The sequence below is a fragment of the Falco punctatus genome (assembly GCF_963210335.1).
Source record: "Falco punctatus genome assembly, chromosome: 1".
Classification (NCBI taxonomy): domain Eukaryota; kingdom Metazoa; phylum Chordata; class Aves; order Falconiformes; family Falconidae; genus Falco; species Falco punctatus.
In genome coordinates this window covers 10,979,407-11,123,585 of record NC_137580.1, presented here as the reverse complement: position 1 = coordinate 11,123,585, position 144,179 = coordinate 10,979,407, and the positions used below count along the sequence as shown (strand labels likewise).

The 144,179-nt window shown below is 40.2% G+C and overlaps 1 protein-coding gene and 1 long non-coding RNA gene across 7 annotated transcripts; one reads left to right on the top strand and one right to left on the bottom strand.

Annotated features, from left to right (window-relative positions):
- Window positions 1–30,028: 30,028 nt before the first annotated feature.
- Window positions 30,029–58,177, bottom strand: LOC308070079. The gene is made up of 2 exons (XR_013930612.1): window positions 39,259–58,177; window positions 30,029–39,218 (listed from the first exon to the last, which is right to left on the bottom strand). It is a non-coding gene; the product is annotated as an uncharacterized lncRNA (long non-coding RNA).
- An 11,933-nt stretch (window positions 58,178–70,110) lies between these two features.
- Window positions 70,111–119,287, top strand: PCDH18 (protocadherin 18). 6 transcript variants are annotated; one of them, XM_080402660.1, is made up of 8 exons: window positions 70,111–70,239; window positions 71,796–71,846; window positions 76,779–76,825; window positions 85,888–85,995; window positions 94,494–112,578; window positions 113,460–113,548; window positions 113,684–113,847; window positions 118,117–119,287. In XM_080402660.1, exons 5-8 carry the CDS (start codon window positions 110,074–110,076, stop codon window positions 118,794–118,796), a joined length of 3,438 nt encoding a protein of 1,145 aa, XP_080258786.1. In that variant the 5' UTR covers window positions 70,111–70,239; window positions 71,796–71,846; window positions 76,779–76,825; window positions 85,888–85,995; window positions 94,494–110,073; the 3' UTR covers window positions 118,797–119,287. The 6 variants fall into 6 exon arrangements, with proteins under 6 accessions (XP_080258786.1, XP_080258784.1, XP_080258787.1 ...); XM_080402658.1 differs by lacking the exon at window positions 76,779–76,825; XM_080402661.1 differs by lacking the exons at window positions 76,779–76,825; window positions 85,888–85,995.
- Window positions 119,288–144,179: the final 24,892 nt, after the last annotated feature.

Below are 144,179 nucleotides of genomic sequence, written 5' to 3'. Positions count from 1 at the left end.
TGTTTCAGGAGGATGAATACTTAGTGCAAGGTAATCTTTCATAGAAGCACTTACATATCTCAATATATGACTCAGAATGGGGTTCAAATAAACTCTCATAAACAAGATTTATTTTACCATTTAACTGTAATAAAGTTGTGCTTTGAATTGTACTGTCTGTAAGTGATACACAAAGAAAAGGGATACACATTAATCCTCAATATTAAACCCCTGTTTTTATTTCGTTAGCGTAAGAGACTTCTCACTTATTTTTAAAATGCTGCATTTATCCAATTTCAGAATAGATTGTTTTTCACTGGTAAAGAGGAATGCAAATCTTGTTGAATCCATTTTTTCCAATTTTTCTGAAACCTTAATCTATTAACAAAAAAGAAAAACCTCCACTATCTGTGTTCCCTTCACCTGAGTAATTTACACAGTTGAACAGAGCATCCAAGGATATGTAAGGTGACTTTTGTTTGGCCTTGTGTATGCACAATGGTAAAAATGACATTTTTACTGTGGTGAAATGTTTGAACTTATACTGTACTGTGTGAGCATAGTCATGAGAAGGAATACTTCCGACGCAGCAAAATATGAACTCACATTGTTTTTCTCTTCAACTATTTCATCTTTTGAGTTTTAATTTTAAGCAATTTTTTTCTTTTATGTACACTTTATTTTGATCTTATCGTGCCTTTGTGGCTTCATGGGTATTATGTCCTTCCCAAGCTTTAATTAAGAGATTTTCTTCAATGTATGCCATAATATTAGATCTCTGCTTCAAAATGGAAAGAAGTTGAGGCTTCTTAGAAGTTGGGGTAGATATCAGATGGAGACTGGAGCATGGTCTATATGTTGCAGCTGCTGGATAGACACTCTGGAACTGAGCTTCTCTAGAATCAAGGGCGAGACCAATTAAGTCAGCCAAATTCTTCTGAGAAATTACCTGCTTGGGAAGATGGGAATGGGGAAAATGAGTTTAAGAAAATCCTCTTTAAAAGCTATGCCAACCAAATGCAAAGAAATCTGGGAAATTTTCCTGCTTTGGAGGATGTGTTTACTTACCTCTTCTGCAGGAGATGGTTTGCAAGAGTTGGTTATACATAGCAAAACACTTTTGAAATTTATATGAGTGAAACCCAAAGAGTAATAAATCTTTGCCTTGATGCTTAAGTGATACCACTGCTGGATTATAGCTAGTTCTGAAAGTGAATTACCTTGAGGGTAAATGATGGTTACATTGCACCACTTTGTGTTAATGCTAAGCACGTGGTGTTCCTTGGAATCCTTTTGTCTGTCCTACTCTGCACATAAAAGATAGGTATAAAGGATATATAAAGTCCTTCCTACTCTTCTTCCTCCAGTTCTCTAAGCTGAACAATATTTTAGGGATCTTCAATATATTCAACGAGCTTTTTTTAGATATAAAATAGAGATGTTTGGTCCTGCACAGCAGTACAACTCTAAGTTTTTTTTACTTGCTCGTTGATAATACCTGTGGAGAAGTCATAGTAAAGTCCTCCATACATCCTTCATGCATAATCAGCTTATAAACACACCTAAAGGTCAGGATTGTTTTCCTCCTGGGCAAAGCAGCTTCCTAGGTGAAGAAGAAATTTTTTGTGTTGCAAGTCAAAACCTTTGAAAGCTTCACCACAGGCCGTGTTTCCTCCTCATACCTTGTAGTACTACTCTTTACTTTAAAATGCAATCAAAGCCTGCGTAAGGACTCTGAGATTGTTCCCTTTATGTCACTGCTTTTGGTGCAGTTGTACAGCCAGAAAGTCCAGGCTGTAAAAGAGAAATGGGAAAAAAAGGCAGCCAAGCTGCTTTTTAGTTTAGAACTAATATTTCACAAGCATAAAATTTTGTGTCTTGCTGTTTTTCTCCAAAAAGTTAATAATTTGTAAAGATAGACTGCAACAAATGTTGCATTGGATGATGCAATGGGGATTATGGAGGACTGCAAAACCCTTCTTTTCAGTGTAGTGAGTCACAAATGCTCCCTTCCAGCTACAAGAGGAGCATCTGTCTTCCCTTCAAGGTTTGTTTGTGAACTATTACAGCCACAACAGATGTCTGGGTTTTTTTTTCTTGTGTTTTGTAGGACTCCTGGTGTTCATATGGCTGTGACTCGTTCCTTCAACTTTTGTTGGGCAATTCATATCTCAATTTGCAGGTGTAAGTCAACGAGAGACAAATGAGAGTAAGATAGTTCCCTGCTGAGAGTTGGCTGAAATTGGCATCTTTCTCATTCAGCTCTTGCTCGGTGATATGAATGTATGCAAAGGATTATAGTTACAGTGACCCTGCAGTGTGCAAGAGAACAAAAGTAACTGAAATCTGAGATTACTATTAAAAGTTTGTCCTTTTGGAGTCTTCTCTCGTGCCATACTGTTGCTGTACAAATACTTCTACCTCTTTAGGCCTGTTCTCAATTTTTCTGTTGTTGAAGCAAGTGCTGAAAACAACTGAGCTCCCGTCCTAAACTCTAGCATCTTACGTAATAGACAGCGTTACCTACTATTTGCTCATAAAGTCTGTATCCAGCTCCCCTCCCCTCTGCTGTCTAACACCTTTTGTTACACCGGGAGTCTCTGGGTCACGGTTACTTCGGAGGATAAGCAGGGAGGTGCGGAGATGCCTCTGGCATAAGGCCAAAGCTTCCACCTCCCAACAGACGAGAGAAGCCTGGCGGAGCCCAGCCCTCCAGCAGAAAAAGGCAAATGACAAACTCAGCTCTAGGCCTACGAGTTTGACTGTAAAAATGCTGTTTCCTGTTCAGTGTATCCATGTGAGATGAGAGCTCAGTAAATCAAGGTGGTCCTTTGCAATGTCTACTACACCTTCCATGACAAAGGTGCCTAAATACCACAGTTACACTATCAGAGAGCAAAAAGATCTGGATTGTCAGTTGATGAGTGTTATGTGTCCTTTTATTTAATTAAGCAATGCAGGTATTTGTGGATTGGCTTAGATAGGAATTCGTGTGAGTAAAAATGCGAGAGTCTTTAATTTCCTTTGCAATGGTACTTGGAAACAGAGTATCCTTTGTTCGTAGGTGTTCCTTTTAGGGAGGTAGTCTGTGCTTCTTGAACTTGAAGTCATTTTGTGCTTTGACCACTGTGAGATTTTAAATCTGTGTGTGCCCCAAAGCAAGAATATGTTTTGGTTCTATTCAAGAAAGCCTGTCAACAATGAAGCATCAACAGAGTTGTTTATTCTTTCAGTGATAGATTTCTTCTTTACTTCAATATCTATGCTCATCCAGTTTAAAATGTAAAGCTGCTTATTGTGCAAGTCATGGAATTCTTAAGGATTTTAAAAAAGAGAAACATGTCAAATAACAGAGCAACACTTCCCAAGTGCTTATCTGGCAGACTAGAGAGCCCTGATATTTCACTTGAATCAACTGTTTAAATGAGCAGTTTAATGACAGTCATTATTTGTGCAAGATTTGCTTATGCAGCAACTTGAGTATTTATACAAAGAATAGAAGCTTGATGAAACAGAGTTAAGAAATGCATGCAAGCAAAATTAGATCTGCACCAAACCATCTTGTTTCACATTTTTTACATTAGAAGATGAACTCTTCTTCTATAAATGGAGAAGTTTGTATCGCTTGATAGAAAAGAAGTTAGAGTCCCTCTGAATTCTAATTGGGTTGATTACATTCTAGGAAAAATCTGAAGTCGCCTTCCTGTGTAGTCCATCTGAATATGCTACAAGAACCTACTTTTCTCTGGCATGCAGGTCTCTATTTGCAGGCAAAAATAATCCCTTAAAATTTTCCAGGAAATGTGTTTCTACTTGCTGAAGACTACTTAGTAGTGGGGCTTTCACAGTCACAACTTTCCTTGCTAACACGGAATAGGATTCATCTTATCTACAATGTCTGCAATCTATAGGCTTATATCTAATGGGCATATCTGACTTGCCTTCGATGATCTCACTTTAGGGTGGGATGTGTAGTCCTTGTAGTGCCTACTTATTTCCATGGTGTATGATGAAATCCTAGGGAAAGCATCTCGGATCCAGACTTTTGCAATGTAGATGTCTATTTCTGAACTGGCAAATCCTCCCATGTGGGCCCATTAATGGGAAAAATATTTTATGATTTCTATGCACTTTTAGACTAAAAATTACCCATGGCCATAACTTTCAGTTACACTTTTACACAGTTTGTGGTTTTTTAGGAGTTTGGTCCTAGTTAGATGCATCCTTTATTCTAGCTTATATGTTTTTTGAAATCGCTGCCACTTCAAGGGTAGAAGGAAAGATTAGGCCCTGAGTGAACACTTCCCCCTCTGTATTATCCTAGAGAGTGACTGAACTGTTCCATTCGGGGAGGCGCTTTATGTTCTTTTGTTGAAAGACATTGGTAGGGTCTTTCTGCCCTCATTAAGGGTGACAGTACGCATAAATGAGTTTTTCCACTCAGCATAACTTGATCTCTGAAAAATCTCTTGAGCAACATATTCCTGCGCCTTGATTGTTGCTCTGTCCTTTATGTTGTGAAAGTGTGCAGAATATGCAAAAACCCCTCTTGAATGTGCGGTAGGAAATGGTGCAGTGTTTTTTCAGGAGAATTGGTCAAGATATATGCCTATAGGAGAATATTTTCTAAATGGCTTGTGTTTGCGTATTATTGAGTTAACTTTACATATGTGTTCTGGTAAGTACATTTATCCAGAAAAATGTTTGCATAACTGCTGGACTGGCTATGTAAAATAGCCATAGAAAGATATCCTGAAGTAATGCCATGTGATCTGTACATAATTCTAGGGTGTAGAACATGAGTTGTCTGCAATGAAGTGCTTAGAAATGTATTTATAGACCGAGAATTATATGCTAACATTTTTTTAGCAATGATTTTAATACAAAATAAACTCAATGACAAGTGTAGTGTATTCATGGGTAACAAGAATTAAACTGAACAAATTGCTTTCCATAAACTGTTTCCCTACTCTAGTCATAAACAACACAAATATTAAAATATCTTTTGCAGTCTACAAATAGACATTTACATTAAAGTTAACAGTCTAATCAGGAAGAGAATGCAGGCCATACAGTAAGTGATCATTAACACTAATTACTGCTATGTTTGTAGAAGTCTTGGCTGTTACATGCAAAGCCATTTTAGTAAAGAACAGCAAAGAATATTTAATTCCCAGGGAACATAATATAGCTAGATGTACATATTTGCATATGAGAGTATTTTATTGCAACAAAATAGCCACTGTAGATATGTCTGCATCATACGATGTAGCTGCTCTGCTAGGACTTGTGCTATAGCGCACATATCTCCTTGTAAGTACAGCTCTGTTAACTGAAGACATTTCTGCCTTAGCTACTTCTCTTTTTCTCCTGTCTTGTCCCTCACCTTTGAGGGTTTTGCTGGATGTGGTGCTTCACAATCTTTTCTATTGAAAGAACAGGCTCAAATAACGTAATATATTAACCAGTGTGCTCTGTAGGTCCAACTTTGATTGAAAGGACACTGTTGGCAAGGCAGTGTGACATGGAACTGGGAGTGCTTCAGGGGTTGTGGTTTTATCAGTCACATCCAGAAGGAGATGTGCGCTCTAGCCCTGGCACAGCTCCAGCACCTGGGGTAATACATCTGGGTCTGCATAGTGCTGCTTGAGATCATGACTCCTTGGGTGATTGACCCTGTGCTAACATAGTGGTTTTCTGCGGGCCAATTTAATACTCAGCAGTGTGCTGCACTTGCTGTGCAGCACAAGGTTGCTGAGGAATGGTGTGGGAGTTGTCACATGGTGCTGTGTTGAACTGTATAGACATAGGGGTTGATTTGCAAAAGAGAATTAGACAGAAGCAGTCCAAGCACAAAAATCTGCAGTGCGTGTTTAGCCCATGCACCTTTTCCTGTGTAGTTCTCAGCAGGATGTAGAAACTTATTCCAAGCAGACAGAGCTAGTATGTACGGAGTAGGAAACATGAGCTGAATTATTGATGGAGAGTCACAGCAGCTTTCTGAGAGCTGCTCCGCTGTTGGAAATTATGGTATAAAGCAGTGAACAAGTGCAAGTGTACATACTCAGGGGTTTTATGACGAGTATTCGCTATTTGTTTTTAAAGTATTAACGTGACCTACCACTACTTGATTTATGTTTGTTTTACTGAACAAACAACATATGAATTTGCAACAGTATGAATCTCTGCCACAAGTATGCCTGTGATGTTCTTCAGAACCTTTTGTTACAAATTGCGATTTGGTTGAAAATCAAATTAGCAATGAGCTTGTGTGGAATCCTGTCTCTCTGGTTTGTAAGCCTACAAAGAAAATAGATCAGTGGCATTCCGATTTAGTTTCACAGCCAGATCAATTATGAAAATGTTGCCATGTCAGTGAAACTGCTTTGACTCAAGGCCACATTCTCATCCTCCCACACTAGTAAGTCTGATACAGATGATGAACACAAATAAAGGATCTCTAGTTTCAGGGGGCTGTTGTGCTCAAAGGTTGTTCCTCTTCAAATTCTGTCTTAGCCATCAAAGCGTTTGAACATCAGGATATTTTGAGAGATTATTTTTTGAGAGATACTAGTGAGAACTAGTATCTAAGTTTTTCTTTGCAACATGTTCATATTTTCAGAAAAGAACTTTCCCATGATGTAATTCTAAAGAAGCCCACATGCAAGGATTTAATTTAGTCACATTTTCACAGATTTCCATAACCATGAAGTGCAATTTGCCATAGCTCTGGTACTATGGCAATGTTTCCATCTAAGCAAAATCTTAAGGTATAAAACCAGAATAAAAAGTGTTGGGTGAAAGGAAGAAGAATTTATCTAGCCTGGTTTGAGACATCAGCTGTAATAGGTAACTGCTACCTTTTTTGTTATTCCTCTTCCTTCAGCATAACAAACAACATACGGATTTGCAGCTTGTCTCTTTCTTAGAAAAAAGTGAAATATGGCTTCTTCAGAGCTGGATTACTCTGATATTATTGGATAGAATTGGGCAATTGGGATATAGGGAACACACCAAGTGACTTGTATTGTGATATTTTATAGCATCCTCTGCTCAGGTTTGAACAACCACCTAATAAATCAGAGTGGTATCTGGACAGAACAAAGTAGCCTCAAAAGACAATTCACTAGATAAAAGTAAAACTTAATAAATACATGCTGGCTTAGGCTAAAGCTGATTTAAGTCTTCTCACTGAAATGATCACCCAGTTCAAGACATTTCTGCTAGTAAAAAAACAAAAATTTTTTTTTATGACAAATGAAGTACAGTGAACAAAACAATGTATTCTAAAAGTAATCTCTGTGTTTTGTGTCTGCCAAAAATCTGTTTAAATCCTTTGAAAATATATAAAAGATCATCTACGAATATTCCCTGATGGCTTTCGCAATGGCCAACCTCTTCAAACTCATGGTGAGCTGGAGGAACTGAGAAGCTGAATCCACAGGATTAGTGTGTCTGGGAAAGGAGCAAAAAAGGTAGAACAATGGAAGTTCATTAAAGTTAAAAGATAGTTTTGTTTTCTGGAATCGGTTTGAGCTTAAAAAGAGCTTGTGAGCTTCAAAATCCTGTAGAGATTTGACAGCTCAGGATGCAGTAAGCTAAATTTGTTGTAAAAATTATTTCTTTTGGCAGTAACACTGATCTATGAATATTAATGATTCCACTTAGCATACATTAGAATTCTGTGGATGGCATCCACGGGAGCTCTGTAGAGGCTCTCCTCTATCTCACCATCCATGAAATGTAATTCTGTTTCAAGGGAGGAAAAACATAACAAAGCCTCTTTTACTTGTCTATGAATCACTTGACTCGTGGTTGGTTTTCAGCTTTATATCGTTCCTCCTAACCTGTTGGGAGCTGAGACACATTTCCACGTAAGCCCATAGCTGGCATTTGCAATCAATAGGCTTGATATGTGCTGCCATTATGTCTTCTTGAGTGGACACAAGAGAAAATCTGCTCGCTGCCAAACACCTGCTTTCTCTGTATTCACACTGAAGGAACTTCTGCTGCCAACATATGCAAGGGTCATAGCATCAACATCTTCCTTAAACTTTTAATATTATGAGGAGCCAGGAATAAAATCAAGGTTCTGGTTATGCTCCAAAATGTGTAATAATCTCTGATCTTCCCAAGGACAAGCAATTAGTGGAGCGAGCACAGAGCAAGCAAGAGGTAGAGAGGTTCTCAAATAGATGTGCTCATTTGGCAGCTAGTTGTGGGGTTGTCTAGCATGTCAGTGCTACTGGGAGTAGTAATGCAGAGCGCTGCATGGTCAGGATTCTGTATGGATCCTAGGAGCAGCTGCTATTTAAAAGAAACAAATTTGATGGCAGAATAGTGTGAGGGAGCAATGACAGCCGGTAGCTCTGTAAGGGTAGGTGAGCTGGGTGCCGAGGGTGACAGCCAGGCAGGCGAGGGGCAGTTACCACACTGACAAGGAGGCTGAAGCTGAATCAGCACTGTCAGGGTCATGATGAAGCCCAGTGATGGGGATCAGCCTCAGTTCAGTGACTGCCCAGCGAGCCTGGGGTGATGTGGTAGGTGCCAGGTCAGGCCCCAAAGTCAAGTCAGTGGGTACGGGTCAGGATTAAGGAGGTGTGAGGCCAGACACTGGCGGGGTGACGGGCAGGACCTTGAGCCTGGCACCTGCAGCCAAGGGGAGGAGAAGTGAGCCTGCGCTGGGGCTTCCAGCTCCTCCTTCACACCAGCTCCTAGTGAATATGTGTGTACTGAGTGTAGGGAGCTGAACGACCACAGCCAGTAGGGTCTGGGATCAAGATCATGGAATCACAGAACAGTTTGGGTTGGCAGGAACCTTTAAAGGTCATCTAGTTCATCCTGCCTAATAAACAGGGATATCTTCAACTGAATTGGGTTGCTCAAAGCCCAGTCCAGCCTGACCTTGAATGTTTTCAGGGATGGGGCTTCTACCTCCCTGGGCAACCTGTTCCAGTGTTTCACCCTCATCATGAAATATTCCTTCCTTATCCAGTCTGAACTACCCTCTTTTAGTTTGAAACCATTATGCTGTGTCCTATCGCGACAAGCCCTGCTAAAAAGTTTGTCCCCATTTTACAAGCTCCCTTTAAGTACTGGAAGGCTGCAGTAAAGTCTCCCTGGAGCCTTCTCTTTTCCAGGCTGAACAACCCAACTATCAGCCTTTCCTCATAGGAGAGGTGCTCCATCCCTCTGATCATTTTGTGTCCCTCCCCTGGACCTGCTCCAGCAGAACAGAGTAGCAGAATGTTACACCCATTAGGTTGGATGCCTAAGAAAAAATATTCTGGGTTGTGCCAGCTTGTTGATATAGAAAGAGACGATCTTTACTTCGTCTTGCAGTACAACAGCCTTTGATTCTGCATGTGTGCGTATGTGTATATATAAGCATCCACATATGGAATACACTAAAAAGTGTACTTGTTTGGATATGTATTTATATTGTTTGTGTCCATATGTTACAGTGTGTTACTCATCTTCAGGCTAAATATTAAATGATATGTTTTCTGTGTTTTTAATTTTTTTTATTTTATTTTGATAGGTCCAGCAAGTGTGAGGAGGGCTCCACAAGAAGTAACAAAGTGAGAGTAAAGGTGCGAGATTGGTAATGTAGGAAAGAATAATGCAAAAAAAAAAAAAAAGAAAATCTAATAGCACTGTGCACATAGCCACAGTAATATCTGTAGTAAATCAGTGCAGGCTAATGATCTGATCCTGTTTCTTTATTTAGAGAGGTATCATTCCAAACTTTTTAGCAACTTGTAATGTCTGCTTGTCTCTCTGTCCCATCTTAGTCAATATTCAGTAGTGAGTCATATGCATTAGTCATGTAGGTATGCATTAAGTGTGGTTACCAACAAACGTGTTGTGTGGAATACAAGGACTTATGTATGGAAAGGCAGAACTTTGATGTTGGAGAGATTCCTTGCTTTGGAAAAGGGACATTGTTCCCCGTAATGAGTTACCGACCTGTTAAAGGCTTACGCAGTCCTGGGAGCAGTCATTAACAATCTGTCTGGGCAGAGACACAGTTTGGAGGAGGCCCAGGAAATATTAGCATATCCAAAGCAAGCAAGAGTGCTGTGTTGCTTGAGGAAAAGAAGGCTCCAACCCTTCCTAACTGGGTTACTTTGTGCTGGAGAGAAGGTGGGAACACATCTGGTGTTTGCACCTGAGGAGTCTCAAAGGGGGATATGGTCGATAAAAGACAAAAGGTCTGCCTAGCCCTGAACCTCTGTGATGGTTTTATGACAAAGCTGAGGATTGTATGCCAGCCTATTGGAGCTAATTGGTGTGCAAATAGACACAGACAACTGTTCTACCTTCTCTGAAAACTCAGAGGACGGGAGGGCTTTTCTGGTGGGAGACAGGGACCGGGACCAGGGACAGATGGACAGAGACCCAGAAGATAGCTTATTTAAAATTGCAAGGTTTAAGAACTGGTAATGCAGGAATCTGGAAGGTAAAAGTGGCTTCCCCTGGTGCACGAAGTGAGATATGTAGGAGTGTGCCTGAACCTCAGGAATCCAGAGAGTCTGGGGCAGCAATGCTAGAGGGGAAAAAGCAATTTAAAGTAAGTAAAACTTTTCTATTTATCTCGTCTTAGTGGTTTTGCTCTGCCAGTCTCAGTTATAAAATCAAGGACTAAGGAGGATATTTGCGCTGAGAACATCCTGTTATGAAATTTAATAAGTAGCGCTAGTACTATTTCATCCAGAAATGCTTCCACTTACTGTGAAGGAATTACATTCTTTGCCCTATCTTTATCTCTTTCTCTTTCCAACAGACATCAGAGTAGTCTGCCCACATTTTTGTTGAGGCATCTTAATGTGTGAGTAAGTTGGGAATTGCACCTTAATATGATTTTAATTTGTGTTAACATAACTGAAAGAGTTTGGCAACTCTCAGCAACCAAGCATCATGAGAACGGAAGGGGTACATTATGGGTTTATTCCAGCACCTCTATTTTATTTACATTTCTCCCATTTCCTGTTTTCTTAAGCAATATCCAAAGCTTTCATAAAAGTCTGAAGATAGTAACTATTTGGACGCCAAGAAAAAAAAAATTATCCCTTTTTATCACAAGGATATAAAGCATAATGTTTTAATTGCAGGCAAGAGAGCGTAGCTGGAAGCACCAGCCAGCATAGCGCTGTCAGAACTATTTCTGTCTCTAAACGGTTGGCTTTGAGCAGAACACCAAAGATGACAAAACTCAGGAATCATTTTAGGGAGCTGTTGATTTTGAAGGTAAGATACCAAACATCTGTTTCTGGCTCGTTAACTTACAAGTTACCTTGATGTGGGGAGAAAGATGTTTGCCTGTGATATTCTTCCCTACAGCTTTAGCACAAGATTTTATTGACTCTCCTTTTTTTATGCCTGGTACCTATTCATACACAAAGTTGTCTTGCAGATCTGATGTTTTCTATCTAGACCTGCTGCCTCACTGAGGGTATGGTCCAATATCTAAGTGATGCTTTCATGCATCCATCACCCTGCAGTCAAAGAGGGCACTCCTCCAATACTCCCTTTGCCTTTCCCAAAATTTACTGTCAAAGAGTCCTAGGTCAGTTTATTGCAGGACAAAGATCTGTGATCTGTGTACCCCAAAGTCCAAGTAATACATGCTAGTTGAGGCAGAGTGTCCTTGCAGGGATGTCTCGGTGAAGACACCCAGGCTCTATGTGGCCTGTAAGCCCCGAGGGTGACCCCAGACCCCTTGAGATATGTCAGCGCTGCACACCAGATCACAGCTTTATGCCAGACCGGTTTCATAGACGTGCAGAGTTGTCTTGGGAGGTTTTGCTGACACTTCTGTGTCACACCTGGCTGTTCAGCAGGGAACATGATCACCTTCCAAACCACCTGACACAGAGCACCCGACCTGTTGAGAGCCGTCACCATGGCATTTCCATTGCTGCTTGCTCTGACAGAGTAAGAGAGAAAACTGGAGATTCCAGTAAGCACAGATAGGAAGAAATATTAAATCAGTTCTTTGAGGCCAGCTGCCTAAATTGTCGCTACCCAATGTCCACTGGACATATATGAATTGTGAGGGATATCACTTATGCTTCAGGGCTTTATTGATCATGAGCTGCTGGAGCCGATTTATCTGGTAATTTTTTGAACGTCTGTGTCCTTTTGGCACAGCAAAGCACCTTCTCCTTTCAGCGTACCCAAGGTGCGACTGGGGGGTGCTATCCTCACACTTCTAGGTTGTGTTTTTTTTCCCCATCCCATTCAACTAAGTCCCGTTGCTCTTCTGTTTCTCTACCTTCTCTCAGCATGTTTAAGGGACGACCCTTCTGTCTTTAGAGAGGGTTGTCCCCTGAACGTGGGATGCGGTAAGAAGGTTTTCTTACTCAAATAACTAGAAAGGGAAAAAAAAATAAGTGTCTTCTGCCAGAGCTCAGACTTGGGTGCTTTCTATTAGACTAAATCTCCTAGACATCCTTACAAATACACAAGCTACTGAATATCTAACACATACATGTGTCCTTCATCTCTAAATGTGGTTCACAGTTTTAGGAAAGTCTCGGTTTGGTTATTGTCGAAGGAGTAAACCTTCTTTTGCTCCTGAACAGAATGTGATCAGAATGAAGAAAATGGTGTTCCCAAAAAGCAAAACTTGCTTTTTCTTTTCTTCATGGGGCAGCTTTCCCTAGCCTCTGCCTGTTTGAATGCCTGCAATTCATTTAAAGGAACAAGAAACACCAGCCCTCTGCTAACAAAATGAAGTCTTACGTAAGGGTAAGTTTTTCAGCTTACTTCAAAGGATATCCACTGAATTTGTGGAGGTTGCTTATTTTCTGTGGGGGATGGTATTGTCCCTTAATTAGGCTTTTCAAATGTAAATTCCCAGCAATGAAACATTTTAAGGATAAAAGCGTTTGTTTGTGGCATAATGCCTCAAAGTGTCAACAAATCTGAGTCTGTAATCTCCATATGTTTTGATTACTTGCTATCAGAAGAAGCTTCTTGCAAAGCAAAACTTTTTTTTTCCCTTTTTTTTTTTAAACACTCTAGCTGCATCTACTCTAGACTTACACCTGGTGCCAGTACTCACTTGCAACGGATATATGACTGTTTGAGTGGGAACAAAACCACTTTGACAGATGGGCATAAATTCAGGGATGCCAAACAACCAGTGCCTGCCCTAACTTTGAATGCTAACAGGCCATTCATACTCAGTAGTGTCAGAACAACAGCCTATTCACAGCTCCAAGTCATTAGGAGAGGAGGGGGAGAGCAGAACATGTCATCAAATTAATAAACATGTAGTCAAATTAATAAACCTGAAGATTATGTTGTTGGGTTTAATGCTATAAAAATAGATAATAGATTAGAATAAATTGTCTAATGGATTAATCTAGAGAACCAAGTTATATAATGCATAGAAGGAAGTCATACATCTTCAGTGTAAGCAGCGCTGTATATGGCTCTAAGAAACTTTGAAAGAAAACCAAAAGAAATTCTGTGTCCAGCATTTTACAAATAGCTTGTTTGGCTGAAGCCATAAGTTTTTATAGCTTACTCATGTCATCTTCAAAAGCCACTCCTTATACTGGACCATTCCTAGTAATCGGCTATTTGTGCGGACAGATTCTGGTAATTTTTATAGGAGAGGAGACAGACTGTCCAGTCCTCCTCAGCTGCTCCTGGAGTGTCCTGTGCACTGAACCAGGTATTGCAGCAGCAGTGTTCTGCAGCTGCTGCGTTAGTTCCATGTCACTCTTCAAAGAAAGATTTTGAAATGAAAGAAATTGCATAGAAGATAAGTTGCTAAGTAGAAAGAAAATGTTCAGCTGGCTCACATTCATGTACTCCTCCTCACACAATTTTAGGGATGTGGGCTTGCAATTTATGAATAAACAGTACCCTCCGCTCCAGTGAACTATATGCTACTGGCTTTTGTACACTGTACTCTGCAAGGATTTGTTTCCTTTTTTTTTGCAAGAAAAGCCTGAGACCTTGAGGGATGATAGTGTCCACCCTCCAAGTTTTTAATATTCCTTTCCATGCGGAGATATGAAACCTCTTGATATAGGGGCTTTGGGTAAGGTAGCTTAACTTGCGGGGAAAAAAATTTGGAAGGGAAAAGACCTTTAGCATCTAAGGCTTATTAATGTGGCCAGAATTGCGCATGAGTTTTTGTGCTTGGCGTTTTCTTTTGGCTAGCTTCAGGCATTCAAAAACATTCAGTGAAAAGGAAATGCTAGGCTCAGGGGCTTAGATGGAATTTAGGACATCTGGATAGCTCTCAGAGTGTATAAAATAAGCTGGCTTTTATCTGGACTAAGGTTGTTGACTCTTTTGGGGCATGATTGTTTAGGATTTAACTTACAGTTCTGGCTACATGGCACAGATTTCATTTAACTTTCCCTTCAGGCGCATACTGAAATTTGTTTATGACTGAGATTTTTCCAGCCCAACTCGAGGTTTGTTACCAGGGCGTAAGGGGTAAATGACACTTCCTGGCCTTCTGCAGCTCTAAACTTAGAATTTTTTAATGATGACCTCCTGTTGTGGCTCCTTCCTCCAAGTTTCCTGTTACTTTTTTTCCATGCACATGTTTTCTCAATTTGGAAGAGCATATACTTCAGATCAAGGAAAGGAACAGAAAAAGAAACTCCTCTTCTGAAAGATTTTTTGAGATACTGCTCCCTCTTTAACATCCACCTTGATTCATATGTGGTAGGTTTGGCCATGCTGACTTGACATGTGAATGCAACACTTGATTTAAAAGTTGTGATGGAAAAAGAATGGAACTAAAATGTAGCTACACTATTTTAAAAGCTATATATAATTAATTTCCAAGATAGCAGCACAGATCATTAGAACCTCGTGTTTGGGAGCTCAGTGCCAGTTCTGGTCATAGTCACAACTGATTTAACTGGCTTGAGTGGATGGAGAGTTTTGCTCACTTGGAAACTGGAGAGATCATTCAGGATTATATCCTGTTAAAAGAGTGAAACTTTCTCTGAAGTATTTATCTATATTATAAAATCAGTGTCAGCGACATCTGAGAAATGTGTGCACACAGAAACATGTAAATTCCTGTAAGAACAGATAAATGTACCGTGTTTTTGTCAGGGCCTTGATCTGATAAATACTTATTTTGATATATGTAAATATACTATACTTTCAGGAGAGCAAGCAACACAGGCTACACAGCTTTTGTAAGCACAGGTGAGCTATGGCCCGCGCTACATACGCTTTTTTCCTGCCAAAGCTTTTTGCTGTTCTGTTGCGTGCCTGTCTCACGGGGGAAAGGCAGGATGCACAGGCACACCAGCTGCAGAGCAGCAGCAGCGTGTGCCCCATTCCTGCCCTGTGGCTTGTGACGGGCAGGAGGCATGACGTGTTTGTGGCTGGTGTGCTGCTTAGCTGCACACAGATGTAGCATGTCCTGCTCATTTCAGCTGTGTTAAAATCCAAGGCAGACACTGTAAGAGGCTGCTTTCTGCTCGTGGCCCTGACGGGCGAGCCCCATACTGGATTTTCCTATGCACATAACACATATTTTGGCCACGGCCCATGGGAATTGCAGATGGACTTGAAGGTTGTATGGAATCATGGAAATCATATGACCTGATCAACTGGGGACAACTGTTCCTCAATTTCTAGTCTTTAAAGTTTAAACCTACCCTCGGGGGAGGTAGTAGCCACATTTGAGACAGCTGTGTGATGTGCTAAGACCCAGCACCATAACTAGCTTGCTTCTGAGGGTTTTTCATGTGTATGTATGTGCTCTTTAAAGGCTGTTTATTTTCAAAAATCAATATTTTGAAAGAAGAAATCCTATTAAATATTGACTTTCTTTTTAAATGCCAGATGTTGTGTACCTTCCATCTGCTGATCACTTTCTAGACAGATGCCTGAAATAAGATATTAGCCCTTCCTACCTGTAAAATACTCCCCCTGCTTCTCTGTTCCTACAGCCTTTCTTCCCACTCTTCACACCAATCTCTGAATTTCTGTCCTACTACACACATACAGAAATAGATGCTTAATTTCTACTCTTTCTACTATTTTACCAAAAGTCTTGCATTTTATTTACCACTTCCCAGTCCTCTCAAGACACAGAGCTGGTGTGTTTGGGACATTTATCAAAGAGCTAATAAAGAACTAATGGATATGGAAGAACCTATGAAACTGTGGATCGGGCACCACTTTTTTTCTCTGACCTGTTATTTTATAGCAGTTTCATTATGATCTCTGAACTGCAGAAGATCTACAGGACTGATGGCAGCTTTTCAGGAACGCAAACAGCCTCAGAAATGTAATGGTATGGATATCCAGTCCACAATTTTTGCTGCTCCGGGTGCTGATCTATCCCAGAGAGCGAAGGCTAGGGATTTTTTCCTTTATATGGTTAGGAACCAGAAGGGAAGCCTTGGGATCAGGAGAGAGGACCATGGTGTGATCTGTGAAGTCACATCAGGGCTGGTGTAGGGCGAGACGTTTGCAAAGAGGTTTCAGTCTCAGCTTTGTCCATCCAGTGTATCGCCTACCCCTATAATGGAAGGTAAAAGCACCCACAGGATGAAGTGAAGGGTTATCGTTATGATGCTCTAAAGCACTTAAGTTGCAGTTTAGCCTGACCTGGGCAGAAGGCTGTGGTTTTGCTTAGGTAATTTTGTTCTACCTCCAGAACTGTGCCAAGGCAGACCTGGTTCGGAAGCCATTTAGACATATTAATAATGTCTGAGCAGGGAAGTCACCCAGAGAGACTCTACATAAACCCGGCTGTTTTATGCGGAGGGGTTAGAGGACTCACCTGGGGGGGATTTGAGCTCCTATCTTGTCTGGAGTGACTTGGGTACTAGGCCATTCGTGGCCATTAGCTTAGAGCTTGCTAAACTGCTCCTGTTGAAATGGTTACTCGTTTACATGAATAATTAAATATTTGGTGGATTAAGGACAGGACACTGTACATAGATCTGTTGTTTTAATGCGTCTGAATGAGAAGAGTCCTCTGAAGAATCTGATCTTTCTACCAGGAGAATGTAAACTTTCTCTGCAGTGCAGAACAAGGTCTTTTGTACTATAGAACAACAAAGCTTAATTCATCCCTTTCCTCAGCCTATTTTGTTTTTAACCATATTTCCATCCTAATTTCCCAGGTATTGTTTAAATGGGTATTTTCCAGCTCAGTGTGCTGGCCTCTCTGAAAAGCAATTTTAACTAAGATTTCTTAGCGCTACACGGATAATCAAAGTTCTAATGTTGGCTAGGTGGCTGTATTGTTACAATTAGCAACAAGCTTAGCATATAACTCCTGATTGTAGATCTAGTTCTGCATCATTCAGTCAGACCTGTCTTTAAAAGGCCATTAGGGGTTTTAAAGGATCGCAGGCATTTAAATACCTCTTCACACTGTGGCTTCAGATTGTTTGAAGATGTTACTGTGCAGATACACTGGGAGATAAAATGATATTTGCAAAATGTTAAGATAGCATTAGGAAAGAGCAAATAGCCTGGCAAGAAGATACAAAGAAGCTATTAGGGTGAGTACCAAGTTCACATTTTTATTGGCCAAAATGTTCAAAGTATGTTTAATGGTTGTGGTGTGCTTTTGGCCTGTGTGAGAATGTTCAGCTTTCAGCAGGGCCTGAAGGGAACGTGCTGTGACTGGGCCCAGAGATGAAAATCTTCTGTGCTTTTAAAACAAGCGAGCCGCAGGGGCGGGTTACAGCACAGCCTGCGCTGACCCACTCTGAGCGAGGCTGGAGCTTCCTGGGTCAGACCAGGCTGCAGTGGCTAGCCAGAGCCATAGCTCAGCTGCTCGATGTAGCTAGGTACTGTCAACACTAAACTTTGAATGAAGTCAGACAACATCTGTGCTGTATCCCCGCCTGACAACTCCCTTATAGTCGTCCAAGCTCAAAAAAATGATAAAGATCCATGCATAGTATGGAAAACAGTGGGGATATTTGGACTTGAAGCAGTGGGTAGAAAAAAATTATTCTGTTTCACAGATGATAATGTTAGATCTAGTATCGCTGTGCTACAAAACAAAGACCCAGTCTTGGAAAATTTCCTATGAGAAGGTCTGGGTTTGAACTTTGCAGCACACTGCCTGCCAGGGATGCCCTCCAGCCTCCGACTCAGGTGCCAGACAGGGAGCTGCAGGGAATTTTGTCCCAACGAAGCTTTGTTGAAATGAGATGGAACCAGCAAAACCTGCCAAAACATTGGTCAAGGATGTAAAATTTTCTTGTGACCATGTGCTTTTGGAATTGTGGTGCATTTCAGCCACAGATGTGCTCCTGGAACCAAGTTTTAGCATGTTCTGGTTAAAGTTCACTGATAGTGGTAGGATATTTTTGAGTCAGTTGGCGCTGCATGCTCTGTGGCTTCAAATAATTATACCTTCTGCTGTTGTTTTGCTCCTACTGAAGCAAGCAACAGCCATTTGCAAAAAGCCATTTCGCTCTGAAAATACTACTATGAAAGAAAAGAAAAAAACACCAAAACCAAACATTGGTTGATTATATTGAGAGTAGCTTTTAAAAAATGAATAAAATCATTAAGTGCTAATGTTCACAGCAGTCTGTATGTATGCACGTTACACATACAGAACATATTCATATATGGACGTAGTTCATATGTGCCCCAGCAACCAGTGATATACTTAATGTTTATTTAAATGCCCATTAATTATTTTGATTGATTTTTTGTTTGCTACTGAGAATGCCCTATAGTGGGCATAATTTTGAAAGCTGTTCAGTGCTATGGAGATACTGAAGGGTACTTTAAGGAGGGGTGCAGTGTCCCTCCGGAATTCTACAGGAGTCATCTTTTGCTGCTGGGACTGATGGAGAGTGAATTAGCATGAGTTAACAGTTTCATCCCACCTGGGCTAGGTTTCTCCTAGTGCCCGGTAATCCTGACTGCTGTGAAGAAATACCCAGGTCCAACCCTGGTGATCTGTCTGCCCTAAAGAAACTTAACAACAAAGCTCTAGTGGTTTATATTCTGAGAAGCTTTAGTATAGAAAAGGCTTCTGAGGCAGGACTGAGCTGTATGACTTTGGCTCAATTTTGGCAGAATTAACTTAAGTAAGGGCGAAAGCAAGTCTAGCTGTTTTATCTAAAAACCCACTCCCATAGGATCCTGCATTGGTTCAGATGAGGATGTGGATTATTTTTCTAAATATCTCCAGGACTGAAACAGCCTGAGAGGTTAACCAGAAAGCTGTTGGTAGATGTAGAACAGAATCCAGGTCTCCTATCTGTCTTGTGTCTTAGCTCCAAAATCATCCTTTTAAGGAGAATTCCCAGGACCAGTCATGTTTTGTCATTTCTAAGCATTAAATTCACTCGTATTTTAATTTTTAAAGTTTCATAAAGCTGAAGAACCCTTTTCTTAAGCTCTCTAGATGCTCAGAGGCAAATTTCCTTTCTTTCTTTTTTTTCTTCCAAGCAAGCCTCCCTTTGACTGGTGGTGGTGGGGGGAATCACAAGAGAGGCTTTATGCTACTTTCCTGTTTTCCGACATGACAGATGCATTAGAAAGTGTAATGCACTCTAACAAACAAGGAAACTTTGCATATTGAATATAGCACATGAACTAATAAAAGAAGAACAGCTGCTGAGAAACAGAAAGGAAAAAAAAAAGAGATAAAAGTTAACTTGAGTTGTGTTTTATATGAAGAGCTTTGAATTCAGTGAGATTTAAAATTCAATGCCAAGTACATTTACAGACATCTGGGAAATCAGGTCACATACTCTTTGTTAAGTCTGCTACTACTGGTATAAAACAGGGCACACGGAAATGTAAGTCTGTCACAAGGGCACCCTTTTTCTTTCATAAAATGACAATTTTACAATTGCATTCATACAATGGTTAATGTGACCTGTGATAACTGGAAGCAGGATAAAACCAGAAAGAGGTTATAATGGGATGCAAACTTTTCCAAAGTTTAAGGCTCTCTGGATCTTCAAGTTCATGGAGTATCATTTGTGCCAAATCTGTTAGTGAGTGGTAATGAAATTTTGTGCATCAGGACAGTAACTTATCACTGAAGGCATTAAGAAAGTACGTCTATATCAATTTAGACTAAGTAACTGTTAATAATGATATGACTTAATGGGATATTGTTGTGCAATTGCAACTGATCTCAACTGTCAACGTATAGCTAAAGGAGAGAATGTATACAGCAAGTTTCCTTACATTCCCAGGTGTTTGTTTTATCTACTTTGTACTCGATGTTAATTAGACTGACCTTGACCAGCAAAGTATCTGTTATTTGTCCATCCCCAAAAGCTTTGGGGGTAAGTTAATAGTGGTTTTGATCTCTTGCGTTGGGTGAAGCTTGGAGAATAAGGCAGTCAGTGCTCAGGAAAAGCGAGTGAAGCTGTATGCAGTGACCCTGATGCTGAATGAGCTTTAATAGTTACATCTGCTTACAAGGAAATGTCTGTTCCTAGTAGGTTAATAGGTAGCAGTTTGATCAAGATGATGTCTGCTGTGTCCTAAGCACAAATATACTAGGAGTAGTCTTATGGTTACAGCAGTAGTACTTGCGCTAGCTTGACACATGAGAAATAGGAAGAAAATAAAAATAGCACAATATACTTTATGCCTTTTTATTGCTTTTTAGCTTTCCATCAACCACTCCTTTAAATATCTTCCTAGCTGCAAGTCCTCACATAGGCTTTAAGTTCCAGAATTGGAGATAAGTCACCCCACCCTTCCATGGAGGAAGGCTGAGAGAAGTTGTTTTGGTTTTGATTTTAAATAACATTGATTTCAGCTCGTGTGAGATAGCAAAGTAATGCAAAATGAGACATGTTCTGTCAAAGTCTATGCTGAATTTTCAGAAATGTATGTAGTGCTCAGCAGGGCATGCTCCTCAGTAATATTTTCAATGCAACTGAGAAATGAAGCACACTGGTCATGCATGTCGCATTGCTTTCTTTGCTTGAAGTACACAGCAAAATTAATAAACCCCAAAGAAGATATCCGTTAAAAACCTAACATTCCTTGTAGGCTCTGGATGCTCCTTGAATGCTAATAAGCAGTTCCTCCACTACATATTCCATTAATCCTTTCAGCCTCTCAGTAATTCTGCTGAAGGGGCCCAGCAGGTCTGGCCGCTTGCCTTTTTGTTTCAGACCCAGTACTGCAAATATCAGAGTACAGATTGCACAAATTTCAGCATATGTGCCTGGAGCCTGACAGCAGCAATTGGACTGAGGCAACAGCGGGCACTACACATCATGCAACATGTGTTGTTGAGGAAATCACATGTTGTGATTTCTTCCAAACCTAAAATGTTTAGCCCTGTTGGCTGCGAGGAAAAGCAAAAATACCTGTGTGTTGCCTGCCTGAGTCAACATGAACCCTGAAGCAGTAGTTCCAAGAAGACATAAAGGCTGACCAAAGGTTGAAGGGCAGCAGTAGGGTAATTGCAATAATCTCTTTATTTTCTTTCTTTTAGTTGACTGACAGGGTGCGAGCAAGTGGGACTTGTCCTGAGGGTGACCTATTGGACATACTTGTAAGAATTCTGTGCAAAGTTAAGCTAAGCAGCCTTCGTTGCCTGGTGACATCAATAACTGGCATTTGCACTGATGTGGATAAGGATTGAAATGATATTTTCTTAACAGCAGTGGTATGAGACACTAGCCATCTGTAGGAAGGTAGCAGTAACCAACTGGGGGGCTGATATAGTGGGAAATCGTCACAGAGTAATGTTGGGACACAAAATTACTTGTCTCACAGAGTAATGATGGGATCGAGGCGTATTATTGAATTTCCCTGCTAATTTTTTCTCATCGAGTTGGTCTTTAATGGATTTCCCTGTTGCCCAACTTTTGGATATTAGACTGCTGCTGGTTCTAGTATTTGCCCTTTTAGCATGGGGATTTGTGCTCCCCAGCCGCTCTGATGAGCGAGGCAGAAGAGTAGGGCGGTTTCACTGCACCCGCAGACTCCTGCAGAGAGAAAATGCTCACCTGGCTGCGTGAAGTCTCCTCTCTCGACACCTCTGCCTTGCTGAAGTGGTGTAAAGAGGGTTGTACAGAAATGAGAATCTGCCTTTCCCTGTTTTCTGATTGAGGATGACTGATCTCTCTCTGCTGACTGCTCAAAGCATTTAATGTGGTGATGATGGGAAGGTGCACTCAATGCTATCAGAGAAATGTAGCTTGATAGCCTTCTAGCTGCGACAGGGCCTGATATCCTTTATTCATTTGTAGCGTGTGGTGTTTCAGTCTCCCTGCTTTTTTCTTCCTATACTCATCTAGGCTAAGATTTTACATTCCCTCAAACAAAAGCTTAGGAGATGTTATTTGGGGTTGGTCTCTAGGCTGTACTGGATGCATACCAGTTTGTAGCACCTGATGAGACAGACCCCTATTTTAAAATAAACATCATACTACTTTCAGAGAGAGAGAGAGGAAAAGAAAAAGGAAAGAAACAGAAATCCTATCTAAGCTTCCAGTAATTTTAAGTGTTGAATTTCCCATCACATTTTCCTGGTGAAGATGAAAAGCCTTAAAAGAAAATCAGACTTTGTAATCAGATGATGATGCATGAAAGGATGTGTCTGGATAATGTGACAGATGATCCTAACCTTCATTAATGTGCTTTAATTGGATTAAGCTCTATGAAAGGCCTTTTCTTATTTTTCAACACCTTCAGGGCTCTTGGCTACACAATGTGAATGTACAGAACATCCTGAAAAAGGGCACTCATCCAGCTTCATAGACATATGCTGTACATCCTGACACTAAGTTAACATAAACAGAGCTTATCTTCAATGACATGGCCCCTAGGGTGCCGGAGAGTGGTGGCCATCAAGTGATAATTGGGCAGTTACGAGATTTGTTGCAGCATTTGGAGCGCTAAATCCCTTTACAACCGAACGGGTTGCTGCACCAGGGCTGGAAACTGTCAGTGCAGATATCAGCTCTTCAAACTATTTTTAATAAAAGCACAGATTATAGATGATTGACAAAGGGACAGCCTTGCTGCTGCTGTTAATACTGAGAATGCTGTTCCCCGTGTTGTCTCACAGTTTTCAATAGGACTACCTGGGGAGTAAGGTATTATTGAGCATAAGCCAAAGTGGCAGCCACGCTCGTGAAATGATGGACAGCAGCAGAAGGAACATATGTTTTGCCTTGCTGGACTGGGAACATATTCTGCATCATTTTAGACTATTTTTGTGAATGCAGTTTACTTGCGCAACTATTTCTCTGACCTCTGGCTCCAGGCTTACTCATTTTCCCTGCTTTAAAAGATTCAACACTGGCAAACTCATCATGTGGATTTGGATGCTGCATATGGGCAGTTAGTGGGGGGTGGGGTGTGTGTGTGTGTGAAGATTAGAGAGAAATAACTAAAAGCAGCCATAAAAATAGGGGTGGAGTGGGAGATATGAGCACTGTGCTGAAAGAAAAGTCGGGGAGAGAAGCTTTCTAAACCAAGAAGTGTATTTCATGTCATATAAAATACAGCATCTCATGTTAGCCCGGTTTGCTGGTCATAGAATCTTTCTCTTAAATGGCACTTATCCTCCAAAAGCACTAAATTACATGGTTAGTTATAAGTCAGTGTGTATGGTGCTGGCTGTGGCGGTTGTACATTCAAGTTAGAGGTGCCATTGTATATATGTATTTCTGAACGTCTGGTCTTTTAAACCTCAAAAAAGCAGGGGCAGCTGGTTTTGGGTATTCTTACAGTATATTGTCTGTATTTTCTAGAAAGATTTTTTTTTCCCTAAATTTGTTTAACATACTGTATTTACAGTAATATTGAAACTACTACTTCATGGGAAGCTACCAACTGTATCACGGCTAGAATACTTTGTGCAAAGAATGTTCCCACAATATGTCTTTAGGGATGCATCTGGGGGAAAGCCAACAAATCTGAAATATTTCATATTGATTCATGACTCTCCAAATGTTATTTTAGTCTTCTAGATCACAGAATGTGGCACACTCAAGATTTATTTATTTTCCATATTTTAACAGTTGCTTGTCAAAGGTCTTTGTCCTATTTTTAAGACTACGTTTGCTGCTTCCTTTTTTGCCTTTTATTTATTCACGTGATTCCAGAATACTTGATTTTTTTACTTTGGGCATATTTTGGCTCTTGATCTTTCCCTTAGTATTAACACATTATTTCTGTAACTTAAGTGGGATTACAATCTTTGTGCTACTTTTGAAGGCTAGGTTTGGGTTTTATTTGTTGCTTGAAGTCCTTAGTGTGGATGGTAGTGGCCAAGCTAGGAACAGGTTTGTTCATCTTCATTCTTTAATGTGATTAAGTCTTCTGCGTTGTTCCCGGGTGTTCTGCAGCCTGTACAAGTTCGGGTTTTTACTGAAGGGGAGGGATATAGTGCTTAAAAGTAACAGTCTGTTGGCGCCTAAACAACTCCCAATGCATAGCGTTTTGTCAAAGCACAGCATCATACCTCAGCCCCACTGAACGCTATGCCAGGCAGAAAGCCTAGTACCGATTCAGGAGACAGTGCACAGAGTGAAATTACAGACACACAAGTAAACCTAAATTGAATATTTTATGTTTACTGTCAAATCCCTTTCAAACAGTCACAGCTGCTTGACTGAGAAGAGGCTGTGTTCTGTTGCCACATTGTCTAAACTGGTATCTTTGTGTAGCCTTAATTCTGTGTAGTCTGCATGGTAGTATAGCTTTAGAACTGGAACTTTACACATAGTTGTTAAAAAACAAAAACAAAACCGTAAGCTGTCAACTCTGAGGTCCAGATGCCTGTTAGTCTAACTGTATAAATGGCTTAAAATTATTTAGGTGAGCATATTTATGTAGAGAATGTTCTGGCCACCCACATCCTATACCTAGATATGTAGTATGAGTAATTGCACAGAAAAAACACCCCTTCAAAACCAGAAGCTTTCGTAAAGTGCTTGTATGCCATAACAAAGCTTTAAAGAGCACAAATCCCATGTTTTTTTCTCTTCTTTTCTAGGTCACCTTTAACTAACTTCATGTTGCTTTACTCGCTGACCTCTGAAATGGAGCAGTCATCCAGTGACAGCCTGCTTCAGGCTAAAACCCTTTTCCTCTGCAAACTGCAATGTTTTCCATTAATAAACTCACTAAGGTCACACGTTAGTAACAAAAATACATGCATGTTTGTAGCAACCAGCAGTAGTGAAGAAGAGCTTTAGAACAGCACATGCTATCAGCACATCAGAGCAGTGGCAGCACTGGTACATGCAACTACACCCTGCCAGAAATAGCAGGAGATGACAACTTGTTGGTGAATATTGGCTTATGTGCATCTAGTTTAGGTGAGCACTCTTCTCTGGGAGCACGGCCTGACCTTGCTCTGAGCACCCACATTCAGTATATCAGTGGCTCGACTGAGTGCACTGACGTTGTTCCAAGGAAGCCCAAGCTCAGCTTGCCTACAAATCCCACCTGCCTTTGCAGCAGATGCTGGAAGGTCACAGGTCACCTGCAACCCGATTTTCTCTCTTCTCCTCCTTCCTCAGTTTGTCTTTGCACATGCAGAATTTTTTGCCTTGCCATTTAGGTCTGTGTCCACCCAGTCTGCAAGATGAGGGTGGGTGTGCAAAGTGGTGTAGGAACCAAAGAAAAAATCTGAACAAGCATTTGTAATGGTGGCTGACCAGTTTGTAGGTTTATATAATGTGATGTCTGTTGTGGCACAGGCGTAAAATTGGTAACCTAGCAGATCTTTAATTTGCATAGCTTAAGCTGCTTTATTGTTGGAGACTCCCCCGACTGTCTCCAACACCCAACACGGGAGGACAGTGGAGGCATGAAGACATCCCCATTATCCCTGTTTGCAAACCAGTTCAAGCCTGATACTGTGTGAATGTTTAACCTGGTGCTGAATACAGTTTTTTGGTGCTTTCTGATCCTGCGTTTTTTCATACTGATCACTTTGTTGCACTGTAGAGATTTGCTGAGTCTAAATTAGATGGAGGATCTCTGTAGTGTACTCCATTACAAAAACTGTAAAAAAGTTGTATGTATACAGTTAGGAAATGCCTTGCCTCTATTTTTCTTTAACTGAGCAGGTTAAAAGTCTTCATCTCCTTAAAACAAACAGGAGCAAATTCAAAGAGTGGCAATATATCTGAAGACGCCCTAGAATAAAGGCCCTTTTGGAAACCGTTGCATTTGTCCAGCAAAAACCTTTAAGAGCATTTAAGAGGAAGATTCCTGGTGCTGGTCCTCTGACGTGCTGCTTTGGAAAGGAAAGGCAGGGAATGCAGGTGATACTTGCAAGCTTCAAAGCTCCCCGTTTCCCTTGAGAGACAGATAACAAATCATCCGAATTCTCTGCATCATTCTGGCCTCTCTGCTCCCTAGTTTGGAGCCAAACATATGGTGACTGGCTGCGGGCAACATCCTTCAAGCTGGCAGGACAGGAATGCTGGCTGTCAGCTCATCTGCCCCTTTCTTTCTGCCGCTTCTAAGGCGTGCCTATGTATCGCTCTTGTCCTGATATTTGAGTGGGCCCGGGTTTTTTTTTATAGCTCCAACCAGGAAAGCCATCGGGCACTCCAAAAAAGCTATGAACCTGAGCCAAATGCGGACAAATTAAGGAGTGAGAGCAGAAGAGTTACATCTGCCAGGTCAAGCTGGGTGCAAAACGGCTTTGGAGCTGCTGAAATGGAAGAGGAATTTCACCATGTTGAACTTCTCATGAGAAAAAAGCCCGCTCTTCCATGTCCTCCTCCCGCGACCTGTGTGAGTCAGCCCAAGTGGTATGCAGTTTACAGTATGCCTCTGGAGGGGAAAAAAAAAAAAACAACCGGCCTGAGAATCCCAAGGAGATAAAGTTGCTTATTATAGGCCCCTCGTACCACTAAGCTGTATTTTCTCCCCAGGGCAAAATGTTAACCAGTAGCAGTGGTCAGCATGAATAGCGATTTAAAAGCATTATTCTCTTTTCTGGAGAAAGACTTTGAAAAACTGACTTCATCAAAAATCCATTTCCTTTCAAGTATTTTACTACTACATTATTGATACCATTTCCTTTTTAGAGTATCGTTTACACATAAATATAATCCTTCCCTTTCTTCTTAATTAGTCTGTGCCAGCTCAGAGTCTCTTCTGAACACTGGATACAATCTGTGGGAAGAGCAGGGCATGTAGAGTATTTTTTTTTTTTTATTATTTTATTGGGGAAAATCAGAATGTGTACTTTAACTTGATGTGTGCTTCAACTCAATGCATGCTTAGGTTTGCAGACATGCCTGGTGCACGGCACATGTCCTTGCAGGATTTGGTCCGCTCACTTTATTAGCGTGTCACTGACTCTGAGCTTATTATCTTACCTTGAAGTTGCACTGGTGCAGGCTCATTTAAATAGGTTTATTGCTCACAGGAAGGTCAAGAGAGATCATTTGATAGTTACTGCTAATGGAATAGTCAACAACCAGCCAAATGTCATGCGTTTGATGCACTGTTAAGCCAGCGACAAGGTACCGAGTAGCCACGTAACGACTCTGTTAACCACTCAAACTGGGTAACATGGGCTTAGCTTGCAGCACTTTTTCCCTAAGGGCTGCTGTTCCTCAAGGCTGAAGAGAACTGAGAATCAGTGAATCGAAGCCATAAAATGAGATTGACTTTGTCTTCTCTTTTGTGTGACCTGTTTTGCTTCCCATGTGTCATGCATTTCTGCTAACATAAAGCTGGAAGCCAGATGCAAAATGGGATGCTATTTTTGCTGTTCCCTTGGGACAGTAATAATAGTTCTATGGAGCAAACGACAAGGGTTTTTGCTTTGCTGTTGTGGGAGTAGGCGTGGGCTGTACGTTCAATAGCGCGCATCCATGCAGGATCTTCCACAGGCTGTTACTTTCTCAGCTCCTGAGTACTTCTCTTCCCCCTTCTAACGCCATGCCAGCTACTGGAAGGATTATATAAAGCACATAGTGTTTTTTAAATCTTCTAAGAACTTTTTGAAAGTGTATCTCTGTTTCCCTGAAGAATCACAGAGAACCAAAATGAAGCAATGTGATGGATGTAAGGGTTGGTAGAGTCAGGAGAGCAAAGCCAATGTAGAGTTTGAATTTATCTCTAGATAGAAAGGACCAGAATGTCGAGAGCCTCATTGAAAGATGCAGATGAAGATGACTGCAGAGGTGAATGTGCCCAAGTTTTTCTGGCAGAAGAAGAAGAAAAAATTCCATTCCATGTATTTCTTCTAAGCATATCTAATGCAATACACATTCTTCAGGTCAAAACTATAACCTTCACATAATTAATATAAGTATAGTCATATAAGGCTATTTCTGTTAAGCAAAAAGACCTCAGTTAAAAGCATTCTTTTAAAACATGCTATTTCTGGAGCAGACCATAGCTTTATACGCAGTAGTTCAGAAGTTTATGCTTGGTAGAATTATGGATTCATCTCACATGAAGCGGGATACAAGATGGCTGAAGGTACCTGAACCTCAGAATGAACTGAATCTTTGATCCTTTGTCCAAAAATGAACATGCCTAATTAGACTCTTCACAGAGATCATGTTTTTTCCTGGAAATTGCCATAATTCCATTAGTAGAGCTGAAACAATCTTCCAAGCAACTGCTGTCAGGTCAGTCTCTAAGGTATTTTATCTAAAGGTGTATAAAATAATCATTTAATGGATTTAAGATTACTAATAAAGACTATTTAGCAGGTTCCCCTTTACTTGAACCAGCTTGAATTGCCCAGAATCTCTTTAAGAAAAACAGATCTGTGTTTTCAAACTACTCTGAAATTACATCCATATGCCTTGGGTAGGAAATTTCTGCAGACTGTTCTGATTTTTGTCCTAGGGTATACTGCAGCCTAAAAAATTTGAAGGCCAAATTACTTACTATCATTAGCGCTGGTAGACCTGTGCAGCTACCTTCAGGCTAGTTCACTGCCTCTACTAGTGGCTCTTTCAAGCCATGACGGCAGAATAAAGATCATAGTAGTAGTAGGAATATTTCCGTTTGTGACTGGAGCGGGATGGCATCAAAGGAGGTCAATGAAGCAAATATCCCTAAAGGTAGATATAAACAAAGATTTGTTTTGGTATGTATATTTTTTAATAGAGGGAAGGATCCTTTAATATCACACATTTTGTGGTTGACTGTAAAACTTCTGCAGATCTTCTAAAGTAAGTCACTGTGGGCTACCTTAACTGATATCAGTCTTTGGACACTGTCTGTGACCCAAGAAGTCAGGAACAGGCTGCAGCAGAGATACAGTCTACACCCCGTTTCCTGCTTTCTCCTCTACCAATAACACGATTTTGCTGTAAGTTGGCAGTGCTGTCCTGCCTGATAGCCACGGCTCACCTGCTTCTCCTCTTCACTTTAACCACCCTTGCAAGGGAAAACTGACCCCTTTACGTTATCATCTCCCCTTTTTGCCACAGCTTTCTGTAAGGATGAGATAGGGATAGAAGAGGCAGTCTGAATTCTTTTACTTACCTTTACGCAGTCGCAACAGACAGTGGATGCAGTCTGTCTCCAAGTGAGTGTTTCTCCCATGGCACAGCAACTTGTGTAAGCAAAACTCCTTGTCAAGTTACTCTTGAGATGAGTTTTGAAGGGAAGAATGTGCAAAACCAGTCAGTTCTAGAAAAAAAATGGTTTCCAGACAGGATTTTCCTCTGCAGACAATGAAGTAAACTGTGTCTCTGCCCCTTATGTATGTAATTGATTCAAGGTGGCCTGTCTTGGGTAAACACTGAGGGGGTGTATGAGGAATTAAAAATGGTTGTTAAGTGTGTGGAATTTACACGGTGAAAAGGAAAATCTGAACGTAAGCTTGAAAATACAGCATTCACAGCCAAAATGAGATATTTTTTTTTTTTAAGAACAACATTGGAAATTATTGAGGCTTCAAGTAAATGCTTCAGCATCTTCCTTGTGTCTGTCGTCTTGCTGCGCTAGCTTTGTGCAATGTTACATTCTTCCAGAAAAAGAAGAGCATAACAGCTGGTCCCAATTATCTTAACTACAGTGTGACTACACACATAATTGTCCCCCATTTCCATTTAATTCTATTGCTTAATGAATGAGTTATTAAAAAAAAAAAAGGAAAAGAGAAAAGAAAGAAAAAACCAAAACTGTGGCGTTTGTACTGTGCTCAACCATTTGTTTCTGTTTACTCGCATCAGTGGAGTTCAGTTCACATGATCTCCTTGGTCAGAGGCCAGTGTATTTGATCAGAGGAGAGAGCTTTGCAGAATTAAACAGGCACAGCAGAAAAGACTTTATTTGATGCAGCATAACATAAGAAGTTCCTCCTGGAACTAAATGGCATTTTTTTTTGTACTAGGGCTACAAATGAAGACAACCGTACTAATAAGAATGCCTTTTTTATTTCAGAGAAGGGTAACTGAAAATGACCCAACATTTTGGACCCAACTGACCTTTATCAAAGTCAAAGACTCCTGGCTACAGCGAGTTATTACAGCAAAACCTGTATGCTTTGTACTGTCCTTGATAAAGGTCACGTGAGACTAAATGCCAGACCTTTTCCATCTCTTCACCTTAAGTAAAAACACTACTTTATGTACTAAAGCTGTCTGGATTCATTTAGTGTTTTAAGGAATTATTTGAGTCTGGCATGCCCAGAGGAGTTTTGTACTAGTTTATAACAAATGAGATGCGGAATTTGGAACAGGCAGCACCCTGGAGCACCTGCTTCGTGCATTAGAGAGTAACGTCAGGCTGTTTGTCTGCTGCTGTTTGGGACTCACCCTGCCCTTTTAGAAGTCAGGTGAGAACAAAGATGAAAGCTTGAGGAGAAAGTCAGACACTCAGAAGCTACAGGGAGTAGTGTGTCATTAACATATAGCCAGAGCTTTTTCAGGCTGTCCTTTGTTTTTACCAGAGGCCAGTTTCCTTTCACGCGTGATGCTCACAGCGGCCCTGTGCAGGAGCCATTCCTCTCACCAGATGTGGTCTTCTCTGCCCAGTTGTCCTCACTGGTTTTTTTCTGAACTAAACTACAGGTTTCTTTGCAACGGAGCAGGAATAGACCGTGCTTGGTTCTCTAGCCACTGTTTGTCAATAGCTGGGTTGGAGATTTTTGGGAAAAGCATGCATTGGAGTCAGTGAACACATTCCTGTGGCCTGTTCTTTAACCCAATGCTCAAAATATTTTTTTTTGTTAATTTCTTATTGTTTACCTAAGTACAGATAGTGCACGTTATTTAGCATTATTGGTGGCTTTGGCCAGGCCACCTCAGCTCGTAAAGATGGATTGGTCACAGCCTCAGAAACTGCTAGGATCAGGGTAGTCTCTGTGAAGAATTGTGGAGATGGAACCTTGTCAGTGCGGGTACTGTAGCAGTCAAAGACTTCAAGCTTCACAATTTGGAAAAGCCTAGAAAATCTTTTGGGATAGCTCTTTGATGCATGAGTGCTTGGACCATAGCAGGGCCTTGAGGACCACATAAGGTTTGAGAAGGTAACAGAAGTATATGGTAAGGCTGGCCACCCCCAGGCAGGTAGATGAGAGGTGATGGTTTCCTGCGTGAGGTAAGACTTTCAGCTTCAGCTGAATGGCAGGGCAGGAAAACTGCACTTATGGAAAGAACAGAGGAAAGACGAGAAAGGGTAAGTTCTTGTCTGGTTCTACGTTACAAATTTCTTGCAGCATTTTGCAGCCAGCATGAGGAAGGGAGAGAAGGCTTCGTTTTGCTCTGGCCAGGCAAATTCGTGGTAACAGCTATATTCATGCCAAAGGAAACTGATTTTTCTTGATGGCATCCCCAGTCAGCCCATCATTTCCTCCCTTTCCCTCTTTTCCCACTTGTTCCCTGACTAAGTCTGTCCTCAGGAGAGTTTCTGTTCAGGCTCGATTTGGCATGTAAGGTTAATGTGGTAATTATTTTGACCAAATGAGCATACTTAATCTAGATTTGCAAGATGTCAGGGTGTCTGTCTTATGCACTTCATTTCATCCGAGCCTGAACTTGGGATCATTTGCTACATGAGTTTAGGAATGCATCTGGCAGTTCTCTTATTCTGATGTGTGAAGTGAGTTCTCTGTTAAAATCTGTAACATAATTGTGAAATCTCCATGAATAAAATCTCTATGAACATAGTAATCTAGGAATATTAGTATTGATTTTGAATGTTGGTAGTAACTTGCTTTGAGAAATCATTTATTTTTGCCATCATGTTTCATAGTTTCTCTTTTTTTTTTAATGTGTTTATTTCTATCGTTCTCGATTACTGCCTAATTTTAAAAACCAGAATTAGTTCCTACATGATAATTCAGTTATAAAATACTTAATATTGAAGGCAGAATTATCAAAGTTGGTTGTTACTAGTCTAATTCTGTTCCCATTTAATCAATGCTACTGACTGTTTTTGGCTCCAGTCAGATTAGCATTAGATTGGTGCAAGCTGCATTTGAAAATGCTATCCTGAAAGAATAATATATAGATTTATTATAGGGAATAAACAGCACTCCTGTTTGCTTCAAAGAAAAAAGGGAGGATCACAGCACAGCGCAAGCCATTTGCTCAGATCCATCCCTTCTGTTGCTAAATAAGGCAAGCATTTAGCATAGGCTAATAGTACTCTCATGGCTTTACACTTTATTTGCATTCACCTACCTTTAAGATACTGGTATATAGAATTGTTTAAAGTCACAATATCTGATAAATCTCATGACTGTACAATACAATGGAAGAAACAAAGGTTACAGGAGCCTGGAATACCCATATTCTAGTATTTTGAGACAAGATAATCTGCAAGTAAATGGACTATTATTTAAACAGTATTTATGCTTGAAGAATATTCTGCTGTTTCTTGTAGAGGAACAACTGACCTATGTCTAGTTTGGCTATGTCAGCTAAGACAAGACGCTGATGTACTATCTCAGCAGATTATGTTAGCCAGATTGTGGGAAGTTTTTTTTGGTTTGTTTTTTTTTTTTTGTTAGAAAACCCCACCATACTATACAGGCTTTCTTTTTCCTCTTGGAACAGGATGTGCCTTCCTTCTTTTGCTCTCCATTTAATTCAGCCAGTCTGAGGAAAGCAGTGAGCTTTGTCACTCATCAGGGTGGAAATGTTTGGGAATTGGGTGGAGATCCTCTAACCCGAGGCAGAGGCTGGCTGAACCGCTGTGAAAACACGTGTTAGGCTTTGTGAATATAGGAGGGTATCTTGTTGCATAAAACAGGTTCATGGCAGCATTTTTTATGATATCAAAGGAAGCTACTATTTGACAAGTAACTTGCTCAAAAAAACCCCAACAACCAAAGCCCATTAAAAAAACGCCAAGAAAACCCAGAAAAGGTTATACAAAAGACCTTTGTGTGTCTCCCAGGGCAGCTCTGCATCAGGATGCTTCTGCTACAGAAAGTTCTTCTGTAATAACACAAGACAGTGGACATTGATTCTCCTTTAACTATGTGGTTACAAATGTTTTTAAGGCAATTAAAAAATGCCCAGCATTTTACTGTTTGCTTGCACTACTTCTGGCTGGCTGCCTAAAGTTCACAGGAATGTCTCAAATCCATGTTTAATAATCTCCTGGGTTGTCTGTTCCATATTTCAAAACACTAAAGCAGCAAGACTTCCAGAATTGTAAAGAACACAATCAGGTATCACTGTTTGCTTCCTACTTTAGAAACAGATCACTAATATAAACAATAGATTTTCAATTTACTGGTTTCAGATATGATATCAAAGATAGCTTTTCACTGTCATCAAGAAGCATATTCACAGAGCAGTTATATTTAATAATGATAAGAAAGCTAGTTTTTTCTGGGCATATGGTCTGCATTTTAAGGCAAAATAACAAACTTAGTTACACTTCTGGCTTTTTCAGAAGATCTTATTGGTGACCAGCTTTATTTCTACCAAACGTGCTATGTTTTTGTTATTGATTTAAGTCAGTGCCATCAAGTAGTGCTGAATGCTTTTGGAAATTCCACCTATCCTCCAGTGTAATCAAGTGTGACTTAAATTATATATTCATTTACTGTCTCATACTTTTGCTATAAGCTAATTTAGTAACTATTGTTGCACACCTATGCAGCTTGGTGTATTTTGATTCCCATAAGTATGGGCAACAACTTCAGAAGTCTGTCTTTGTCCCATTCAAAAAATGAGACTTCTCCTAATTCACTTGGGTATGTAATGAATCACCATTTCCCACGCCTCACTGCTTCCTATTTCAAGAATGCGATCCATTTGCTGAATCCATTTTGGATCCAACTATTCCTATTTTTCGGAAGCATTTTCATCTTGAACCTCAGTTCTTCACATAAATAAAACTAAATGACAAAATACTTCAAATGTTAAATGCAGGGAGGACAAGCCCTATTTGTGCTGTCTTAAAGTATAAAAGAATGGTTCATTAGCATCTGAAATCTTCAGTCATTTCTGAAGGTGATACCTTATTCAGTAAGTCTTTAAGACTGTCTGACTGGTGTTTTTATGCTGTGATCCAAAGTGCACTCAGCTACCCGGAGAGGCTCCTGTGTCCATCAGTGGGGTTTGGATGAGGACCAAAGAAGAACGTGTGGTCAGGTAGGAGGCTCTGCCAGAGTGGAACAAGGCTATAGTCTCCAGAACAGGATGAATTGGCCAGTCAGGTCTATAAAGATTTCTTTAATAATATTACTTTTGGCTGAGTTTCAGTCACTTCTTTCTTCCTTTTTTTCATAATACTCATTTTGGCAGAGCTCAGAAAATTCTTGGCTCTCACAAAGATTTTTAAAGTGTCGCATTTAAAAAAGTTTTGGAACAATGAGCTGCCCCAGAAAAGATTAAGATCCTCCATTTTTCTTCAGACACATTTTCAAATTCTGAAATAATTAAACAGGGTGGAGGTCAGGAAATAAATAGCACTGCCAATAACAAGGAAAAGTATCTTCAGATAATAACATGATCCTGTTCTAAAGAATGCTTGATATGACTTCTGCATTAAAGGACATTTATTTCACTGCATTTTATTTCATTTCATCTATTACAAATATTTAGAAAAGAGTATGATTGAGAAGGTTAAAGCAGAGGGAATTTTTGTAATTGAAACAAATTTCTGAAATATGTACAGGTGTAACATCATACCAAAAAGAAGAAAACCAAATTTTTTTTAGATGCGCTTTAATATGTAGGGAACAGTGACAGTTTACGGCAAAGGAGGTCAGTGTAAGCGTAGATCCTATTAGGTTTTTACTGCGCTATTTTGTGTAGAAAACTTGCAGTCAGGTAAGCCAGTGGAATATGGGGGAGAAAGAAATTCAGACTTCTCCAAAAATAGTGGATTTTTCGTTTTCTGCTGAAAACAACTGAAAAAAAGAATCTTCTTGAGATATTGACAGTACGGTTTGTCAAAGTAATAGCACATAAATGGACTCCACATCTAGGCTGGGATTCAGTGTTTTTAAGCATGTGCTTAACTACATGCACATCAACAGCTTCTGCTAGACTTGTTAGTGCCATTCATATAATAATACTTAACAGCACACTAAGTTTTTGACTATTGGAAGACAAAAACATTCATTCACATTTAATTTTTGGAAGTCCTTCTGCGCTTTTAAACCTCACAGAATCCTTAGACTTCAAAGATTGAGATTGTTATGAGCTGGTTCTCATTAATGAAGACTCAAATGCCTGTTCCTGAAAGTGTTATCTGCCGCTGTTATTAGGCACAGCGGTAATAGTTCTGTTGGTACTTTCAGCCAGTATCTAAGCTGGAGAAATATACTAAAAAAAACATCTGACATTAAAAAGGAAAGTTCATTATTAACTACCTATTTTTAATACCGGGCTGCGAGACAGACAGTGATTTTTATAAAAATGTACCTGTTACTTAAATGTATGGTCTGTGTATGAATAGACCTTGACATACTAATAGGCTTTTAAAATGTATTATTCTACCATTCTTTACAAATGGAGTGACCAATTTTAAATGGTCCCTAAAGTGCTGTTCATTTGAACAGGTGCAAGAAATTAATTAAAAGTGCAAGGTAATAGATGGCTCAGATTTAATATGTTTCATTGGGTTTAAATTATCTAGAATGCCAAGAACCACAGAACTATCCTAGGAGTGTCAGTGCAACTTATTAATTTTTCTGAGCTACAGATAGGTGGGAAAACATATCTGTAAGATTACAGGCACTGTAGAAGATTTTGTTTGGTTTCTTAAAAACTGTGATTCTTATCACCCTGTGGAGAAATAATAAGTTCCATAAAAATTATTTTCCTTCAGCACTCTAGTAAAACGTGAGTAAGACCTCATTCTTTTTTACAGTGCGTCTAGTGCTATCCAGTTATTGCTCCACAGCTTAGCAATAACTGCATTCAGGGATGTCAAAACATAAAACTCTGTTGCTCTTCAGAATCAAAGTTGCTCTATAAACATTGTCTTTGTGGTTTATTCAGATGATTCTCCTAATGAAAGGAAGAAATAAGAATGTTTTATTTCCCTTTGTAACCTTAAATTAGAATGAATAAATACCAAATCAGGGGGAAAATTAGGAAGTAGTATGTGTTTCTGAGTAAAAAGAACTGTGTGTCATGTAACAGTATGGAATACAGAAGTACATTGGACATTTATTTGCAGGTGTAATTCCCAGTTTCTGTAATTGCAAGCTAATTTGTCCTAAGACTTTTTTTCCCTACATTCATCAAACTCCATCTTCAAGCAGGAGGATTATCTTCTGCAGCTGATAAAGTAATGCTGCTTCAGTACCATGCTGTTCTGTTCTAAGAAAACTTGCCTTATTCCTAACCTTACGTGTATCCATGGTCAGCAAATACCAGTTTTGGTGATCTGCTAACAGTGTGCCATACAGTAACTGTTTCTTTGTGACGTTTACCTGCATAGGGAATTTCCTGATGCCAAATGGCTATTGCTGAGCCTAGTACCTATGAATAAGCAAGATAAGAGCTTTTATTTAGTACTTACAGGTAGGTTCACCACCCAAACTGTCCTGCGGCCCTTACCTTTGTTAGATGGTAAGACATCTTACTGAAAAAGGTCTCTGTTTCAGTAAGTTCATCTTCAACATTTGTGACAAGAAATAGAGAGCATTGCAGGCAGGGTTGCGCCAATGTTTTATACATGATGTAAACACTTCCCTGTTTTTGTAGAAATACCTTTCTTGAGGCAGCAAAACTACGTTTGGCTTTTTCTTAGCTTCTCTGAATTGGTGACTTGTTGATAGACATCTGTGTCTTTCTGTTATTTCTAACTAAAATATTCGCAACATAAGCCAGGAACTATTACTAGTCCCTAACTGCACAACCTTATGGGTTTTACTATAGCATTTCATCCCTGTCCTATAACTTCACATCTCCTTTTGTCTTGTGTAATACTCCTCCTTGAACTTGCAGTTCAGCATCTGTTTGCATCATCAGGAAATTTGTTAACACACTTCTACTTTTTCTGTCAAGATGATTAGTGAAAATAATGCATAAGATTGTTCACAAGAGTGATGCTTGAAGAACCATATCAGAAACGTGCCTCTAGCCCAGCTTTCAACACAACCTTTGTTATATCCACTTCACCCAGTTCCCTACTTATCTTACAATTCTTCTAACTATTCTGTATATTCTAAATCTGTACTTTCTCAGGTGCCATAGCGCTTAATTCTGCACTGAGATTCAATATTATCTCCTTTTTCTAGAAAATAAGTTCTATAAAAACTTCATCTGGCCAGTCAGTCTGTAATTTTGTAAAAAAATTTTTATACGATGCCCACATTTGATCATTGTCAGAACACATATTTTTGTAGCTGCATAATAAAATCATATTGGAATAAATCCACAAGATGAGTCAGCTGAAGGTCTGGCCAGAGTGGTAGGACAACTGTTTCTTAAAACTATGCAGGAGTATTTAATGCTTTCCAGAATTACATATTCTCAGTTGCATATAGATTAGTTTAAGAATAACAAGAAACTCATGGCATAGGTCAGAATACCTACAGTGTGTTAAGTCAGTGAATTACAGGTGTCTTGTCTCTTTGATGGCAGTTTCTTTTCAACAGCGAATAGTGACTTACACTGAGGTCCTCAAATTGACCAGCCAGTGGTCCAAAACATATAATTTCTGAATGGGTTTCAGGCAGGAAAGTACGTATTTGCAACATTTCTGCTACTGAATGAAGAAGAAAGACAGACCTGTGTCACTTGCTTGGAAATTACTTGGTCCTGCTTCCAATGACAAAACTCCAACTGACTTCAGCTGGGAGCAAGATTGAATTGTGTGATATTTTCAGTAGCAAATTTCTTTATGGTTTTCACAATTTCCTTCAGTTATAAATCTAAATCTTCCTCTGTTAGAAATACAGCTGTTCCTTTGCAAAGTCCAAACCAAAAAGAAAGTCTCCCATTTCTTGAATGAATTCTTCCATTTTATGAGCTGGTTCTCCTTCTTCAAAATCTGGTTATCTTTTGTTGGTCTTGGTATTCTGTAGAGATGGGAAAGAAAGCTCCAAGAACAGTTAGTTACTACCCCCATGAAAAGCAAATCCCAGAGTGTGCCCTTTCTTTCTCAGTTTCCTGTTATTTCTCTGACAAGTTGCTGGAATGCAAGGAATTTGGCATTGTAGGAGGTCATACTGGAAGTTATCATCATATTCTTCAGGACAGCTCAAATCATTCCAGCTCTTCACAGTCTCTTTCTGGTCTACTAATGCTTCCTCAAAATCTGTGTGAAAAACAGTATCTGATCTGAAAGTGTCCTCCTGGGGACTGGAAAAACACTGCATGGAAGGTGAAGGCAAAGAAGGATCAAGCCACATTTTTTATAAGTTCTACGTTTTATTCTCAGAGTCACATCATAAATAATAGCTTAACATCACATTGGGTGTAGATGTGAGATACAGTACACATTTGAGTTTTGTGCTTCAGGAAAGGTCTGGAATCAGGAACCAAATGTACAACAATTTTCAGGGATCATCATATACATTGGTAACGAAAACTATTGAGATGCCACTGGTTTGCTACATGTTGCTTACTGTACATCTTTCTAAAGTAATTTGGTGGAAAAAAGATGGAGCATGACAGCCAGAGAAGTTGTGGAGTCTTTGTAAAGGTATTCAAAACCTGGACCAGGCCCAGGTCCAGCAGGTCCTGGTGACCTGCTCTAGCTGACCCTGCTTGAGCGGAAGTGTTGGACTAGAGGACCCGAGGAGCTCCCGTCCAGCTTCTATGACACGTTATTGGTATTGAGTAAGCATGACCCGTTCTTGCAAGAAGGCTGAATTTAAAAAAGCTATAGAACTGCTAAGCTTGTAACTTCTGACCATATCTGACCAATGCTAAGCTTGTGACTTCTAACCAATATCTGACCAATATCTAAGCTGTCACACCAGTGCATGTTGATTTCCAAAATCCAAATCTAAATCTGAGCTTGGTACTTTTTCCCAGTCTCTGTTGCATTGTTGGTATTTGAAAAATACTGTCATTTCTGATATTCCACAAGGTCAGAAAGCATACGCTATTTAATGAGCCACCCAGGTTGGTGTGGACTTGAAAAAGCCCAGATTTGGATGTATGGGCTAACAGGTCCCGGTGCTGTTCTCTGCTCACCGTGTGGTTAGGGGTGTGCTGCTATTAAATTGAGAGTTTTGGCAGGTCATTTGTCTCTCCTGAGAATGAAAGGTAGAAAAGAAGACATGGTGATTTGAGGCCTAACTGAAGCTGTGTCTAGTAAACATCACAGTTTTGGGGCTCAGGAACTGGACCAGAGGATAGGAAAGAATTGCAGGGTTAGTGAGCTGTAGATGAGGAAAAAAATGAGATGGCATTTAAATTTACCAATCATTTCTGGAAAAAAAAAACAACCCTACAAACCAACGTGCAAAAGAAACCCAGAACAAAACCTTCATGTCTTGGTTTTGTTTGTTGGCATTTTTTTGCTTTCACTGTTTTTGTTTCAATACTTTACTAAGAGCGCTTTATTCAGAATCACACCATTACAACGCAGTTCAGTATTTCTTTTTCTACTTAATCCCATGTCTCCTTTTGCTCCAGCTATTTATTTCCTCGGTGGTATTTAGCTATCTTGGGGTGTAGTCAGGTACTGTGTGTTGAATATTATCTGTCTCAACCTTACTAAGAAAGAGAGGAATTTTGATCTGGAGGGAGAAGGGGGTTTTAGAACCAAGTCCTGTGGAATCAATCTCATAAGTGATTTTGAATCCCAGCATGTCTTTCTTAAATAAAACTTCTACTGACTTCGACAGTTTTCCTTTCATATGCGCTGAGAAATGCCTTATACAATTCAGATCTGGTAAGTTAACTGCAGCCAAATACTATAATCTGATGTTAGAGGAAGCACTTGTATGCAGCATATTCTTTTATACATGTTTATTGAATGTTTAATTTCATAAAAGAAGCAGAGACGACTACTGGGCTTTTTGATATACAATTTAAGTTCCAGGAGAGACTTCCACTTCTCCGAATCGGCTTCCGAAGAGAGACAGAAATATATTGAAGTGAGCAGGAGTGCAATAGGTAAAGCTTAATCAGATATTCAATTTCAGTTCCAGTTGCCCTGAGGATTCTAAGGGTTAAGATAGCTTCGAGAGATCATGTGAATGCGTATGTTACGTATCTATTTTACATTTGTGACATAGAGCCTACTGTATGGCTCAAGGAAATCAATTCACAGTTTTTAGTAAAGTGTCAATGGGACTGACAGGACTATGTGCAAATTAAGAGCGTGTAAGGTGTCTTCCCCCTGTCCAGCAGTTGTTTACCTGGGACTCTGCCAGTGCTGACATGAAGCCTTGTTACTAAACGTGGTTTAAGCCTTGCATATTTACAGCAGAGAAAAATAGTGTGTTAGGACATTTCAATTTTCTGACAAGACACATTTTAATTAAGGGGATGAGATACATGAGAAAGTGGCGATCGTATAGATTGCATGTTGAAAACTCAGCTATTTTTCCCTTAGCAGAGCTGTAGCACAACTGTAAACAGTCCCAGTGGAAACACAAGTGGAAACCAGGGCGCTTCTCAAGTAAGGTATCTCAGTTCAGCTTTTTTTCCCCCTTCCCTGTGCCCAGCCTGTACTTTGACAGGTAACTAACTCTGACAAGCACGCTCCTGTGCTGTGGAAGTGCAGGTCTGAGATTTTGTGAGGGATTATACTTCACCATCTAAGTATTCAAGTCATTAAGGGAGGGAAATTGACTTTTGTTATCATTACCATTTTCCTTGCATTAATTCCTGTGAGTTTGCAGTAACACTGGCAATTCTTACATCATGCTGTGCTGAGAACAGGCAGCCTCCATGAACTAATCTCTCACCACCCACATGCGGCTCAGGAACTGCTCAACACTTCCCAGTTCAAAGCACCTTCAGGCTTCATTTCCACACTTCTTGAGTTCGGCTTGCTCTATAAGTGCCTAAGTGTGCTTTGACAGTAAGGCAGAATTTGCACTAATTGTCCTCTGGAGTGGTTTGAGGCTACGACATGAGAGGGTGAAAGCTGCAAGACAGACAGAAAACCTAGAAATAGCATTGGCTCTTGAGAAAAAGCAAGACGTGAAAGAAAAAAACATGAGTAGTGGCTCAAAGTGCATAGCAGGGCCCCACTGGCTGTATCTCTAAGTGAAACGGTGCGGAGTTCTACCTCAGCTTCTAGAAAAAGTGCACACCTGACCATAAGCTGCAAAGGTTTACAGAGGGGTGCAAATTAATTCTGAGCAAGTGAGCACCAGAATCAGGGAGGAGAATGAAATTAGCAACCTGAGAAAAGCAGGTATGTCAGCATGGTAAGATGTCTGTCTTGCTCCCAGCATTCTGGCTCCTACTTTTCCATTTTTGATACGCACCTTGCTCCTTAGGTTTTAATTGAATTGCCAGTTACTGATGTATAGGAAAGCTTGCCTGGCCGTGATAGACTCACAGGGAGAAATATTTTTTTTCCCTTTGTTCTAGGGTCAATACATTTCCATAAGGAGGATTGGGCAGGCATCTGGTATTCACAGAAGTATTCCTCTTTAAATCTGGACTACTGTCATCTGAGAAACCTGCATGTTAGGAGAGGTTGGTTTAATAGTAAATTCTTTGTTTAATTAATAACAAGAACAAATAACACAATCTTCTTAGTCACTTGATAGATTTTACAGACCAGGCCTGTCCTTATCCCTGGAGTAAAATAATCTACTCCATTTGCAGTTCTGAGCTTTCTCCACAGGAAATTCATACATCAGGTTTCTTTGTAGAAGCCTTGTTAATAGACCTAACCAAGAATGCATTTCCCTTTACAATGTTTCAAGTCTGTCAAAAGGCCTTTCAGACTGTCAAGAACTGTTTCTATTGTAAGTCTGTGTATGCTTTTCTTCAGTGAGGAATTCACATTTCAAACATATTTCTGAGAGGAACTAGGGGCTGTCTTATCCCAAGAGGTCAATGGGCAGATGTATCTATCTAGACCAAATTGCTTCTAAAGCTTACTTGATGACAGGAAAGGAATGCCTTACTATTGAAAAGCTTTGAATGTCTTCACAACTGCCTCTTCAATAACCAGTCAGAATTGATGACTCTTTCAGACATTTGACTTTCCAGGAAAACGTCAGTATCTAAAATAAAATTATGGTACTTAGCCCTCAGCCCTATTCTTTCAGGAGAACACTGTATTTCCATTTCTTTAGTGTGGAAGAATTTGACATTTGCTGTATGGGTCTGATGACCCTTGCTTACTTGTATATGAATGTCTAAGGAGTGCAGAAACTCAAGAATAGCCCAGCACAGAGAGGAATTCAGGACTGAAATTGTCAAAATAGATTTAGGTCTATCTCAGTGCAATACTTCCCAGATATACACATCTTAGTTGCTGCTGATAATCAAGAAAAAAAAATAAAGAAACAAAGGAAAGGAAAGAAGCTTCCAAGAGGAACTGCTCTTACAAAGATAGGACTAATTAGTTTCATGGATTAAGTCTGTAAGCACAAACACTTTTCCATGGCTGGACACCTGATGGAATGGCCTCTCCCTGCTTGCCTGTTTCTCGTTCCATATTTTTTCTCAGTTATGTTTGGGGTAGAAGGGTTGGTTTTTGTTATTTTCTTGTTAGAGATTTTTACACGCTTTGTTTGTGCTTTCAGAGGCTTTGAATGTCTTAAATTTGAAAGACTTTCAATTTAATTGTATACTTTCTCAATATTTAATGCCTTATGCCTCTCTCTACACACACACCCCCCTTTCCTGTTCTTGCCTTCCTTCATCTGCTATCTGCTCTTCTGATTTCCTCCTTTCTTTTGCTTTTCTATTCTTAATTGCTGCTTTTGGAAAGCTGAAGTGAAAAAGGGGCTTAGTCATTCCACAGCAATAACAGGCATCAACTGCAATGTCTCTGAACACCAACCAAGAGCTTATGGAAAGAATGCTTGCTTTTCTCTTTTCTTAAAACTGTGCTTTAAACAGTCTGAGAGTGCATCGTTGTGTTCTTAGGCAAAATGTCTTGAGGTGGTCAGGAAGTGCTGTTACAAGGCATTTTTAGGTCTCTGTAATGCAGTACCACAACACCAATTAGTGAATCTCAATGGAGACAATTGGACAAAATGCCACTTATGTGATCATTATAGGTTAATTTATGAAATTGTAATTTCATGATTCTAAAGTGTTTATTTAAATATATCTTTTAATTTTAAGTACCTAAAGTAATGTGGCAATGCTAGCAGAGAGCTAAAAGAGACCAATATTAATATTTGTGAGGTTGTCTTTGAGTCCTTTTTTTTTTTTTTTTTTTTTTTTTTTTTTCCCTAGGAGCTGGAAATAGGTGAACTTCAGATTGGAGTTACACTGATCCTGTAGGATGATTAGTGCCTTCTGCCACAGAGTTCTTAGATTCCTCAGGCAAGCATTCATGGTTTTGCAGGAGTGACCACTAAATGAACATTTCCTTAGGCTAAGTTCAGCTTATGCTGGACTCTCATGATAAGTAACATGCTTAGCTTGAGGGGAAAGTGAGAGGAATGAGCTTGTTTGGATAAATTTTGCCATTTCACACCAACTTTACCTCTTTCATGCTCTCCCTCCTGCTACTCCTTTACATGCTATCCGTATGTGCATTGACACATTCATGCTGGGAAGAAATGTTCATGCATGTTGGGAAGGCTCTGTGTGTTCATATGCATACTTTCTGCCTTTTCCAGTGCACATTTTCCTCTAGATGATAATCACATTTCATTTGAAGCAGTGGTGCAAAACTCCCAACATTTTTGACATTGGTTGGAGCAGTTTCATGAGAAGCATTTGGGAATGTTAAAATTCTCTGGGAGAATAATGAAAACCTTATAGAATGCTAAAAGCCTCGGTCATCTGTACCCTGACTACATAGTATTGTTACACTGTCTATCCAGAAAGGATAAACACACCTATTTGGAGAGAAGGAAAAAAATAGAGCTGCACATTTTTACCTAAAATCTTCATGTCATCATCTTGATTCAGCAATATGTTGGAAATTCTAACGCGTTTTCAACTGGGAAAGATTAAAACTGAAAATACTAACGGATACTTCCATGTTAAAATTTCTCCACTGCGTTTTAGTGAATGTGTACATTTCAAACTGCAATAGAAGTACAGGACATGGACATTATATCTTTGAATACACTGGGTATGGCATCTGTTGTAGACACAAAGCATAACAGGAGTTAGTGGAGAGAAAATAGCATCTTTATCTGCTGATGAAATTTTAACCTCCAAATTAAACACAAAGTAGGATGACTAAATCATGGATCTTCACTATGGAGTGTGGAACAGTAGAATCAGGAAGCCTGTTGTTTTTGGGTTTTTTTTAATGGGAATTTGGTCAGTGGTGAATGACCTGAGCCTCTCTAAAAATGGATGGATAAAGTTAATTATTAGTAGAGAGGAGCTTGGCATAGAGGAAGGCAGGACATCAGGAATCTCAGACAAATTAAGATTATCTTTTAAAAAGCATCAGAATTTTGGAGTCTTATCCACATCAGACTGTTAGTTCATCTACCTTTACTCTTATTGCTTTACCACTTGACTTGGCAGTTATCCCAACATATAGCTTCTATGCTGGCACACATCAGTATTCAATCTTTTACTTCAAACAATGCAGGAATTATTTTACATCCTTTCCATGTGTTCCTTATTAGCATCTTGAAAGCAGAGGGACCGACCTCCCAGCATTTCCTGCTCAGAAAGCCTTCAGTTCTAAATGTCTAGAGAATATTGGAAAATATTTGTTTATAAACACATTTTTAGAACATAGCTGCATATTCTGAGCCAGGCTGGATGTGAAGGACATTTACAGTTGCCTATATAGCCAGAACTGGAATGTGAGTTGTTTATTAGAGGAAGAAGGGTCTTGAAGAGCCAAATAAAAAGAGAACTGTAAGTTTGATAAAGTTTTGTTTAGTCAAAGTTCTAAATAAATTCCTGAAGGTTTTCTCTTGCTCTCAGCTACTTGACGCCTTTTGATCATTTACAGATGGCTTATGTGGGACTGTTATGAGATCCAAGAGCAAACCTTCTGCAGACTTCCAAGCCACTTCATGCTAATGCCTTACTACAACCCAGTCAATCCAAACAGTAAGTTATAAATCAGATACTTCGAGACATTCTGCTACCATTTTGCAGAATGTAATTCTACTCTTTGGGACCAGCAGATGAGGCTCAACTGGGAATATAGTGTTAGATGTGATTTGTGTGATGTCATTGCTCTGTAGATTAATAACTTAAAGAGTTAAGTTTGCGTGATACTTTGGCTTTATTTTGAACTGCAGATCTGCCGTGCTTTAAAACTCACCATCTAACCTGAAATGCAGATCTCCGCGCAGTTTTCAGTACAGCCAAGAAGTAAAGGGAAGATAATGCCTTTTTATTTAAAGATACTTCAACTGAGACAGGCAAAAAAAAAAAGCTATAGAAAAATAGTTGAAATTTTAAAACTGGTGCATATACATTAAAGACAATTTGTCTGAATGTCAGTTGTGGGATCCTGTATGTGTCATCTTCTAGTCATACCCAAGTGGACTAAAAAGGTTTGTTTAGATAACAGTCTTGGGAGTTTGTGTCATTTCTTTGTTAGTATAAATGCTCAGTCACTCGTTGATGGCCTTGCTGTGGGAACTAGACCTGCTTTTTCAGGGAAGTAAAGATTGTTTTCCAAATCATGTAAAACACATCAGTAGGGCTGTGTTTGCTGAGATTTTGCCTCTATAAAGATATTTGAAACTGGTTAGGACAGGGGCGGGGGGAAGGACTTTCAATTATTCTACTGTGCATAATTTTTATTACTACATCATCATCATCATCAGAACTACAAGAAAAACCTGGCTATGTTATGAGGAAAGATGTCATTATACATTGCTTTTGTATTCAAATATTAAAAGGATTGTTCTGTCTTTTCCCAGGGAATGGCTCTTCCTCATTCAAGAAAACACAACCTGGACAATAAGCATGTCCATAATTTTATGAGGAAGTGCCTAGATTTACCATTCCCACTTTAATTTTTGATTATAAAATGCATTGCCACTTTCCAGCTCAGTTTATGCTGCATTTTAATGATTGCATCCTAAAGATTTTTTCTTCCCATCTTTTTAAAGAACTGCTGTGCTTTTTTATCAGATAATTTTCAAAGTGGCACAATATTTAATTTTATATTTTTTCCCATTTAGAAATTATGACGATCTGAAATTTCTTCAGCTGCAGCTTTTTTCCTGTGTTATGTGGACATCCCAGTACTCAGCAGACAGTTGTAATCGGGGCTTCCAGCATAAATTATTTCATCCAGCCTGGCAAAAACACAGTTGAATATCAAAGGGATATTAACATTTCAGTTTGCCAAGAGTGGCAGATCCGATTCAAAGCTGGCCCAGAAGACTGCAAATAATGGCCTGTTAAAGAAAGGTGACAGATTATTTCATGCTGTGTTTCATGTGCAGTCTAAAAGCATGCTGTGAGACCTGGCTAAAGCTCTAAAGAGGAAAATACATCTTATGGCAATATTCAGCTAACAAAAAGAGAGATAGAGGGATGCATACAAATCTCAGTGCATTCCTTTAGTCCAAATTCATAGACTAGGGTAATAATTAGTAAGGATTTTTGCCTCTTTTTTGGCTCACAAGTGGCTTGCAATCACATTGCAGGGCTGGGCAATATCTTTATTCACGCTTGCTGAATAAGTTCTGTGAATAATTTGTCTCTTCTTGCTTGTTCACAAGCATTTCACCAGTCACAAGGATTTGATACACAAGTCATTTCCTTTGGAAACGCAGGTCACAGACTGTGTCTGCTCCCTTGCTGGATCAGAATGAAGGTTTGGATACAAATTTTTCTGATGATGAATTTAATACTTTCTTTCCATTTGAAGACACTTGCATTTCCCAACAGAACATGGTTCCGTCAATGTTTTTCTGGTCAGCTCTAGTGCTGAATCTCTGAAAAAATAATTAGCTAAAGGCAAACGCAAACCATATGTCTGTACCTGTCTCTATAAAATGACATGCATATACAAATATCCAGGAAGTACTGTAGATCATAGGGGCCCTATTTAGACTAAATAAAAAATGTTTTGGATCTCACCGTTCTTGGAAGGCAGTGCACTGGTCTAGTATGCTAGCCCAGACTATTAATGGAAAATATTTTTTTCCAGTGTGCTTGCCAAAACCCACACTTAGTGGAACTGTAGAGAGGAAACTCGAGAGTGGGTGATGCATGCTATTTCCTATCTTGAGTCTGCCTGTCTGCTCTTGCATCTCCAATAAATCTGAGCAGCAAAACTCTTTGTGCTGTAATAAACTCCTTACATCAGTCCTACAGGGGGATGGGGTAACTTGAGCAGGATCTTTGCAGTTCAAAAAGAAGTAAATGTGTCTTCTTGGTAATGGGAATCAGATTCCTCACTCTGAGTGGGAGGACTCTTTCCTTCAGTGCTTCCTGTGACTGATGCAATTTGTAACCTCCCCCTTGGAGCCCACTGCCAACTTCTTGTCCTGGTTTAGCTTTTCAAACTAAAAATGGGTGCATTCACTTGAGAAATGTGAACAGGGTTGTACATCATTAGCCAGGGTTCAAGGTGTCTTGGCTGCCATGGTTGGTGTAATTTTCAGTGTCATTCAATGCATGTTCACTGATGAGTGAATTTGCATAATAGTTTCTAATGATTTGCTTTGATCAAACCCCAGCAGCCCGTGGCCAAGACACTGGAAGATATGACTAGAGCAGATGAGATGCAGGTGAGAATGTGGTGGGTATTTACAGCCATGTGTGGAAAAGGTGTTAGCTACGTGATCACTGTAAGGGAAATTCAAGGTGTCTGGAAAGGCAGATTGGCACTGAGTAAGGGTGGTGCTAAACCTTCCTCATGCTTCCTCCTTCCTGTTATTTCTGTTGCTATTGATTGGCATTTCCTAGTGTGGTTCTCGCAGGAAGCAACGTCCATGAGTGAGAGCTGGTCCCCTTGCAGGCTGCTCACTGTAGTGGCCTCGGGCTACCAAGACAAGAAGTTACAAACCCTCGCTCTGCACCACAGTGGAGTTCCAGTCAGTTGCACTGTGGTTACCAGCGAGAGGCTTGCCCAAGGCATAGGTATCAGCAGAGATAACAGGTACTCTGTGTACCTCAAGCAAGGAGAGAGAAGATGAAGGCAGCATGGTTCAGGGAACATAGCTGGCAGTGATCTCCTGGGTGCTGAACTGCAGCCACTGAAATTTTCAAGCATTAAGAAAGAACGAGTCAGATTTTCAAACGTGCTTGTATTTAGCAAGGTGTGAAGGGACACATTTGTCATTTATTGAAATAGTAGTCCTGGGGCGCTTTTTTTTTAAAGCAATTTTTTATTGAAGTGGTTATTGCAATAGCTAATCCTTTCAAAAGCATGTTTGTGAGCAGTTTTTTAGGTCACAGAATAGCTAATAATGAAAACATTTGAAAGAAAAAACACATTTTTCTTGCAATATTTTTTCATTATTGAAGCTGGACTATTTTCAAATGACTATGAGCAAAACAACAAACTGAAAAATGAAATAAACTATACTTTACTTGGGAAGAGGATCGTCTATTCACAGGGCAAGTAAGACCCCTGGATGCAATAGTTTTTCATGTGCATGAGAATCTGGTCCGGGAAAAAGTATTTAATGTTATTAATCTCTGAGAACCATTTTGATGATGTCTTTTTTAAGCAGATTGTTTCATATAAATTGAGGGATTTTTTACTAACTCAGCAGTATCTGGGAATGAACTCATGAATACATTCTCACATCTGCCTACACTCATTGATGACAGTTTTCCAATGTCATAGACAAACAACACCTTTTTTCAGTGCTTTTTAGCTTCTGCTTTCTTTTTCTGAGCTTAAACTGAGTTCAAACAGCTACTGAAACATTTTCAGCTGGGAGAGAGGAAGCTATAATAGCATATATCATATGATGGGCTGAATATGCCATTCCCCTTTGAGTTGCAGGAGGAAGAACTTACAATAATAATTGTGGCAGTTTATGGTTATTAAAAGACACAGTCTTAGGGAACTCCTGAGTGTGGGGAAGCAAATTCAGACGTGGTACTGAGAACGCAAGCTTTGTAATTCATTGCATATATGAGGTCCCTAAGAAAAAGGTTGCAGTCAGTGGATAAATCAATATTCCTTTCCTCCACAGAGAGTAACAATTTTTGTGTCTTCACTTCAGAGAGATGATTATAGATATGGTAGGGGAATAGTTTTATCCTTCTGTGACCAGCAAATAACATTTCTTGTTTCTCCTTTGCAAGAGCGATCGGATTCTTTCTTTTGTCAAGTTTTGTTTTTTCCTCATTAATCCAGCAATTGCTTAAGAGAACAGTCTTCACAAGTGCTTTTCCATGAATCTGAAACGATGAAGAAAGATGTTCTTTAGGAAAATAAATATCTGAGCTGTAGACAGGAGTTTTATCATTGTCTGTTACGTAGCACTTGATGCAATGGCACAGGATCAACCGAGAGGCACCTTTTGGTTTGCAGAGACACTCGGACTTATGCTTTACCATCAAAAGCAGCCATCAAAAGCTCAGCTTGCAGCAGATCCCAGGTGAGGTATAGACCTGGCAGTTGCAAAAACCATCTGCTAACTTACAAAGAGCTATTTTGCAGTTTGTTGTATTTAGACACTGGCTAATTCTGGGGACCCTGAAGTACCTTACTTCCACACAGGGATTCGCACCTAGCAAATACTCTAATATTTCAGGGGTATATTGTTCTGCTGTCCATCAATGTGGCAAGACAAGGGCCATGGTGGCACACTCTCTCCCAGTCTCTCTTGCTAGTCCTCCTCATGTGACTGGTGAAAGTAGTACATGTGGGATGTTTCTCCTCTCCCTTCTTCTCCCTGCCCCTTGCCCCAAGGTTGTGATGCAGGAGGAAATGATTTTCAATGATTCTGAGTGAAATCAGATGTGGGAGCCCCTCAATCACCTACGTAAAGCAACACAGTGCGGTGCTTACCAGAGTTATTTCTCAGTCTGTAACTGCACTTAACCCAAGTGATTTGACTACGTGTGTCTGTAAGATTTGGACTTGCACAATAGGCCAGGTAATGAGCTAAATAAATTTTGCAGAGTGTCTTGGTATGTGCTCATGAGTCAAATTAAATGTAATGGGAGTTAGGCATGCATTTCATTAGGGGGACAGAGCCCCAGTTCTCAGGAGTGGTGTGCAGCTTGCCTGAAAAGTGAATGCATTTCTATGTACTGTTGTAAGAGGCTGCTTCAGAACGGAGGGTTGCCATAGCAATACAGAAAAAGTTTAAACAGCTAATACTTCCTACATAGTTGAATAGAGTGGGCCGAGTAGCAGAATCTGAGATCATCAACTTTAGCACAACCAAGTTGATTTAAATTGCATTTATTAGATGTTTTCTTATGTCACACTGGATACTCTACAAGACCTCAAAGTGCGACGCCAGTGTAACACATAATCTGCAGCAGCAGCACTCAAAGGCAGGCACATTTAAGTGGGCTGATGACAGCCGAGTACCACAACTTAAGATGATTCAAACCTTGATGAAGGACCCAGTATGACAGTAAGATGGTAGCCAAGTGATGTTGTGTCCATTTGGAAGAGATAAGAACTTTGATTATGACAGTCCCTTCTGCAGACACCGCTGTAAACTGCATATTATAGAAGGCTGGGAAAAAAGTATAAGGAAACTTGCCACTTTCTCTAAAGCACACACTGTATGACTCTCACTTCTTATTTTTTTTCTTGATTCATTCTGTACCAGTCTTCTGCCACTGAAAACAGCCAGTATTGGATGCTTCCAGAAGCTATACAGAGCAAGGAGATGGTTCTCCCTTCTCTGGTACACCTGTCCAGGAGCTCACTTGTCAGGCAAACTGCATAGTTGACATGTTTATGAGCTGTTTGGGAGGGGGGGCGTTTGTTTTTTTTTGATATTTTTTTTTTGTATTATTATCTAGCTGCTTAAAATCATGAGACTTTTACAGCTTGCTTTTTGATTGACTACCTTGACTAGTTTTGTATTATCAACAAGCTTTGTCTTGCTATTATTAACTGAATTTTTTGATAATTTATGACTGTGTTGAACACTATAGGTCTCAGAACAGATCTTTGTAGGATTTGTGACAGAAAAGATGTTTTATCAGTCATGAAAATGGAATATTTAACCTGTTTCCTGTCTTTAAATAATGATTAATTCACAAGCAGATGCTCTCCTTTTTCCTTTCACATGGAGAAGCATGAATGTGGGATCTTCTCTAAAGGGTTTTTAACTCTAAACTTTGACAAATTCCACTCAGTACTAAATCTGACATCGATTACTAGGGAACCTGGACATTTTCTATACCATTTTTTTCCCAGCTTGGGGAAATAAAATTGCTTGGTTCCTGAGGATAATAGTTTCTCCTTATGATTAAGAACTGTCACAGGTAGTCTATACCCAGATATCTCCCATCAGCGTGTCCAAAATAATCTGAATACTTAGGTCTGGCTTTTCTGAACCTTTGGCTTTGGTGACGTGTTCAGCTGCAGAGACATTACTCCAAGCACAGCAGAGTTAGTAGGCTCAAAAGTTTCACAACAAACACATTGTTCTGAAATAAGTTTGTTATGAAATCACACTGTCTTCAGTGCTGACAGAGGCTATTTCGTTTTTGCTGAATACTGTGCAAAGTAATGAATCCAGCTATGGACTTGCAAAGTTACATTATACAGTCACCCAAGGGGGTTCTCCTTGTCCTTGCTGTGCATACAGAAATGTGCAGTCTAGCAAGTAACTTGTATGTGGCTGCATATTTTATTTTTCCTCTAAACACTGCGCTGTCAAAACGTATCTGTCCTGTCACGTGGAGGACCTGTGTATCAAGTTATAACTAAATCCCTTTGAATATGAATATGATGCCTTAATTACGTTCTTTTTTAAGTTTGTATCTTTTTTCTTTTTTTTGTTGTTGTTTGTTTTAATTATCTTGATTGCTTTTGTTAGTGCATAATGTCTTACAGGCGCTGCCCACAACTTTAAGCGCAAAGAGGCTCATGGATACATGGATGCTTTCATAATCAGCAGCAGCTGTGTTCATTTGTAAGCTGACATGCTTGCATAGCTGGGCCTGATGGTTGGTGACTTTCAAGAGAAATTCAGTTGTTTTTATAAACCATGTATTTCTGCATCATCGTCTGTAAGCTATGGTATGTTTTTCCTTGTCAATACTCACAATGGATCTGCACCTTATTCTTTTGGGTGTTATCCCTGTTTAATGTCACTGTCTTTAAAGCATTTCTAGTTTTTTAATTGTGGTTTCTCTTTGAGATAGTTTCATAAGAGACACATTACAGAAGTTGCATTTTAATGTATGAGCATCTTTGTCTTGATGATCCCCTGAATAGTGATAATACAGAGACTGAGGAGGAAACAAGCTGTCAGCAGATGTGAAATTTTACAATGTGAATAGATTCAGTTCCCTGTCCTTGTTATATCTCTGGGATTGTCAGGAGCGAGATACTACAAAATTACTACAGTGAGATATACATAGATTAAAGGGTGTGTAAGAAGGAAATACACATCTGTCCCCACTTCTGATTTGAACCAAAAATCTAGAGGCAATTAGCTCTTGCTCCTCATCTTTATCATTCTGATGTCCTGTCAGCTGTATTTCCTCAAATGAATAAATAGTTCTTATACCCCCTCTGAATTTTAGAGACATTAGTGAAATCGGTGACATTGTCTCAGAGGATTAGGCAGCCAAAGTGCTTTGGCTTTCAATAAGGGAAAAAACCTTAGGGATACATATTCACTACGGGATTAGCAGAGTCCTCTTTTTTTTTTTTTTTTTTTTTTTTTTTTTTGTCTTGTTTTCCAGATTCCCACTCTCACACCAAGGTACATGTCAGCAAGAAATAATAATATTGCCAGGTCTAGCTAGCTTGCCTTGATTCTGCTCCTGTTTGTGCTTTCTCCTGTTGTAATACTGAGGCATGTTGATATGGCAAGTATTAATAGTCCTCTAGTCACTTCCTGCAAGTCCTCCCTTCCCTGCTACATCCCCAGAAGGACAGCTTGGGGACTAATCAGAGAGCAGCTGAGCTTTACAACATGCAGGAGCCGTCCTCAGAAATTTAGTGACATACCCTCAGGAGCGGCACAGCAGAACACAGAAGCACGGGGATGGCTTTAGAAAGTGTCTGTGAACATCTGCTGCTAAGCCAACCCAGATGCTTGGGCCCCAGTGTCAATTCTCCCAGTTTACGCTATAGTCCAGGCATGTCACAGATCTGCTTTGAGAAGGGGGCTCCAGTTCCTAAGTGATGTCAGGGTATTAGTAAATTTATGATCTCAGCCCACCAGCTTTTGCCCATATCTGGAAGAATCGCTGTAGATGGATGAGCGAGGAAATACTATTTTAGGCAGAGAAAGCTACAAAATCACTGTATTGCTTCTGCTGTGTAAGTTCTATTTTCAAATTGTTATAAAACAGGGAAGCTAGGAACGCTGATTTCTTATGTAATATCTTATAAATTTCCTATTTCTGAAAGGTTGCATAGAAAATACTGCCGCTTGCAGACATATCCCATTAGAAAGTTTAACTGGAAATTACATGCAGTTCTATAAATCTCTGGTTGGTGTATCCCCCAGAATTTGGGCAGGTAATAGTGGTTTTGCTTCTTATTTATGAATCTTCCCATGAGAACTCGGATAGGAGAGATCCCTTCTAATAACACATTTGGCACAGTTCTGAAGAAGCAGATACCAGCAAAGCCTCGCTAAAAAATGAAAATAATATTTCGTCTTTCCCCAGAGCCCTACCACCATGGACAAAAACAGAGAGAAAAGAGTGCAGAATGGTATGGATGTGAAATGTGAGGGTCCTTCAGAAGGCACTCGAAAGAAATAAAAGAACACATTTATATTTTATAACATGTTCCCCAATCACCAAAGAAAAAGAATAAAATTAAGCAATTCCCTATAGACATTCTGTATGATAGCACTGCTTAAATAATTAAAACAGAAGACTTTTTTTGAAAAAACTCAGTGTTCAACTCCCTCCTTCCTTCTGAATGCATTACCCTGACTCACTGGGAGAACTCCGCATGAAGCGGTTTGATGGTATAGTAGCAGCTATTTTTTTTTTTTTTTTGACGTCAGTTTCCTTGTCTCCTCTTTCTCTTATCACCCAGGATTTCACAAGATGATCTGACCGACCGCCTTTGAAAGTCACAGTCCCAGTAACATGGCATTTTCCAGAAGCACACAGACAGGCAGAAGGGGAGGCGAGTGAAAGATAGCAGGATTTCTTTACACAACTGCTCTTTTCTTACAGTTACGTTAGGTGATGTGGGAAACGGGGCACCTTAAGTATACAGCTACTGCACGTGAGACTTTGGGCACTCAGACCCAATTACAAATAACAGCAACTGCGCATCTGATATGCCATTTTAGAAATGTGTGCTCTCTACATGGGTCGGAGTTGAAAGGCCAGCAAAGCATACCAAAACTGCATCACCATAAGGAGAGGAAGGTGCTAGCATTTGCAGCTGTTGTGGTCACTTTGGGTTTACAGTTCGGGATCTCTGGCAAGTCAGAAACTTCATTTCTTAGAAGACCTATGAGAAAAATAGTCACTCCAAGTGTCAGAGAGAGATTGGTTAAGGGTAGAGGGTTTTTTTTTTCTTTTCTTTTTGGTGTTGTTTGATCCAGTGAGCATGGATAGGTAAATTTGGCAGTGAAAGTATTTTCTGTGGTTGCTTTGTGAGATAGCTTGGGTGACTATTTTTCCTTCACAAACAGAAGAGCTGTATCCAGTCAGAGCTTCACAAAGCACAGGTTGGTAGGAATATGCAGAGATTATGAGTAAATAACCAGTGTTTTTTTGATCATCTCTAATCAAGTAATTATGACTTCACCAGAAGACAATAATCAGAAGAAAATAGTAAACGTTCTAATACATACAAAGGAACTAATTTTCTCAGTGAAAACAAACAAGTCCTGTTATGAATATAAACAGCTTTTGGTCTTTGAACTTCCATGTTGGGAATGTTATTTCTCAGATTATATTTTAACCCTGGGTTCGCTGTAGAGCAAATGAGTAACTTTGGGATACGTAGTCCCTTTTGTTATTTTGTGGGTGGGAAAGTAAACTTCCTTAATTTGAAGAGGTGAAGGAGTTACCTCCATAGCTCATTTTCTTTCTTAAAACAGTGCCTGATTAACTGGGAAGGCACCAAGTATCCTCATATGTTTTCTGTTAGGTTTTCTAAGTTACCGAAGAAGGAGCCTTGGGAGCTGATGTGGAATGTGAAGTGTAGACATTCATGCAGTTTCCCCATTATTTATACAATGCAAAATCCAGCATCACTGAAACAGACTAAACAGATTGCCACTCAGACCCCTTGCTACTTGCTCACTCAGCCCCAAATGGAAAACTATAATGAAGAGAAGCAGAATCATGTCTCCTTTCCCATGCTACCTGGAAAAAGCAGATGCTATCCTTTTTTCCTTTTCTTTCTTTGTGCTAGTTCAATTTTCCACCTAAAGAATGTGACAATACATCTGAATTCCTTGTCACACCCAGCTAGAGTTCTTGGGATTTATTTTTCATGTATTGGAAAACCCATATCTGGCCATAGGTTTCTAAAATAGCTTTTTGCCTTCCCACCAATATGCAAGTTATTATACTACCTTTAGCATATTGGAGAAGCCATGGTAATGAAAATATGATTTAGTAGGGATTTTTCTAAAGTTTTTTTCGATGTGACCTTTGCTTAAACTTAGCCTCTCCTCTTTTCATCCCTTGAGAAAATTAAACATGATGCAGTGAGATAGAATTTGGTACAAAGTCATTTGGTAACATTACCATCCAAAGTACTAGCTATTTTTAAGATCTATTATTGCATATTTCACTGCCTCTATCACTTTCCTCTACCTTGAGCTCCACAAGTCAGTCCTGATTATATCTGAAAATCACACACTGGAAATGCGATTCATCTGCTAAATGAACAAACAAGGGAAGGGGAAGCCATAGGAAAAGTCACAGAACAAATACACTTTGCTGGGTTTTTTATTAAGGCTTTTCTTTGGTCACGTGGAAAACTAGGCACCTACATTCATATTATGGAGTAATGGGATTTGAGTGTGAATCTCCAGCGTCTTCTTGATGATGCTTGATGATGATGAATACTTGCACCCCCTGTTGCCTGAAGAAAACAGGATGCATCATGGTACAGTTGGCCCCAGCCCTGCCACGTGATCACTGCAACTTTCCAAGACGGCTGGCAAGCCTCACAGGCCTGTCCACGTTGCCTCCCTTTTAAATAATAGCCTTGCTCTTCGGAAAAGCTGCTCTTGCACAGGGATTTTTAGAAAAAGAAAACAGCTGCTGAAGACTTTGTATTTTCTCATAGTATTGATTACTTTGACCTTAGGAGTATCAGCATTTACATCATATAGGATAGTGTATTTCCCTTTGCTTATATGTTAGTAGTTGATTTTGTAGTTTGCTTTTCTTTATTAAGAGTCAGTGTTTCTCAACACTTATTTTTAGCATGTAGCTCTTTCTAAAAGACTCAAGACAGACAAGATGCCGTCCGTGAAGCTCCCAATGCAAGTTACAATGTAAGCCAATGCAGTAGCTTTCAGGTTTTGGTTTTGCACATAAAATGGTCTCAGAGAGTTTAAGATTAGTAAGGAAAGTAGTAGTAAGAGGGGAATAAGGGAAGACAAGGGTGACAACACGTCTCTCTGGAGAATGTGTGAAGAGGCAAGCCAGTTATGTGGGTTTGGCATATTGAAGGTTTATATCATGGGACAGCAGCTCCCCTTCATAAATCACTGTGATGATACAGAAAACACACATCCTGTTCCTGAATCCAAGGAAGAAAAGCCTACATTTGTTTTTCTTCCCTAAGCATCTTTCCAGATACGTGTTCTCTGGCTACATAATAACTTGAAATGGACCCCAACTAATCTCAGTTTTCAAACATTTGTATTTGAATTTAGAAAACAGTAACCAAAACATAAATAATTCTTAGATAAAGGTCAAAAAGGGATGAAAAGCAAAAGCCTCATAGAAGAAATATATTCAAACTCCTATATGCAGAAGCCAGAGCAGTGATAGTCCACCACTGCTAAGGTGGGTGGATGCCACTTTCAGGACCAGGCTCCTTGAAAACCACCTTTACGGAGACAGTAGAAGAAGAGAGGAGGAAATGCTTTTCTGCAGGCTCATTATCACAAAGCAAGCCCATATATGAGGCTACTTTACTTCATTTCATCTTTTCTGCTTCTATCATGTCTGTATTTTTTATTTGGACTATATTTCTAGGAAGGAGAATAGAAATGATGAGCCCACATACCTAGAACATCAGAAAGATTCTGCAAGCCAACAAAGAGGAAACAGTACTACATATTCAGCACTTCGTGAGGCTCTTCATGCTCCCCTTCTCCAAGATGCCAACTTTTCCCACTCTTGAGTATGACTTCATCCACTATCTAACCTCTACTAGTCCTTTAGCCCTCTGGTCTGAAGCAAACCCACAGGATCATACTCAGTGCTTTTAAATCATGACACCTTGACTTAGGATGCAGGAATCCAGCACAGCCCTAAGAGGTTGATCCGATGCCATCCTGCCAGGCTACACCACCTAGTTCCTGCTTCAGCTTTAGCTTCCCGAATCATCCTCGGTATAGTATTTTGTGACAATATAAGCCTGAAGCCACAAAGGCTGGCTAAGGCCAGATCCTCCTCAGTGAGAAAAGTTTCCAAGTGATTTGATGACTTCTGCACTGAAGTGTCACTGAGGTAAATGGGTTGCCGTTCTCTTGGATTCACAGAGGTATTGGATTCACAGAGGTATGACGAGGGGGGTCTTTTCCCTCTCTTCCTCTCTTGTTGGTTTTTTTTTTTGTTTTTTTTTCTTTTTTTTTTGAAGAGATCAGGCATTCAGAGGTAAATGCTCTCCTTCTGGTTCTGTGAAGAGCTTTTACATTTCAGCGGTCATACCATTGTAATGAGTGAAACCAGCAGACCATCTGGTCCTCTATTTGATCTCTGGTAATGGCCAGTACCAGATGCTTCAGAGGACAGAGCAGCAGCAGAATCCACAGCCGAATAACCAGCCAACAAGAGAAGGGTTTTTTCAGCTTCTGTCAATTAGTGGCTTATTTATGCCTTATAAAGTGGGCATTTTTTATTTCTTGTACTTTTGTTATTCAGTAATCTTATAATTATTCAATAGTAATTTGGTCTTGGATTCTGGGAATACTGATAGTGGAAATATTTCTTATCTTCTTCCACCTTTTTTAGGAGTTCATTTCACTTTTAGAGCTGACAATAGAGAAGATCACAGGATTTTATATTTTATGATGTGAAGGCAGTTTTCAACACAGCATGGCTATCCCAGATAAGTAAGCAGAAATGCAGTCAATTCATTATTTGTTCCAGTGACCATCCTGTTCTTCAGTTCAGACTTGTTGTTTCATCCTAGTTCACAGAAATTTGTTTTTGTACCGATTACAGTAGAAAGCGGAACAAATCTTAATAAATACTACAGCTGGATGTACAAGAGAACCCTGGTTTAGCGGGCCTTGCTTTCTTGAAGGCCAGACATAATAATATTGAACCCTCCTTTGTAATTCAGGATTATTGAGTCCAGTTAGTACCTCAGAGCCCAAAAGCATTGTTGATCTCATCTGTGTCTAACTGCATGCTCCTGCAGCCTGTGTCACAGCAAAGCGCTACCTTCATTACTACCTCCTGGAGGTATTGCTATATAAACTGTTATAATAATTTCTACTTTGCAGATTTTTGCATAAATAAATAGCATCAAGCACAAAGTGGGTTTATTTCAGCCTGTTACTTCCAATGAATGTGTTACGATGCACTGTTTTTGGCCAGGCAGTGGGATGTTCTCAGTCAGTAATGTTTTGTATATTTTACCTTGCTATTTTTAGTTTTTAATCATATCTCTTATCCTTTGTTTTCCCTTTCTTGCCAGAATGGTGAATCTTTGTGTCTCGTAAAAGGAAATTTGATGCACTGTTTGTCTCAGACCTGAATGATTGAGTCAGAACTTTAGGCCAGAGTCTGTATTACACGCACGTGATGGAGAGTCAGAGTTGTGCAACTCCATCTTTCAAAGCAGGCTGTGTGTGAACAAGGTTCAGTGATCAGAAATGGGAACAATGGTGCACTGATCCTGGCTGAGATAGAGCTGATTTCATTCATAGCAGTTCTTACGGTGCTATATGTTAGATCTGCAATCAAAACTGTTTTGGTAACACACTGATGTTTTTAGCTATTGCTGAGCAGTGCTTCCAGAGCATTAAAGCCTTTTCTGCTTCTCACACCACCCCACCACTGAGTAGGCTGGGGGTGCACAAGGAGCTGAGAGGGGACCCAGCCAGGACAGCTGACTCCCGCTGTCCCAAGGGATATGCCATACCATATGATGTTGTGCTCAGTAATAAAAGCTGGGGAAAAAACAGCAAGGGGGGAACGTTTGGAGTTATGGGGTCTGTCTTCCCAAGAAACCATTATGTGTAATGAAAGTGGCTGAACACCTGCCTGCTGATGGAAAGCAATGAATTAATTCCTTATTTTGCTTTGCTTGCACTGTAGCTTTTGCTTTCTCTGCTGAACTGTCTTCATCTTGACCCACAAGTTTCTTCCCTTTTGCCCTTGCCGTTCTGCTCCACCATCCCACCTCAGAGAAGTGGCTGTGTGGAGCTTAGCTGCCTACCCGGCTTAAGCCCCAACAAATGCTCAAAAGTTCAGGTATCCTTCCAAAACAACTATTGACTTCCTTGGCTCGCTTTTATAAATGACTCAAGACTCCCAACTTCCAGAGGTCTTTCAGAGTCTGCTAATTTCTCAGATGTTTTGATCTGCTTTTCCTATCTTTGTGTGCTTTACAATTTTCTCTTCTCATTTTGCTATTCAAAAATAGACCTAACAGTGAAAAGGAATTTTAATTTTTTTTTTTTGGAAGAAGGTTATCTGAGAAAGGGAAGTTCACAAATCAGATCTGCCATCTAGCCAGAAGAGGACTGAAAAGAATTAATATATGGAAAAAGCATGCAGCAGAACATGATTTCACCTAAAGTGCAGAGAACCAGCACATTTATGACGGAATTGCTTTGCAGCTACTTCAGGGAACACAGTATAAAAAATAATCTTATGCACGGAAAGAGAAATAGTTGAAAAGACTGCACATTATTGAAAGTTAACTGCAGAGTCCTAAAGAGTAATTTTGTCAAGTGTATAAGAAAGCTAACAAAGTCAAATAGCTGTGAAGTTTCACTGCTGCTTCATGGCAGAAGCACGATTGATTTGGCTTCATATAGAATTGCACGTTTCAGTAGACCAAAAATTCATGTGTGCTATAGAAAATCACCAGCCTTTTGGACAGGCTTAATGCACAATATGCTATATGGGTATGAATGCAAATTTAGCAGGTTTGAGAGGCTTGTGGCATGCAAGTGTAGGTACAGATCAGTTCTTAGATAATTAAGCATGCAAAGGCTACCTCTGATAGCTGAATTACAAGGTGGTAGCTAGGTACAGCTCTTTCAAACACTGCATAACATGGGCATTTCAGTGTATCAGTCATCTGGCAAAACTTTTCCAGATAACACAGAAATGCTAATGGAATTAGTTATTTTCGTCTTTGCTAAAGACAAACTAACCCTTGTTTTCAGCTAACTTTTGTGAAAATGTATCACTAACTTTTACGAATCACTGCAAGTAGTAGAGGGGGGAAGAAATGAGTAAAAAATAATCTCTTTCCAGTCTGAATATTTACTGTGGCTTGAAAAGACAATTGATTCTCACCATGATTAACTGCAAGAAATCCTAACACAGCAGAAAAGCCAATGACAAATTGGCACAGGGAGGGGAACTGAATGAAAGGAATAGGTTTTCAATATAAGCATAATCTAAAGCACGGCCTCGAGTCACCAGATGGCTCAAGGGATTAGCAATGCTATATAGTCTTTTCACCTTCCTCCTCTGTCCCCTCCCCTTCAAGCAACAGGTTTAAACGTTCAAGTAAGTAACATAAGCATCCAGACAGACACAGCCTAAAAGGTCTTTATCTACAAACAGGCAGCATGGTGAAAGTCATCACTATCTAGTAGCGTTATCTCTGTGAGAAGAATTATATGCTGGGGCTGTGTGAATATTTCTTTGTCGATGAAAAGAAAAAAAAATGATTGGGTTAAATTGAAATCATCTCTTTGAAAAGTTTTTGGTTTATTTTCAGGCCCTTTCAAAGGACAGCATAATGTTTACGCTTGTTTTGTAATTTTTGTTAAAAAAAGAAACAACCCACCATTCTGAAGTGAAAGCAGTGCAGTCTACAAACTGTCACAAATCTCACATTTGTTTACTCCAATTAGGAGGTGAGGGTTACACATAAGCCATAAATCTGTGAACATGCAGAGGGGACCTGATGTTTAATTTTCAGTACACAGAGTGCTCTGTTAGAGATGTTTTGCTGAAGTTTGCTTCTGGTCATATTATTTTCCTAGTGGAACACATGCACATACCATGAAAGTATGATCATGACTGTTAGAAAGTGAAAATCCTTTAGGAAATCTTACACTACTTAAGACAACTTTTTAAGTCACCGTGAGGAAACATGGGGTAAAAAGTGTTGAGGAGTTCTTTTCCCCTATATTTGTAGTGCTTGCTTAGTAGATAAATAAAGGTCTTTAATCCTTGTCATGAGGGCTATAGGCTATGTTTCAACAACGTGGAAATCAATAACCAAAACCATCGATAGTATTCTACATTTAAATTAACAATGCTTATTATAGTAAAAAAAGATCCTAAAGGCTTGGAGGGGTAGTGCCCAGAGGTAAGGCAAAAAGCCACTGAAGCCTATGTACAAATGTAACCCGGAATACTGTGCCATTTATTCTCGTGTGGTGGTACTTTAATTAAAAAAATATATGCCTAGCTTGGATTTTCAGATGGTCATACTCTGCTAACTTTTAGCTATAGTCTTAAATTGCTCTCTCTTTTCTTCAGTACAAGTAATATTTTAGCTTCTATGCAAGATAAATGCAGAAGAAGAAAAAAAAGCTAGTTGAGTTTAATGACCTGATTTTATGCTACAGCTTTGATAAGACTCTACTTTCCTCCTCTTACTTTACTTGCCTTCTGATGCCTATTTTTTCAGGCAGTTGCAGCACAGTGCATGATTTATACTTCAGATGCTAAAGTATTTATTTTCATATATGTTCAGGCAAGCTTGTAATGTTCTTTGTAAATATATCATTATATATATACACCTTTCAAGGTAATATATTGGCCCCACTGACGTCACTGGCAAAACTTTTTTGGACTTGAACAGAGGGAAGGTTGCCTTCAGGGATATCATTGTGGTAAGGCTGTGATGCTCCTAGGGAACTCCTGTATTCAGATTAGATTCATCTTGCCTGTGATTTCACTCTATGTTTTGTCTGACTTAGTACATGCTGTTATTCTCCTGAATGATGTGTCTCAAATAACAGTACTTATTCACCAGCTGTGCTGTGAGGTTTTGGGTACAACGGTAGATGTGAAGGACAAAATCTGAGATGTATATCCATATTGACTGTATAAGCTCACAAACTAATATGGTTCAGTTTACGGCTTGGTGCTGTTCATTGCCCTCCTTCCTTACTTCCAATGATGTAGGCAGTGTGGTTGCAGATTACAGAGCAGACAAATGTTAGTTTGAAATGGGTGCAGACTGGCAAATCTCTACAGCCCTCGGGCCCATTGACAGTCCCTCCTTACTTAAACACTGCATGCATTCCCTAGAGTCAAGGGGCTTCTCTTTTCTTGTACTGTATAGGAACATGAAGAACAAGAAAGGGGATTTCTCTGTCCTTTGCCCGTTTATATTTAGGCCACCCCATTTATATTTCTGTTAAAAACAGAAGAGAATGTTCAGCTTTAACAACACTCCCTGGTTCTGTCAGGACCTTCCATTAAATTATTGCTTTGTGCATAAAGAAATCATTAGATTAAATACCTTCATGGAAGAGAAGTTCAAAGCAATATGACAGCCATCACTGACCGAGTTCAATACTCAACAGGCAAATTTTTGCTTAGATCTTCTTGCTTAAAGGGTCTTACCGTAATCATGATAACTAATGAACCTAGAATAATAAAATCAGGAAAATAAATAATGTAGCATAAACTAATCTTGAATACAGTTTGGCACCTGGAAACAGGGAGGTACAGACTGAACTGCATGTTCAACAAGATCTGCACAGCAAATCACCGAGCACTATACAAGTTCACGGTAATTCACCTGAGTGGGCCAGAGTTCATATCTCAGTAATCTTCTCTTGAGTGTCTTTTTTCAGATTTTTCACATTCTGTCTCTAGCTAATTTTCTGTCATTTAATACCTTGTAAGTAGCAGACTATCTTGTTTTTTCTTTAACAACTTCGCTTTGTAGTCTCCTTTGGAACTTGCAGGATTTTTTCCGTGTTATATGTGCAATGTATTGTGATAACATCATGTCACCTACAGCATGAATTTCAGCACACTTGCAGACTTAGCAGTTTTACGGTACAATTACTGTGATGGCTTTGGCAGACATGTGAGCCTGCATTTCTTATTCAGGCAAAACTTCTATAAGTTCATTGAATGCAGTTAATCAATGGAGACAAATCACGCTGACATTGAATTCACAAAGTTTGCTTCGTGTTTATATATTGCTACGTGAGACTGGATCACACACTGGTACGCTGAGAGCTGTCAGCCATAGGCCTGGGGGGCTTTCAGCATCTTCTGCTTTCCCTGGTTATCAGGGGCTTCCTCTAACTCTCTGAAGGACATGCACAATTTTACTATCAGAGGAAGTTTCGATTCAAATAAAAATGTGGGGTTGGTCTGTTAGTCTCCAGCCATTTTTAAAATTCCTTAAATATGTTGGTTGCTATGAAGTATCTGCTGTGCAAAGTCTGAAACTTGCAGAGCTGGTATCTAAACAGATAGAAATTTATTGTAGTCACAATATTTCCACATGAATATTTATTGAAGTTCAGAATGTGAAACTATGGACGCTAAACATGGTTGTATATAAGGAAAAAGTGCTTTTTGGTAAAATGTACTTTCTGGTGCTTCCCTGAGTGCTGCAAAGTTGTTTCAAAAATATTTGAGCCATAAAATTATTTTACAGGAAAAACTCCTTAAAAACATATGTAAATGAAAGACTAAATGCAAAATCCAGCCCTACGAGTTCAGTGTCAGTATCCTATGTGCTAGACTTATTTTGAGACCGGGTAGTGTGGGATGATTTTACAGTTGTTCTCAGGTTACAGTAAATTCCAAACCAGACTATAGAAACATGCAAACGTTATTGTTAGCCTGTCTTTTAGCTCCGGTCTCATCAAGTAAATTTGAAACTGCAGATTTCCAGCAGAAAAGCCTTTCAGACCGCTCGCCATTCAGGACCATGTGAGATAAAATGGAGGTGGGAGGACCACCCTTTTCAGAGGTGGGCGCAGGCCATGTAAACAGATGTGGCTGGGCTGAATGGGGCAGTCTGAATGGCGGCATTGTTCCTTGCCTTCCCGGCCTCCCTCCCTCCCTCCCAGCAGGGACCCGCCACAAGTCGCACTCGCAGAGGAGAGCTTAAACTCTGCCTGTTACAATTTAAGAAACCCCAACTGCACTGAGGCTTTATTGAGTCTATCAAATATCATGAACGCCAGGTTACCTGCCCAGAGACATTTCAGAGGCATTCCTGAGGAGCGTTTACAACGGGGTTTTTTCCCAGTGTATGACAGGATTCATTTTAAAAAGATGCCATCGAACTGATTTCCAGTGAAACTTTTACATTTCTCAATTAATTGCAGTTTGTTTTTGAAACTAAGTCACTTTCAGCTGTTTGCGACTCATGATGAACCTATAAGTACTATCTTTAATATATACAGAGATATGTAACACTGTTCAATAGCTTTACATTAAGCACATTCCAAGAAGGGAGACTTGGGAGATACTATAAACATGTTATAAACAATTATATAAGCCATGCATTCAGTAAAATCTTCTAAACTAATTGTAGGGACATGATCCAACAGCATTGATAGAAGTTCATCTTGAAACTTCTATGCCACTGCCGAGTTACTATACACATGTCCATGGATTTATTTCATAGGGGACTGTTATTGTTGAATACTTTCAAAGGTCGCCTATACCAGCGTTTGGAAGGTTGCCCAGCTTCCTTTAAATAACCCCAGGGACACAGAGTTTTGTGATTTCTGAGGCCTTTCTGGGGAAGAAACAGCAATAGTAATGTGTTTCTAGTTTAACGGTTTAACTAGCGCTTCATTTTATGGAAATAAAGCAGCACCGTGTTCCCTATTTAAGTGCAGTAACAAAGTTATTCATAACATACGCGTGGTTACATTCTGCTGCACAACAGCGGTGGTTTTCTCTCTCTTATTAATGATAAAACTTTGCTATAAATGTAGTTCAGATGTGTATATCCTATCATTTTGTTAACTTTGTGTGTAAAGGTTGTGAATGTATTTTGTAGACGTTTCTGTGGACTGAAGCATGGCAAACATTGCCAAGACAAAAAAAGAGGAAGCGAAACAGAAGGGAGAGGAGGACGAAGGAATGCATGCTTTGTAAGTGCCAGTCTGCATTTCTCTCATATTCAAAAATGAAGCGTAATTCTTCTGTAACAGCTCAATGCGGACACATGGTAATGTGTCTAGTGAATTTTCCAACCTCAGAGTCCTTTGTATCAACAGCAGCTTGAGAAACTTGAGAAAGCAAAATAAACCCAACAGTGCACTTTAAACAGTTTTTCAGGGTTGCCCTGTAAGTGTTCAGTTTGCACTTCTGCTGCAAATCTGCCACCACAGGCAATGTAAGGGGTGTGCACCAACCCCTTCTGTGGGGGATAGGACCTGCTTTTTTATTCTTAGGCACACTATTCAAGCCTGTTGTTTGGCTGTGGGTTGTTTTTTCTTTTTCTTTTAGTAGTATGATTCTATCTCAAAAGCAGTGATAGGGAGTAAATAAGGTGGCCTGATTTAATTTCTTGTTCTGCCACACACTCTGACTTTGTGTCTCATGACATTAATAGATCTAATAGGATTTTGGCGTGAAACCAAAGAGGGGGAGGGAGGAGGGGATGAGCTGCAGAGAGAGCTGCTGGTTTTCTCAACTCGAAAGTGATGTCAGGCCTATCAGCCTTCTCTTTAGTCCTCCCTGTCAGAGCTGGAGGCATTTCTCTATACATGAATGTGTCTCATACATTCATGAGGCTTTTTGACACCACAGCCCCTTTTGTTACAAGCTAGATCATGGCTCTGCCCTTCTCTCAGCTGCCATATGGTGCAGTGGAAAGAGGCTTTCATCAAAGAGAGAGCGGGAGTGAGGAACTGAGGCAGAGAGAAGAAAGAAATCGAACTGCGGCAGATGAAATTGATTTATTTTCAGAGCAAAAGGGGCAAGTGACTACAACTGGTGGAGAGAGGGAGGATGCCTTGGAATATAAAACCGTCTCCAGAGCAGGCGAGCAGGCTGTTCAGATGACAGCCGTGCTGTGCTCGTTCTCCAGGCACAGCGCTTGAAAATAAGCATACGCATTTTTGTTATCTTAGTAATGCTATCTGAGAAAGACTTATAGCCCCAAAGCCTCAGCACCGGTCTGCAGCAGCTTCATTTCGGCTTGTGATTTTTTTTTTTTTTTTTTTTGAGAACAACATCTCTCTGCCCTACCATGTGTGCATAACTGTCAAGTGTTAGTCTGACAATGTTAGAAGTGTCCAAAAAATATCTGTCTCCACCATAACATTTGGAGAAGGACTGTTTAAAGGAAAACATCAGATGATAAATTCTCTCTGTTCGAGTGCAAATCCACTAAAATCAATTGAGTTTAAACTTACAGGTCATTACTTTGTTTTACCAAGGTGACCTACTCTATTAAAAACATAATATTAAAACCAAGTTAAATTTACTACTTGTTATTTTTGCTGCCTTATACTTCATGCAGCTTCAAAAGGAAGCCTGTGTGACATCTGCCTGCAGTCACTTTGACTCCCATATTTGGCGGCAAAATATTTCAACTTGGAGAAAAGAAAAGGAAAATTTGATGTGTGAGTCTTAATTAACAGAGTTTCTTCTGGAGATTTTTTTAAAATTTTGTGGCAAATTGGATTTTACTGTTGATGTCAACATGGATCAGAGAAATATGTATGAGGACAAACTTCTCAAAATTTAGGAAAAATTCTGATAAAACTGACTGAAATCACAATTCTTATTCCCAGCAAAATTATTAAATCTCTGTAACTATTTTCATACCTCCGTGGGACTGAAGTAAAGCATGCAGAATGCACAAGAAGGTCATCAACAATACTACTTAGAAATTTTGAAATGTTTTGGCTTAAATTCATGTGGAGTGATTTTGCATCCCCTGAACTGCTTTGTGAGACTTACGGGAATTTTAGTTGAAGGGACAAGTGAGAGGGCTGTGGAGAGGAGAGAAACTTACCATTTCCACAGGAAGAGAGGGTGCACGGACAGAAGAGGTGATGAGAGGGATATGGCACAAGTTTGAAAAATTGGGATTGGCGCGGTAGCTAGGGAATCATTATTCACTGCTGCTCAATTAAAGCACTGGAAGACACCCAATACCAATTTTAAAATAAAAGTTTTGAAATGAGTCAAGGAAGCCCTTTCTTCACACTATGCATAATTAAACTGAAGTTGTCACTGCTGCAGAAAGTTCTGAAGGCCAAAAGCATAAATGGATTTAAACAGATTGAAATATTAATTTGAAGATGCATAAAGTTGATATTACGGTGCTTTGGGTGCAATCTGTAGCTCAGGATGTCCTAGAAATGGCACACTTTTGGGAGCTGACACAATACATCAGAAACAGCAATTAATTTCTAATTTTCTTGTATCTTCTAACCTCTTCTGCTGACCACTGTAAAAACACAAATGTGTACTAAATGAATGTTTTCTCTGCCCCATTATAATTATTCTTTTATTCTTATAAAATATTTATTACTTACAGTATGCTGGGCTCTGTCCTTACTCCGTTTATCCTGTCAGATACCGTTCATGTATTTACCTTTTTAGTTCATTTTTGAGCTTTACCTGGAGAGAAGACAGTGAGGATACATCAGACAAGGAAAGCTGGCTCCAAGGGGAATACTCCAGTCCACTTCCCATGGGACAGCACGCGATGCTCAAGTGGCTACTGAAAGAAGTTGAACTGACTGAAACCAAAATACTACTTCTGAAAAATCAACTGCTTGGCTTGGATTTGACCCGAGATGATTTTTTTATAACAGACAAATTAGTTTTGAATCAAAAAATGACAAACTTTGTTACCAATAAAACTCATATATAGAGGTTGGATTTGCCATTTCCCAAAATTGACTAGTTAGGTTATTTACTGGTCATTGCAAGTGGCTTTCTCTAGCAGCACAAAACAGTAGCCAGGGTTACTGATCATCTAAAGATGATTCTCACCCTCACTTCTGAAAGAGCATTCCATATGTTTGGCTTGTTTCAACCTGGAGGTGGATCTTCCCTGTCAAGTTTTAGGACCATATGGTAGGATTGACAAAGGAGGAAAGCAGTCGAAGGAAGAATAGGAGGCAGAGCCCTTGGAAAACCCAGAAGCAGCAGAGAGGGCACTAGAGCAAAGCCGGATGACTGTGAGGGACAAGGGCTTCTGCTGTCAGTCCTCACTTGATTAAAGAGCTGCTCTCCCCCCAGATACATTTCTGTGCCCTTAGCTAATGCTGTCACTCAGGAGCTGATGTGACCGCTCTGTGTTTTCCATTTCTCCCAGAAGAGAATCAAGTCCCTTTCACATATACACAGCATGTGTGTTATATGGTCTAATCATAATGTTGTTCCCTGTTTGAGGGATGAACACGAGTCAGGGGACTTGCTGAAGTGTCCGTGGTTGGTGTTGGTAGGATCTCGCCATTGCTAGCAGTGCCTAGTGAGGCATGGTCCTAGCTGTCTGCTTTCTCAGCCATCCCCCCCTCTTTCTCAGCTATCCCTCCCTCTGTCTTTGAGCATCCCCAGCTTCAGCAGCACAAGAGAAGTATCCCACTTGTAAAATGTCCCACACTGCGCAGCAGAGCTGTTGGAGCAGATCATATAGGTTCACCAAAACCCTGTAATATGTGCTGTAGTGAAACAGGATTGTCCTTTCACCCTGTTCCCTCATTAGAGGAGATGGAGAAATGCCAGTCTGAATTCCTTTGGCTTGGATTCAGCAATGCCTTTGAGTAAGAGTCAGCAAAGCTTGTTTTAAGTTAATGATTGTGCTACACACAGTCCTCATGGAGAACATGTGCAAGGGATCATGTTCCCCTTTTATGCGTATGTCAGCCCTTGAGAAAAGTAGAATGAGATGAATAAAACCACTTCATCAAGATTATTTCTGAGAACTTTCCACTGAGTCATCCAAGTTTCATATCTTTCAGAATTTAAATTATCTATATAGTTGTGTTTTGCCTTCTGCAAATAAATACATATGCAGATGAAGGAAGGAAAGGAAAATAATATTTTTGTGGGTTGGTGGTGGTCACAAAAGAACTATTGTGTTAGTTGTTTGTTGTTGCATTTTTTCTCTTTATTTGTCCATGCTAGGAATAATTCATATTATGAAATGAAAAGACACTGCAACTGCTAATCGCCTTAAAAAATGCTGCTGCTTTTTGAAGAGAAAAGCAGCATTTGAGCTAAATTCTGACCCTGCATTATAAATCACTGTTAGTCACAAGCACATTTGTTCAGTATTCTCCTTCTCCAGCTGTTTTTACAGTAGGAAGAGAAGGACAAATTTACACAAAAGAACAGAGAGGTAAGCAATATTTTTATTTCTTTCTTTCTTTTTTTTTTTTTTTTTTTTGTTTTGTTTGGTTTTGCTTATCTTTTATTACTAAGAAAGGAAGAAATGTTCTGATGGGCCAGACCAGTGGCCCATCTATCACAGAACTCTCTTAGAAGTGCTATGGGGAAGGACATGTGAGCCTATGCTCTTCCAGTAGTCCAGTCCCCTCGGCTCCTTGACATGCAGAATTGGTTTACTAGCTGTTTTAGAACTAGGCAGGAATGTACCCCCTTTTAGTCCATTTGATGAGCTGTTGACCATGAGTTTGTCTAATCCTTAACCTGCTGATACCTCTAGAGAGGAAGCTGGAAATATAAATAACAACTAATGTGAAAGAGTACCTTCTTATCATGTTTGAATCAGTGCTTTATAATGTAAAGGAAATCATTGAGTAAAACATACCATTTCAACAATTTTAAAATGTTTTATAGAATCACAGAATTTGACCAAACAGCTCTTGATTTACACATAAGATTTAAATGGACTGTAGCATAATTTGTGATATTGAGTTAGAAAAATTTAATTTTTAAAATACCACATTATAGCTATGAGTTTAATACCCTCAAGAATGCCAGGTATGATGAAACAATCTTAAAATGTAGTGTTCATAAGCTTAATTGAATAGAATTGAAGCATGTAGCACCTCACTGTATTTGCAGTAAACTGTTTACACAGTATTGTATGGTCAAGAACTTGACCCAAAGTGAAATGGAACATTTTTAACAAGGTCAAGCAAATTCTTTAACAATTTGATTTTCCTAAGTACTCAGTCTCAGTATAGATCAGAAGCATAAAAGCAAATTACAGTTCATTTTGTCAGATGTCTTTTTTTCCTGATAATTACTTTCCCAATATTCTGTTTGGGCTACCTAGTAAAACTTCCTTATGTTTAAAGGCAGAGAAGGAGCTAGCGCTTCAAATGTAGGTAAAACATGTTAATGCAAAAAAAAACCCCGTTTCAGCAGCTCCCACAAGATTTTCAGTATGGCTTGCTTGTGAATCCCTATTAGAAACCTGTGGTAATTGTATTGCATGTGGGTAGTTTTGCCTAGTTTTTCAAAAAGGAAGCTAAAGCATCAAAGATAGCTTGCTTCAGGTACCGCTGCTACAGAGCATCTCTGAGGCCAGGGGATCTGAACCAGTGTTTATTACTGCATAAGGATATGACATCTATCTTGATTCTCACTGAATACAGAGTTTTGGAAAATCATTTGACAGGATGTTAGACAAAACCTGCTTTACTCAGACATCTCGGTTCATGATTCTGGGTAGCACAGAAATGCCGAAAAGCATTGGTTTCCACTTGCTGTTATTCATGGTTTTGACAATGAAGACATTGTTATATCCCATTTATTGAAGTATCATAATTGGGTGCCTCATCATTTACAAAAATTACGTCCTATCAATAACTGTAATGACAGTAAGATTTCATATGGGATATCTGTAGAAAGATAAGCGTATTTTATGTGTATACATAATCTATTTACAGCCTGTGGTAATTATTTTTATGCTTTTTTTTTTTTCAGGGGAAGTAGCTGACAGTGTTCATTGTACCTTGACTGTCCTGCAGCCTCCAGGTAGGTCCTTCCTATGGTTTGACAGTTGGAACTGTTCTTGACTCTTCCCTAGCATAAGTGGATTTTGGGAAGAAGGTTTCTCATTGATGATACTCATGGGAAAACCACTACTCAGAAGGGACTAGGCAATTACTGGTTTATCAGAGAAACCTTTGAAAGCTATGACTAATGGTACCAAAAGCTTACATTTTGAAACACATGTGTGAGAAAGCTGCAAGTTGGTTTTGTATACAAGATTTTATGGAGCACTTAATATAGCATCTATTAGTACATGTTCCTCTCTTCATTTTTAGCAGCATTAAATCAACAAGACTGCAGCAAATAGCTCAGACAGTGTCTAACTAAACTAGTACAGTAAATTCCTGGGAGAGCAATATGCCAGAACTTGACACTAACTAATGATATGGTTTTCAGTGAAATGTCCTTTTCCTTTTGTACCCAAAATTTTCAAAAGCAAGATGTAGCCACCTTACAGGTATAGCAAAAAATGCTTGAACTAGCACTTTTAAGAAACGATTGCTTGTATATGCTGAGTAGAACTCTGCTTTCCAATTGTTTTAATTTAAAATATAGTTAATCTGTGTTAGTAAGGAAAACAGATCAATACAATTCAAGCTGAGTGCTTAAAAGGTTCTTAGGGATTCTTTCAACCCATGTGGGAAATAAAACATTCTTATGTAACAGTTGTTATTCCTCAGTTAGAGCATTACCAGAACTGAGTAATATAGGCTATACATGGTATTAAAGCAGAAGAAATCAGTAGAAATCATGGTGCTCAAAAAGGGCTTAACATTCAGGGGGGAATAAGTCACTCTTAAAAAATTATTAATTTTTTGTAAGACACTGTGAAGAACTGACACTAAGATGGAACAGTTCTAGACAATCACTTTAAATCAAACATATTTCATACCATATGAAGAAAGTGGAACAACGTAGGCCCTGCATCTCCTCTGCACCCAAATCCCTGTGAGTCAAAGCCTTGACTGATGCTCTTTGTGAAGATTAGCCTTCAACAATCCAAGTTCAAAAGCTTGACACCTCATTTGATATTCTTATTCATTTTGTTCTTGTGTTTATATGTTATCTCACATCTAAAACTGATATTGCAAAGGCTTTCTTTTTCTATTGCTATGTTCTTTACATCTTATATATTCTTTAGTGGTTTATGTTCTAGGAGATGGAAATGTGAACATAAAAGACGAATGTGGATGCTAAGAATTTCTGTTTTCACTTGTAGCATCAAAATCTTTTCAAGCAATTCAATAGTGGTGGACCCACAAACACATGGATGATGAATTACATATATACATGAGTGTACATATACTATTTCTACAGTGGACAACTTCAGAAGGTGTATTCGCTATCGATGTCTTAGAAGTTGTATCTGCTGTAAAATGTCAACCAGGTCACAATGGTCAAGATTTTCCAATGTTATTAGGTTAACCAATTGTTGTCAGGTTAACAAATCCTCATTAGAAATGGATATGCAGAAAGTTAGTTAATTTTTAAAGCTCTGAAGACTTACTGATTTCAATATGATAAAAGCATTCATAAATATTTACATTTCCAGAGATAACAGTACTCTAGGAAGAGCCATGTACTTTTTACCCTGTGAAGTAAAGAAAGTGGGAGCTGTGCTTTCCAGGCAATTTCTTTCACTGGAAATTCTGGTTTCTCAGCACCTTTTGCTGAAAAGCAGCATTTTACTTAACTTTACTTAAGTTAAAAAACATTACTATGTACAAAATCCCATGACCATTGCAGTGCTGCAGTTAATTAAAAAAGAAAAAAAGATCAGATATGTGTTCCTTAGGTCTGGAAGTGTCCAGTGCTTTTACCCACAGAATTCTTCAAGGGAACTGGTACTGGTTTTGTCCATGGCATTGCGTATGCTGGGATATATGGTATCCCAAACTGTGTGGGCTGGGAAGGAAAAAAGTTGCCTGGGCTACTTTTCATGCTTAATGTCCAGTAAATGTTAACGTATTATATAACTATTTTGTGTCCAGTTTCATTAGTCATTCTGTTTTCTGCATCATATATCATTGATTTCTCATAAGCTAGAATTGTACTTTGCTCGGCAGCTAAAGGCTTGCTACTAGGGTTTTTTAACTTTCTGCCAGATGGTTTCTGCTGAATTCTAAAAAAAACCTCCCAACCCTGCATACAGGTTTAACCTTAAACACAAGTCTTCTCATTTTATAGCCAAGTTAAGCGCAGGTCAGTGGCATACATTTCTGCAGTCCTGACAGATGCAGTAGGTGATTCCTTAAACAAACACAAACCTAAGTTGAAGCAATATTTGCACAGATAGCTATCGAGTCAAACAAAATAAGCCCCCATTTCATTACTGAACACAGCGCAATAAGCACATCCAGCCTCTGAACAGAAACACATTTCTTCTGGTATTTCATCCCTAGAACATATTGAAGGATCCCCGTGGCCAAATAAAGTAAGTCGAAAAACCATGTGTAATGAGAAGCAGGATATTATCCTGTTCGTCACTTTTATGGGGTCACATGCCTTCTAATGTTAAAGCTGGATCATATAGCAGTTCAGTCACACAATAAGTAAGTAAACACTGAATGGCCCCTCTTCCTGTCCCTGCTCCTTCCTCCCTGACCCTCAGCGGAACAGTGGAAAGAGCAAAAGAAAGGGAAAAAAGACAACTTAACATTTGCTAGGATTTAGCTTCTGGCAAGAGACATTATAAGGAATTCATTTCCTGGCACATAATTTACATGTCCAGTCCTGCCTCCCACTCCTTTTTTTTTCTCCCACCCTTCCCCCGTTCCCTCTCCAAGCTGTCTTCTCGCTCCGCAGCGTTTGCCGCAGCTTCCTGCCGTATGTTTGCTTTCTATTTTCATATCCATGGGAAAGGAATCTGCTCTAGCACGAGGCTGCTATCCTGCCTGTGCCTGTGCCGGCTGCTGCTGCCACCTTTAGCTTAGGCCACAGGTATTTGGACTTCATTAAGTGGTGGTGAAGCATCGAGCAAATGCCAGTCATTAACTTTTAGCAGAGTCAGCTGGAGAAGTCTCCTCTTCTCTTTGAGGTTTTTGCTTTCTGCTAGCAAGCTCCAGACAAAATAAAATAATTTTCAATTTTAAATATTTAATCTAAATCCTGTTTTAGGGGTTTATTTTGGGGAAAAGACAGTCATGTCCCTCTTGCTCATTAAAGGGCTCTCTGTTGTGTATCTTTGATGCTGCTTTGGGCAGCTCTGCTACTTTGATCCTCTTAGAAACAGGCTCATTACAACATCCACCTCGCAGAGTAACACTTCAAAGAGCTTTGAGAAGGACAAAGGGAGGAATTTAGAAACAGAGCCAAGTGGCTCCCAAGTATCTTGACTAAATTAACTTTGTATTAAGAGTTACTGGCCCAGTTGCAATTTTGAGGGGAGGAAACAAAGAAATAACTCTGCGTGCTTCTTTCACGCATTTTATATCAAATTAATAAATGCACTTGGAATCTTCTAGGACTCTCTGCCATAAGTTCTGTTAAACTAAGCAGACACCACAGTTGTCAAATCAAACTTAACAGTTGCTCTGGAGTTGTTAAAAAGGTGCAATGACATTACTACTCGATTTATATGGTTCAGAGTGATAGAGCCAGCATTAATCAAGCAGTGAGATTAACATAGGAAACGGGCAGTTCTCAAAATCATTATTTCCAGAAATAGCTGTAGCCACGTACATTTTCAACACTCTCAAATCTATCATAGCTGTAATGATTAGTATTATCAGTCATCCTCCAATCTAGTTTCATTACTTCTGACATGTTTGACTTAGGACTTCAGTTAGGAAGCCATTACAATTATAATATATTCTTTGTACCACGTGCTTTCAGAACAAATCACAGTGCTAGGTGCTGTACAAATACAAGCTGTGGAAGCAGCCTTGTCTCAGAGAAACTACAGCGCCCATTGGAGAGCTCAGCCAACCAACACGCCGAGTATCACACTCATGCTGCCTAACAGGAGTGGGCAAAGCAGTCTAGCCCTTGTGCATGACTATGAGCTTAGACTCATCTTATATTGCCATAATCCCCGCCATGAGAAGAGGTTTGAGTTTTGTTTTTTTTTCTTTTGAAATACCAGATGACCCTCATTTAAGTGGTAATGATTCTTGACATAAACTCTTTGCATGTGCTGTGAGTCAAATGCAGATGTCACTTGCTCTAACCACTGGAACAGCCTTTGAAAACATATCTATTGGTTGCCCTCAAAGACGGTACAAGGACAAGACAAGTTCAACTGAAAGTTCTGATTTTATTATTTATTCTATTTATTCCACCTTTTGAACACCTTCACCAGCAGGTTTTCTGAACAACTCAGAGCGTGATTTGTCTGAGTTCCCAGTAACATAATCTAATTCTGGCAATACTTAGTTAGGCTTGAGCCATTCTTAATTTAGAAAATTCTCCTTTAATAGCCGTGTTTTACAGTACCTAGCATTACAATGCAAATTGTGCATTCTGCAGTGAAAGTATAGTAAGTGTGGAATAAACAGAGAAAAACCCACCATCAGTCTTGTACCTCTTAGGTGCCAGGATGGGAGGGTGCAGATGGCTGCCACTCATCAGGGCTACATCACATTCATTGTGTGATTTATTGCTCCACAAGAACTGCCATAGTCCCTTGTCTACACATACTTCTACTCTATCTTCCTAGCAATCCTTAAAATGCACTTATGTGTCTCTTTGAATCATTAACTTCCCTCTTGCAGAGGCTTTTCAGTGAATTTAATCAATAAGCTATGATGGGGAAAAGAGCGATAGAGCTGTATAAACTTTTGCTAATATACAAAATTTCTTTCAAAATAAAGAAAATCAGAATTTATATGTTTGGTCTACCCACATGTATTTCTTTCAGAAGCGTGCATTCAATGCTAATATAATTTCCATTTCTTTTTCTTCTGGGTTCAACAGGACTCTCAGGATTTCCAGTCTGGTAAAGGAAAACAGCGAATGAAAACGTGACTTGGATTGATCCCTAATGTGACTAAATGTGAGGTAGGGTATTTGGGGGCCAACAATGAAGCTATTCATTGAGGTATTCATTCCACTTATTGAGGAAACTACTTCCCAGCCACTCCAGCCCATATCAGCCTAGGAAACTGAAAGGTTCGGTGATCAATCAACTGCTTTAATTTTGTGAATAATTTGTTCTTTGCTGTTAAAAGTGTTAAACTGGACATTAAGCATCACTACCATTTCATTGTGAATATGTCTGATAGTTGCAGCATTCTCCCCAGCAGCAGCTCTCACTCCAGTTCCCATCTTCAATGTTATCGCTTAAATCTTTAATCTAAGGTTCTAAAGAAAATATTGACGTTCTGTATATTTCATTGGCAACCTGTATTGCAAATTGCACCTAACTCCATAAGCACTTCTTTCATACTTTCCGCTAGTCCTTCTGTCCATTATTTGATTTTCTTTTTTTTTCCTCATAGGATTTCTTGCAAATAATCATGTGAGACAGCATCTATGTAGCTACATTCCATTCCTTATATCCTTCTTGTGGCAGTTAAAGTAATCACATAGTGATTGCTCTACTGAGATGTCTGTTCTTATAAGTAAATTCTGGAATATATTTAATCAGTCTGCTCTTTAAATTTTGTCTGTGAAACCCAAATACACTTTGCAAGAGTTATCTTAATTTTGTTAAATTCTGTTCAGCCCTGATTATCCAAAGGAGTGTCATTTTTTCTCCACCCAGCGCAATAGGTAGAAGATCCACTTGTTTACTTATCATTACTTAAAATAAATAATTCTTTCAGAACTTTGGATTTCTCTGAGCCCCTTGAACCAGACAGAAGTTTCAGTTTCATTTCTTCCCAGTATGGCTGATACTTCCAGCTGTCCTTAGGCTGGAATGATACCTCACCCTAAAATTCTCCTCATCCATTTTAGAACTCCAGCAAGGAAATTAAAGTTCTTTTTGCATCATCTGATTTGATAATTGGGACAATATCCAGTGACAGATACATCATTAGCTGGTAAGAGACAGGGAGAAATCCTATCTATTTCATAAATAACAAAGATACCATAAAGAAGGCTGTGAGTCAGTCTCCACTGCTGGACTGCCCAGCCCTCCTGGAGATGACTCTAGGGTGGAGTTAGAGAGTTGCTGCTGTTTTGAGACTGTGGAGAGTCACTGCTGTCCTCCTGGATGTGCTACCTCAACATGATACTTCAATGTCCCTTCGTGTTTTTCTCATTAATGCAATCCACATTAAAATCAGTCTTGTTTCTGATCAATCACAGCCTTCCATTCAGAAGGCTGCTTAACCTTTACGCTTCAGTGACGAGTCTGGAGAATCTGCCTGGTGTAGGTGGAACCCATACTAGAAGTTAGGAGCAGAGTGCAGGCACCTGTAGTTTTGCCTGTTTGTGTCTCTATGTTCATGCAGCTTAGGTCCTTGCATGCTGAGTAAAGAAGAAAACCTTGATTTGTCCGTGTCAGTCTTGCTTTGAGCCTTGATTACTGCATTGTCTGGAAGATAAGGCATCTGTATAAAGAGATGAATATTCTTACTTCAAATAGCAGAAACATCTACCACATGCTGCACTGACCGTGGGATCGAGTCATCCCTTCAGGAGAATGGTCTTTAGGCAGAGTAGCAGTTCCGTGTTTCAACTCCACCTGATGTCCGAAGGAATTTCCCAAAGCAAAGACCAGGCTACAGTGCCACTTCCTAAAACTTCCCCGCTTTTACCCTGTCACTGGCCAGAGAGGTTATGGGCACTGACAGCACGTCTCAACAGCAATATTTTCTCCACCAGTGTATCACTGACAGAGGCAAGTGGCCCAAGCGGAGATATTTCATAAAAGAGCCCTTTCATAAATGCAGTTATTCCTCACTGTTTCATTCGCATTTCTATTGTCACGGGGATGCTATCAATATTGTGGTTTTGATATAGCAGGGCCCTAACACAGTGCTCGTTATGACCTTCTTTTATGTAGAGAGGTATTCCTTTCCCTGACTGTGCTAAACAAAGCTAGAAAGCTTGAGTAATTCTGAAATATTCTTCCACTCTTGAACTGACCTTTGTCATTTCTGTCTTGGGTATAAATCTGTGGTGTATCTTTTCGCAAGAAACTCAGAAGTGTTGGAACAGAATACTTGCTGACTGACAACTTGCCTTGATGAAATAAACTTTTGTAACTAAATTCCTGGCAAAAGCTCTTTTAGGGCAGTTGGAGGTTTACTGTCCTGTCTCGAGGGTGATTCTTTCAAAGTTAGCTCTTCCTCTAAATTTCTCACTATTTTTAACACAGTTGATCTTTAGCAATGAAATATTGGTTTCAATTCACAACTTGGCCTTTCTCAGTTCTTCCCCCCAAAGTAGACCCTACTCTACATTTCAGCTTCATTTTAATATCTGTTTCAGGCATAGCCTTATAGAGAAATAGACTGAATTTTACAAAGTTGAACATCCATGCCCAGAATATGAGGACACCCGGTTTTTACTGATCGCTATGGTTGGCTCATAATGTTTAAAAGCTCTTTTCCATGTTCAAGCAAATAAGATTTTCCTTGGAAATATTAGGTCTTGCATTTCACTATCTATTCCTTTCTCTTACTTCATTTCACCATTTACTAAAGAAGATCCTGTTAGAACAAATCATACTGTGTTTTAAAACCTGCTTATCAGAAAGCTGAGTTTAGTGCTTGTACAGTTTTATTCTACCCTATTTTGAGCAATGTAGCAACCTCTGTAACAGATACAAAAGCAGCTAGTAGTGGCTTATATTGCATTATTAACAAATCCTTGATTTGCTGATAATCTTGATCACAGATGAATTTTTGAAAAAGTATGCTATTTGCAGCTGCTGTCCCTTGGACAACTTTTCTTCCCCTTCAGTCCCTCTTGTAAAGATGGGTAGATTCTTCAAATATAGCCACTTTAAGCACCCTTACCAGCACTATGAATACATCTAATTCATCGTGCGGTATCCTGGAAGGTCATCCTTCTACAACAGATAAATATATCTCTATTTTTAAGACAACTTATCATTTCCATATAAGGTGAAATCAAATCCTGACACATTTCTCAAAATTGTGATGTATCTCTGGGAAACTATTGCTTTTGACACTTTTCAGTTCAAGTTTCTCTTTCAAAATCTTAAGTTTATCAACTTCTCTAATTTTCAAAATCTCAAAGGAATTCATAGAGATAAGAATGTATTCATGAACTTGGATTTCTTTCTTATGGGAATGTAGTTAATCTATTTGTTTAGCTTCTGAGCACCCCCCCCCCCCCCCCCCCCCCCCCTTGTGTTTATCAGGGAAGCTAAGAAATCAGAGGCAACTGTAAAAAAAAAATAATGGAAAAGGATGACACAGTGAGACTGGAGGGAAGGGGATGTGCTAGGCTTTTTTCTGCCTTTAGTGACAGTTAGTCTTCATTTTACCCCAAAACTACTACTCATGTTTTCACAGGGAACTCCATTCCCTTGTTCCTTTATGGCAGAAATAAACCCCAATGATCTGAGTTCTTTTCCAAAAAAAAGGCGAAAAGGTAATTTTTTTTTCTTTGATAAAATGTCATTCTAAAGGCCTCTAGATAAATAGCTATTATAAGCAACCTAATATTTCTTGCGTTGTGTACAGGCTAGTTTCCAAATGGACTAGATGATCACTGTACATCCTTTCCAACTGAGCTATTCTATTCTAAAATATCTTGAGTTGATACCATACAACAGTATCTAGGTGCTTGTGTTATACATTTCTGTAGCATTAGCAGGTAAGTACTTTTCCATTCTTACCTTTTATAGGTTTCCACAGTAGAAAGACTTTTTTTACTTGTTTTAACTGTACACATTTAATTGAAAAAGACTCTATTTTAAATACAACTTCTAATTTTTGAAAAAGTGTATTTTAACACTTATTGGTTTAAGAAGAAGCATATTGAAATATATATTTTTACTGACAACAAAGTCAAAATTAATCCTCTGGCAGGATGACATGTTTCACTTGCAAATGTTTTCTGAACCTTCTGTAGGGGTTTTTCTAAACTGTTTACTGAAATTATCAATCATATTTCCTAATCTATGGATCATTTAAACATCTAAGGCAAATAAACCTACATAGGTCCATAAAAATGGAATTTCAAAACTATATCTGCAACATGGGCTTATCAAGGTTATATATACTGAGTGAATGTATTGTGCTTAGCTGTCTATTTTCTCAATACAGGAACACAGGGAAGCATATTGTTGGCACTGTAAATCATGTGTATAAATATAGAATTCTCTAGTACTTAAAAATTAATTTTTGTCTGTGCATTCAAGACTTTTTTGTGTTCATACAGCTTGGGACAGGCAGCAAGTTGTTAACATGCTAAGGTACGTGAAATGGGATAGCTTACATCATCTGGGGTTACTGTGCTGTTTGCATGGCCATTAAGGGATGGATGAGATAGTTGAGGCTGATGAGGCAGTACCCTCTGTGGCTGGTCCTGCTGCCGCCTCTAAGACCTCTGGGTTCCTCTGACTGCTATGGGGTCAACAGAGCAATCGCTGTGCCAGGCACTAGACAAAAAGTCAGACAACTTCTTTCTGCAAGATGAAAAATGAGATGGCAGAGTTCAGTGATTCAGGCAGTGGTCAAAGAGATTAATGTGACCAAACTGAGACACTAAACTGACCAGACATAATTCACAAACTAGTATTACTCCAGATAACATGACAAAGTGCTCTGGCCCAGGGAGATCTATTTTTGATGTACTGGCATCTGCACAAGAAAACTGGAATTAATAGTCACATAATTTGTTTCCCACTCCCACCCCTCTTAAATGATTGGACAGGGCTCATGGGAGAGCACAAGGGCTCAATGCCAAGGCTGATGAAAACTGACCCATTTCAGTTTGCATGTGACTGGCAAGATGAATTTTAGAGAAACTGTGGCAAAAAGCCTCATGTTTCCACTGATGAATGCTCCACAATCGATCTCTCAAGGACAGCAGATGGGAAACAGAGTGAAGCTTTTATAACACAGCAAAACAGAGAGGGACATTTCCAAACCAAATAAATAAAAAGAAAGCATAACAAAGAGCACCTTTATACATGTGGGTAACAAAGGGCTACAAGCTCAGCTAGCAAAATGAAGCGCTTTTTTTTCCTATCTTTTTGGAATTGCCAGCACTGTTACTGGCCATACAGCAAACAGCACCTCACTACACACAAAGCAAATTCACACCTGATCTACAGAGTGACTGCAAGTACATCGCTGGAAGGAGACATGAGATTTTTCCATCAATGTAATGAAAGTGTGAGGTAAATGCTTTGCACTGGGTTTGAGGCATTGGTATACTCCTTTTTCTAACATTATGTGGAAAATAAATTGATCTCATCAGTGTTAAAGGTGTGATTTAGAGTTGTCCTGAGCGATGTGTGTCCAACCTTCTTCCAGCAGCTTCAGTCGCAAAACGAGATAATTATTATTGCTGAAGGCTGGCCACAAGCTAATACACTGCCTACACAATTTCTGGACCGAAACTGTTGCTGAGGGAACAGATGTATCTTTTCTTGTCTGCATAAATCTGATACAAAGTAATTATATTGGGGTTTACATCAGCCTAGCTAAATTGGTTCATAATTTAAATCAATGGAAGATGCTAGAAGTGGCCTTAGGTTTCAGAAATGGCTTGTTCATGGCTGTGGAGCAGTGGCCTAGGTACGGAAGGCCGCTGTACTTATAAGTGACTGTTGTGATTTCAAGTCAGGTGAAAACAACACAGGAATGCTGTCCACAATTTGCTAAGACTCATTTGCACAAGGATAATAATAGTTTTCTGAAGTGGCACTGTGTTACTACTGTACTCTTTGTTGGCAGCCAAGAAATTGTTTGTTGTCCTTTCCCCCTCCCCCCCCCCCCTCCCTCCTGAAAAGCAGGAATGGTGGTTTCTGCCTGGGATTACTTGTCTTCTAGAAAAAATGGTGTCACCTTTCTCTCCTTAGCAGGTGCAGCTGCAAACATAGTTCCCTAACTGAACTCAGGTATTTTCCAGGCAAGGTGACAGGTACATGGATGGTACGAGCTGGCAATTTGCGGGTATTAGCAGGCAGTACCTGAAGTGGTTTCTGAGAGTCAGTTGTGAAACGCTCTGCAGGCGAGCGACTGCCCTGGATTGGGTGTATGTATGCCTATGTGACGCTTTCTTCCTGGCAGGCCTCTTGTTCTGCCCACCTTTGTAGCTGCATTTGTGAGCTGGGTTGTTAATGTTCCGTTTCCCACCAGTTTAAGCACAGGATCGGCCCTGGACTGAACATGGCCGTACAGCTCCCGGGCAGCTCGCAGACAGGCTGAACTCAGGCTATTTTGGAGCCCCAGACAGCGCTCGCATGGGCCTGCAAAACTCTATATAGGATTTAACCTTCATTATGTCAAAAGGGCCTTTGAATATTCATTTCTTTTCAGAAATAATGGTTCTGAAAGTTCCCAGCGTTGCCTGTACGGTAACATTTTGCTCCCGCTAGTCTCACCTTATAAAGATGAAGGTCAGGATCGAGTGGATGAGTTGATTATAGCACAATGTAATGTCTACTGGCCTATTTTTACCCTTCGAAGAAGCTAGAACCCTCTATTCACATTTTATATTCATTTATGCCTATTTGCTAAGCAATTCTTTTCTTCTTCATCTTTCTAAACCCTGACACCTTAATCTTGCTGACATCTTACAATAGTTAATGAGAAACAGCTCCCTGTCTTTTCGACGCTTGCTTTCCCTCTCTTAACACTAAGGCCTGGGATGATAGTTTACTTTGCAAGACTTGAAAATGTTGTGTTGTACTTCTCTTTTGAAAAATACATATATATTAACAGAGCTCAAACCAAGAGCAATAATGACAGCCTTATAAACATGATTACTAGCTGAGGCACAAGTACAGACGCTCTCTTGAATATATTAACCAGGTATTATTTTCGGCTCCAGATCTGAAAGCAATTTCCATATTTTATAGACAAAAACATGACACCTATTGCTAGGAGAAGCACAACCTATCTAATATCTTTGGAAACACAATGCGTCTTCTAAATCACACTGTTTCGGGGATACCTATTAACTCCGTCATGAGGGTATTTCACTAATTCCAGTTCCTTTAAAGTCCATCATCTACTTAAGACATGGAAATACTTTTAACAGGCAAGACCTCTGGCTCTCCAGAGATGAAGTGCTCTGAGAAAACAAGCAATTAAACTCTGTTAAGCTAATGCTCAAGACCTAATTTAGTTAACATTGAGAGAAAAAACCAAAACCAACAAGGGGTTGAATTTGTTCTTGGTATAGTTTCAAAAATCTGAATAAGAAAATCCAGGTGGCTGAATAAACTGTGAACTACTGTTTATGCTATTAATGTGAAAGCAAGAATTAGGAAGTGGGCAGGCTGAACTCATGGGGCTTTCAGCAGGCAGCTGTGTGGGTCTCTTCCTCAGTTTCTCTCCATGTGCTGAAATCATGACAGGAGTATTAGGGGAATTATTGAGCCAGCTGCTGCTGAGCTGAAAAGATATTACCTGTACACCAGGTACACCTTGTCTTTTCATGCCAGGTGAACTCCTCCATGACTGAAATAAAGAATTTTTTTGCTAAAATAAATACTAATTCTACATCGGTCAAGGGATCTACTTTTTTTGTGAGCAGGGAAGATTGTTGGCTTATGCTGGTTTTCCATATACAAGAAAGATCATCTGCTTCTTCCAGACAGGAATCATACCCGATGATACCTATTCTTCTAGGGTGATATTCAGGCTGTGAATTCAACAGCCTTTCCATGCATAGCACTTTCTAAGTCCTCTTGAAACTTTGACAGTGTGCCAAGTCTACATCTTTGTAACACCAGCAGCACCTATGGCAAACAGTAAATCTGTTCAGACTCAGGATCTGCACCAGTGAAACTCCTCCTTGATATTCTTCTGACCTCACAGCCTGCCAAAAGTAACCCAGACTATTCAAAATTGCTTTAGATGCCTGCTTCTCAAGTTTGGATGGGAACTGTAATTTCTAATTCTTTTTTTTTTTTTTTTTTTTTTTTTTTCCTTTCTTTTCCCAGAAATTGATGGGAAGGGCTTTCTTGTTGATGACTGTTGTAGAAACTTTTTTTCTGAATCTAATCTATTTATCTCACTATCTCTTCTCTCTCGGTATTACAGTATTGGAAAACCTTTTCTTGGTGCACTGTTCTCACTTGCTTTGTCCACAAGATGTTTAGGCTGTCTGGAAATACACACCTTTTACATTGCCATTTAAAGCATTATCACTTACAAAAATTAGTTATCCAATAAAAGTCTGGTAGCTCCTTCTAAATTTAGCATGTTAGCTTTGCTAATCTAATAACTATTCTGTGCACTGTTTCACTTATCTGGAAGTCAGGGAGGAGAGGTGGTGGTGGAGACATGACCCTCCAGCATGGGTCTGGTAATAGAGGTGTTACATTAGTTAAGATGAAAAGATACAATATTTAGAATAAGATACTGAATAGTAACAATGGTCCTTTTGAAGATAAAGTACTCCTACTCTAATCCATTTTTGGTGGTGGTGTGTGTGTGTGTGTGTGTGGGGGGGGGGTTCAGACTGTTTGGTGTCTAAGTCATAAAGCATGCTGAAAGAACAAGAACTACCCAGGACACAGTAGAAGCTCTGCTGACCCACTGATGGCTAGTAGTTCACTGAATTTCATTGCAATTCAAAGTTGGACAGTGTATCACAGTGACCATCATGAGTCAATGATGGTTATAACTGGTAAAACTCATCTACCTTTAAGTTTGCTCATACGGATTAGATAACTTTCATGGCTCCATAATATATGTAAAATAAGTCCTTGGTAAGGATGAAACACGGACTGAATTGCTAGCATGCTACTATAGCTGACTTCAGAACAAAGTCCCATTGAATACTTCATTCATCTACCAAGAAATTATCCCAAACCTGGGCCAGAACACAATGATCTGTGAGCTTCAAATTTGAGAAGATGTGCTGTAGATTAGGACTAACTCAAAGTCTCCTTAAAATTCTCTTCTGCTTTTACCTACAGGCTAACTCAATTCTTCTTCCCTCTGGCCAGAATGCATGTCAGCGAAGGAGAGATTTATTTCCAGAAACCATGCTGCCTTCAGCTATTTCAAATAGCTCTAAATTATGTGTAAGTATCTCATTTCTTATTGATATTTCTACTTTAATATTACTGAGTGTATAGGTCTGCACTACTCATTTAGGATTTTTTTCTGTAAATATCAATACTAAATTACTAACCCTGTTTGGGCACTTTCAAGACTATCAAGGATTAAGCAAGTATAAAAAGTTCCTGTTCTTTTCTCCTCCATCCTGGCTTACAACTTACTTGAATTTATAAAGGCTTGCAAACTTCAGATACTTTAAATGATCTGTCCGCTTTAGCATCATCATCATAAAACCTTTTAACATTTCACCTTTGCATTTTTCAGGATGTGACCTTTAGCTTTCTTTGGAAGTACTAAAACAAGAATTAATTCTGCCTCTCCAACAATATCAAATTTCTCTGTCACCAGCATCCTACTTTCATTCTGTAACTGTCCTGTTAACATCTTTCTTGACAGTTTGCTTATTTACATACAGAATTTCAGTTTGAAGATGAGAGGACCTGGGAACAAACGCACATATGTATTCAAGGCTAACGGTATGAGGTACACATAGAGTGATGCTGATGAGCCATACTTGCAGTGCCCCTTGACTAATGTCTTGAATTTTTTTCATTTACATTTTTCCAATTAGATGGGGACTTTCACTCTCCGATCTTCCTTTTCACCTGTAAGAAAAGAATAGAGCTAATACTGAACTAAATCTGAACACAATTCAGTGTTTGAATCTCTGCTTTATTCCTTGCATTAAAATTTGTTGGGCCAGGTTTTAGAGTTTGGTAATGTTTGCAAGTTAAAAAAGAAGACATTAAAAGTATCCCCTTTAATATAGCAGTTAATGAGACATGACTGCTCTTCTTCTAAAATCCACTTCTTTATTGCTAAATTCATCTTATCACTTCCTTTCTATATTATATCCTGATAAAAAAATCCCTAACATAATTTTTTTAAGGTTTTATTGTTGCCGTGTTCATTCTTTACATACCAATTGTCCAGGGGAAAAAAAAAAAAAAAAAGCTGACCAGCTGACTACACAAATGAAAATGGAAAAAACCCACCCCTATATAAAAGTATTGTTAAAGAAAATAGGCTGCATAAAAGAGAAGTTCCTCATAACTTCTCCCTTATGCCACTTGCCCCTTCTTCCTGTCTCCAGAATCATCCTTCAATCCTACTTTTACATTTTTGTGAAATAAAAGCCTCAAAAGTTGCTGTAATATGGGAAAGTGTCATCTCTAATAACACATCTGCTTGGGATACAGTAGTCTTTCTCTTCAGAGGAATATAATCTAGTCTTTTATTAATAATGCAAGTTATCTTCAGAAAGAGATGCTAAGGAGAACTGAACTTTCTTCTCTCTTTTGAATTCACTTTGTTAAAAAAGGTAAATTCCAGGATTATGCCTGTCACCCAAATAATCAAAAAGCTCACTTTGTCTACTTCACTAAAATATCATCTGCAGCTGGATTTGCCTCCCCTCGTCTTATATAAATTTTATGTTTCTTACTCATGCATTATTCCTGTGGCCTGGACTGATTAATTTGTAGTTTTTGCTGTAATACTAAGGTTTTCTTGCACCAATTCTTTAAGAATCTTAGGGTTTTCCACTTGCTCCTATTTGAGCACATACAGTTCTGGGTGTATCCTTTCTGGATACAGCCATTTCTGTTTTCCAGCTCTTTATTTGCATTGGCCATCCTGACTTTGTCCTTACATTTAAAGAATTTGCCCCCATTCAGCAGTCCACTGGAAAGGATTGGGGTTCTGACTTTGTACATCACAGTGTAGACCAATAACATCTGCTTTCTGTCCTCCACTCATCAAATTATACAGAAATTAATCTAATTCTGTTATAGTATGAAAACTTACCAAAAGCACATGCACGATTTAGGGGTCTTAATTTGTACTCTCATAACTGATGAAGCTGTCAGGCTTAGAGTTTTTTAAAGGTATGAAGTGTTTAAAGATTTATCTGGACTGGTATTTTAGTTGTGTCTAGGTTCCTAACTCATTGATTTCAGTGTACTTTCAAAGTTTCCTGCTCTGATCATTCAGATTTTGGATGTTTAAGCATCTTTCAAAAATCTTGCTTTTGAAAGCTGGTGTTTCAGAGTTTGCTAAGGGATTCCTGAAATTTCTACCAGTTCTCCTTGGTTTAGTGAGAAATCGCTGCACAGTAAAATTACTTCATTTCCCTATGCCAAGGAACCTAATTAATTCCCATTTATTTTCAGAAACATTTTTAAAATAAATTGTCATTGATTCTATACTATCTATACTATTCTATAGTATCAGGTTTTACCTAAAAATTTTTCTTTTTAAGTATGTCTTCCTGTGGTCTATGCCTCTGTTCTGGATAATGAGTACAGTATTTGAAGATTTTTAAAAAATAAGCTTAACACATATTGTTATACAGATCGTATCAAGGATATGCTGCCTGGCTGCATGTTATCAGGAAATCAGCCATCAAAGCAATAAATGATAGAAGGTATAGCACTGAAATTCTCAAAATAAAAAGAAGAAAGTTTTACATCAAAATAAAGCTGCTACAAGGCCCATGAACCAGAGAAAGGAGTAAGTGCCACAGTTTTGTTCTCTGTTCCCTCTCAGAGAAGTTAATTGTTTTTCATCTTTGGCAGAAAAAGTACTACTGAACTCGGGGAATGAGCTTAGTGACAGCCAAATGAATATTATGTACTGATAAATCAATATGAAAATGAATTACAGAAGTTCTTCCACAAGTATAATGCATCTTCCCTCTAAAGTCGTCTTTGAGTTTAAGCACTGCTGTTTATTAGGTCTTTCACCTGAAGAGGGGAGAGTGGCCATGTTTTCCCTGCTTTGTTCTGTGATTCTTTTACCTACATATTGACTAATGTCTGCACAGTGCAGATTTATGCAGACACTGCTTTCCTGGTGTTGGGATGGAGAGAATAGATTAGAATGTAATGGGATTTTGAAATCTTTATGAGATGGGAACTGGATTTGGTTTGGGTTTCTTCACAAATTCCTATTGGTGAAAGTTTTTGAGAATTGTGATTTACTTTCATTTGGTAAGCAGGTGAAATTAAAAAAACCACCTTCAAATATTGTGAGAAATGGGGCAGAACAGAAGGAGATTTACTCGATGACCTTGGTCTTCAGACAAATTTTCATTTAAAGTTTTGTTGAGAGAAACAGGTTCCAGTAAATGTCTTAATTTAGGTGAAACAGCATATTTTGCTAAAACTATGATTAGTTGAAAACATCCTGGCCAGCTCTACCAGGAACACAGAAATTATACTACGTTGTTAGGCTTGTTTGCAGTCTGCTGACTTCAGTATGCTTTTATGTTGTCTAAGCATCTGCAGAAGAAGTGTGCTGCTGTTTCGAGCTCAGATCATCAGAAAAGCAAAGGAAGAAGCTGCAGCTTCTCATCAGGTCCTTTCTTTCCCTGTCCTGCCAGGTGGCTGGCTCTGTTCTGCTGCTTCCAGGGATTTTTCTCCCTCTTTCTTGTACTGCCAGCTGCTAGCTGATCCCCCTGCAGCATTTTTCCCAGCTTCTGATGCTGTCTGTTCACTGGTCTCAAATGTTGATCTTGGGACCCCATTCTGCTGGTCACCTGAAGCATCCAGACAGCTGCAATCCAGGCAGTGCTGCGTGCTTCTCCAGCTCCACTCACCCCAGGGCTGTTTTCTTCCACGATGCACATTCTAGAGATGCCCAACAGCTCGGTGAACCCTTTCCTCTTTCCCATACCTTCTCTTGTTTTGAGCTCAGTCACTGCTAATACCCAAGACTGCACCCACTGTTTCTTTCCAGCTGGCAAGGAATTTCTCCTTCTCTTCATCTGCTTGTATCCTGCTCCCAAAAGACACAACTGAGCTTAAAAGTGATAATTCAATCCACATGTCCAACAGAGGAAGGTAAACTAATAGCCAGAGCCTCTCAATACATTTTTTGAAAATCACAGCACTTAGGGCTTTGAGTACCCTGAATATAGCCACAGTTTATCCCAGAAGCTTGCAGAAAACTGGTATTAGATGGTCCGGTGGGACCAAGGTATCATTTCTTCCCAAAGCTGCAGAAAAAAAGTATAGCATTTTCAACTGTGGTGCCTAATTTTGAACATTCAAAGCATTAAATATTTTGACAGCTGGAGGAGAAAACATGTCCTGGAAATGTCCAGGATTGTTATTCATAAAGTGATGCAATGAGTAGAAAATCTAGTTACTTTAATATATAAAAAAGAAAAACCTTGCGTTTGCTGACAGAATCTAAATAACATCTTCGCTTGGAAAGGAAAAAGGGCAAGGGAAAGAAATCCTTTCTAGATGTTATTATGTAATGACAAATGCTCTGATAGCCTCTCTCTTGGACTGATCTGAATAACACTCGAGTCATACAAGATTCCCCCTGACTTTAAGGGTCTTTGGATGAGGCTCTTAACCATATATAGAAAAGATAGCTTGACATTTGCATGCAATAAATTACCCGCTCTTGACTTTATGCTGTTGCAATCTGAACCAACTCCCCTTACACACAAAGTGCTTGCACTGGCTGCTGGCGCAAAGTTGGTCTGTATAAGGTCCTGCTTCCTCCTCTCCATTCCAACACAAAAGGCAAATGAACAGGAGCGCAGGCCAGTTTTTATCTAGAAATTATTGTGAGAAACAGGAATTATGCATTTGAGATACCTAGAAATAAATTTACTACAGCCAGCAGTCTAAGTAGAGTAAGTATAACACAGCCCCACAAGAGAGAGGATGTTTAAACTTTGAGTGTCTGATGCTATGCCTTTGACTTACTTAACTGTGCTGCTTTGCTGAGTGGAAAATCTAGTTACTTGAATGTATAAAGAAAATGAAGACTTATATTTCATGACAGAATCTAAATAACATCTTATCTGTCCAAGTGAAAATCATGTCCATTACACTAGAATGGTTATGTACATCATCCTTCTAGTTTACATTGTTAGAGTGCTTTTACATCAAAGATGTCATTTTATCTTCCATCAGACATCCAGGGGTTTCTCGTGCAGCCTCTCTCTCCTGCTCTGCCCCCACTGCTCATTGTTTTACTACCAGGTACTACGAAATTGTAGTATATAGCAGTATATTTTCCCAGCTGTTTTTCACAGGTTAGAGTAAAACATATTTATAACATGAGTAAATTCTTCATTTTATAACATATGACAGGCATTTCTTTATTCAGAGAACTGTCCGAACTTAGAGCAGCAAGTGTATTATTAGAAGTAAGATTTCACCATAAAAGCTTTAAATGGCGCCTTAAAGCTTTTTTAAATAGTGTGTTGTCTGTGGGGCTGTAAATCACTAGCCTGTTAGAGGTCAAAAGATTATACTTTAGAGAAATGTTTCATTCTTTATGAGGGAAACTGGTAAACCAAAGTTACCTAAATAAGCTGTCTGCCCTGAGACTTAGTCATGTGGCAAAACATATCCTTGCTGTCAAATGCAGAGATGCTAATATGAAGACCATATCTATTGTCTTCATGCGGTGCTCATGGATAGCAGCATTTTGTTTATTGTGACAAAGTGAGGCTGGTAGATCACACATATGCTCCTAACTCCTTATCCAAAAAGATCAGGAATTGACAGCAGACTACCTACTGTGGTGAGGTACATGTAAGAAGAAAGCACCTCTAAGTGTCAATAAACACCCACTCTACTCATTCAGAATTTCCTTGGTTTACATGTTTGACCTTGGAATAAGTACAGCATTCCAATAATGTGACTTGAGTAGTATTATCTTTCTGTTTCTTATATGCATTATCCATCATTACTTCATCATAACGTAGGTTTATAGTAAAATTACCGGTGTAGTTGCAGAAAAATGTGTATGAATGCATCTGTTTCAAAGAACTTGGTTGTGAAATAGCATTGCCAAGTGTAACGTGCGTAGGGTTATCAGTATGCTTCTATGTTAACCTCTAACAAAATCATGATAAATTAACTTCCAGCATGGCAGCTTGGATCCTTGACTATCCAACGGCTTTGCCAGCCAGCAACACTTCAATTAGGATTTAAGAGTATGGAAACATAAGTGGCTGCAATTTGTAATGGAGAATTCCAGATGCTTTAAAAATGTCCTTTAAAAGCCCAGAACTGGGATGAATGTAAATGCCTGACTCTGGTGAGCATGTGGGCACATGAGTAGAAGGGACCCTTTCCTAGGCAAAACACGTGGGCATTAATTTATATTTTTAGTCTTTTTTCATACACTGTCGGCTTAATGCTGAAAGAAAGTTTTCATTATCTGAGTTGATAGCTAACAATCAAAGTTGTTCTCTTGTCTCTGTATCTTTCAGTGACTGGGAAACTGATTTATAACAATACATGGATGCACTGAATTAGAAAAGACAGTTTCAGAGCAGTGACATGTTTCTTTTCCTACAGCGCACAGTCCACTGAGATGCGTCAAACAGGCTGTAGGAGAGCTGCATGCACTTGGAAGGGTTCTCCTGCCCACTCATTTTTTTCTTCCTTCCCTTTTCCACGTGTTCTTTTGCCTCCTCTGACTGCAGCCAGAGAACCGCTCTGCCAGCCAGAGGGCGAAGGGGAAGGGGTGAAGGGCTTACTCCACGGTCAAAAAGGGCGCAGCAGCTGGTGAGCTGAAACCATAGAATGATGGTCAGGGCTGGTGGGCACCTCTGGAGATCATCTAGTCCATCCCCCTGCTAAAGAAGGGTCACCTAGCGCAGGTTGCACAGAACTATGTCGAGGTGGGGTTTGAATGTCTCCAGAGAAACCCCAGCTCCTGAATCGAACCGAACCGATCAGCTCAGTGGCACAAACAGCTTTCGCTACTCTGCAGCTTGGCAGTTCAAGATCTTACCCAAATTTTACCCTAAAGCAACTACAACAGCCTGTAAAGGCTTTGAACTTGTACCCAGGCTTGCTTTTACTTCTGAGATTTCCAGGAAAGATTGAGTGATTTCTCAGGGATACTTAAGCGTCCTAAACTGTTCTTTATAAACCTAATGCCAGTTTTCCAGGCTGAGACCAGGTCATTTGCAAACTAGACTTTATATGCCATTTAATTATTGTATTTAATGAAATTTCAGAGATGCTTTTTAATTGCACTAAGCTGTGTATGCCCTTTGAGCTGCAAATCTAGGATAATGTTCCTTTCCTACCAGGTTGTACCTACATGGAATAAGCACATCCTCTGTGGCTTTGGATACTAGACACATTCCTACCACTGAAACATTTTTCCCAGCTCTTCCACTGTGCCCAGTATGCAAAAGGAAATTTCTTTCATACTTCTGTAAACTTTCAATGAGCGATGTATACCTTTCTAGCTCAAATTTCTTTTATTTTTGCAAAACAGAGAAGAAATAACAAAGAAAAAATTCCTGTAAGATATCACGATATGCATCTATCTGTAACAAGGTGAATCCAAACTGAATATAAAATGGCTGCTCCCTCTGGAAGGCCCTTATGGAGTACAGCTCAGCGTGCAAAAAGCACATTTGTGATGGTATACGTACATATATATGCACCATATGCCACAAGCAAAAGTTTCTGACATAGACAAAATTGTTACGTTCAGGATAGATTTTGTCACAAATGTTCACCTGACTGGATGCACGAACTGAGCCTCTCCCCGAACAAATACAGGCACAGTGATGTCTAAGGAAATAGCCCTTGGCTCGGATCTGCCGTGGAGGCTGCACACTGTCATAGCCGTTTGGAAACTGTATGCTGTTGCTGGGGACTGCTAAAAGAAAGTAAGATTCCTGAAGCAAAATTTGGGCATAAATATTTGAAAAGAAAGATGATAGCTTCTTCTGTTTGCTGATGACAAAATCGGAGTCCCTTTAAAAAAGAATGAAAAATAGCTTACAAGGCAAATATAATGTCATTGGCTTCGTTATAATTTACAAACCTTACCTTTTTAAAAATTAATTTAAATATAGCGCTGATTGTATATGTGCATGTATGCGTATACACATATTCACATATACATAACTACAAAAAGGGTAATCATAATGGGTTACCTTTCTGTTAGCAAACTTGCAAAATTGCAGAAAAAAAAAAAAAAGTGTGGGTTAGGTGAGGAAGAATATGCAGTATTCAGAAATAACATTTATGTTCAGCCAAACGACTGCCTCAGGAGCTTTCATGAGTAAAATTGAAATTGTCAGGTCACTCAATATAATGAATACAACTGAAATAATAATAACAACAACAATAATAATGATAACAATAATAATAACAATAACAATGATAATGATAATAATTTTTATTATTACTGAGATTTGTTTTTATTTTCCCCAGTAATGAAAATAAATCACCATGAAATTTCACTGAGTTTCACTGAGAAGCTATTTCTAACATAACACAAAGAGTTAAGATCATTCTCAATGATTTACTGGAGAGGCTCCAACTTAATGTAACAACTTCAAACGCAATCAATTCCAGCAATGCATTTCAAGTCCTACTTTTTGTTCATATCTATTATATTTTTTTTATTTTCTCATAAAAATCTCTCTTTTTTTTTCTTTTTTTTTTTTCTTCCCTAGGAAGTAAAATAAAGGTTGTCAAATCCAGAAGAAGTTCTCCACTCGCTGTGTGTTTTTCTCTGAGGAAATGACTGCTTTTTAATCTGCCATTCATCTCATCCACATAGGAACACAGTGGATTTTCAGGTCAGATAGCTCTCTTACAAATCAATAAGGTGTCGTTGAAAAGTTGAGTTTGAAAAGTATAGTAAAAATACATGTATGTGACTTCGGTGTAAATGAGGTACTTACATGGGTACAATATTGAGAGACATTTGAATCCCTCTTTGCCACCAGAACCCAAGTGGGTTCTTGGCTGGGCTGCACAAGTGATGGAAATGAAGTCTTACTGAATTCACATTTTTGTCAAGGAGATGTGCAGGGTGTTTTTCTTTCAAGCAACTTATTCCTTGAGGTTAAATACATCCATGTACATAGAGAAATTGGGTCATACTCTGTTAGGTTTTACAAAAATATAACTAGCAAAATCTGTACTTTCTAAAAGGCTATAGAAGTGCCACTGCAAGGCTGTGAGTACCTGGGCAGCATGAACAAGATTCAGCTGTGTGTGGGAGTTAGTTTTGAATTATGATAATGAAAATTTTTTTTTGGAATTGATCTAGAGTATAAATAATTGATTTTTCAAAAGTAAAGCTTTTATAAATGAAAGAAAAAAATCTCGTTTTAATTTTAAAAGGGATCAATTATTACAATTGAGCTACAAAGACTGAGCTAGTCTTTAAGTAATGGGACTTTTCACAAGCAGATCACTCCAAAGACAAACATCAGGCTGGCCAAGAAGGCATTGGGCGCTTTGGGGATTTTTTTCCCTATGCAATATAAGCTTTATAAAACTACTGTCTATTGCCAACTTTAACCATTATGTGGACTAAAGAGATGGGAACTGGCTGCTGCTGCAGAAGCATTAAATGTCCTTCATTTCTCCTGGTCATTTGTACTGGTTTTGCTGCAGCCAGCTTGTGAGGCATTTTGGCATTAAGGCTATTTCTACACTGTGGCATTTGTTTCCATTTGGATCTAAACTTGCTCCAATTAAGGCTTGTTCCCTTGTTTTCTGCCACGCGTAAATGCAGTAATTCAAGAGTAGTTTAATGATATATGTGTATTTAAAAAACACTAGCTACCAAGTCTGGTTATTTTATTTTTTTTTATGCCAATGTGTTATTCTGACAACATTTTCTGACAAAACCTAAACTCCATACTAAAGTATTTAAGCAGCTGTATTCCTATAAATACCTTAACTTCATGACTTTACTCATGCTTCCTGAGATGAGGACCTGAAATGTCTCTAACTTGAAAGAGAAATGTTATTTGTATGCATATAATATACATATGTATACATATATGCACATATACCTATGGACATGTTTCGCTGCACAAAGGAAAGATGAACCTTGATATATTCTACAAATATTTCTTATTTCATGGGCAGATCCCTGTACAAGAAATATGACATGATTCATGCGCTCGAACAGATTTCACCTTCAAGTAGTGTGGAATCTTTAATCTTTTTAAGAAGAATTTCATACTGCTAACAAAATGCTTTTCGACTGGGTAAACTCAGTTGCAAACTTTCCTTTCCTTTCCTTGCAATACTAATTGACAAAACAGCTTTCAAACAAATTATTTTCTTGACTTGTGGGCTCTTCCCAAATGTCTCACTGCTCAAATCTTGCTCTTTCCTTCTTCAGACTCCGGTAACTTGTATGGGAGTTAATGAGCCCCACGTGTCCTGGCTCCCAGCATATGGTCCTCTGCATCAGCAGAACCACCCTGCTCCTCTTTGCAGGGTCATGAAAAATGACATCCTTTCTCAGTACCTTTGTCAACTCCCTTTTTTTTTTTTTTTTTCTTTTTGTGTGTGTGTGGTTGGTTTTTGGTTTTGTTTATACTCTGAGGACTATATTTGCCTGTCAACTGGCCTTGAAAAAGGTACACTGAATTCAGAACACAGCAAATTCCCTGTGTTGCTATAAAGACAGTAGGCAAAGCAGCGCTGCAGCACTCCATTCTAATCACTTCCTATGAAATATGATACCAAGATCAAGGGTTTAGACTCGATAAAGCCCTCTGCAGAAATCACCCATTTTACCAAAGGATCTGCACCCCTTTCTGCCACCAAACTACAAGGGAGAAAGTCCCAAGTGTGGCACCCACTTTGAATGGAAGTGGTTCTGTGGAACAGTCAAGAATCTATTTAATTTTAGAAACGTGTATGCATAAAAAAAACTCTTTTTAAGCTATCTCAGAAAACAAGTCACAATGAGCAGTAGAGAAGCAGCAAAAGGAACTCATCTGATAAAGCAAAAAATAGAGTAAGGCATCTGATCAAATCCAGTGGTAATCACAGGGGGAAAAAAACAACTCAGGTCTTGAGAACAAGACTGATATATAGATTTTTCATATGGATTTTCCATTTCAAGGTAGATGTCCATATCTAGCTATGTAGGCATTCTCTGTTACTGTCATAGTAATTGCTCGTAGCATTTCTGTGCCATAACGACCCTATAAGCCACGAAACAGGCTATGATTCACTGAAGTAATTTAGCAGAAGAGATTGGCTAAGGGAATGGTCAGTGGCTTTAATTAGTAATTTTTTGTACTCAAATGGATATTGGAAAATTCATGCTGGATGGAAAGAAAAGTCTAATTAATTGGGAAAGAAGTATTCCTTCTTGGGGACTCTTTAACCAGCACAAACCATAAGCCAAACGAATGAATGTAATCCTCTTTCTGTCTCAGTTTGATTAGTTACAGAAACAGATATCTTAAGGGTCATTTTCTTTGACTGTTAGATGATAACTGAGTGTATCAGACACTTCAGTATTAATTTCATAAAGCAGAAAGAACTGCTGAAAGAACTGACTCAACCATCATTTCTGAGAGCTCTCTCAGATCACACCGGTTGCAAAATATGTGCAGTGTACTTGCCTTATGTAGCATACAGCATTCAAAAGCCAGGCCCCATCAAGGAAAACACTTAGGGCTGGGGATAACTTTAAGGCTGCCTGTTTGAAGGCTTGGATTTGTTTGTCAGTCCTGTACCACTGTAGTAAGTGGTAGAAATACTGTGAGAGCAATTTTGCATAACAGCACAGAGTCAGTCTTAGAAATGGTATATGCCATGTAGTAAGGTAGACATACCAAGTGGGACCCTGAGAACTGAAAACTACTATAAACTAGTATTTTTTTTCCGTTTTCAACAAAAAGGAACCTATTAGGAGAATTTTTGTTAGGAAGGATAGGACAAAGATAACTTAATAGCACTTGTCTGTTAGCAAAGTCAGGCTGACTAAATAGGATTCATATGCAAATTTATATAGGTTTTTAGTTCAAGACTGAATTTTATTTTATTGTATTTTTTTGCTCTTGGGTTAGTTAGATTCTTACTTTAAGTATGCAGTGCATGCATTTGATTTAAAATACGCCAGGCTTTCATGATTTTACAATGTTAGGAAGAAAGCATATATAATAAAAACCATAAATGATAAAATTATTGTATTTTGCAAATAGATTTTACAGCATGTTGGTTGCCCTACAAAATACTAATGATGAGATGTCAGAGAAGTGCTCTCTTTCCACCTCTTCTCTCTCTATTTGTCTGTACATACAATGACAAACCTAGTAATCTCCATGGTGCTCAGCTCCATGAAACTCATTTCATAATTCTTCCATTGTGAAAGATCTATTAAAAAATAAAGGTAACCATTCCTGTGTTGTGATTTTGGAACACCATAAATTAAACCTAGTCACAGCGATCAGGGCTAGTCCTTTTCAAAGGGAAGTAACTCTCAAGTGTCCTCATTCCATAAACGTGTGAACCATAAGACCATGGCTATACCTCAGTTGAGAACAGAGGTCAGTCATTTTGGTCTCATTTCCACACGGGTGGGGCTGATACAGGTTTGGGTTTTTTTTTTCCTTTTTTATTTCTGTACAAAGGCATACTCTTTCAGGTGGGTTATTGCTGTTACAGTGCAAACACCTCTTGTGTTTCAAGGAAATAAATTAATTTATAAAAACCGGAGATCCCTTCAGTTACACTTGCTTATGGCAAATGAGATGTGAATGTGGCTCACATCAGGAGTCATATAGTGAAAGACAGTTATCTCCTTTTAATCATCTCCTCCTTTTAATCAGTTAATTCAATTAATGTTGAAAGCAGGGACCTGTGGTGCCCAGGCACTCCCTGGTGACAGCAGAATTTGGCTCAGTAGTAGATATTTTGGGAGGCAGGCTTTACAGAGGCATTCAAGTTGGTTAATGTATAGAGTCCAGGTAAACCAAAACCACAGTGCTTCCTTCTGCAGCCTCCAGGGTTTCATCTCATTCCAGTTAACTGAAGGGTAGGAAGGAGATGGCCCTCTGCATGTGCCAAGGCCAGAGAGAGTCTGCTGAGCTTCCTTCATGGCACAAGCAAATCAAACCATCGAGAGCCAGCAGACACTAATGAACGGAAATGAAGTTTGAGGAGTAGTTACGAGAATAATGTCTGCTTGAAGTACTAGTTATGGGTCATAACCATGTTGAATTACTAACGGATCGAGTGCTTTTTGTGGTTGAATGCTATTTGACCTAGGTGGGTAACAGAAAGAGAATATGAACGGAACTTAGTTAAGAGAATATATAAACTATAACTTCCAAAACTAAACTCTTAAAATATTATTGGCTGCGGACGTGAGACAGCCATATGATCTAGGAGTTTCCTTTAAACTTGATCTGATTTCAGTGATACGCACTTTGGCTGAAATTAAACCGTTAACTCATCTGTGCACTTACGTATCCGAGTCAACAGACTTCATCCTTCTTATGCTCAGATCAGCAGAAACATTGGAGGTTATCTTCATTAGCTGTAAACAAAAGCTGCTGTTAAAGTCAGCTTAGGAAAAGGTTCTTTGGAATCCCTTAGTGAGCTGATGTGATTCCTAATGAAAATAGTGATTTAAGAAAAAGGTTTCCACAGTTGAAGAAGAAAGCACCCTGGTTTAGTTTCAAACCACAGCAGACCTGGGCAAATGCATGCAGTTCACTTTCATATACATGTGACAGGTTGCATATTGCTTAACTGGTTTAAAACCCGTGCAGGTGTTTTGTCTAAGTGATCATAAAACAAAGCTAACAACAAAAACCATCGAACTTGTCAAAACACTGAGGTTTTCTTAGTATGTGCTTTGTAGTTTTATCACTTGGTTTTATAGCTTTTAGAATTCAAGTGGCAAATTGTGACGGATTTTTATTGTTAGCTATTGAACCATTTCTTTACCCAGGTACTAGTAATAAAAAATAAAAAAAAGAAAAAAAAGAAAAAAGATTTCAACTATGTTATAGGTGCTATATAAAGAAATCAGTGTTTAAACAAAACAAGATGTCTAGGAGAACAAATGATACTAAACAGTGTCATGGAGCTTAGCTTGTGTAACACTTCATCCCACTCGCAATATACCAAATCCACTTAGACTCTGCCACTTATTTTTATCAAATTTTCCTTTTATCTGTATATTGAACTTCTTTAATGGAAATTATCCATATGCCATACTGTGTGTGCATGATTTATTCTGCATTTGCTTAATAGCTTCATTTTGTGATAGAAGTCTGTGGAAGGACAAAACAAAAGACCAATACCTTAATAGCACTGATGCCCTGAGAAAAGGCACCCATGAACAATTATACATACTTGAAAACTGCAAAAGCAGCTTATCGAGATTCATTACAAGTTCTTTTACTGAACTTGTTTCTTTAAAAATGCAACATATGCATAAATATATATATGTGTGTGTGTATAGGTATAACCCCTAGAAGTTATTTAAATGAAAAATCAACACAGCTGTATTAGAAAGTAAGTGTGTCAATTTATGCTTTTAAATTCCAGTCACTGTAGTGTTACTATTTACTGAATTTATGAAAAAGAAATGCCAGCTGCCTCATTACAGCATGCTGAAGTGTTCCAGGATCTGACGTAGATATTTTGGACCACAGAATTAGAGAAGAAATGTGGGTGTACCCCTATTTATGTAGCCTGGTGAGAGAACGCATTCCAGGAAGTTAAGGTTATTTTGGAATAGTCCTGCATATTTATTTTACTTGATGTTTGATTGAAACAAAAATCTTTCTAAGGGATGAAAACTTTATTCAAACGGCTCCAGAAAAACACAGCATGTTTTTTTGCTGTATTTTCTATACACTTTATATCTTTTTGCTGGCCTTAAAAATGTTGAATTTTATAGTATGAAAGCAACAGAAGTCTTTTCATTTGAACTAATGGGTTTCTAATGAATTTTATGAATGCTGATATGTCCACAATGCATTTCATACAGTTAAGACATAATGCACTGCTTCTAAAATGGGTCTGCGTAAATTAACTTTGAAGGGTGTCTGTGCTAGTCTTTCACCCATTAATTGCATGATGTGAACACCCCCCTCCAGCAACTGATTTAAGAGCTCACCCCGGCTGATTCTGGCTGGTGGAAATTTGCCAAAATGATTACATCAACTTCCAACAAACCACATGTGCATGACAACAGTCAGCAAACAATTACTTAAAACCCTATAATATAATTTGTAATTTGACATAATAGACTCTTCTTTCAGGGTTCACATTTCCATGACAAAGCCAGGGGAATTGGGGCAGTTCTGCAAACAGGCGTGGGCTCTGGACCATCACTGCAGGAGACCCTTGTCCCTCCTCAGTGCTGCAGGCTTGCAGGACTGCCGTGCTGCCTGGAACCTGGGATTAAAACCGTGGCAGTCATCCTTGGGGGAAACTCACTGAAACGCCACCATTTTCTTCTTTTTAGCCCTGAGCAATGACGATGCCCAGCTTACATTCTGTCTAACAAGACAGCGAGGGGGTTGAGGAAAATAAACCTACAGTAATGATTTATGGAAACAATAACACTTCCTTGAGTTTTAAAAACATCTGAAAGCAAATGTCATGCCCCTGCCTCCTCCCCAGCTCTATGTGATATTTTGCATCCTCCTGCGTTACAAAGACCTAGCAAAGGCTGAGTCTCAGCAAAGGCATGTTGTGGTAAATATATTTCTGCTTTAACATTTTCAAGAAAGTCACAAATTGCTATCTATGCAACATTTGAAAACTGCAAGATTATCACAGATTTGGGCCTTGAAGTCCTTCTGTTTTCTTTGTTCAAAGACAGACATCCTTGACGTATGTTCAGGAGATAGATCAGTTTACATTCTCTCCCCCTTTCTCCTTTCCCTCCTCTCTGCTTTTAGCCAAGTGATTTATTTGGAAAATGTGCGACTTCTCTAATCTTCCATTTATGGGCTAAGGGTTCTTTGTAGCAATAAAAGGACATAAGGCCAGCAAGGAGGAATTATGCAGCATCTATTGTAAGGAAATGTAAAATAATTGCAGTTTTATGTGGGGTGAGGACACTTAGAGGAATGTGAAGTCTTTATCTACAGATATGTGTCAGCATTCTGTTTAGGCTGTGGCTGCCAGAGGAAGATGTCAATGAACTAGTTTCTGTGATACTATAAGGAGCAAAAATCTCACTTTTCAGTCTGGTTCCCAAATTAATTCCAAGGTGGAAAATTGACTTTTTCTGTACATAATGAAAAAAAAAAAACCCAAACAAACGGGGGGAAAAAAAAAAAAAAAGAAGAAAGTGTGTTAGAACATTGCAAGTGGTTGAGGGTGTGGAAGGACAATAGTAATGCTGTTTAATATCTCCTGAATCAGCAGAAAAAGGTTATAAGCCACTTATAGGCAGCATACGCTAGCCTAAAAGCATGGAATGTGGTTTTCCAGGAATAAAGCGACTTAGAGAGGAAGAGAGCCATAGCTGTGAATGCTGAAAGTTTATCAGTGCTGCTGTATACAAGGCGGTTGATTTTAGGTTGTTAGTAGCTATTATGTCAATTTGTTCTTCCTTCCTCAAGTGTTTCTCTGTGTGATCTGTTTTCACATGCCCTTGGCCCGGACTCGGAGGCAGAAGAACCTGTAGGTTCAGATGAATGGTAATGAGCATTGTCAGAGAGGCAAGAAAATTGAGTCCCCTCTCTAGCTGCCGGGCAGAGAGCTGCAGGAGCTAATTGTGTCAATGATAATGAGACTGAGCAGGCAGCAGATGCTCACGTGCCTTTACAATCCAAATCCCACCAACAAATTCCTCCCACAGAAACTTTGAGGGACGTCTTGGCACCCTGGAGATGGTGATAGACCCGGTCTCAGCCACATGCCACCTGCTAGAGCCATTGTTTAAAAAAGAAGGAGGAAAAAAAAGCCTATTATGATAACAAAGTTGTTTGCTGTCTCTTGCAATGACTTTATGGCACCAGTTTTACCATACTGCAGCTATTGAAAAAAAAGAGAGGAACATCTGATTCTTTAAAGAGAAACATTTGTATTGAGCACTGTTAACAACTTACTTGGGAAGCCGGATGTTCAGTGTATGTTACATATTCTGCTGATAAACCATGCCTGCCTTTTTCCCATTACAGCTCCCACTGTGCCTGCTTCCTACAGCAGGTTTACATTTCCACATGTTTTCCCATGACATTGAAGCAGAGAGTATTTTTTTTTCTCTTCTTTTCCCAGAAAAATCAAGAATAAAAAAATGCAGATACCCATGTGGAGTGCTGCATAAATATTTACTGTAAAATAAAATAAACAACATATTTGGTCCTTATTCACAAAGCAGGCTGCATGGTGAACTGTGCCTGAGGTTTTGAAGATAGGAAGGCCATAAAGGAGACAGAAGACTGTCCCTTAATGACAGTCCTTTGTAACACAGGCTTGCCAAATGCTGCAGCAGGGAGAGATTCAGATCCTTCCAGGAAGCGTTTGCCCAAGAGCGTCTATTTCTAGAGAAATCTGACCAAGTGTCCTTTCTTGCCACAATACTTTGTGTCCAGCTTTGCACTCCTGCAAGGCTCCCACTCTTCAAGACAATTTAAACTGACCCGGAAGCTGTTCAAAATCCTTCGGTGGATTGGGTTGGTTCCCATCAACCCCAGGGTCAGAAGAAGACCAAAGTGTCTTAAAAACTCTGGAGTTGCCTCTGGGCCCGCTGTGGCTGCACGCAGCCAAGCCCTGGCTCTGCTGGAGACGATGGACCCTTCCCCATCACGAGTGTCCGGCATCCTTATAGCATGCTGGTCGCAAGCAGCTGCTGGCAGTAGGTACACATGAGTGGATCTGCATCGTTTGGCTTAGGCTGTCAGTGGAAGATTGAACACATGCTTTGTCTGGCCTGAAGACACTTGAAACAGCAATTATGCTCCTTTTTTTAAACTCCCAGGGGCAACGGAGAAAGTTACAGTTCCATGAAAAGCTTAGGCCGACTGGTAATTTGACAAAGTATGTATTGCAGCCCTGACTAAATTCACATCTACACCAAACTTCAAACCCTTCCTTTACAGAAACCCCACTCCTTTTGAAGGAAAGAAGTGTCACAAATGCAGCTGCTCCTTCTGCTCTGTATAAAGTAAGAGAGGCCTTGAAAACATCATCACACGCTAGTTAGTGTGTTGCAGCGTACAAGAGCAAGACGTTTGTCAAAGCAGAATAGCACTGCTGTAAGGCACAGAAAGCCTTTCACATTTATTCATGTAAAGTATTTCAAATTCCAGTGCGTGCAGTATATTAATTTCTTAACATCTGGAGTAGAACCAGATGTGGGAAATCCAATGCAAGTACACCACCATGTAAGGCTGAAAACCAGTAAGCAGACCTCAGGCAAAGAGCACAGATGTTGCTAGCGCTCGAGTCTAAGTTTTTCCCCTATGGGGAAAAAGCGGTCTGGGGTCTCTGCACTGGCCACCAGTCCAGCCCCATGGTGGCTGCATTGTTAGGGGACAGGAGGTGACAGAGCATCTTTGTTCCTCAAGTTCCACTTTGCATGAACCAAAGGTTATAGCTACTGTACTCTGAAGCATCTGGCTCTCCTTGTTACTTGTGGTGACAAGAGATGGACAGAAGGAAAAAAATGATGCACGAGGAAATGGGCAGTAGTATCTGTCATACACAACAGGACCTACAGCTGGGTTTCGGTGGCTGTGTGAGAAAGTGGAACAGGGCCACACAGTGTCACCCGTGTCAGCTTAGGTGCGGTGGGAAAGGTGTACCATGGTTCTGACAGGTGCCTTTTATCCCGAGCGTGTGTAATATACACAGCCTCATTTTGCTGCAGTACATACATTACTCTTAAAGGCAATTTGGGGTAAACAGCTATCAAATAGAGATATTCTACTTCATGCTTTACAAGGAAATAACTACACGAAGTGATAAATTAATTAGAGTGATCAAACAATGGAATTTCCATTATATCTTGCACCATATTAACTAATCCTCAAAATAATTCAGAAGCATCCAGTGTTACATTATATGCATTTATTTTTAATAGAAATTTAGTAAACCATAAGTCTCAAGCATGTGCATTTGGTAAAACTTTGAGAGATAAATGTTTTATTGGTTCAGAAAGAGACTGAATATCTAGGTACAGTACTTACCATGCATGGAACTTATACGGGTTTAACTGGCTATTTATATACACAATGCTGCATTGCAAAACTGCCATGGAAATTTATTCATGTAGAAGAAAATCTGATCCCCTGCCCTTTGCCACGATGATTGATGATAATGTAAAATCTGATTTTGAACTCACTTATCAAAATAAAATTTCTCACCCATCAGCAACTGTATAGAATTTTGTGACTTGATGTATTTTAATGAATGATCAGATTATTATTTTTTTTAAATCAAGTTGGAAAAGTGAAAATATCAGAGCTCTGAACTAAATTCCTCTGTTTATTTCTGGGTCTGGGTAGGAACAAGCCTTTGCTTCAGGGCTTCAACTGGCCATTTGTTGGGGCAGGAAGATACTTTTTCCTGATCCAGCTATTACCCTTACCGAGTGTTTCCTGGGTGTCTCTGAGGTGTCCTTTGAGACTGCTCGTGCCGGACACTGCACGTGCACAGAAGGGGCAGTGCTCTGACTGGGAATAGACCTTGGTAGGCAGGGTATCTTCAGCAGGATTCCTTTAAGGTACAGGTGTATGTGCATGTAGTATGTGTATATAAGGCATGGATTTTGTGGAGGTCAGGATTGATAGTATCACGTAGATATTTTTTTTTTTCTTTTCTGATTTGCCTGCCAGGATCCCTGTCCCCATTTTAGATCACCGATTCTCTGCCTTTTTCAAGTGAACCAGGTAACTGATGCCTGATAGAGGTACGCTGTTTAGTATTTCACAGATTAAAATATACACCCTACCGACTGTATTGGGGCTTAATTAAGAAGACTGTGATACAGAGGTCGTATCTGTTAATCCAATGGCCCATTCTGCCTTGAATATTTCTTAAAGCAATCCAGCCTCTGATGCACCTCAGTTCTGAAAAAGGTATCGGGTATCGGGTGTAAGCACGACTGATAGTAGATTGGACAAATACAGTGTGAATTTGTGATGAGTTTTATAATACGGTCATCTGTGCAAAAAATCAGACCGAAACGTCAGCCTCCTTTCACCCACACCACGGAGCAGCATCGTGGTCAGCCTATTTGTGGGTCCAAGAGTGAGGATAAAATGGCAATGCTGGTTTGCCTACAAGGCAACTCATTCACCCAGTTTGCACTCATGCTGCAACAGATGGAAATGTAAAGTACAAAGACCGGGGGGAGCTCTGTTTTACTTGGGGAAACAAGTTTGTTGAGGAGGGATGGAGGGAGAGGGGGGCAGAGAGGGAGCAAGAAAGAGAATATGAGGGAGAGAGAGAATAGGGAGAGAGGAAGCCCCCCAGTTTTGTCATGTGTTGTGATAGAAATATTCTTTTAAAATACACTTCTGACTTAGGAAGACTTGTCTTTCACGTTCATTACGCAAGTGTCAAATCAAATTTTGTCTTGCTATGTCTTGTGCGCTGGAGCATAGTGCATATGACATTTTGTAACATAATGCAACATAAGGCAATAAATCACACTGAAAGTGAATAAAATCTCATTTGTGTGTGTGTGTGTGTGAGGAAAGGAATGAACCAAACGGCACTGTGCTAATTTCACTGTGCTTCTGTCATTGTTAAGAAAATTATTTTCTTTCTCCCCCGTCCCTGTTGAGGGACTATTTCTCAAAATAGTTCTTCAAAGTAAAATTCTCTGTCACCGAAGTTTTGCATATATACTGCGCATCTAGGGGATCAGTAACTTTTAGAAGAAAATATATGCTTGAGAGCTCAATAAAACTCCTTGGAGAAACAAGACAGACTTTAAAGTATATCGACCACAGAAATGAACCTACTTTCAGCTAAGTGAAAAATTAATTAATCTGCTGCACAGCTGCGTTTTGTGAAGCAGTACTGTAGGCAAATGGAAGTGCTGTTTGGAGTCAGTTTGTTTTTTTTCCTCAGGTACATCACTGGAGAATTTGAACACAACTTTTGAGAAGAACATTGTGCTGAATAGACCCATATTAGGTGGGAATAACCGAGATTACTCTCCAGGAGGCCAGCAGCACTCCACTCACGTGCCTAACAGCATTCACAATACCACGCTCCCCAAGAAGTGTCTGCTGGCTGCACGTGGGACTCTCCCTTTTCTTTGTAAGGGAAGTCTGCCATGTCAAAGGTGGACTGGAGTTTAACAGACTTTCAGACAAAACTCTTTCACTGGATATGGGAGGAATCAGCCTTGGCAGTGCTGTGGATGCTCAGAAGCGCCCTACAGAAGTATCGCTTCTAGAACCACCACGCGCTTAAATATTGCTGAGTCTAAACAAACAACCCTAAGATGTGATCCTCCTCACTTTTAGGTTCGAATGAATGTCAGATGAAAAAAAAAAAAAAAATAGGCAAGGCTTTTTCATTACTTTAGTTCAGAATTCAGATAAGGACTATTGTGCCAATGACATTTTATCATCATTATAAGCGTAAATGGCTAGTTCCAAGGCAGTGTGGACTTAAATGATAGTATTATATATAACCTGATCGGTGAAGTTGCAAAATAAAAATATATTTTTAAAAAGAGAAAAAAAGAAGAGAGGGCTCTAATTCCTATCTGTAGGTATCCTGCTATCTGTTAATACACAGAGTATGCCTCTCAGAAAGATGGATGTGATGAAGTGGAATTACTATTTGGAAGGTGATAAAAATTGCATTAAACAAATTCTGCATATCTAAATGTACTAAGCAGTTACTTTCAAGAATACATTATCATTTAAGAGTATGTATAACATTTGGGGTTTTAAGTAGTGAAATTATTTTTACTATGAATTATTCATCTCCTGTACTCATCATGTAAGGGGGCAGTGACTTCTTTTATCAACAAAATGCTTTTTATTGACACTAAGAACAGCATTTAATTGAACCTATTTCCCCAATTATCGTCAGAAAAGAGTTTACACTAGTGTTTTGGAAAAATGTTTTAGGAAGGTTTATCAGAGCTGCAAAAAAAGCTGTCCATGAACTAATGGAATTAGATTATCTTTGAATTCTCTCCACCAGAACTTAGAATGGCCACTAATTCCTTTCTTTGCTCTTTTGGTGTTTGCGAAGAGGTTCACTAAAGCCTGAATTGATATAATTATTGGCTTGGATTGTTAGAGATTTAGGCCAGATGGCTATGGGTTTCTAAAGTCCCAGTTGCTTGTGTTAGCTTTTCTAGTTTGCCTATAGGGTTTGGGGATCAGCAATTTGAAAGGGCTGCAAACTTGTAAAACAGTATTATTCATGGGGGCAGAATGTTCATCAGCGTGACCCAGTACTAAATACATTTATTATGGGCATTTCTATTCTGCACAATTTGCCACACGGCGCTGGTTTGTGGAAAAAAAAAAAAAGAAAAAGAAAAAAAAGAGACAATGGCTTATAAAATGCTTTTGAATGCTTAAAAAGAGGGAGAGTTCACGCTGAGCCTCCTCTGCTTTCTTTTTCAGCAAGAACCTTCTTAGTGACTTTGGCTGAGCTCTGCTGAGAGTAAGTAAATTGGGAAAAGCAGAGATTTACTTTTCACATTTTTTGGACAGGCGGGGGGGGGGAATATGAGAGAGAAAGGGGAGCAATAAAAGAGAGAGGGGAGCAATAAAAGAGAGCGATGGTATGATTATGGGCAGCACCAATAAACAAATGGACAAAGTTAGCAGCAAAAGAAGGGAAAGCACGGCGAGGCAGTGGCTAAAATGCGAAACTTAAAAAGCAAAGGCAAGAAGGAGGAAACGTGAATCACATCCCAGGCAGGCCCTTCTGGAGGGAGACGGCGCATCGCCGGGAGCTCCCGTAAGGATCTGTGGCATTCCTGGTGCGCACAAAGCGCATCACCGACTCGGTCACAAGGAGATTTTCTTTTGTGCAAACGGGTTGCAGTGTAAACGTGAAAACAGTTTTCAGCAGTCGCAGGGAGGCAAGGAATGTGTCACTTCCCCAACACTTAATCTGCCTTGTGGCTTCTTTTTCTTTAAAACACTTGGCACGTAGAAGGTGCGCTTGGCACAAATCGTCACGGTGAAGCACGAAGTGCTTTTTCAACCAGGGCGAAAAAGATCCTCTGGAGAACCGCTGGAAGAGCCCCGTAAAATGAGCCCAGGCACACGCACCGAGGCAGGGGCACACACAGAAGACCCGGGCTGAGGCAAACGCAGCTGCGCCGAGGGCAGAACCGCGGCGAGCGGGAGCCGGGGGAAGGGCAGGGGGGTGCGAAGTGTTCCGGACTTGGCGCGGAGGCGGGAGAGGTGCGGGGCAGCGGAGCGGGCTCCGCGGTGCTGAGCACGGCAGGTAATAGGTGCGGCAGAGCCAGCAGCCGCTGCTGAGGCACGGTGACAGGGACGTGTGTGTGTGTGTCCCCCGCCCCTTTACTAAGCCGGCGCGCCGAACGGAACCCGGTTAGTTAATCAAGGGAACCTAAAAGTATGTCAATGAGGAGCGCGATCGCATTTTTTCGCCGCAGGAAGGGGACGAATTAAACCCTCAAAAAGCCGCTCGAAAGTGCTGGGGGGAGGGGGGGCCTTGGACCGAGTTAAAGTTGCCCTTCAGCCGCTGCCCCCCCGCCTCGGCAGGGCGGGCAGGGCCGGCGGAGGAGGAGCCCCCCCCCCCTGCCCCGCCCGGCGCGCTGGGTGCGGGCGCCGCGGCGGCCCCGGCGGGCGGCGGGCTGATTGGCTGGGCCGGCGCGGCACATGCCGGGCCGGGGCTTTGTCTGGGGGGGCTGGGGCGCGGTGGCGGCGGGTTTTAGGCTGGAGCCGCCGAGCGGGGCGCGCAGTCCGGCGGGGCGAGGGGCGGCGAGCGCAGCGCGGCGCGGCGGGAGCGGCGGAGCCCGGCGGCGGAGCCCGGTGGCGGCGGCGGCCCGGCTGGCGGCAGCGGCAGCGGGAGCGGGAGCGGGAGCGGAGCGCCCTGCCCTGGCCCCGCCAGCGGAGCGGCGAGTCCCATGAGCGGGCGCGGATTGCGTGCGGATGGTATCTGGATGTCCCGGCACGGTGTGTATATAACCAAGAAAAAAAAAAAAGTTTTCTGATCTGGTGAGAGATTAACGCTCGGCTGGCTAGGAGAGGCGTTTTCAAGTTTGCACGGACCAGATGCGCGCTGGGGTTAAGGTACCGAAGGAAGTCGAAATAATTGCTTTGTAACTTGCTGGGAGAAATGAATTGCAGAAACTTACCAATGCACCGGCTCGGCAGTAAAATGCACTTTATATTCATTTTTGCACTGATGATAATATCTTTCAATAAGGCTGCGCTCGGCAGGAATTTGAAATACAGGATTTATGAGGAGCAGAGAGTTGGATCAGTAATTGCGAGACTGTCGGAGGATGTAGCTGATGTTTTATTAAAAATGCCTAACCCTTCCTCGGTTCGGTTTCGAGCCATGCAGAGGGGGAATTCTCCCTTGCTCGTAGTCCGCGAGGATAACGGAGAGATCAGCATAGGGGCTAAAATTGATCGGGAGCAACTCTGCCAGAAAAACTTAAACTGCTCCATCGAGTTTGATGTGATCACTCTGCCCACTGAACATCTGCAGCTTTTCCATGTTGAAGTTGAAGTGCTGGATATTAATGACAACTCTCCCCAGTTTTCCAGAGCTCTCATCCCGATCGAAATATCAGAGAGCGCAGCCGTAGGAACCCGGATCCCTTTGGACAGCGCTTTTGATCCAGATGTAGGGGATAACTCCCTTCACACTTACTCCCTTTCTGCAAATGATTTTTTTAGCATTGAGGTGCGAACCAGGACCGATGGTGCTAAGTACGCGGAGCTGATTGTGGTCAGAGAGCTGGACCGGGAGTTGAAGTCAAGTTATGAACTCCAGCTCACTGCCTCAGATAAAGGGGTGCCTCAGAGATCCGGCTCATCCCTCCTGAAAATAAGCATTTCTGATTCCAATGACAACAGCCCGGTTTTCGAGCAGCAGTCCTATATAATCCAGCTCCTAGAAAACTCACCCATCGGGACTTTGCTCATAGACCTCAATGCCACTGACCCAGATGAGGGCGCTAACGGTAAAGTCGTGTACTCCTTCAGTAGTCATGTTTCTGCCAAAATTGTAGAGACTTTTAAGATAGATTCAGAAAGGGGGCACCTGACCCTCCTGAAGCAAGTGGACTATGAAGCAACCAAATCCTATGAAATTGATGCTCAGGCTCAAGATTTGGGGCCGAATTCTATTCCAGCTCATTGCAAAATCATAATTAAAATTGTGGATGTGAATGACAACAGACCTGAAATTAACTTAAACCTGATGTCCCCAGAGAAAGAAGAGATAGCCTACGTTTCTGAAGGGTCACCCTTGGACACTTTCGTGGCCCTGGTCAGAGTGCAAGACAAGGACTCTGGTATGAATGGAGAGATAGTTTGCAAGCTCCATGGACATGGCCACTTTAAACTCCAAAAGACTTATGAAAATAACTATTTAATCTTGACTAATGCCACTCTAGATAGGGAAAAGAGATCTGAATACAGCTTGACTGTAATAGCGGAGGACAAGGGAACGCCAAGTCTTTCTACAGTGAAACACTTTACTGTCCAAATCAGTGATGAAAATGACAACCCTCCCCGCTTCCAGACAAACAGATACGAAGTTGTTATCTTGGAAAATAACTCTCCGGGAGCGTACATCACGTCAGTCACAGCCACAGACCCAGATCTAGGTGACAACGGGCAGGTGACGTACACCATTTTGGAGAGCTATATTTTGGGAAGTTCTGTAACAACCTATGTGACCATCGATCCCTCCAATGGGGCGATCTATGCCCTGCGAACCTTTGACCATGAAGAAGTAAATCAAATTGCCTTTGTGGTTCAAGCTAGGGATGGAGGGAGTCAGCAGCTTGTTAGTAATACCACGGTTGTACTGACCGTCATCGACGAAAATGACAACGCTCCCGTCATTGTGGGGCCAGTGCTACGCAACAGCACAGCAGAAATCTCCATCCCTAAAGATGCTGGAATTGGCTTTCTTGTCACCAGGGTAAGGGCCACGGATAGAGACTCTGGTATGAACTCTGAGCTCAGCTGCTCCATAGCAGCTGACAAGGAAAACAGCATCTTTGTGATGGATCCCAAAACTTGTGACATCTCTATCAATGTGAGCATAGAATCAGTGCCAGCAAAACAATGGGAGTTTTTTGTGATAGTCCAGGATAAAGGCAGTCCTCAGCTTAGTACTAAAGCACTTCTGAAATGCACCGTTTTTGAGTATGTTTATTCATTTGCAAGCACAGAAGCAACTTTGGTGAGCCAGCCCTCCCTGGATGTCTCCATGATAACCATTATATCCTTAGGATCGATATGTGCTGTGTTGTTGGTCATTATGGTTATCTTTGCTACAAGATGTAATCGGGAGAAGAAGGACACCAGATCCTACAACTGTCGCGTGGCGGAGTCGACCTACCAGCACCACCCAAAACGACCCTCACGACAGATCCACAAAGGGGACATTACGTTAGTGCCAACAGTTAATGGCACTTTGCCCATCAGATCTCACCACAGAGCTTCTCCGTCGCCATCTCCGACCCTGGAAAGGGGACAGATGAGCAGCCGGCAGAGCCACCACAGCCACCAATCGCTGAACAGCCTGGTGACAATCTCCTCTAACCACGTGCCTGAAAACTTCTCGCTGGAACTCACCCACGCTACTCCGGCTGTTGAGGTAAGGTCCATACCATGGTGTACACACACGTTCACTCATGCGTTCCCTTGGGAGCGTGGAGGTGCTCTGCATGCAGCCTGGGAGAGCAGCAGGCAAGTGGGTCTCTGCCTAGTGAGAACGTGCTATGGATTTCTTTTTAGATGTCACAGCTTTGCAGTTTTACTCACAATATCAACTGAAGCCATTACCATGGGGAATAGGATTAAATCTGTTATTAGTAACGTTATTTCTGGGTTCTTCCCTGTAAGGTCGAAACAGTGGAGTGCAATTGACGGTACTGTGCTCTGGTTTAGTGCCCTTTCTTCCCTGCCTTCCCTTCCTTTTCCCTCTGTATGGCTCCGTTTAAGAAGTGCCCAAGTATTTCTACAGAGAAACGATGCAGGAAAGTCTTTCGTTAATGGGGATGGAGAACTAAAAGGTTAAACACAGACACAGTTTAAGTACAGCTATTGTAATATATGAGCGTAGCTTAAATGAGAGCTGCGTCCTGGTAACTCTTTACATGCAGAGCGATGGCATTTTGAGGAGCCTGGAATGGTAAAGGGTTGGTTCTGATCTATTAAAACAAAACCAAACTCCGGCTCTGTTTAATTACTTGTTTAACTTGTTAATGAATTAATTATTATGAGTTCAGAGGCTAATGAACAGCAGTGCATTTCCTCATTGTACAAAGTCTTTAGATGTTTCCTGTGGCAGACGCTACAGTACAAAATAGTATGTTGTACTGCATTATATATGTGCAGGAATTTGATTTAATTAAACTTTAAAGGAGAAAAAAATGCCAAACCTCCCTACAAACAAACCTGAGAAGTGAATTGGTGGTTTTACAACTAGAAACTTCATTTCATTTCATGGAATCAGTCTTTTCACCCTTTCTTTAGCAGGTTTCTCAGCTTCTCTCGATGCTCCACCAGGGCCAGTATCAACCAAGGCCAAGTTTTCGAGGAAACAAGTATTCCAGAAGCTACAGGTAAGGATCTGAACTGTTCTGCTACATATGCATGCATGTGTACCAGAAAATACAGACATGTCTCTTTAATCAAAAAGTGGAATATAACGTACATGACATAATCTAATTCCACAATCGCCACAATTCTCTTTACAGATATGCCCTACAAGATATGGATAAATTCAGCTTGAAAGACAGTGGCCGAGGTGACAGTGAAGCTGGAGACAGTGATTATGATTTGGGGAGAGAGTCTCCAATTGACAGACTTCTTGGGGAAGGATTCAGTGACCTTTTCCTTACAGATGGGAGAATTCCTGCAGGTAAGAGCACAATGGAAGCTGACCGGTTTATTTACAGTGCTGCCTGGCTGTCGCTTTGATAAAGCTGCTACTAAGAAAGCAAAAGTTCTTTAGCTTTCAAGCCCTGTGTTTCCTTCCTTTTTACTCTGCTTCATGATAAATACTGAGCTGAAGCCTTCACATATCTAGCAAAATGAAACCTCACTCACAACTGAAGGTCAGCCTAGAGCAATGACTACATTTTTTTTCTGTTATTCACATCATCCTAAGCTGGCTCCAGATTCTCCCCAAAAGCACGATCTGCTCCATGTCCTTAGACTTCTAATGACTGGGTGGATGTTTTTGCAAAGCCAGGCAGTTGTGGTTTTTTAAAAATACACTGAACTATAATTTGGGAGATACATTTTCCACACAGGGTTTGATCCATAGGATACAAACTTCTGCCATTCAGAAATGAATTGTGAGGGTAGTCTAGAAATGTGGATGGAGAGAAAAGTGTATTTTTCTCCTAGCGAAAAATGAACTTGAGTGGCAAGAGAAGGATCAAAATATATCCCAGAATTTAAATCTTTCGACCCTGATTTCTAGAAGAAAGAGCTTAAGAGGTACAATTCAGGGACAGAGGGCAGAAAAGGAAAAAGCTGGAAAAGGGTGAGTGAAGGGAAGATGAACATATACATCCATATTCATCTGTATGAAGTACCACTTTTAAATTTAAGCCCAGTTATAAGTTGAATAAAGGAGTCTATGGGAAATCATGCTAAGTACCGATATGAGGATTTTGTAATTACTTTAGTAATTATACAGCCACTGGTTGTACCCTAGGTCTTGTAATTATTTCACATCATACTTAGTTTTCTCAGTATAACCAACAGGGCTGGGTAATTTCAATATGGTTCACTGAACCAAGAGTGTAAACTTAAGAAGTTAAGTAAAATCACTTCATATGTGGGGCACATTGCTTTGTGGGGCAGTGCAGCATGTACTCCCTCCTAAAGCAACCCCCGTGTGTTGCCCAGGGCTGGAGGAGAGGAGATGCACTGCTGCAGCTCATTCTCTCTGCTGCCATGGAAAACACCAGTTTTCAATGACCCAAAAGTTCTCAAGTTATTACTATGCAGCTTATTGTTGTTACACACTGGCCTTGGTGTGTTTTACCCTGGGAAATATGCTGTTATGCTAGGCAAGAGTAAACCCCAAAAGTCTGATTTGTTCTTGTTACACATTTTTACTTTAAAAATTGCTTTGTGTGTTTTGCTTCAGGCTAGGTCTTGTGTCACCTACCCAGCCATTCACCTACCTCCTCTAACTAGTCTTATACACTTAATGGTTCAAAACTGGAGGTCTTGAAAAGTTACTATTTTTTCCAAACCTTTAACCTAAATCTGGAGCCCTAATATATTTTTATCCTCATCTCCCCCAGCTCCTGCTACTTACTCCTCTGCCAGCTAGCACGAGGCATGGCTCATTCACTCCTGTGGTTAGCAAAGAGCCAGGGAGGGATCTGCTGGAGCTCTCAGTTGCCAGGGGAACTTCAAGTGCAATGATGTTTGCACTGGCATCCAGCCCCGCTGCTGCCAAGGCAGAGCTTGTCCCCTTCCCGGCGGGCAGCTGGGGGCTGCCAGCAGGCAGGGGGGGCTGCCCTCTTGGCTGGCTGAAGTGCCCGTGATTCGTGATTGGTTTTAAGCTGTTGCACTTGGGTCTCTAAACAGGAAGCCAACGGGTAGGATTTCCAAAAGCACCCGGCTAATCACATTCAAAGTGAGGAAAACTCCTGCTGAGTGCAGACAGAACTGGGTTGGGCTATCAAGACAGGCATTTAAGTTCACCCAGATGTCTGTTTGCCACTACACGTGGTCTTAATCTATCAGATAAGTGTGATGAACCTGTTCAGATGAGACCTGAACTGATTGGCAATCTAAACAAATGAAAAGGAAAAGAAAACTTCCTACAGGTTTCCTGTTCTCCATTTTGAAAGGTTTCTGCATTGTCAGTCTGGACACAGACAAAATGCTGTGAGAAAGTTCTTCCAGTTTGTCCCTTTAAAGTGGAACTGGAAAGGAATGGTGTCGGTCCCCCAAAACTTCGAAAATGTCATGATCAGAAAGGTCAATAACTGCCCTTGAAAGACTTGTTTCTTTTTCTCTCTCACTTTAAATCTTCACCAATAAGCTTTACGTTCTGGCTAAAAGAAATAAAATGCTGTTGTGCATCTGGGTTTTTCTTTTATTTATTGCTGATTTAAGGACAGACTATGACACCGTTCAGTTTGCTCAGAGTATCTTTTGATCTTATGTTCAGGAATGTCAGAATTCATTATTTTATACCAAAACCAATCCTGACAACATCAGTAACAAAACTCACAATAAGGCAGTGCTCACTAGTAATGAAATACTAGACCATTGAAAGCCTCTCATTAATTTACAGGAGTCTTCTTAATTAGAAAAGTAATCCTCGTCTTCTGGGATGAGTTGAGAGCTCGTCCAAGCACCGTGGATCACTTCGCTATCTCTGCTCCTTTCTAACTCTTAGGCGTTTTCTGTAGAACAGGACAGGTGTGCTTTTCATAGGTGGGAGCAAAGCACCTGAAGGCGTTTCAGTCGCTCATATCCAGACTTCAGCCACTGGTATTTTCTAGGTGTTGGTGTTTGCTTGCAGCTCCCTGGATCAGCAGGCCATCTGCAGTAGCTTGTGCGATATTCAGCCTGCAGCTAGAGCCTGTGTTCTTGAAGAAGTTCATACTCTCGCGTATGAACTCTCTCACTTTCACAGCGAAAGTTTATACTCAGAGAAAAGGAAAGGGCATTAGGAAAGGGAACAATATGAAAGGCTGCGTAAAGCACAGAGGTAAATACTGCTGACAGTATGAGAGTAGGACTTTGTCAGTCACTGGTACGTCCTAAGCTGAAATACGTTCTGTTTACAACCACTGCAAAAAGATTTTTTGATAAACTGAGTGGATCCAGAGCCAGGTGGGAAATGTGATGAGAAATGAGGGAAATTTACAGGGCGTAACTGCAAACATTTCTTATGTATTCAGTATATAAAGGGAAAGAAGAAGAAACTATACTGTGTGGGCTAATCTAACTTGATTCACAGGGGATTAGTGCAAAAGTTTCTTACGTCCAGAACATGCATAATGCAAAGAGCTTGGCATTTCTGAAAACTTTATTCTGAAGTATGTGACTCCAGCTCAAGTCAGTGCTGCTGCAGCACCTAGGTCTTTTCCAGCAGGTCTGCCAGGTACCCAGGCAGTGGCCAGCCTGAGCCAAGGCTTTGAGTCCTACAGAATCAGTTCCCTTTAGAGAGGAAAATTTAGCCTCTCTCCTGGCACATCCGTCTTTGCACACCCAGACCTCTTCAGGTGTTTGCAGAGGACTCTTGCAGTGCCCCTCCATGGACCAGTTCAGACCAGCGTAGCTCCCAGGGGTGCAGTCACTTGCCCCATCATATTGTTTCTCCCTGAGAGACACCACTAAAACCAGGCAGCTGATAGAGTGGCTCTGTTGTCTTCTGCTCTTCAGCCCTGCCGGATGCCCACCCTGTGGGTCAGAGGCCCCCTTGTGCCAGCGCCTGAGCCAGCACGGTCCAGTTACCTGAGCTACAGAGCTGCAAGTGCATCTCAGGGTAACTCCAGTATAAACACTGGAGTCACACGGGGTGTGAATTAAACCCTAGGTGTTCTGATAACTGGGCTAAAATTTAGGTGATTCAGCTAAAAAGGCAATATTCAACATACCCCTCGCTGTCTGATCAGAAGATGTGTTACTGAAGAGGGAGATCCCTCTGCACATGACAGTTCATTCTTCTTGATTTCTCCTGTCCGTTTATTCCCACTTTATTACACTTATATGCTTCTCTAATTGCATGTGGAAGACTTCAGTAAAACTTAAGTAAATGCTTGGAGGTAGAAACGCTTCTATTTATTTATTTAGTTAGTTAGTTAGTTGAATGAAACAGCACTGTACAAAGGGAACAAATGGCTTTAAGTCACGAGTACTTGTTTTCCACCTAGGATTTACATGTTTATCTGCAGCCCTAGTTAAGAGATCCCATTACTGTCATACATATTCTGCATTTATCGCTCCCATTTTTTGAGACCATTCAGCAATGCAAGTATATTTAGATCCAGACTATTTGTATTTGCCATTTCCTACACACAGGAGGTGAACCCAACCACCGGATTCTAAGATCTCTGGAGAAGTGGGGTCCCTGTGTTAGTCCCTGCCAATGCTCAGTGCTACCTGCAGCAGGAGGCGGGTGCTCACTCTCCTCTTTTCTCTCTTGCAGCGATGCGGCTGTGCACGGAGGAGTGCAGGGTTCTGGGGCACTCTGACCAGTGCTGGATGCCACCGTTGCCCTCTCCCTCCTCTGACTACAGAAGTAACATGTTCATCCCTGGAGAGGAGTTCCAGTCACCCCAGCAGCAGCTGCAGCTGCAGCAGCAGCAGCAGCAGCAGGGCCTTGAGGAAGATGCGCAGCCTGCTGACGCCAGTGAGAAGAAGAAGAGCTTTTCCACGTTTGGTAAAGACTGCCAGAGCGAGGAGGATGCAGGGGACACCTGTACCTCCTCTCTCCTTTCTGAAATGAGCAGTGTCTTCCAGCGCCTGCTGCCTCCCTCGCTAGATGCCTACGCGGAGTGCAATGAGATGGATCGCTCCAACTCGTTGGAGCGCAGGAAGGGACATTTGCCAGCCAAGACTGTAAATTATCCGCAGGGGGTGGCAGCCTGGGCAGCCAGCACACATTTCCAAAATCCTGCCAACAACGGGCCCACTATGGGGACTCACTCGAGCGCGCAGCCTTCCTCCAAGTGGCTGCCAGCCATGGAGGAGATCCCAGAGAATTACGAGGAAGATGATTTTGACAACGTGCTCAACCACCTCAGTGATGGTAAACACGAACTCATGGATGCCAGTGAGCTGGTGGCAGAAATTAACAAGCTGCTGCAAGATGTCCGGCAGAACTAATTGTTTCAAAAGCCTTTTTTTCCATATTTATGGAAAACTGGAAGGGGGGGGGAGGGGAAGAAAAGGACAGAAAACAGACTGAGAAGAACTGGCATTGCCAACTAGTTGCATTTATCATAAATGTGTCTGTGTATGTTGAATATTAAAATACTGTATTTTCATATGTACACAATGCAAGTGTGATTATCTTTATCTGTATTTTAAAAATACATTTGTACCTTATATTTATGTGTAATTTAACAAATAAATTTTATTTTTGTACACCCACAGCAAGCATGTTTTCCTAAATGTATATAGATGGTACCACCCTTGTCAAATTTACAGCATTCTTGCCACACGGGCATGTTAAAAAAAAAAAAAAAGAAAAAAAAAGAAAAAAAGGAGGGATATTGCTTTCCCTTATTTCTTTTAAGTCTCAAATGTTACAAATACAAATGCAAACCACTGAAAAATTATGCAAACGTTAGTTTCAATAAATGATCCAACACCTTGCAACGTTTCATTCTTGTAATAAAAGAGTTGTCAACTCCCATGAAACCTAAAATGTCCTTTTTCTTTTGATGCTTTTGGTCTATAGAGTCATTTTCCCATTTAATTAATGGGTTATTGCAGGCTGGGGTCTTCTTCTCTTTTACAGGTAGGTGTTTTCCCAAGTGAACAAATTGTGGAATTCCATGATGGGACTTCCAATGTTATTTCTGGGAAAAAAAAAATATTTTTCTGTTGTTATGCTGCAAAGCCAGTTGAAGTGAGTGGTGTATACTTGAAAGACAGCAATAAAATCAGCTTTTCTGACCTCAAGCTGAATTCTCAATTTATGTAAATAAAGAATTGCAATTGACTGCTTTATCCTTGTAAATAACACCAAAATAAAAGGAATGTTGCATCTCCCAGGAAAGTGGCTGATTATAGCTATATTTTGCCTCTGTTGTAAGTGTGCGTATCCTGTATTTGCCAAGTAGTACAGAAATGCTTAATTTCCTAGGAAAGAGCTATCCTGCAGGTACATTGGCTCTCGCTGAATTCCATACTTCCACAGTGGGGCTTCTCTCCTAGCTCAATGAAAACAGTGATTTATACAGTGGTGCCATCCCTGTGCGTGTGTGTGTGTGTGTGTGTTGTAACTACTATTTCTCAGATAAAAGTCAGTGTGGTCCCTTTAGTTCCTTTTTTTTCAAAAGTATTTTTGGTTAGTCTGTCTTACACAGGGAGATTTTTGCAATACTGAACAAACCAATCTTACAGTTGAGAAACACGGGTAGGTTCTGGACTCCTGGTGTTCATTACAGGAGAGTGTTAAGTTATTAAGAGATGGCCAGAAAAACTGGTATTTGGGGCTCTCATTCAGATCTGCAGATGCATATTTGTCATAGAGTGTATTTTTTACCAGAAGTGTGAAAACCTGTTGAAATAGTCTAAGTGAACCTGAGCAGAACTGGCACATAACCTTTATTTTGGAGAATTGCACTTGTAAAGTACCCTATAGAATACTTGTTAATGGTAGATACAGAAAAATCCTGTTTAATGTTACCTTAAAAAAAAAAAGGCAGAATTTCGTTGCATGTATAAGCTTTATTTGTTTGGTCTGTGTATAAGGAAACTTTAATCTCCTTATTGGTTTCCCAGTGCTGTAGGTGAACATTTGTAGACCTGTAGACATTTGTTGACACCTGAATAAAGGGGAGATTCTCACCTTATTTACACTTCAGGAGTTCCTAAGTGTAGCCATGCTGGTTAGAAATACCAGGACCTCAGATTTCTAACCGAGTATCTGTGTTAGCAGGTGGAACTATCAAAATGTCATTTTGTCAGCATGACTTACACATTTGAGGGAACTGGCTTATTAGCATTGGTACAAGAAGATCCTCTAAACATGGAGGTTCTGTTTCTGTTTTTGAGAGCTGTCACAGCACCTTTGAGTGCGAGCAAGATCTCAGTTTCATTGAGCTAATGTGTCTTACTGAAAGGAAGAAGTTATAACATTAACATCTCATTTATAAAATATTTGAAAACCTCTGGTTTTCCCCCTTCCACCCCACTAACAGGTTTTAATGGCCCCAGCCAGCCTCACCTGGGTCCCACGCTCCACCTTGCCCTCACCCCAAGGGCTCAGGAACTCATTTAAGCTCAGCCTGGGGTACTCAGCTGTTGTATGAATGTTGGTCCCTACTCTTCCTCCTGGCTGGATCTGGGACTTTATAGCAGAGTCTCCAACTCTGTGTCCAGCTGTTGCTGGAAGGAGTCCTTGGGTAGACCATCACCCTGGTTGTCTTGCTGCATTGGAGGCTGTTGATGGCACCTGGCTCAACCTGCTGCATTCAGGTACTGTAGGGTGGCACTTTGTCACTGAGGGTACTGCCTGTGTTGGGATTGCTCTTAGCTCCTGGTGTTTCTCCTGCCCCGCTCCCTGCAGCAGCCCTGCTCTTGGTGCTCCCTGACAGTCCCACGTGCCCCACGTTCATCCCCAAGTCTTGCCTCTATCAGCCAGGGCAGGTTGACTGTGAAACCAGTTTAGATGCTGTAGCAGCCCTACTGAGCCCTGAAATTCACAATGGCACGGCTTCCTCCTTCGCTAGGTTGTTTCTGTCTCATTGCAGCCTCCCCTCCTTTCCGTTTCCCTCTTTGTCAGTATCCAGTTTTGGTCCTGCTCTCCAAGTTCTTTCCCTCCGCCCTTTGCCCCCCATCTCATTCTCCTTCTCGGCTCTCTGAGTCTGCTTCCTTTAAGTCAGCCTTGTCCACATACCCTGTGCAGCCTATGGTTATACTTCTGTGTTTATTAAGTATGTGGTGTCCCAGTAGCATTGCCTATGACTGAAATTCCAGGTTTCTACCTCTTCAGCTGCATCTAGTTAATGCATTCCTCAAATCCTTTCTTGCCCCAATTTTTCCATGGGTAATTGCAAGCTCCACACCCCCTGCCTTTTACTGGGGACTGTATGGGGTGGTGGCAGGTTGATGTGCCCAGCTATTAAACTTGGAAATTATTTTAGTGTTCTATTGACATGGATCAAACGCTGTCTGTTAATGAAATTGGCAGCTGAGGATGAGATTCCCCCTCAAGTAGAGCAGATTCCTCCTTTGTAAATAAATGCAGATAGGTATTGCTTCTACTTCTAGAAGAGGCAATATTAGCCCTTCAGGCTCAGACTGGTTTGCGCTGTCTACAGACTTGCAGAGCAGCATGATAAGCTCTATTTTTACAGTCCCATCATCCACTAGGGATTACCAACCTGTTTTAAATTTAAAATCCTTAAATCAGTTTATGCCCACTGGCCCATGTCACATGGATAGTCTCAATGATTTAAAGAGCCATTGTCTGCAGAAGGGGCTTTCTAGCAAAAATAGATTGCAATGAATTTCTCTGGTAGCACTAGGCATCCAAATATCATAAAATACATAAGGTTTTCCTAGAGGGGATTTCTGTACCAACACACAGTAATAGCATTTGGTATGTGCATTGCTCAAGAATCTTATCATGTAAAGAGACCAGTTACAAGACCAGTCTCCAGGAGCAAAAATGTTTACTTAGATTACATCTGAAACGCGTCAGAGTTTGAGCTGCATTTATTATTGATAGGAAGCTTGCTAAAAGATCTGTAGATTGTGGTAAATGAGGGGAATATCTATCTTAATCTTCCTTTGTTTAGCGTTCCTCTTTTTCTCAGGCTTCCTTTATAAATGAGAGAAATCTTATATATGTGTCTATGCGTGCCTGTGTGTACACACATACATAAAAACCCTAGCAGCAAATCTCTTCTGTGTCAAGGACAGGAAAAAATGCTATTACACAGATTTGGGGAGGGAAACAACAACAACAAAAAAACCCCAAACCTGACTCACAAACCCTGAAACACTGCATTTGCTACATTTTAACAGCTAATAGTGGGTTTGGGGTTCATGCTGTAATTTAAGCACCAAACATGAGCATGATTATCATGTCCAGAGCACTAGGGTGCTAGCACTTCTGTAAATGCTTGGCGGAGTTTTATCCTTGAAGACAAAAAGTTTTGCTTCTTGGTATCATAACAGAAAGTAATGAAAATTGGCAAATACTAATTCCCAAAGTACTGGTTATTACTGTGTGCTGGGGGGATGTTATTGCTAGCATTGATTAAATTAGCATGACTTTTGAACAGATACAAAGCTCAATTAATGGATGCTCAGCTGTTACTTTTCTCCAGACTCCATGTACGCTTTCATTTTTAGTAATTTCTGAAATGGGTAAACTCAAAGATGCATTGAAATAATGATCAGAAACAGTGGGTTGTTTGACCACTTATTTAATTTGTGTTTAAAGTATTTCTGTAACCACTGCATTGCACTTTGCTAGTCGGTGTCCATTAGGGTAAACACATTGAGAGGATGTGGAGGATGTGGCTGTCAATGTCTTTGCATTCTACACCCGTTTGTGTTTATAGTTACTTAGTGTAAGAACAGCGATAGAAAGCAAACAAAAGCTACCACAAAATATTTAACCTTTACAGTTTCCTATCTTTTTTAATGAAAAATTGAAATTCATCGAAAATACCAGGAAACTTAATTTCCTCCTCTTCTCTGCAACCTGCAGAGGCTGTCAGATGTTTCCAAAGATTAGAAGACTTGAAAACCTTGATTGTCAGCTGCATATATGAACCAAACTTTCCACACTGCAGCACCTGGACTAGGATAAGCAGCCTGCAATCTGTGTTTAAAAAAAAAATATCTGAATTTGTGAAAAAAATCTGATGTGTAAACTTGCCTAGCAACATACTGTATAATGTAGCTTATATAAACAAAAAAAGGAAGCAATAATATTGTAGCTTCAATCAATAAAAAAGCATTCATTACTAGCAACCCTGTTGCACTTTACATCCTCCAAGCTGTAAAACCATAAATGACTGAAGTTTTTAAATTTATGTATCTATATATACTGGGATCACTTAACCCGCTACTGAAAAAAGATCCTCTCTTCAGAGGCACATAGGAACATTTTAAACTGTACTATAAAAACTATTTACAACACAATTGGTAAATAATGCCTTGTTTAATTAAAACTCAAGGGAAACTCTGACAGAAAAGGGTAATAACCTAAGCTGAAATTCAACTAGTGCACGTATTCCTGCACCACTTAAGCAAGTGACACTGGGGGAAATACAGTAAGAAATGACCATGCAAACTGCTTTACAGCTTACAGGAAGTGTTTAAAGCATCACCATGTATTCAGTTTCATCACATGACTTCAGTTTAGTACAGAATCAAGAGAAGAAATCGCTACATAATGAACCAAGAGCAACCCTTATGCATTACCTAGGTATTCCTTGGATGACTTTTGTCCTTGTAATGACCACAAACGAATGCCAGGTTAAGCTTCAGAAGTTCACAAAGTTACAGAAAAAAGCTGCATGACTCGACTGGGACTTCATGTATTTTTGAAGAAAAATATTTTTGAGCATACTGAGGTTTAGACCTACAAAATCTCTTAAGTAACCGTAAGTTCATCTAGCATAACTATTATCTAAATCCTAGATGTAGAATCTCAAAGCATGGATGTCTACTGGTTGATGGATTTGGTCTATGAGCATTGCCAGTGACTCTTGACATATAGATGGCTGGCTGTATATGTTCCCATGTAAATACCATGGAATTGTCTATGTGTGGAAAATATTTGCACCTGGTTATACCAAAGTCTGTCAATGCCCAAGTGCCTAAATGAGGAGGCGGGGGCAAGCAATCCACTGCCTAACCCTTTTCAGGGCCTCTGTGTTGTGGAGGTTTGCCTAGTTGAACATCCAAGCAGGACCAGACTTCAGGGAAAATACAAGAAGAAAGTGCTGCTGGGAAGCATTTGTCTGCTGTTCTAGGTGGTCACCCCTCAACTCGCATTTGCTTCTTTTCTCTCTGTGGCTGAAGAATGTGTTTTAAATCTTAAACAAAGACAGCAGCTTCAATGGGAAAAATTGAAATTGTATGGCAGGCTAGTGGAAGCTTCCTGGGAAGAGAAAGGGAATTGAAGCTGGGGTTTCGTATAGCTCTGGTCATGATAAAAGTACCTACTATGCTTTCATATACTTGTATTTTGCAAGGAGGAATAGTCCTAAGCTCTTGTCCTGCAGATAGGATTGATGATGGTGAGGTTTTTTTAGAAAAAAAACTTTTAGCTTTAACTACTTATTTTTCCTTGAAGTTTTACCTTTAATCCAAGTCCGGTTTGTTGCCCTCCTGTCGTCTTCCTCAAACAGCCCCTGGGCATTTTTGCCTGTGCTGTTTGCTGCCAGTGTTGCTTGAACAAAGATGGTGTGGAACTGCTCAAGGAGTCGATCTGGCTGAAAACTAGGGTCTTCTCCACACTGGCATACATGCATGCTGCTGCCTGTGTGGGCCCCGGGCGTAGGGCTATAGTAAAGTCTAGCGTAGTATAGTAGGCTGGTTGCAGGGGTGCTATGGACCAATGCTCTTGGTCACTGAGGAATGTGTAACTGCTGTAGTTTGAATGTTGCTAAGAAAGCAGCTCTGAGAGCACAGAGTGCAGGGCAAGCTGCAGGGTCTGTTATGCGCTGACTGTTGGGGTGACGTACTCTGAAGTGGGTGCTTCAGGGCTGCTTTGCTGGTAACACACAGCCTCAGTGGTTCAGATATGGCTGTGGAAGATGACCTTTCCCCATAAAATGGAGGTTTAATCCATACTGCAGTCATCTGCTTTTCTTACTGACTGGTTCAGGTATGGTGTTCCATGTCTAGTGCAGATTTCTTCCCCTGTATTGCACAGAAAGTGTGTGAGTACTATGGATCCTGCATATGTTAAAATGTGCATATGTTCTTTTGTGCGTTTTGCCTCAAATTGCTATGAAAATTAGTGTGGGAGGAAGCCTACCTCCTATTTGTTTCATTCAAATAATTCCTTTGTTGTTTTTTCCCTTCTCTCATTGCTTTGGATACTAATACTCTTCATCTCACTGAAACGCTAGATGACTTTTTCTGGAGGGAGAAAAAGAATAAGATCTAGCTGCAGGGAATAAAGGGACAGGGAAGCTAATGCTGTCCCATGTAATCTAGGAGAGCTCTCTGCATGTAAAGTCCACAGAGTTTTTACAGCAAATATGGATGTGCTAAATTATTCAGTGCAAAAATGGGATTTTTGAATTGCAATATTTACCTGTTTGGCAAGATTAGTTTCCAGCTGGTGAGACAGTGTCCTAGGGTCACTGTGGTGATATGAAGTAGAAACCATGAATTATGCCTTTAAAAGGGAGAGTTCCTGCTGCTGTGTGTGGAAAAGGAGTCACATGGAACTGTGGCTGTAATAACTTGGCGTAACTTAGTGTCTTTATCTCTTTAAAAGATAAGACTTCAGCAATGATTATATTTAGATTTCAGAAGGAGAATTCAGACTATCCGATTACTGTTACATACAGAAAAAGTAGCTAAGACGAGGAAAATAAGCAAAGTCTAGATGAGAGAGGATTGTGTTTGTGTCTCCTTTTCATGGGCTCTGTCTGGTCTTGAAATAAAATGGTTGCTCTCTACACATAAACAGACCTGTTAAATGTTTAAAAGTGCTTTGCTATAAAACATGGTTGAAATGGAAAGGGAAGCACGTGTGAGCCTGGTAGTCAGTTCTACATGTACAGATGGATCATGAACAGGCTCCTTCTATTTAATCCTGGATAGGGTAGTAAGAGAGACTGAATTCTGATGCCCTGGATTAAGCTAATTGTTAGAATCTTGTGGTCTAATGAGCTGAATGTACTACCTGTGTATGATAGTGTGTGGAAAAATCCATTTCCAAATTAATATAGTACTGTGCAAGAAGAAAAGGAAAGGAACAGGTTAAAAAAAATCCAATTTTCTTGTTAATCAGCTCTGTGCTGCTTCAAGTAATGCCTATTATCCACAATATTTTCAAACTGACAGGTAACCCGGTTGGCTTTTATACAAATGATGACAAACAACCGTGGCAGCTTAGTGTACCTCTGATAAAGAATGATGGGCATTTTTTATTCAAATAAAATGAAAACATAAGCTTGGTAAATTGGCAGGCTTGAGACCACCTGGGCTTATTTTGACCCATCTGGCTTGCTTAAAATATCAAGATAATCATGTCACCTAACTAAAAAGAACATGTTGATTTGTCTCCAGACTAGAAAATGTTTGTGGAGAAGTGACCTATTTATCATCTTCTCAAAATATTAGTGGGTGATATTAAAATACATCCTCAGGTTTGGATTTGGGTTTTTTGTAGTGGAAGCTTATGTCTGCCCTGGCTGTATAGAGAGTCCTGTAACTTATACCTAAAATCTTTTAGAAAGACAATATAATTCAGACATTACCGTTTCAGTGCTGCAACAGATGGATGGTGTTTGCACTGCTTTAAGGAACCAACTTAGGCTATCGTAATCATGCCTTATGATTTTATAAACCTGTGAAACAAAACCACAAGTGTAGATGTGTATGTTGAAGCACAAACAAAATTCAGGTGTCTCTGATGGTTCTCACCTCACCTCCTGCAGCACTTGGAGCAGCAAAGCATATGCTGCACACGTTTGGAGTGCGTAACTTCACATGGGAAATAGCAAAGAGATTTATCACTGAAAACATTTGTAAACAACTGAAAACTCAGTAGCTTTCTGCCAGCGTGGGTGGACAGCAATAGCACATTCTGATGCTCTGTATTACTCAACACGGACTTCAGCGTCGTTCACAAAAGTCTATGGCAAAACACTTGGAATACACAGCAGTTCAGGTTAGCTGCGTGGAGTGGCAGTGAAGATTTGTTAGCATATGTAGTTCTGCATTTTTGCATGTATTAGTGTAAATTACCTCATTCCTTCATACCACAGGGAAACCCTTTATTGAAAAGGTATGCACATGTCATTGACTACAAACTTAAAATACAAGATTTAGGCAAAAAAAGAAAAGCATGTATTAAAAATGTGTCAGAAAGGAGCCAACAGGATTATTTGGCAATTAAACTGCAATGAAACTTCAGAAGTTAAAATATGAAGCATAGCCACTTGTATCCATGTAGACCTTACTCAAATGAAAACTGAAGGGCGGGGGTGGGGAGGGGAATTGTGTTCTTGAGTGCCTGTGCATGCTCTGGGGTTCTTTGATGGCTTAATTTCTGAGATTCTAGATGGAATTCTATCAATTCAAATGTAGAATGAGAATCTCTGTGGAATGCATTACTGTTCTGCTAGTAAATTTAGTGGGCTTTTAAAGATTGAAATATAAACAGATCCTGAAAGAAAAAAACCACATTCATAAACATGGGAGTTGCTACTCTTTTTGAGTTGGGCACAAACCCAGTGCAGGCACGTAAGTTTTACTGAAAGACCAAAGGTCAAATATGGCAAACAATTTGCGTAGGTTTTTGAGTGTTTGTAGTGGTTTCATCTACTTACAACCCATCTTTGGTATCATCACCTTGACTAACAACTTCTGAAAGACTGTTGTGTTTAAGAGTAAGTTCTCATTGGTAATGTTTAGCTCGAAATGAAACTGCAGCAGAATGGCCGGCCACGTATCATCCATGTTTGGTCAGCATGTGAAAGGAGAAGGATGTTATTTTCCTGAAACTCAGGGGAAGCCTCCCAAAAGGCACTGTTGCTATTTTAAAACTGAGCAAAACCACTTATTGTCCTTCAATTCTTATCCCAGATTTCCAAGAAAAAGGAAGGGTAGGGAGATGATCTGGAGACTCCTTGGAGAGTAACAGGGCTCTGCCCTAACAGTGCTTCAATACTGTGCAAACAGTTCAAATACCCCAGGGAAGGTATTGAGCCTGCCTGGGGCGCTTAGCTGGACATCAGATATGCCTTTCTGGATAAATCCACTGAGTCCAGCACAGCACCTGACCCAGAGGATTTATCCAGAAATTTGAGTGGTGAATCTTGCTGGGTGTCCGTTGCCTTACTGGGCGTGACCTGGCTGAGGACTGGGGCAGACTGTTAATGCAGTGCCGATTCACCGAGCCCCGCAGCTCTAGTATGGTCCATTTGAAGCTTGGCAGAGGCTTGGAAAGGTGGGATGTCCGTCAGCACTAGCGAGAGGAGTCCGGGTGTATTTGGTGCCTCATTCCAAGGACTGTTGGCTGCATGGGTGGCAGCCAAACATATGCGGACTCTTCAGGCTGGCGGGGTGAGAGCGGCTGGCTTAGCCAGCTCCTCCACCCACGGATGCAGTGGGTCTCCAGAGAAGGTTTGTGCACACTCCCTCATTTTCTCTTTGCTTGTTGGATGGATATCCAAAAAGATTCGTACCCTCTTTATGCCCTGGGGCTCTGACTGAGCTGGCCAGGTAGCAAATGGTGCTTCTGGAGAGAGCCCATCTTGTAACTCTGGGTGCGAAGAGTGGTCCGGGGAAAGGGAGGTCTGGCTTCTTTCTTGACAAAGTGCATTGTCCTCGGTAATGGTCTTTTTGACTGAGAGCAGCAACATTATTATTGTCTCTCTATGGAGTCAATAGGCAGTAAATGAAAGCCTGTCTGACTTCAGAAATGAAAATTGATTCCTTCAATTTGGAGACAGTTTGTGTGCTCTCCATCCCCCTTGGAACATGAACACACAGAAACCTCTGCCAAAATTAAGATGATGATGCTGTGAGGGTATCAGAAACAGCTTATAAATATCAACGGGAGGCAAACACAAACAAACATGGGTGCAAAAGGGTAGTGTCAGCTCGGTCATGCTGGGGGCAAATCTGGAACGGGATGGGAATGTCACCCCGACAGAAGGTGCATGAGAAAATATTTCAGCCCTACTTTTTCTCTTGAGAATTGTTCTGCAGTATGTTCCCAGACAATTTACAGAAGAATTATTTACTGTACATTACATATGGTTGGAAGAGTGTCTTTGGGCAATTCAGTTAAATGTTGAGCGTGAGACTCATTGTACAAGACCAGTGAAACTAAATAACCTATGATAAGTTACTTCTAAAGAGCATTAGCAGCAATGTTATATGTGTGGTAGTGTTGTGCAGTTTAATGGTATCTTCCCATAAAGCATTCTTTGAAGGAACAATAGCTGAAAGCAGAAATAACGGAGAGTAGGCAGAGGTATCTCTCCAGGTCCATAAAATGCAAACATTTTTTTTTGAGGGTTGTTTTGAGTATGACAACATAATCATCCTTGGTTTTTTTTACCTCAGTTTAGAATACTTATTTCAGTAGAGATTATTTAGGAGAAAGATTCCAGTTGCAGTGCAGTAGAAGTGATTTGCCTGTCTTATTCCAACCTCCCTGCGATGGCTGTCTGGTCTTGATGCCCTGGGAGGGCTCCTAGCCCCTCCCAGTATTCCTCTCCATAGCTTTAGTAAATTACTCTGTGACCCATGAGGGGGTTTAATCACATTAATCACTCTCGGGTGAATGTAAAATAAGTAATTTCAGTATTTAGAGAAATAGTATTTAGCAAGCTTACTTAAGCACGAGTTTCTGGAGTCTCTGAGAGCTCCAGTGTCTGTTAACATGCTATTCGCTACAGCCAGGGGTGGCTGCTCAGTTGAATCACTCAATATTTATGGTGGTTTAATCTGCTGGGCAAATAAACTAGAACTATATATTGTTAGGACTCAAATGTGTTTTATAACACAACATGAAGTTCAGTAAAATAGTTATATTCAATCAGTTTGACCAAGAGGACTATTCTTTAAATTATTTTTGTGTTTTCTTTGTTTTCCTAGTATTTTGAGGGGATCAATGTAGATCATGTTAAATACAAAAAATAAAATCAGAAAGACTTACGTCCCAGATGAATTAAATGGGTTTGAGGACACACAAAAGATGGCTGAATGCAAGAGTGTTTAAAGAGGTTTTCATAAAGTGAATATCAGTACTCTGAGCTACTATGGATGTTTTCTGAACTTTACAAAAAGGATATGTATTTTTCCCAAATGCAATGACTTTAAAAGGCACTCAATTAGGGAACACAGTGGTTATTTAAATATGAGTGCATGGGGAAGGATGCTGCTCTGATTTAAAACAACAAAATCGGACTACTGACAAAAGTTGTGTTGTAAGAAAACCTCTCTAACCAGCCATTGCCAAGTACATCAGAAAATGCAGCACGTTCTTTGGTTGTGATGATCCTAACACCAGAGGATAAGCACATTTCTTACTTGTACTTTCAGAAGGACTTATATAGGTAGCTCAGTGACTTCAAGTGACAGGTGGAAAAATAACAGCCAAACTGGAGAAAAAACCAAGAATATTTGTAATATCATTCACTTCACAAACAATGAATAAAATTCACATCATTCTAGAGGGCTTTTCAGAATTATTCCTGGTTTTAGAGGTGAGAAAACTGATACGGGCATAGGCAAGTTCAAAGAACAACTGGAAACAAAAAGCAGATACTGATGTATGAACAGGCAGCCTTCTACTCCAAACCATACTCAACACAGGGTGATGAGTGCTTTCAACAATGAGCTGTCAGCCAGGAGATTAACTAGTTCTGGCATATTGATACAAACTTCTGTAGTACAAAGATGCAACAATATTTACAGAAAGGTAGCTCAGGCTAAGCAGTGTCACTGGTAATGGAAACTGCAGCAAGCATTCTCTTATGGCTTTCTGGAAAACCACAGTTACTTTTTGCTCAAACTTATGCATATTAAGAAATTAATTTCGTATTGTCGGACTGGCATCTTCCAGAAAAAGATTACCAGGTGCAGCATATCCCAGCAGTTTGAACTCCAGGGTGGACAAAACTTTTTTAAAAAAATCTTTTCTGTAATAGGGCAGATCCGACTATACTAAAAAAAGAGTACCTTGGCATCTACAGGAATTTATTGCTGGAAAGCTGTCTTTTAGCTGATTTGTGGACAGGATAATCAATCTTTTTGCTGGGTAGTGAAAACACTTAATCATTTAAGACAATGAGTATACTCTTAAAATAACTCTTAGTGTATCTGGGGTTTAGTTCCCTCCTTTTCTCTATTATCTAATGAGATGCAGTTCATAGAAAGTTTTCTGGTTCCTTAATTCAAAAAACTGGCATGTAAAAAGACCCATCTCCTGTCTATAACAGTAAATGTAAAGGCTGAGAGACAATGAGAAGGATGCGTCCTGGATCTAATGCAAGAAGAACATTAACAAATAAAATGGTACCTGGTTTATTGAGCATTAAATCTTATTTCCAAAACATTACAAATGAAAAAGTGCATGCCTTCTTCCTGCGTCCACATCTGAGTTTGTTTATAAAGTGACTCCTTAACATGGAACATGATTATATGAAAAGTTTGGAGTAACAGCAGCTGGTTGTTTAAGAGAAGTGCTTAGAACCATTTTGGTCTCTTAACTCTGCACAGAGGATAACGCATCATGGAGCAGGAGCATGAGTAACAGCCTTAGCAACAGTCATTAGAAGAATTGGTTGGAGGCTGGGGGAACATTAGGGAGAAGGAAGTATCCCCACGGTATCTCCTGTAATGTTCTGTGTTAACGTAATTTTGTCTTCTCTGTGTGTGTTTGTTTAGCTGGAGGCTATCGGGAACTAAAGTGATGCGTAACAGAGATGTGTTTAACTGTAGGCTTTCAGTTTTGTTTAGGATTTCAGGACTTTCAAGGAAGTTTGATAAGAATCAGGAACTTATAGGAGTTGTAGGACTGCAAAAGACAACAAAATGGATGATATAATCATTATGTACATATATATATATATGGGCAGAAATGGGGGACCTAAGTGAAAGAGCAAAGTATTTCTTTTAGTCCAGAAACTGGCAAGGAGCTCTGTGTAAGCAGCTCATTCAGTTCCTGCAAAGCATAACAGGATGGAAACTAGAGACAGAAAATACTTACTAGGTTATGCAGGCCGTTTTCCAGTGCTAACAGAGAGGGAAAGAAGTGGAAAGGACATCTCATGTCACCCTCATGTCCCCTCTGGCTATATTTGGAAATGATATGAATAAACTCTGGAGGGAGCCCCAGCCAGCCACTTCCAGCCAGAGGAAGCTTAGCATGTGAGAGGGGGGGGTGGGGGGGTGGGGGGGTGGAGGGGGGGGGGGGGCGGGTCTGGGGGATGCTTACAGAGCTGGGAAGCTCCTTTACTTCATGACCTGGAGTGCTTTTGTTGAATGTATTGGCGTAGGAAGTGACCAAATGCTGCAATGACAATCTGGTTTGCTGTAAAAGCTATTCTCTCCTCGTGTTCACACAGCAAACCCTTCCCTCCCCCTCCTCGGTGTACTGCTCCCATGCTGGAGGTGTGCCTGCGGCCCCGACACCATTGCTGGTGGGCAGCAGGTGATGTGCCAAAGAGGGTACTTGACAGCAATTTGGAAATTTTGCAAATGAAAAATAAAAAAGTCATGGCACTTGAGCTTTTTTGACCTGGCAGTCAGAAAATCGTAACAGTGATATCAAAGTTTTATTGTAAAAGGGGCAAAATCCGTCTGACTTGCCTTAAACGGTTGACAGCTAAAAGGAACAGAATTTTAAACTAAATGAGATCTGCCTCTCTCGCTCCCTTTGTTTGAGGTTCAGCTCTGTGCTCTTTATTCTGTTTTTGAAGCTAAATTCCTGTAACCATCACCACCAAAGCCAGGTCACATGAGTAGCAATTCAGGACTGAGTAATTTTGTGAGGTTTTTTTTAATCACCCAATTACAAGCGTAACTACAGCTGCCAGAAAAAGTTTTAAAATGTTTTCTTTTCTGGTTTGTGGTTTTTCTTCCTTTTTTTTTTTTTAACCCAGTGGAATTTTGTTCAAGTAGTTTATCTGGGCTTGATTATTTTTTTAATTGCATAATTTAAAATATGTTGGCAGATTACTCTGAAGCCACCTGACTGGGGTCTTGTTTTGTTTAATTTTTTGAAAGGACAGCTATACTTACACTCCTTTGCTTCTTGCTGAGGGTGTTTGCTAGTATGCCTTTTTAAAATGCAGTCCCAAGTAGAGTCCTACAGTTACTGTAAATAACATGTGCAGTATGCACACTTCAGTAGGAAAAAGAAAATTGCATCAAAAATATTAAATAATGCAAATTAGTCACCCTAGCATGTGAAGAATCTTGATGTGAACTAGCTATCAGCTTCAAATTTTAGTTTGTTTTGGTAAAAGAATTGTTCCGGCATCTTGAAGCGCAATGTGATGGGGGTGAAGGAAGCCAAACTGTGCTAGAGTCTTCTTTTAAATAGCAAAGATAGTCTACTCTTCTCTCAGACTCTGGACTACAAATGTTTTTGCAATTGAAACCATACAATGTCTGCAAGATCTGAGAGTCACCAGTTTATGAGATATCGTGGGTTTGATCTTTGTGGTGTCTAAATGGCTATGTCCTTTGAAGTTATAGCAGCTGAGCAGATTTATATCAGTTAAAATATCTGGCCAAACTGATTAACTGATTATTACTGTGTTTTGAGGAAGGCTTGCCTTTGATCTCAGATACTTTTGAATGAAAGGACAGCCTGGCACATTACTTAATGTTTTTTACTTTTACCAAGGGTTTCCTGTGTAAAGCTAGGGGAGATCCAAAAAGAGGCTTCTGTTGGTGGTGTCTAGAGTTAGTTGTTGCTCACAATCTGATGAACAAATCCAGGGAAGCTCATGGTCACCTTCTAAACCACAGGAGATGAGTAGCTACAATCAGTCTTTCCCTTGAGAAGTGATGAGCAGAAGAGCAAGAATATAATAAAAACTGACAGTTTGAACTATATCAGATGTAAGATTGTTCTATCTCCTGGGAGTAAAAAAAAAACAACCCCAAAAAACCCCCACACCAAAACAAAACAAAAAAAACCAAAACAGAACAACCCCCCAAAAGAACAACTCAAGAAAATCCCACCCCACAATAAAACCCAAACAACAAAAAAATCCCACCTTTATATCCATAGAATACAATGGTTATTAAGAGTAATATGAACAGCCCAGTGGAAATCACTATTTAATATCTAGATCCGAATGTTCTGAAAAAATGAAATTTGTGTTGTGGGTTATCTTTTCTTACTTTGGCTCTAGCTGGGGCCACTGTAGGAGACTCCTAATGGGTATAGGAGAGAGAAGGTCTTGGGGAAAATAGGGAGTGGGCATAAATATTGTCATGTTTATACAGTGAAAGGCCATTAAAATAAATGCTTGTCAGCTGCTGCTTTTTTTTTATCTTACTCTACATTTATATATTCCTTTACCATTTGGGAAATAAGGAGATGTTTCTTTAGCCTGTAAAACTAGAAATTCAACCAAATAAGTATTGTGGTTTCATTGAAGTTAAACACTCCATGAGTATTTAACTGTCAGTAACCAAATGTTGATTTAATTATTTCCTGCCAAATTATGAAAGGTTTAAATACCTGTTTTTTCTCCCAAAAGACTGAAAATGGTTTATTACACAGAAGTAGACAAAAGAAAAAAAAAAAATCAAAACCCAAACCAAGATGGACTATGTGGCAGAGAAATGTCTAGATCTGAATCAGATTATTAGGAATGGTGGTGTACTGCTAGAAAGGCTGATACTCACCATAATATAAATTGGATTATGTTTTAAGTAAATGCAACATTAGCAGAAACTGGCAAACAAATTGGCAAAAATATGGGTAGTAAAATTTTTTATGCTTATTTTCATAGGCAGTGACACAACAAATCAGTTTCTCTTACTGAGAATGTATTCTGGTAGAGCTGAGAATAAAAGGTAAGAGAATTAAGTGGCTTAGATGTACATTTTTGTCAATTAGTGTTTGTTTATGTTCAGAAACATAAAAGTATGTAATAAAATTCAGTGACATACAGAAAGATTGTTTTTTCCTTTGAAAAAAGTCCATAGCCGCAATTTCAAATCTGCTTTGAACTACAAAAGCCCTTGAAATTTTGTGATTTTTTTACAAGTAGCAAATAAAAGGTTAGGCTTTACATTGTTTATATACTTTTCTGATAAAAACCTGTAAATTAAGCCAAGAATACTTCTATATTTCTAAACAAAATATGAAGTTAAACAGGATAAATAAAGAATATTTTTTGTTGTTGTTGACTTTATAATAAATATCCCTGGAGCACTTCCTTTTTTCTGGCAAACAAAACACATTTTTATTTCATAATTAAATTATATTATGCTCTGTTCTACTATAAACTAAATGATCATAGAATCATAGAATGGTTTGGGTTGGAAGGGACCTTAAAGACCATCTAGTTCCAACCCCCTGCCGCGGGCAGGGACACCTTCCACCAGCCCAGGTTGCTCCCAGCCCCACCCAGCCTGGCCCTGAGCACTGCCAGGGATGGGGCAGCCTGTGCCAGTGCCTCACCACCCTCATAGTGAAGGATTTTTTCTTAATATCTAATCTAAATGTACCCTCTTTCAGTTTAAGTCCATTCCCCCTTGTCCTGTTCCTCTGTGCCCTTGTAAAAAGCCCCTCTCCAGCTTGCTTGTAGGCCCCTTTTGGGTACTGGCAGGCTTCTATAAGGTCTTCCTGGAGCCTTCTGTCCTCCAGGCTGAACAACCCCAACTCAGCCTGTCTTCATGGGAGAGGTGCTTCAGCGCTCTGATCATCTTTGTGGCCTTCCTCTGGACTTGCTTCAACAGCTCCATGTCCTTCTTATGGTGGGGGGGGGGGCGGGGGGACCGGGCAGAGCTGAACACAAGACTGCAGGTGGTGTCTCATGAGAGCAGAGCAGAGAGGGAGAAGCACCTCCCTTGATGTGCTGGCCGTGCTGCTTTTGATGCAGCCCAGGATTTGCTTGGCTTTCTGGGCTGCAAGCGTCCATTGTTGGGTCATGTTGAGATTCTTGTCTATGAACACCCCTGAGTCGTCCTCCTCAGGGCTGCTCTCAGTCCATTCTCCATCCAGCCAATATTGATAGTGAAGGTTGCTCCAATCCATGTGGACCTTGCACTTAGCCTTCTGGATGCCTTCATGAGGCTTGCAGGGGCTCACCTGTCCAGCCTGCAAGGCCCCTCTGGATGGTATACCTTCCCTCCAGCGTGTCAACTGCACCGCTCAGCTCGGTGTTGGCAAACTGGCTGAGAGTGCACCCGATCCCACTGTCCATGTTGCTGACAAAGATGCTGAACAGCACCACACCCAGTACAGATCCCTGAGGAATGCTGCTTGTCACTGCTCTCCACTTGGTTGTTGAGGTGCTGTCTGCAACTCTGTGAGTGTGACAATCCAGCCGATCCCTCATCCACCAAGTGCTCCACCCATCAGATCCATATCTCCCCGGTTTTGAGGCAAGGATGTTGTGTGGGACAGTGTCAAAGCTTTGCACGAGTCCAGATAGATGATGGCAGTTGCTCTCCCTGACCTGCCAATGCTGTAACCCTGTCATAGAAGGCCACCAGATTTGTCAGGCACGATTTGCCCTTAGAGAAGCCATGTTGGCTGTCACCAGTCACCGCCTTATTTCCCATGTGCATTAGACTAGTCTCCAGGAGAGCCTGCTCCATGATCTTGCCAGGCTCAGAAGTGAGACTGACTGGCCTGTAGTTTCCCAGGTCTTCCTTTTCTCCCTTTTTAAAAATGGGGGTGGGGTTTCCTCTTTTCCTGCCAGTGGTAACTTTACGAGACTGCCATGACTCCTCAAATATGATGTCAGCTTAGCCACCTCACCTGCCAGTTTCCTCGGGACCTGTGGATGCATCTCATGAGGTCCCATGGACTTGTGCACCTGCAGGTTTTTTAGGTGGTCTCAGACTTGATCTTCTCTTCCAGTGGGTGGTTCTTCATTCTCCCAGTTCCTGACTTTGCCTTCTGTGACTTGGGTGGTGTGGCTGGAGCACTTCCAGTGAAGACCGAGGCAAAAAAGTCACTGACTACATCACCCTTCTCCATGTCCTGGGTAACCAGGCCTCTTGTTCCCTTCTGGAGAGGGCCTGAATTTTCCCTAGTCTTCCTTTTATCACTGACAGATCTATAGAAGCTTTTTTGTTGTCCTTGATTGTCCCTGGCTAGATTAAATTCTATCAAGGCTTTAGTTTTCCTTACCTGATCCCTGGCTGCTCAAACAATTTCTCTGTATTCCTCCCAGGCTACCTGTCCTTGCTTCCACCCCCTGTAGGCTTCCTTCTTGTGTTTGAGTTTGCCCAGGAGCCCCCTGTTCGCCCATGCAGGCCTTCTGGCGTTTTTGGCCAACATCCTCTTTGCTGGGTCACATCAGTGCTGAGATCAGAGGAGGTGATCCTTGAATGTTAATTTTTTGGGGGGCCCCTCTTCCCTCCAGGGCTTCATCCCATGGTACTCTACCAAGCAGATCCCTGAAGAGGCCTAAGTCAACCCTCCTGAAGCCCAGGGTAGTGATCTTGCTGTGCTCCCTCCTTGCTGCCCTAGGGATCTTGAACTCCACCGTTTCATGGTCACTGCAGCCAAGGCTGCCCTTGAGCTTCATGTTCTCCACCAGCCCCTCCTTGTTGGTGAGAACAAGGTCCGGCATGGCACCGCTCCTCACTGGCTCCTCTATCCCTTGGAGAAGGGAGTTATCATCGGTGAATTCCAGGAACCTCCTGGATTGCTTATGCCCTGCTGTGTTGTTCCTCCAACAGATATTGGGGTGGTTGAAGTCCCCCATGAGACCAGGGCTTGTGAACGTGAGGCTGCTCCTGTTTTCCTATAGAGGGCCTCACCTGCTTGGTCTTCATGGTCAGGTGGCCTGTAGCAGACCCTGCTGTAATGTCACTTGTCCCCACCCTCCATAAGCTCTTGGTCAGCTCCTCATCCATCCCCAGGCAGAGCTCATGCACTCCAGCTGGTGATTGACTTAGAGGGCAAGTCCTCCTCTGCCCTGACTGCCCTTCCTAAAGAGCTTGTGTCCTTCCATCCCAACACTCCAGTCACAGGAGCTGTTCCACCATGTCTCTGTGATGCCAGTAAGATCACAGCCCTGCAACAGTGTACACATCTCTAACTCTTACTTATTCCCCACACTATGTGCATTTGCATAAAAACATTTAAGGTGGGTCTCTGGTGAAGCTGACACTGGCTGGAGTGGCTGGAATCCCTTTGTGCTGCCCTTCAGGTGCTCTCCTGCTGAACTGTGATCCCTCTCTAAGCTCTGGGCATCTCTTGCTGGCACTGACATCAAACTGGTAGGAGTGGCTTGGATTGAGGTTCCCCTCCCCCAGCAACTTTACTTTAAAGCCCTTTTCACCAGCTTGGCAAGCCTTTGACTGCAGATGCACTTCCGACAGGTGGACCCCAAGTTTCTCAAAATAGGTCCCATGATCTAAGTAGCCAAACCCCTGGCTACGGCACCGGTCTTATAATCATTTATTGACTGGCCATATTCTACTGGCCCTTTCAGACCCCCTCCCTTCGACTTGGAGGATTGATGAAAAAACTACTTGCACTCAAGAGTCCCTTACTGCTGCTCCCAGGGCTCTGTAATGGTTCTTGGTACCGCTCAGACTGCTCTTGGCTATATCACTGGTGCCCACATGAAACAATAGCAGGGGATAATGGTCAGCAGGTTGTATGAGGCTTGTTAGGCTCTCGGTGACATCCCTGATACGAGCCCCCAGTAAGCAGTGCAGCTCTCTAGAGAACGTGTCAGGTCAACAGAGGGGTGTCCCCATACCTCTCACAAGAGTCACCTACTACCTCTCACAAGAGTCACCTGTTGCCTTTTCTTAGTTGCTCTGGTTGTTCTACAGGAGCCAGATCAGGCTCTAGTGTCTCTCCTGATGCGATGGGTCCTTAGTCTTCAGCGTGCAGAGTGGTGAAGCGGTCCTGCAGGGGCATCTCAGGCTTCAGGGGAAGTCTCTTCCTCCTGCAGGTCCTTGCCATTGCAAGCTTTCATTCTTCTGCATTTTTGGCCCCCTCCCTTCTGTGTGTGCTGTTGTGGGAGTTTTTGGCTGTTTGGCCATGGGCTCTGGGTCCACTGCAGACCATGCTTGGAACCAGCAATCTAGCTCCTTCTCAGCCTCCCTGATGTTACGCACCTTCTCACCACCTCCTGCAGCTCAGCCACCTGCTGCAGGAGGTCCTCCCCTGGCACACCTTTTGCAGGCAAATCTACTGCCTGTCCCTGCCTCAAGAGAAAGGTCTAGGTGCTTCCTGCAGTCTGATGCTTCCACATGTAATGCTTTTAAAAATATACTTATTATATGGACTGTCTGTTATCTTACTTTTCACATTACAAAAAAATTATATGCTTTCTGACATAATGGCAGTATGCTTATGGCAGTAAGTTCTACTGCTTAATTATAGTTTGTTTAAGAGGAACAATTTGAGCAGTTTTGAGAGGCATTATATTATTTCAAAGACAATAAAACAGTTGATTTGCATTCTCTCAATATTTTTTTAAAAATTGAAAGGCCAGCATTCATTAGGGAAGTGTGAACATAAATAAAATAAAAAATTATGCAAAAATAAATCATTGTTAATTGAATTATGAAAAAGATTGTTCTTTTATTCATATCTTGTCTAATCTTAATAGTGATAGTTTAAGTAACTAACCAAGTTGAGTTACTATTTTTTTTTTATTTTATTTATGTCTTGTGTAATGCAGTCTTGTAACTTTTCAGTGTAGCATATAGGGACAAAATATAAAGATTATATCTAACAGGTAAAGACAGTTCAAAGTAACATTCAAAACAAGCTTTTCACTCGGGCTAGAACACGTTATACTGAGGGACTTAAATTCAAATCAGCTTTAGCACATTAGTCAAAAATTAAGTAGTAACTCGCTAATGTCGGTAACAGTAAGTAATAAGCCTAAGATCTTTATTGCAATGTTAATGCCAAACCTCTAAACCATTGGGGTTAGGACTGTACTTGGAGGAGCAACTCCATGTAATATATAAAGAACTTCAGGCAATTATTCTGGTAGTGATGATCCAATTGTAGTTTCTTATAACTTCTGTTTCAGCAAGGTATCGTGATTACTTGATCAGATAGGGAGCTGAGGTTCTGACCGTTTGAGGGTGTCAATGACCTGTTGACATTCTCCATAAGTTCAAACTACAGTCTAGGCATAACCAAACACCACCTGCAAACTCTCCACTACCCCTTCCATATTCATCAGTGTGTAAACAGATCCCTTGAAATGACACTAAAGGAATGTGAACTATAATTGATCTGTCTTTGTAAAGTCCTTTTAAAATTATTTTTGCTAATCTATCTATTTTTAGACAGAGGTGGGAAAGCTGGTCTTACAACCTATCTAGATATTTAACAATCTTGAGCTACCAGGGAGGGCCCCATTGAAAAAAACCCTAAAAACAGCCCCTGAAGACCTGAGAACCCCGGGGAAGAACATGCTACTCATCACTGTTTCCATCCTATATCTTTACAAATCAGTGCTTAATACAGCGAGTTTGACGTGAATGTTAAACTGAAAACCAAGACCAGAGCTTCTGGGCTTGTGTGCCTATACATGTGGCTTAGATCCTCCCAATTCCTTAATGGAGTAGGAAGCAGACTAACACAGGTACACCCACATCTGTTTTTCATCAAAAGAAAGAAGATCTGGCCACAGCATGATCATGGTACTGTATTATATACTACCTATCACTTGAGACAGAGCCTCTTAAAAGTAGGCTGCCTGTCCATTTAAATATGCTTAAATCAAACACAGCATTTATAATCCGTTTAGAGACCTGAAAGCAATGGACATTAGAATTGATCTATGAGGCTTAAAAAGAAAAAAAGAAAAAAAAAAAACCCAAACAAACCCAGCCATTAAACACTATCTTCAGTAAGTAAATTTTTTCAACCCCTTTCCTCCTCCTCCTCTTCTCTCCGTCTGACACTGTTTTCTTTCTGTGGTTTATCTGGTATTGGAGGAGCTGTTCAGTATTTGCGGTTTTTAGTGATTCCGACAATATCTGGGGACTAAATCTTTAGCTCGAAGCACTATTGTTTGTTATTTTTTGTATGTCAGCAGTGTCTAGATGTCCCACTGTGGACTGAAATCCTACTGTGAAAGGAGCCATACAAACACATGATAAAAATAAACTCTTGCCACATTGTGCCACTGGGTAGGAAACCGGTGGAAGCAGATTATCTTTGGACTGAGGGTAGTGAGGACAAAACCCAGCCCTAGCTAGGACTGATGAGGGTTGCAACCCATCCGTGCACATTTACAGAAATCTTCAAGACTGAGGTTGAAGATTTATACTGAAATATTCCCCAGCTGATTTACAATTATGTACATTTTTGTAATAATTTTAAAATTGTAATCAAAATGTAAATTGAACCCCCAGTTCACCCCAATTCACGCCCATATGTTGGCATTTTGGTATATGTGAGTCAGACTTCATCCCTGTATGTTAGGTTATATGTGAAATTATCGGAGGTAACAAATGATGGAAAGATTTGACATTTTGATATGAGGTAGAAGAGAAGCTGTCAGTACCAAAATTACTTGTGAGTAAGACAGAGTTCTAAGGGAAAGCAGAAAACTGAGTTTTGTCCAAGGCAGGCCAATTAGAAACAATTGGCCTGAAATTCAAAAATGAGAACGTTTGATTCTACTCCTGCAAGTGATGTGTGTGTTGTTCAGAGCTAAGGGATTTGCTAACAGTGCATATCAAAAAAGTTTACCTATTTTAAACATTTTCTTATGCCAAAAAATTCCCCTCTACTCGGGACAATGCAGCCACATGAAGGTTGATCTATAAACCAGATCCCAGTAATGCACTTCATTAGGAAAGTCATTGTAACTCTGTGGAAGATGAATGCAAATTAATATTGTTATATTATTTATTAATTACTGTTTATTTTATTAGATCTAGACTAACAGCTAGTGGACTCACAGCAAGAATGTTAAACAGGTGGTCGGGAACAGGGACTTGGTAAATTTGAATTGGACTTATAATTCTTGTTAAATTTTGTTTAGGTATTTTTTTTCTGAAGAGACTGTTAATCAAAATGGAATTACCTTATGATCTAAACATCCAAAATATTATTTAGCATAGCAACTCTTCCAGAGAGAAAAGATAATGAATTTTCAGCTAACGACTGCAGTACCTAAACATATTTGCCATGATTAATGACTTGTATCATCTTTCTTCAAGCAAATTATTGGAAGCAGTTCATCTTCAAAACTTGCATAATCTGTGGCCCTGAAATGTTTGAGAAAATCTGCGTTTCAAGGCTCAGTACTGCAAATGTGTGGAATTTTAGTGGCATGGTATAGCTTCATTGGCATAAGAAATTATACTGAAATTAAGTTTGGTATAAAGGCAACGTGAGTGCCAGTGCTAACATGCAATACCTAGGCCTTGAGTAGAAAATACATACTTTATAAGTACAATAATCTTACTATTTTAAATGGAAATATTATATGCATAAAGATAAAAATCAGAGTTTTAATTACTTGTGAGAAGCCCACAAATATATATTTTTGGTGAAAATAGGGTGACTTTTATGTATTAGTTAAATTTCCTTTGGAATTTGTGGAGTTGTTTAGTGGCTCAAAACCCAAAAATGTGTAAAGATTTATAGAGACTGAGGGCACAAGCCTACCTGAAAAAGGGATAGTGATCTCATTTCCTATGTATCTAAGTCATAGCATGCCTTTTTCTTTTTCTTTTTCTTTTTTTTTTTTTTAAAGAGATGCAGTTTTCTGCCTAGAAAGAGCAGTATGAATGATCACAATCAAGCATAACTAATTTCTTAATTTATATGTAATCCATGAAAAGTTCTTAAAAAGTTGTTCTAAGTATATGCCAGCTGGGCATGGCTTTTTAAAATACATTTTTTAAGGAAAGAGAAAAGAATAAATTCCTTAGTAAAGCTGTGAAAAACTGTCATTTGTGAGTGGTGAGGCACTAGACATGAATAACTCTGTGTGTGAAACTACAGGAGGGGAAGCACTTGCCTTTTCTTTTTTTCCTTGCCTGCTTTATGGCTTGTAAATGATAAATGAAATTTACTAGCAATGCCCTGCAGTAATATTTCAAATTATGTTACAGAATACACTGTAAAACGTCTTGAGTTACAGCAAAACCAGGGAAAAGGGCCCCTTTTTTTTTCCCCCTTTCTGGAAAAGTGTGCTACAGTAGAACATTCCTCAACCACCACCTAAGTATTACAGGATGTGACAATGATTCAGCTTCAGCGTGCTCAAACATTTTGTTGAAATAACTTTAAAAATTATGCTCACTATCAATGCTGAGACTTAGGAATTACGTGAAGCTAAATCTTGGGATTAAAGTATGAACCTGGGTAGCTGTGGGTGCCCACTCTCAGCCCACGAAACAACCTCTACATGTGAGAAAGGTGCCCGGACCCTGTGGCACTGCCATGTAAGCCTCTCTCCTAATAATATGCCCCCTTGCCCCAGCCCACGCTAGGAAATTTGCATTGACACGTTTTTATGACGTTTTATTTGTGGCTGTCATTGAACAATGAAAACCAAGACGAAAAAAGACATTAGCCTAAAACGGGGCCGCGGGTAGTGTCTACAGTGTCCTATAAGCCCTTTAAAACAGGATCCTTTTGTCGGCTCGGGTGAGTGGCGGCTCTTTAACATTCTG

What these genes read in the sequence shown, in the direction of transcription:
- PCDH18 (XM_080402661.1), top strand. Translation starts at nt 110,074, where the DNA reads ATGAATTGCAGAAACTTACCAATGCACCGGCTCGGCAGTAAAATGCAC. An exon ending in AAGTATTCCAGAAGCTACAG is followed by an intron (nt 113,549 to 113,683) that starts GTAAGGATCTGA and finishes TTCTCTTTACAG; the next exon opens with ATATGCCCTACAAGATATGG. An exon ending in AGATGGGAGAATTCCTGCAG is followed by an intron (nt 113,848 to 118,116) that starts GTAAGAGCACAA and finishes TCTCTCTTGCAG; the next exon opens with CGATGCGGCTGTGCACGGAG.